The 144,179-nt window shown below is 42.9% G+C and overlaps 1 protein-coding gene across 6 annotated transcripts; it reads right to left on the bottom strand.

Annotated features, from left to right (window-relative positions):
* Positions 1 to 28,141: 28,141 nt before the first annotated feature.
* On the bottom strand, positions 28,142 to 132,241 carry ETV1 (ETS variant transcription factor 1). Of its 6 annotated transcripts, none has more exons than XM_077490705.1 (13): positions 131,939 to 132,234; positions 131,268 to 131,423; positions 130,616 to 130,703; positions 128,200 to 128,247; positions 103,411 to 103,464; positions 77,580 to 77,709; positions 71,969 to 72,157; positions 70,122 to 70,369; positions 48,511 to 48,579; positions 48,331 to 48,399; positions 42,764 to 42,933; positions 39,567 to 39,668; positions 28,142 to 36,099 (listed from the first exon to the last, which is right to left on the bottom strand). In XM_077490705.1, the coding sequence occupies exons 2-13, from the start codon at positions 131,310 to 131,312 to the stop codon at positions 35,878 to 35,880; spliced, it is 1,434 nt and encodes a 477-aa protein (XP_077346831.1). In that variant the 5' UTR covers positions 131,313 to 131,423; positions 131,939 to 132,234; the 3' UTR covers positions 28,142 to 35,877. The 6 variants fall into 6 exon arrangements, with proteins under 6 accessions (XP_077346831.1, XP_077346832.1, XP_077346835.1 ...); XM_077490706.1 differs by lacking the exon at positions 131,939 to 132,234 and adding an exon at positions 131,663 to 131,840; XM_077490709.1 differs by lacking the exon at positions 71,969 to 72,157 and having other exon boundaries at positions 131,939 to 132,241.
* Between the last annotated feature and the right edge of the window lie 11,938 nt (positions 132,242 to 144,179).

The raw sequence follows: 144,179 nt of genomic DNA, 5'->3' as shown, positions 1-144,179 counted from the left end.
TTACATTGATTTTTACATGTTGTCCGACCTGAGGCGACTAGGGGCGACCTGAACTCGGATCTGAGTCGCCCCTGTGTGAACCGGCTCTTACTGATCCAGGATCAGCTTAAAGTGATGTTGCCACCAAAAAAATAAATAAAAAATAGCTGAAAATTCATAAAAAATATAGAAAAAAAAACTATTTTAAATGCCTGTTGCTAGCGGGTCCATCGTAGTCTGCCTTTTTGGTTCTGCCAGGTTGGTGACATCACTTCCTCTCATGCCGCACAGTCATCTGGGACCTGTCACGTGTCCCAGATGACTGTGCGTCGTATCATGGCACATGCGCAGTGGGTGCCCACAGTAAGAATGCCAATGGCGCGAGCGGAGTGGGGAACGAGGGGGGGCTTCATTCCCCCGCATCGCTGGACCCTGGGACAGGTAAGTGTCCGATTATTAAAAGTCAGCAGTTACAATATTTGTTGCTGCTGACTTTTAAATTTTTTCTTTTTTAGGGGGCACTTAAGAATACATATTGGCCTAAACTGAGGAAAAAAAATAAAAACATTTTGATATTTTTGGGGATATTTATTATAGCAAAAAGTAAAAAATAATGTCTTTTTTGTCGCTATTTTTTTGTTTTTAGTGCAAAAAAACCACAGAGGTGATGAAATACCATCAAAAGAAAGCTCTATTTGTGGTAAAAAAAAGGATGTCAATTTTGTTTGGGAGCCACATCACACGACCACGCCATTATCAGTTAAAGCATCGCAGTGCCGAATCGCAAAAAGTGCTCTGGTCTTTGGCCAGCCAATTGGTCCGGGGGATTAAGTGGTTAAAGCAAGGTTAGGTTATAAAAAAAAATCCCAACCTTTGAACATCTCACGGAGCTCTGTTCAATCCATTATCCGAAAATGGAAAGAGTATGGTACAATGTCAGGTCACCTGCGGGACCAAGTGACTAGGAGCGTGTGTACGCTCCATCGGACTTTTGCTGAATTCCAGCCAGCAAAAGATTGAGAGCAGGTCGGAAAAAGTTTTGATCGGAAATTCTGATCGTCTGTACCAATTCCAACACGCAAAATTCATGCGCATGCTCGGAAACATTGAACTTCATTTTCTCGGCTCATTGTAGTGTTTTACGTCACCATGTTCTTGACGGTTCAGAGAATTTTTGTGTGACCGTGTGTATGCATGGCAAGCTTGAGCAGAATTCCGTCGGAAAAACCATCCAAGTTTTTTCTGACGGAATTTCTGATCGTGTGTATGTGACATTTGAGTCCTTAGGGCACAGAGTCTAAGAGCCAGGAGGTTTTCACCAGGGCCTCTGATGGTGAGGATGGACTTGGCTGCAGCTGACTTGAGGTCGCAGCCCCCAGGGTCTCCCAGGTCACGCTCATGGCTGGCTCTGGTGGATGGAGAGAAAGCAGCAGTTCAGGGCAACAAGGAATAGTCAGGAGGACAAGCCAAAGGCCGGGACAACCAGCAGACAGGGATGGTCAGGAGACGAGCCGAAGGCCAGGGCAACAAGCAGACATGGATGGTCAGGAGACGAGCCGAAGGCCGGGGCAACAAGCAGACAGGGATGGTCAGGAGACGAGCCGAAGGCCGGGGCAACAAGCAGACAGGGATAGTCAGGAGACGAGCCGAAGGCCAGGGCAACAAGCAGACAGGGATGGTCAGGAGACGAGCCGAAGGCCGGGGCAACAAGCAGACAGGGATGGTCAGGAGACGAGCCGAAGGCCGGGGCAACAAGCAGACAGGGATAGTCAGGAGACGAGCCGAAGGCCGGGGCAACAAGCAGACAGGGATAGTAAGGAGACGAGCCGAAGGCCAGGGCAACAAGCAGACAGGGATGGTCAGGAGACGAGCCGAAGGCCGGGGCAACAAGCAGACAGGGATGGTCAGGAGACGAGCCGAAGGCTGGGGCAACAAGCAGACAGGGATGGTCAGGAGACGAGCCGAAGGCCAGAGCAACAAGCAGACAGGGATGGTCAGGAGACGAGCCGAAGGCCAGGGCAACAAGCAGACAGGGATGGTCAGGAGACGAGCCGAAGGCCAGGGCAACAAGCAGACAGGGATGGTCAGGAGACGAGCCGAAGGCCGGGGCAACAAGCAGACAGGGATGGTCAGGAGACGAGCCGAAGGCCAGGGCAACAAGCAGACAGGAATGGTCAGGAGACGAGCTGAAGGCCAGGGCAACAAGCAGACAGGGATGGTCAGGAGACGAGCAGAAGGCCAGGGCAACAAGCAGACAGGAATGGTCAGGAGACGAGCCGAAGGCCAGGGCAACCACCAGACAGGGATGGTCAGAAGATGAGCTGAAGGCCGGGGCAACAAGCAGACAGGGATGGTCAGGAGAAAAAGCCAAAGTTGATACACGGAACCAAATGTAGATCACACGACCAGAATCACCCAGAGAAGCCTTCACACAATTGTTGCTCGGGCAAGGCTGGCTTGCAGTGCACAGGGTTAAATAGCGTTTCCTGTTAGAGGCTGGGGTAGAGCCATGCTGAGAGAAGATGACTTAAAGTGGAAGTCCATGACAAAACTATAATCCCTACATCTATAGTCACCAACATTCTAACACTAACCTATGTAGTAGCCCTTTAAAGAAAAAATCAGTATACATACTTTTTCTGCTAGCGATCCGACCCGATCTCCAGCAGCAAAAGCTCTGCAGAGGACGGCTGTGAAATGATTGGGAAGTGACATCACCCATAGACTTACTATGGGGCTTCCATTGTCGGACATGTCCTTTGCTCCCTCCCAGACAGCGAAGCCGTGGATGACAGCTCAGCGTGGGTGGGATCGGGTCGGATCGCCTGCAGAAAAGGTATCTATACTGACTTACTGACTAACGTGACAAAATGTGGAAAATGTCAAGGGGTATGAATACTTTTTCAAGGCACTGTAGCTTTTTTTATGTAAAATAAATGCTTTTTGCTATAAAATAAATGACAAACCCAGAACCAAACTTTCCCCAATTTGGAATTACCCAAATACATAAAAATGAAAAAGCAGATGAACCCCGGATGGAATTCCCCTCCCTTCCTCTAATGCGGCCCCCCAGCCCGGGAGTACAAGGTTATTGGAGCTGCGGAAGGGACTTTTTACAATGTAGCCTTTTTTGAAGCATTTAATACAAAGTATACGATAAAACAATTCCACAATACAATGTATCCGGACACAATCTCTGTCACAGGCTACAGAGGAGCGACGTTTGGTGCACAGGAGTTTTATTATACTGTATATATCATCAGTGTTCTTGGTGAGAAGAGATCCCGGTGGACATATACCCAGGGACCATGCTGGCCCATTCCTGGTCAGTGAAAGAAGGTTGGTGCTCTTTTTGGACAGGATGGGGGTAGGATTGCCCGGTTGCCACCTTTTCTTCAAGTCAAACCCCCCCAAAAAAAATTACAGCTGTACATATATTTGGCAATGAAATTAACATTTCTCATCATATGAAGTTAATCACAAGAGTCCCCCTTTTACATCAGAGTCCACAGAGTTCCCCCTTTTACATCAGAGTCCACAGAGTTCTTCCTTTACATCAGAGTCCACAGAGTCCCCCCTTTACATCAGAGTCCACAGAGTCCCTCCTTTACATCAGAGTCCACAGAGTTCCCCCTTTACATCAGAGTCCACAGAGTTCCCCCTTTACATCAGAGTCCACAGAGATCCCCCTTTACATCAGAGTCCACAGAGATCGCCCTTTACATCAGAGTCCACAGAGTTCCACCTTACATCAGAGTCCACAGAGTTCCCCCTTTACATCAGAGTCCACAGAGATCCCCCTTTACATCAGAGTCCACAGAGATCGCCCTTTACATCAGAGTCCACAGAGTTCCACCTTACATCAGAGTCCACAGAGTTCCCCCTTTACATCAGAGTCCACAGAGATCCCCCTTTACATCAGAGTCCACAGAGATCCCCCTTTACATCAGAGTCCACAGAGTTCCCCCTTTACATCAGAGTCCACAGAGATCCCCCTTTACATTAGAGTCCACAGAGTTCTCCCTTACATCAGAGTCCACAGAAAACCCCCATTTACATCAGAGTCCACAAAGTTCACCCTTACATCAGAGTCCACAGAGTTCCCCCTTTACATCAGAGTAAACAAAGTTCTCTCTTGACATGAGAGACCACAGAGTTCCCCCTTTACATCAAAGTCCACAGAGTTCCCTGTTTACATCAGAGTCCACAGAGTTCCCCCTTTACATCAGAGTCCACAGAGTTCCCCTATACATCAGAGTCCACAGAGTTCCCTCTTTACATCAGAGTCCACAGAGTTCCCTCTTTACATCAGAGTCCACAGAGTTCCCTCTTTACATCAGAGTCCACAGAGATCCCCCTTTACATCTGAACTAGCAGAGTTCTCTTACACTGTAAGGGGGAACTCTGCAGACTCTGATGTTAGAGGGATGCTCTGGGAACGCTGATTTAAGGAGGTAAACTGAGAACTCTGATGTACGGAGAGGACTCTGATGTAAGGGGGAACTGTGGCATCTGGTGTAAAGGGGGACTCTGATGTAAGGGGTGCTTTGAGAAACCTGATTTACTTTGGTGTACTCACTCAGAGGCAGGAGAGAGAAGAGGGGAGACAATCACAGACAGGGATGGATGGTGAGCTCATTCCCCCCTTGGCAGTCAGCATCTTTCATCCAGATGTATCTGAGGCTGCAGGACAAATTTCTGGCCCCCACTTTTCTTTTCTGAGGCACAGCTGCAGGGATTAGAGTGTGGGCAGACACAGAGGGGTAGGAGCGGAAGGAAGAGGAGTAGATTATGCCCTCTCTCCTCTCCCGTCTGTGTGTGTTTGGGGGGGATTGTTAGTGCTGGCTTTGTGCAGTGTGAAAGAGTGTACCAGACACTCTCCGCTTACACCACTGCAGCCAGCAACCCTGCTGGGAAGCCATAGTCTGGTCGGAATAATGTGTCTGGGTTTCAGGTGGTCAGAAACCCGGACGTATGATTCCAAACCCGAACTATCCGAATGGCAACCCTAGTTAGGGTTGGTGCTCACGTGTGTGTGTCACCCTAGAAACTAATTTCAGGCTCAATTTACTAAAATGGGTGAGATATGCCACCACTGTTCATTGTCTTATTTCACAATAATGCCCTTTGCATAAATGCCCCATTTTCCGAGCCTTGTCCTGCTCCACTGTAATCTGGCGACTGTGGAGGCGCTGGATTGCTTCCATCTGACAGTCAGCTTGTCAGATATACACGGCAGCCACTGGGAATATATCTGTCAGTCCTAAATGACGGAAAAACCTGGCAGTGCAAGGGTTAAAAATTTAAATCCCCCAGTAAGTTGCTGGGGATTCTAATTTTTCCACCCCCTTCTCTTGATGCCCTAAGGCAGCTGCCTAAGCAGTCTGATGGTGTCGCCCACCCTGACCATGACCTTTGATCCTAACCTTGACCCTAACTCTAACCCGATCGTATCGCGGGGAGGAAGAACGGGGAGATGCTAATGTAAACACAAGCATCTCCCCATTCTGCCTAGTGACAGGACACTGATCTCTCCCTGTAATCAGAAGCAGTGATCAGTGATGTGTCATACACAGCCACGCCCCCTCACAGTTAGAGACACTCCCTAGGACACACTTAACCCCTTGATCTCCCCCTAGTGGTTAACCCCTTCACTGCCAGTGTCATTTACACAGGAATCAGTGCATTTGTATAGCACTGATTGCTGTATAAATGCCAATGGTCCCAAAAATGTGTCAAAAATGTTCGATGTGTCCGCCATAATGTCACAGTCACGATAAAAATCGCTGATCCCTGCCATTACTAGTAAAAAAAAAAAAAAATATTAATAAAAATTCCATAAAACTATTCCCTATTTTGTAAACGCTATAAATTTTGCACAAACCAATCAATAATCACTTATTGTGATTTTTTTTTAACCAAAAATATGTAGAAGAATACGTATCGGCCTAAACTGAGGGGAAAAAATGTTTTTTATATATTTTTGGGGAATATTTATTATACCAAAATGTAAAAAATAATGTGTTTCTTTAAAAATTGACGCTCTTTTTTTGTTTATAGCACAAAAAAATAAAAACAGCAGAGGTGATCAAATACCACCAAAAGAAAGAAAAAATTTAAAGTCAGTAGCTACAAACACTGTAGCTGCTGACTTTTAATAAGCATACTTGCCTGTCCAGGGTGCCTGCGATGTCGGCCGCCCGAGGCCGACCATCCCTCGGCTCTCGGGTCCTGGCGCCGCCATTCCAACTAAGGGAAACAGGCAGTGGAGCCTTGCGGCTTCACTGCCCATTTCCTACTGCGCATGCGCGAGTCGCGCAGCGCTTTGTGAATGGGGCGCGCTGTGTTCTGGGACACACACAGTTCCCAGAACACACCACGCCCCATTCACTAGAGGATGACATGAGGAGGAGAAGACTAAAGATCACTGCAGAATAGGAAGAGGCAGATTAGGACGATCTGCCTAGCAACAGGCATTTCTGGTAAGTTAAAACAATTATTATATTTTTCCTCCAATTTTTAGGAACATTTTTATGCTTTTTTTTTTTTTTTTTAGAGTGGCCCTCCACTTTAAGTAAGGGCAAATGATTAATGTAGCATTTACTTCCTGGAATCCATCTGCTCTTAGCTCAAGCATGCATGCAGAAGAGTGTGCTTAGGTGAGAAAATCCCCTCCTCCTCTCCTCCCCTTCTGAATACTCCTGGGATGTATGATATCATTTTCCTGTGGAAATAAACCAGGAAGTAACTGAAGAAATCGAAAAAAAAAATATATAAAACAGGTAAATATGATATTCTTTCCTATTTACTAAACCTAGCAGCATGAGGATTAAAAAAAAAGAAATAATGTTGATCAGGGGCGTAACTAGAAATCACAGGGCCCCATAGCAAAATGTTGTATGCCCCCCCCCCCCCCCCCCACAAAAAAAAATTAACTAATGCCATTGAACAACAGACTACCACACCCATGTGGCACAGTACCCAGGCAACAGCTTATATTAATTTTGAACAACAAAGTATGCAGTATACTGTATGCAGCCCCTGAAGGGCACACATTGCTGACCTCCATGCCTTCTAACCAATTTCTGTTCTGTTATATAAAACAGAAAGTTAAACTCACCATAATGCAAAATCAGTGGGATCCCTGAGTGTGCCACTTGCCACATCCCAAATTGTCACTTGCCAAGTCACCTGCCACACATTATGGATTGTCACTTGCAGCCACGTCCTGGATTGTCACTTGCCACGTCACTTGCCACACATTATGGATTGTCACTTGCCACGTCACTTGCCACACATTATGGATTGTCACTTGCCACGTCCTGGATTGTCACTTGCCACACATTAAGGATTGTCACTGGTCACATCACCTGCCACACGTTGCGGATTGTTCACTTGCCACGTCGCCTGCCACCAGATGCAGATTGTCACTTGTCACACGTTGCAGAATGTCACCTGCCACATGTTGCGGATTGTCCACTTGCCATGTCCCAGGTTGTCATTTGCCAGGTTACCTGCCACATATTATGGATTGTCACTTGCCACGTCCTAGATTGTCACTTGCCACACATTATGGATTGTCAGTTGCCACATCCCGGGTTGTCACTTGCCACACATTATGGATTGTCACTTGCCACATCACCTGCCACACATTACGGATTGTCACTTGCCATGTCACGGATTTTCACTTGCCACGTCACCTGCCACATGTTACGGATTGTCACTTGTCACATCCAGGTTGTCACTTGCCACTTCACCTGCCACACATTACGGATTGTCACTTGCCATGTCCCAGGTTGTCACTTGCCACATCGCCTGCCACACATTATGGATTGTCATTTGCCACGTCACAGATTTTCCCTTGCTACGTCAACTGCCACATGTTACGGATTATCACTTGCCATGTCACGGATTTTCACTTGCCACATCACCTGCCACACGTTGCGGATTATCACTTGCCATGTCACGGATTTTCACTTGTCACGTCACCTGCCACACATTACAGATTGTCATTTGCCATGTCATAGATTTTCACTTGCCACGTCACCTGCCACACATTACAGATTGTCATTTGCCATGTCATAGATTTTCACTTGCCACGTCACCTGCCACATGTTACGGATTATCACTTGCCACGTCCTGGGTTGTCACTTGCCACGTCACTTGCCACACATTATGGATTGTCACTTGCTCTGTCACTTTCCTGCTGTGTCACAGAGTCAGGCAGCAGATTATCAGTCAGGCAGCAGAGAGATAATGTCATCTATCTGCTTCCTGGCTGCCTGCACAGTGAGGGGGAAACTGCACTGCAGGGATGCAGGGAGGGCGCCGGGCAGTGAGAGATGATGTCATCTCTATGCTCCCATGCCCGTCAGCTCCCTGATTGGCCAGCCCACTCACGCCCACGCTCTCAACCACGGACCGCCCACTCTCTCACCAGCGGACCACCCGCCCTCATCTGCAGAGCTGCCGACCACCCGCTCCCACCCACGGAGCCTCCCACTATCACCCGAGGAGCCGCTGAATGCCTACTCTCACCCGCGGAGCCACCCATGGAGCCGCGGACCGCCCACTCTCACCCACGGGGCCGCCTGCAGACCACCCACGGAGCCGCGGAGCCTGTCCTCACTGGGCCCCACTTGACTATGGGCCCCATAGCGCCCCATAGCGCCCGAATGTGTTGCTATGGTGGTAGTTCTGCCACTGATATTAATTGAGAGAGTAAAAAAACTAGTTACATCCAAGCACATAAAATCCCCCCCCCCCCCCCAATTTTTTGGAGGCATTGCACCACCACATAAATGTATGCACGAACGTAAACACACGCGTCAGGGGCTCCTACACTTGAAAACTTTTATTGCCATACACTTGTTACATATCGCCACGCACATCAGAATGAGAGCGATAATTCTAGCACCAGACCTCCTGTGCAAAACACTAAACTGATTAACCTATAGAAAAAATAGGGTACTGAAAGTGTTACTAAACCCACAACAGTAAAATCAGTCTATATATGTAGCATAGCATGCTTGTTATACTCACTGTGGAACTTAAGGGGTTAATCCTCTGCATTGTGTAAAAAGGCTGTTTTTTCCTGTATGCACAGATCCTTCCCTCCTGCACTGTCCATCAGGCAGGGTAGCCGACCTGCACATGCTCAGTTATGTCTTTTAGGCTGGAGAGAACATTTACTTGTTCTCAGAGCTAGTCACATAATATTGACATCACACATGTGGGCGTGTATACAGGCCGTAGTGAAAATCTCCCCCTACCTGAACTCTCAGCACTGGAGAAACTGTGCATGTAACCGTGATATACAGATCTTTCAAAAAAAAGTATATCTTAGCAGTATTTTAATGTAAAAAGAAGATTTTTAAGCTATGGGTATGTGTGTTTGTGGGAGGGGGGGGAGGACTTTAATTATTTTCATATTACTGGGTTTAGTAACACTAGAAGTATGTTGCCATTTCAGGGCGCACACAAATTTTGACATATTGGGTATCTATGTACTCGGTGCAACCACGGCTTTTATACTTTATCCAAAACGTTGGCTAGTTTATTGCATTTGTTTCTCCTAAAATTCACTTTACTTTGTTTTTTTTTTCATTTACTAGAAGTTTAGAGTAATTTATCAAGAAAAAAAAAAGTCGGTCTTGCTGTTTTTTTTTGGGGGGGGGGGGGGGTTCAGATTTCTCTGCCTATAGGCTCCTGGGATGTAAATCTGGCCCTGGTCATTACTAGACAAGTGCACACTGAAATATTTTGTTTCGGAATTTCGGCCCAAAAATACATTTATTTAGTTACTCCCGAAATTTTTATTTATTTATTTTGTTTAGTTAAAAATGCATTCGTGCAAAAATCCAAATGAATTCAGGTCGAATCTGTCAATTGAAGGCTTATGGTGTCTGTCGGATGCTCTAAGAAGATTCGACGGAGCAGCTAAACTGTACGACGCCGCGATCGTACATTTATGGTCGAATGCTCCGCCCACAAGCTATAATAGAATTCTAATGTTGTTTGACTAGTAATAATTATAATTATTAATTATTATTACTAGTCAAACAACATTAGAATTCTTCTATAGCTTATGGGCGGAGCTGCTTCGTCGAACCTTCGTGTCTCTATAATGTTGAATCTTTTCTCTCTATGTCGAATAACCTTGGGCTAGAGATAAGGTTAGGCACATTCGACCACAGGTTCGATAGACACCGATCGCTATTGTCACCGTCATGTCGAATCTCCTATCTATCTATGTCAAACTGTTGTTGTAACGATATGAATTTATAACGGATATGAAAATAAAGCATTTTTGTATTTCGGATCTTCGCATTCTGCGTGTTTGTTATCGTTTGTTAACCACTTGCCGACCAGCCGGCGCAGTTTTATTGTGGCAGAATGTCAATACGGCAGTGCGTTACTTTAACTGACCATTGTGCACTGTACTGTACAAATAGAGCTTTCTTTTGGTGGTATTTGATAATCTCTGTGGTTTTTATTTTTTGTGCTATAATAAAAAAAAAAATACTAACAGTTAAAAAAAATTTAAAAAATTATAATTTTTACTTTCTGCTATAAAACATACCCAATAAAAATGTTGTAAAAATCAAATTTCTTCATCAATTTAGGCCAATATGTATTCTGCTACATATTTTTGTTAAAAAAAACCCAATACGTGTATATTGATTGCTTTTCGCAAACACTATAGCATCTACAAATTATGGGATATTTTTATTATTTTTTCTTTATTTTTTTTATTATTTTTACTAGTAATGGCGGTGATCAACGACTTATAGCAGGACTGCGATATTACGGCGGACAAATTGGACACTTAACTGACACTTGTTAACATTTTTGGGGACCAGTGACACTAATAAATTGATCAGTGCTAAACATATGCATTGTCACAGTACTAATGACACTGGCAGGGAAGGGGTTAACATCAAGGGCGAGCAAAGGGTTAACTGTGTGCCTAGGGAGTGCTTGTTAATTCTGGGGGAGGTGCTTTGACTGGGGGAAGGTAAAGATCCGTGTTCCTGCTTAGCAGAAGCACAGGACCAGTACATTCCCCTCTCACAGAACGGTGATCTGCTTTGTTTACATAAGCACATCGCCATTCTGCCTGTCTCCCGAATGATCAGCGGGTCCTGGTAGACATTGCGTCTGCCAGACCCGCCGCTTGTCTCCCACTGTGTACAATTGGCACAGAGTGGCCACCCTCTCACAATATATCTACGGTGAGCGGTCCACAAGTGGTTAAAGAGAAAACGTGTCTAAAGGGATGCAGACCCTGCCACTTTCTTCATTAGAGCCCTGCATGTGCAGCAGCTACATAGTTACATAGTAGGTGAGGTTGAAAAAAGACACAAGTCCATCAAGGCCAACCTATGTGTGTGATTATATGTCAGTGTTACATTGTATATCCCTTTATGTTGCAGTCGTTCAGGTGCTTATCTAATAGTTTCTTAAATTCCACATCTTTGCTGCTCTTACAGTAAAGAACCCTCTACATAGTTTAAGGTTAAACCTCTTTTCTTCTAATTTTAATGAGTGGCCACGAGTCTTGTTAAACTCCCTTCCGCACAAAAGTTTTCTCCCTATTGTGGGGTCACCAGTACGGTATTTGTATTTTGAAATCATATCCCCTCTCAAGTGTCTCTTCTCCAGAGAGAATAGGTTCAGTGCTCGCAACCTTTCCTCATAACTAATATCCTCCAGACCCTTTATTGGTTTTGTTGCCCTTCTTTATACTCGCTCCATTTCCAGTACATCCTTCCTGAGGACTGGTGCCCAGAACTGGACAGTATACTCCAGGTGCGGCTGGACCAGAGTCTTGTAAGCTGATTGATAATTATAAAGTCACTCCCATTCACATTCACTTTACACAGGGACACAGAGAAACAAAGAGCTATTTTTTCGGAATAACAAAAGGTAGGAATCTGCAACAAAGTTAGTTCAAATTCTAGCACTGTACATAGATCACCCGGGGGGGGGGGGGGGGGGGGGACTAAAGAGGAGTAAAGAGGAGTTACTCTTTAACCCTCACTGCAAACACCAGAACTCAGTCGTTGGGGTGGGGGGTGGTCCAAATCCATTGGTTATGTAGTATAAATGGGCCAATTTCTTTAACGTTACATAGACAATACGGTTGTGAATTGACTTTCACAATCAAAATACATTTAGAAAATTGATAAAATGACATGCAGTAAATTCAGCAAATTCAGCCGATCTGCAAAGTACTGTCTGGGGAACTGATAAATCCATTTTCTGCTGTAAAAAGAACAGCAAATAGCATATGGTTGTTGGTTTAAGAACACGGCAATGTTTTTGTGAATTGAACCGAATGTGTATAATGTCATCCTAGAGACATCCGAGTCAATTCAATCCATACCATTACACATCACCAGGGTGGTTTATTACCAGTACACCTCATTACCGTGTATGTCTGGACTCCCCTCTTTGGGTTCTTCCCTCTACTCCCGGAGTTGACCTATTTGGCAGCCTGCAGATACTGGCCTCATGTGCTTTATACTTCATTGGCATGTGAGTATTTACTTGGGATGAATGATTCTCTCTCTTCCCTCATATGTATACCTTCCCCTTTAACAATGCACACTGTACTCTATTGATTGATCTTCATATATATATATATTTTAGATTTTGGTGCAAATTGCCCCTAAAGAGCGTTCGATAAACGAAACGTGTCAGACATACGACAGGCACCAAGATAATCAATAATTTATTTATTAAGATTTTTTTATTAAGGTCTTTTACATTAGTATGGTTTTATCCAGTAGTCTGGTGATTATGTGCATCTCAGTATGGTTTTTATCATCCAATAAGGACCATTGCCCTACTTTGTTCACAATGTATCTGTCCTTGTATATACATTATTACCTGATATTTGGCTTGTCATTATGTTATCATCTTTTTTTAACAATACAATGATTATTTTCAACAATGACTGATCCTTTGGGCCCACCTACCCACCTCATTCAAAGTCCCAAAACCCCTCTTTTTGTCAATTCAACAGACAGCACCCACATTAAAATTCAAGAGCATCAGAAATGCATTGTTTGATGAGCTCTCAGAAATCCAGAATCAAGGTAAACTTGGCTGTATCCTCTCACTTTAAAACGAAGCTCCACCCAAAAGGGGAAGCTCTGCTTCTTTGCACCCCCCACCCCCACTTCCACATTTGGCACTTTTTTGGTGGAGGGGAGTGAGTGCCTGGTACCCGGTCCATTCTCCTTCCCCCCCACTGCCTTCTGGGACACAAACAGCCTGAAGGCTTCACTGCTGGTTTCTCTTACTGAAGATGCTGCCATCTGCCCCCAAAGCCAACATTGCTGGAATCCTTAGTGTCCTTATGTTGAATTTCTTGGGGGGAGATTGGAGCTCTTCTTGGGGGCAGACTTTCTCAACCTTTTCAACATAGAGGAACCCTTGAAACAACTTTCTGGTCTCATGGAACCCCTGCTAAAAATCCCTATATCTACAACTCGTGATACATTAGTGAGACACTCAGTGGGAAAAATGGTCCTTACACTTGTGGTCATTGGGAAGGATTACCTCCTTGGTGTCAGTGGGAACTTATCTGCGAGGTAGAAATTGGTCATTGCTCAAGGAACCCCTAGCAACCTTAATATTAGGACATTTACCTGTCCAGAGAGCCCGCGATGTTGGCAGCCAAGCTGATTTTCGGATTAGCTATCAGGTGCTGCCACCGCCATTTGTCGTGAGGGAAACTGGCACTGAAGACTTTTGGCTTCACAGCCAGTTCCCTACTGCACATGCGCAAAGTGAGCGGCGCTTTCTAACTGGCCCAGCGGCAGAGGAAGGCCAAACTTCCGAGCGACAGCGAAGCGGCGCTGTCTCCTCGAACTGGGAAAGGGTACCTATCAGAAACAGGTACCTGTCCCCCCCCCCTGAAAGGTGCCAAATGTGGCACCAAAGGGGGGAAGGAAGCAGATAAGCAGAGGTTCCACTTTTGGGTGAAACTCTGCTTTAACTTACATAGGTCATCAAAATTTCACATGTTGGTAGAGTAACTTTTCCTCTATAGTAATTCAACTGCATCTTCATTTTCATTGCAGGTAAGTAATGGATTCCAAGCAGAAGCACTGTGCCAACATTGAGTTCTTGATGAAGGACGGGTGCATGGCTGCCCGACATCCACAGAAGGCTAAAGAGCATATATGGAGATGACACCACTGACAAGAGGTACCAATGATATGACATTGTGCTTGTCATTGGTGTAATTTCTGTAAACATTCTGTAGCCTATTGTGGAGGTCGAACTGCCTGCACCCTTCCTTCATCAAGAACTCAGTGACTGCACATTGCTTCTGCTTGGAATCCATTATTTACCTGCAATGATAAAGAAGGAGAGTTCCAATAGAGGGAGAGTTACTCTACCAACTTGTAACATTTTAATTAAATAAAAAAGTTATGCCCACATTACTTTTGGTGTAAATCCCTTGTACTTTAGGTGGACCTGTCACGAGAAAAATGCTTTGCTCATTTTCTAAGGGAAATGCTAGTTAGTTGGCTATGATGCTGGCTCTTTGGCTTCAGTACTTTCTGAATTCAAATCAGAAGAATTCCAATCCTTTGCTTTGCTTTAGCCCGCACACCAGACCTAGAACCAGGTGCCGGCTCCCATGTGGTTTATACGCACTCCATAATTAATAACAACCAGAGAAGAGGCTAGCAGCACCCTGGACTAAAAAGCAGAAATCTGTGTCTATTGATGGATCCAACGCACAGCAGACCTCGGATCTTCTCTCTCAGATGCATTTTACTCACAATGAGCTTATCTGTAGAGTTTACTTTCTGAATTGTTGACCTGAGACTAGCATGCAGGTTAGATGTCATCACCTGGATACCTGTCTTGGTTTAGTGTCTCAAACAAGATCAAGTGTGATATCTGTTCTTATCAGTAATCAAGTGGTGGCACTGTGTTACTGTCTCTGATCAAGGGCAGTAGATTAGGGGTGGCGGTGGCTATGCAAATCCCCTTGGTGTAATGGTAATCTGTACGGTTAGTAGCAGGGAGATTCCAAACAGGACCACTCGATGAACTGAGGGCCGTTAGTAGGTCTCTTTTAGATAAAGCTGGAAGGTTTACCTCCTAATGGGGATGGAGAGGCACTGGGTCTGGCTGAAGGGCCGAGTCCTGGCTAAAATCAGTGCTGTCCCACTACTTATCAGTCATTAGGGAAAGAACCCAGCCGCCCTCTCGACAGTGGGGGGGCCAACAAGTACTTCCCAAATGTAATTAGGTGGGAGTGGTGGGAGTGGTTCGGGAGTCCTTTCCTCTTGGGTTGAATCTGGCCTTCTGCACAAGGCTTGTCCCCAGTTGTAGGTAGGTAAGTTCCTTCTTTTAGAGGACCATAGTACACCCGTTGCACGTTTTGTGTATCACTCTTTATGTGTGTGCACTTTTTTTGGCACCGGGTAGAGTTTTTGAAATGTGTTCACACACCACAGGCTTTCAAAAAAGACTCAAACAATTGAAGCAAGAGGGCAGCCAGGGAACTAGTATAAATGATAACTCAGCATTGGCTGCTTCTGTTTAGTTCTTAGGAAAAGACCATGGCATAGTTGTCCAAAACCAGACTGAATAGTGTATGGAGGTCCTAAAGGAGGTGAGTCCAGCAGATGAACTATATATATATATATATATATATATATATATATATATATATATGAAGTATCGCCTGCTTATATTTTGCCTTCCCAGATTCCCTCTCCCCCATCAACACGCCAGTGAAGGCCCCCTGAACCGCCTTTAGGGAAAGGGAGCCTTGACTGCTGGAAGCATGGCATCACTGTGGGTGTGAACCTAAAAGGGGAAGTTAAGTAGCTCCATTAGGATTGGCTACAAAGATCTGGGGTGACTGGGTGGAGCCTGAACTCTAGGAAAAGGCTACGTTGAGGCACGTCCAACTGCTCTGAGGAGACTCAGCTGTCACAAGAGTTGCCTACTCTCCCGCCTGTTGGGATGTTTTGTCACAGCTTTATTGGCGGTTTTGATCTTGCTAGCCATTGATGTTGCTTTATGGGCTATGCCCTCAAGTTAAATTCTGGGGTCAGTCTAATGCCTGTCTGGCACTGATGGTAAGGACAGGCCTCTTAGCCCTAGTACACACTGTCGGACATTCCGACAACCAAATCCGTCGGATTTTGTCTGACGGATTGTGTCCGAAACTGATGCATACACACGGTCAGACAAAGTTGTCAGAAAATCCGATCGTTCAGAACGTGATGACGTAATTTCGTTACGATGGGACTACGTTCAGGCTAGTAGCCAATAGCTTTGATGTAGGAATTTGATCTGAGCATGCGTGGCACTTTGTCTGATCGGAATTCTCTACACACAATCGGACTAAGTCCGATCCGATCATGTTGTCGGAAAGTTTTATAGCCAAGCTGTAAAACTTGGTCCGTTGGATATTCCGACAGAAACAGTCCACACACGGTCGGATTATCACGGTCCGATCGGACATTTTCCGTTGGAATATCCAACAGTGCGTACAAGGGCTTAGAATATGTGAGTTTATGTTTTATGGGTGTTTTCCGATGGGAGCTTTTTGTTGGAAATTCCGACCATGTGTAGGCTCCATTGAACATTTTCCATCGGAATTTCCGACACACAAAATTTGAGATCTGGATCTCAAATTTTCCGACAACAAAATCCATTATCAGAAATTCCGATCCTGTGCACACAATTCCGACGCACAAAGTTTCACACTTAGAATCAAGCAGAAGAGCCGTACTGACTATTGAACTTAATTTTTCTCAGTTCGTCATACGTGTTGTACGTCACCGCGTTCTTGACGTTCGCAATTTCCAACCAACTTTGTGTGACCGCGTGTATGCAAGACAAGTTTGAGCCAACATCCTTCAGAAAAAACCCATGGATTTTGTTGTCAGAATGTCCGATCAATGTCCGATTGTGTGTACGGGGCATTACTGTGACTGGCTGTCAGAGAACAGCCCACAGAAGAACTGACACATCTGCTAATGCCCAGCAATATCGTAGATTAGCACTTAGTAAATTGGCATTGGCACATAGAAAATCGGCAATGCTAATATGCATGTGCACACAGGCATGAATGGCCGCAAAGATTCATGTGCCGGTGGGCATGCACATACACCCAAAGCACACGCAATGCGTGAACAGATTCTGGTGCACAGCAGTGGTGGCTGGTGTTTTTTTTTCTTTTGGGGGTGTGGCAAACACCACCCCCCCTCTGCCGGGTAGCCAGTTGGCGGCGGAAAACCCCCTTCCCAGAGGACAGTAGGGACATCAAAGCCCCGCACCTACCCCATCTAGGAAGCGGGTGGGCAGCGTGTCTGACAGCTTTCTTCCTTCTCCTGTGGTGTGGATCACTGTGGCTTCCACTGTGCATCCCCCTCCTCCTCCTCCTAGGCATCCAGTAGGATCATCTGACCTATAAGACCCGTGCTTCCTAATTGGCGGAGAGGCGATTCAGTTTTAGAAAAGCAAATATTAATTTGCTTTTCTAACAAACCTGAGTGGGCTCCGAGCGTAATGATCTCCGAGTCCACCCTATTTTGAAGCCTATTAGAGCCTATGACTCTAATCAGGTGCTTCAAAAAACACCCGCCGCAGTAATTCATGCGCCCAGGGTCCTGAAAGGGGCCGGACGTATTAATAGGGGGTGGCTATTATTCGTATTAATTATATAGGGGGTGGTGTGGACAGAGGGGGCGCCAATGCACCCTTAATGGACAGGCCACCCCTGACTGCCCAGTGGCCTATTTAAAGCCAGCAGCATCAGCTATTAGTTTTTGGATGATCTTCAGCTCCCCTGCGCTTTCCTGTTCTTGATACTATTGGATTTCCTGTTACCGACCCAGCTTGCCTTTGACCTGTCTTGTCTCCATTCCTGGCTTTGACCCTCGGCTTATTCCATTGACTCCGCTCCTGTCTGCTGTACCCATGTATGACCTCTGGCTTGCTCTTTTGGACTCTTCTGATGCCTGATTACCAGTGTATGACCCCGGCTTACTCCTGACCTTGCTTGCTGCCTTACCCCTGGCTGATACTCTGTGTATGACTACTGACCTGGCTCCTGACCCTGCTCCTGGCTCTCCCTTTGGCAAAGTCTCATCTGGTACATCTGAGGGACTCCTGCCCAGCAGTGCATCCTGCTCGTCCAGCCGCCATCCAGCAGACAGCCTATTACAGCTGGCAACCTCTTCTTCTTTGGGCATAGCACTCCTTGTCACCACCTTCAGGGGTGCCCTGCACTCAGCCGCAATGGAAGCCCTCTTAGCACCTCGCCCCCCGATCAGGTACGTAACATTGGTATTGTTGTTTGGTACATTTGGAAAGTTGTTACTTTTGCAAAGTTCAATAAAGCTGTGGCCTTGCCCTATTTCCAATGTAATCAGCTTCCGTGTCTTTTTGGGGAGCAAGATATTGGTTTATTAGTTGGTCATAAATGAGCCTATGCTTCTCAGCAATCATGAATTTTTGAATAAAACCTGTTTTATAACATCTTATTTTAGCCCCAGTGATGTCATCACTCTGTGCTTCTCTAAGCAATGCAGGCAGATCATGGCTGGTGGGAGGAGCCGGCAGGGTGCTGTACATAGCTTCCTAACAACATCAAAGCACCCTGCCATAGTACTCCTGATGCACATAGAAGGTTGGCTCTTGGAAGAAGTTATGCAAATATCACAATGATAGGTGGGCGTCAGTCGGGAGAAGTGGGTGTTCCTGGGCAGACTGCATTTGCATGTACACCACATAGGTAACACCCACTTGGGACGCTGAGCCCCCATGAATAAAAGAAATAAAATTCAATGATTGAAAGCAATCCCACCGCCCATCGCCGCCTCCCCTATCCATGCCTCCAAACGCCCGCTAGCCCCGCCAATTAAAGGGGGAGTACAGGTACGCCCTTTTCCCACCACTGGCATTGTGCTGATGTATATCAGTGTGCAGTGGTCAGCAAGTGGTTAAAGCGGTAGTAAACATTTTACTGAGGAAAAAAAACATTCCCCTCTGGGTGATCTGTGTACTTTGGTGGTATTTTAACAAACTGTATTGCAGATTTCTACCTTTTGTTATTCTGAAGAAATCCCTGTGTGTTCCTCTGTGCCTCTGGGCTCAGTGAGTCTAATGGGAGTGGTTTCATAATTATCAATCCACTGCTGCACCTGCAGGGCACTAATGAGGAAAGCTTCTGGGTCTACATCCCTTTAGCTGTGTTCCTATTGGGAGTAATGCCCTGTAAACACGGTCGGACTTTCCGACGACAAAATCCGTCAGATTTTTTCAGACGGATTTTGGCCCAAACTTCTCTTGCATACACAAGAAGTTGTCAGAAAATCCGATCGCTCTGAACGCAGTGCGTAGAACACGTGCGATGGGACTATAAACGGGCCAGTAGCCAATAGCTTTCATCTCGTAATTTATTCTGAGCATGCGTGCACTTTGTCCGTCGGAATTGTCTACACACGTTCGGAAATTAAACCGATCGGATTTTGTTGTTGGAAAATTTTAGAGCCGGCGCTCAAACTTTGTGTCAGAAATTCTGAGGGAAAAAGTCAGATGGAGCCCACACACAATCGGATTTTCCAACAACACGATCCGATCGCACATTTTCCGTCAGAAAGTCCGACCGTGTGTACAGGGCATAATCAGTGAGCCAATCACACAAGCAGGAAATTATGTTTCTGGGGGACGTTCTGTACACACTCTGTGTACAGCAGGGCCGGACTTTCAATAGGGCTTGACGGGGCTCAAGCCCATGGGCCCCGTCCAATAGGGGGCCCCGCGAGCCCCGCCAGCCCATACACGAGGCGTCCGCGCTATAACGTCCCTGGACGTCCTCCTCTCGTTTACTTCCCCTGATGCGTGCCGCGGGCGCGCATCGGGGAAGTACTGTGTCGACTCGGCAGTGTCCCTTGGACACAGCCAAACAGCCAATCACAGATCATGCTAAATGGCCAATCACAGCGGCCATTTAGCACTGATCTGAGTGTCCAATGGCAATGAGAGATGATATCATGAGATCATCTCTCATCGCCGGCTCTCCCCCTCACAGAGACAGCCTGTGAGGAGGGAGAGCGACGTGCATTTCACTGTGAGTAAAAAAAATAAAAAAAACAGTGTAAAGTGCTGTCCCCAGTGCCACCTGTCCCATCTGTCCCCAGTGCCACCTGTCCCATCTGTCCCCAGTGCCACCTGTCCCATCTGTCCCCAGTGCCACCTGTCCCATCTGTCCCCAGTGCCACCTGTCCCATCTGTCCCCAGTGCCATCTGTCCCATCTGTCCCCAGTGCCACCTGTCCCCAGTGCCATCTGTCCCATCTGTCCCCAGTGCCACCTGTCCCCAGTGCCATCTGTCCCCAGTGCCACCTGTCCCCAGTGCCACATATAAGTGCCATCTGTACTTAGTGCCATCTGTCATCAGTGCCACCTGTCCCCAGTGCCACTGCCATGTATAAGTGCCACCTGTCCCCAGTGCCATCTGTCCCACCTGTCCCCAGTGCCATCTGTCCCCAGTGCCACCTGTCCCCAGTGCCACATATAAGTGCCATCTGTACTTAGTGCCATCTGTCATCAGTGCCACCTGTCCCCAGTGCCACTGCCATGTATAAGTTCCACCTGTCCCCAGTGCCATCTGTCCCATCTGTCCCCAGTGCCACCTGTCCCCAGTGCCATCTGTCCCCAGTGCCACCTGTCCCCAGTGCCACGTATAAGTGCCATCTGTACTTAGTGCCATCTGTCATCAGTGCCACCTGTCCCCAGTGCCACGTATAAGTGCCATCTGTCATCAGTGCCACCTGTCCCCAGTGCCACGTATAAGTGCCATCTTTCATCAGTGCCACCTGTCCCCAGTGCCACGTATAAGTGCCATCTGTCCCCAATGCCACCTGTCCCCAGTGCCACATATAAGTGCCATCTGTCATCAGTGCCATCTGTCCCCAATGCCACCTGTCCCCAGTGCCACATATAAGTGCCATCTGTCCCCAATGCCACCTGTCCCCAGTGCCACATATAAGTGCCATCCGTCATCAGTGCCACCTGTCCCCAGTGCCACGTATAAGTGCCATCTGTCATCAGTGCCATCTGTCCCCAGTGCCACGTATAAGTGCCATCTTTCATCAGTGCCACCTGTCCCCAGTGCCACGTATAAGTGCCATCTTTCCCCAATGCCACCTGTCCCCAGTGCCACATATAAGTGCCATCCGTCATCAGTGCCACCTGTCCCCAGTGCCACTGCCATGTATAAGTGCCACCTGTCCTCAGTGCCATCTGTCCCCAGTGCCACATATAAGTTCAATGTTATTTTGTTATATTCTTGCAATTGATTTGTTATGATTGCAACCGTACAAGGTAGTTGATTCAAGTTTTTCAATATTTTTTCCAGGTAAATAAGTGTTTTATGTTCTCATTCTGACCAAGACATTTGTGCATTGCAATAAACACTTGATCACTTTGAACTTTTTTCATCATTATTTATTTATTGGAAAAAAGCTTTTCAAGCTTCAATCGGTAATCGATTATTACTTTTTTTTAGCATTTTACGCTGTCTATGGTACCAGTCACCTTTTAAAAGTAGCTTGGCACTTCAAATAACGATTGGATCGATTATATTGTTACGGCACCAGATGGCGACAAATTAATATAGAAGGTAGGGCCCGAAAGTGACTCAAGCCCAGGGGCCCCCAGCACCCTAAGTCCTGCCCTGGTGTACAGAACACCTCCAGGTTGTTATAATGCATTTTCAGAAAATTACAGCAGCTGCAGATTGAAGGAAAAGCTGTTTTTAATAACAATATGACTTGTGTCACAAGTGTATACACTACATTATTTTTTCCCCCCACGAAAGGGCAATTACCCTTTAAGTTTTCCTTTTAAGTAAGCTTACAACAAAGCTTACCTGTAGGTACCGTGCATATCTTCTAAAGATATTCACATTAGCTCCAGATGATGACGTCACGGCGCATGCGAGTGTGCCAGGAGTAGGGATGAGCCGAACACCCCCCGGTTCAGTTCGCACCAGAACTTTCGAACGGACCCCAAGTTCGAACGAACGTTAGAACCCAATTGAAGTCTATGGGACTCGAACGTTCGAAATGAAAAGTGCTCATTTTAACGGCTAATATACAAGATAGTGTCCTAAAAAGGGTTTGGGGACCTGACTCCTGCCTCAGGGGACATGGGTCAATGCAAAAAAAAGTTTTAAAAACGGCCGTTTTGGCGGGAGCACTGATTTTAATGACGATTAAAGTGAAAAAAAAAGTGAAATATTCCTTTAAATATGGTGCCTGGGGGGTGTCTGTAGTATGCCTGTGAAGTGCCACGTATTTCCTGTGTTTAGAACAGTCCCTGCACAAAATGACATTAAACGGAAATAACACCATTTAAAACTGCTTGCGGTTTTAATGTTATATCTGGTTCCTGCAATATGGTTGAAAATCATTGAGAAAAATGGCATGGGTAGCCCTCCCTGCCCATTACCAGCCTATTTGGGTCTTGTACGCATATTAAGGGGAACCCCGTACCCATATTAAAAAAAGGAAATGCGTGTGGCCCCCAGGCCCTATATACTCAGAACAGCAGTATACAGGCGGTGCAAACAAGACAGGGACTGTGTAGGTTTGTTGTGTTAAGTTGAATCTGTTTGTCATTTTCAACTGGTACATTTTTAAAGTGTAGCTCCAGTCAAAAAAACTATTTTTAAGCTTTTTGGAAAACATAGGGAAGGGTTATCACCCCTGTATAATTTGTTTTGTTGTCCATCTTTTTTCATCTCACTTGCTGTTGTCTCCTTCCGTTTGCAAGTAGGAGATGTTTGTAAGTTGGATGTTTGAAAGTAGGGGCCTGCCCTATATGCTCTGCAGAAATGGCGGAACAAGGTGTTGGTTTTGCCACAACATTGTAAGCCCTCAAAGTGACTCTTGCTGGGCGCTGGAGCGCCCTGCTGTGAACGATTATATCAAGAATTGTAATTACATGCCATTGTTGAACAGTGGTAGAAAAATTGACCTTTGGTGGTTGTGGTGCTGGTGCCACAACACTATAAGTCCTCACCGTTACTCTGTGTGGGCACAGGAAGGGGCCCTCCTGTGAAATATTATATCAAGAATTGTAATTACATGTCCCTGTTAAACAGGGGCAGAAAAATTGGGCCTTAGGCACTGGTGCTGGTGCCACCACACTGCAACCTCTGCCATATAATTACAAATGACATTTGTTCTGCCTATGAAGCAATAAAATATTAATTTAAGTGGGAGTCTAATGTAGTGGTACTGGAGAAAAGAAAGAAGAATGCAATAGGAAAATAATTAGAATGCATAATTTGCTGGATCCATTGGGCTCCCAAAATGTTTTCTCTACCTCTTCATTATTTGACTTAAATACCCACTATCTTTTTCTATTAGGCCTTTTCCCCCTTACTGTGTGAAGCCAGATATACCCACGTAAATCCCCAAACTAGATCCCACATCCCCACTGTTAGGAGTACCACCGACCCAGGGGACCACCAGTCTCCTCCAATCCTCTCTGCTGACGTCCACCTTTTTTTTACCATAGCCCATCCAATAGGAAGTGGCTACAACAGGCAGGGGTGTGGATTTTATCTCTGAGAGGGGCTTTAAATGAAAAGTATAACATACAGTGGCAGTGCGTCCGTAAAGGGCGCAGGAGCGCTGCCCCCTCTCTTCTGTCACCGCTCTATCACCATAGATAGATTCATGCCTTGCATGAATCTATTTATAGTCCCCGCTGACACCCCCTATTCAGGTGTCTGGCACCTTTTCTGGCGCTGGGCACCTGAGTTATAGTGATGTTTTTTTTTTTTTTTTGGAAGCACCTGATTAGAGCCATAGACTCTAATAGGCACCCAAAAAGGTGAACAGCGGGTGCAATGCTGTGCGTTTGCTGCTCACTCAATTGTTTGTTAGCAAAGCGAAGGAATTCACTTTGCTAACACTGAACCACCTCTCAGCCAATCAGGTGCTCGGGTCTGTTATCTGTCACCTGATTGGCTGAAACATCAGACGCTGTGATTGGATGCCTGATAGAGAGCACGGAAGAAGACATCAAGGAGCACGCAGGACACCGCCACTGACCCGCTGCGAGACAGGCAAGTGCCGGGGTGATACACACTGCCAGCATTTGATGGGGCACAGTTGCAACGGCAAATGATGGGCACACTGGCAGCATTTGATGGGGCACAGGAGCGGCAATTGATGGGTACACTGGCAGAAATTGATGGGCATACTGGCAGCAATTGATAGGTATGGTAGTTGGCACAATGGCTGCTCTTGATGGGCACAGTAGCTGCCTTTGATGGGCACAGTGGCTGCGTTTCATGGGCATAATGGCAGCATTTGATGGGCACAGTGGCTTGCGTTTGATGGCACAGTGGCTGCATTTGATGGGCATAATGGCAGCATTTCATGGGCACAGTGGCTTGCGTTTGATGGCACAGTGGCTGCATTTGATGGGCACAGTGGAGGCGTTTGATGGGCACAGTGATTGCATTTGATGGGCACAGTGGCTGCGCTTGATGAGCACAGTGGCTGCGTTTGATAGACACAGTGGTTGCATTTGATGGGCACGGTGGTGGCAATTGATGGGCACAGTGGCTGTGGTTGATGGGCACAGTGGTTGCATTTGATGGGCACAGTGGCTGAACTTGCTGGGTAAGGGGCTACGCTTGATGGGCACAGTGGCTGAACTTGCTGGGCACAGGGGCTACGCTTGATGGGCACAGTGGCTGCGTTTGATAGACACAGTGGTTGGGCTTGATGGGCACAGTGGCTTAGTTTGATGGCACAATGGCCACAATTGATTTTCTTTTTTCAGTTTGTTTGCGCCTCCCTAAAAATTTTGAGCACCAGCCGCTAGTGGCACCAGTAGCTGCGTTTAATGAGCACAGTACTTGCGTTTGATGGGCACAGTGGCTGCGCTTGATAGGCACAGTGGCTGCGCTTGATGGGCGCAGTGGCTGCGCATAAAGATCAAGTAGGCTTTGTCCATTTAAGGGGTACATGAGACAGCATTTGCAGAGCGATCCAATTGATTGATATTGCAAAATCCTACTCTAACTCAGCACGCACTATCTCCTAACACTACTGACTGCAAGCTCTATTATAAAAGATAGATCACTAGCTATATAGGTGAGGTGAATATAGTGGTGTATACTGCGGTCAGGGCACAGACAATAACCACTACACATCAGCAAGATAGAAAAATCGGCCGAAAACGATCGGTGTGTACTGTGTTGAAGGTACACAGAACACCCACTGCTTCAGACGCCAACACACTACACGAGGCCGCCACGATGGCGGCCTTATATAGTGTGGGGCGTGCACTACACAGCCTGAGCTATGATTGGCCACAGGCATCCTGCCTGTGGCCAATCATGGCTCTCCTCGCTGCTGGCGCTGCGATTGGCCAAGCATGCGGGGTCAAAGTGCATGCTTGGCCAATGATGAGCCAGCAATGCACTGCGCCATCGCACACGAATTTGACGCGAACGGACTAAAATGTTCGGATTTCGCCGAACGGACGAACAGCCAATGTTCGAGTCGAACGTACGTTCGACTCGAACACGAAGCTCATCCCTAGCCAGGAGCACCAGGCTGTGATAGTTACTACCGTGTGCATTTGCAAGAGTGATGTCATTACAGCCCAGCCATTGAAACGGCCAGAGAATCAGAACCCAGGAGGAAGGCAGGGCAAAGATGACGGCACTGGGATCAGTGACAGCTCAGGAGGGCTCTGTTTGAAGTCTGTCGTATGCGGTGCATACTAGCACATTATGGTATAACACTGCAGGGGGGTAGATTTAAAAAAAAAAAAATTGGTTGGGTTTACTGAAGATGGGATAGAACTTCACTTCTGCCACCATTTGCTATTAAAACCCATGCCTTTCTGTCCTGGTGACACCACATATTTTTTGTGCGGTGGTCCCAGGAAAAGGAAGTGAGGGAAAATCCCCCAAATAAGGTCACAGTCAGAAATACAAATCTGGAATTATAACTCTTTCCCACTCCATGCAAAAAAAGAAAAAAGAAAAAGATATTACCTGGAGTTAACAGAAATAAGCAAAGGGGCTTAGTGGTCACAGTATCTCGGCCTTGCAACACTGGTGGTCTTGGTACACTGCATAGAGTTTTCATGTTCTCCCTGTGCTTGCGTAGATTTGCTTCAGGTACCCCAAAGCCATGCTGATAGGTTAAAGTGGTAGTAAACCCCAAAACTAAAATGTAATATAATACATCTTGCTAGTTCTTAGATGTGGTGGCTGCATTCGTTTTTTTAAATTTTTAGGATTTTTTTTTCTCTCCTGGTATCTGGCCAGTAACACACTTCCTCTCTTTGGATTTCTCCATACTGGATGGAAAAGCAACAGAGACACCTTTGGACAGCACTGTTATTAGGGGGGGGGGGGGGTAGTGTTAGACTAGTAGATTTAGATGAACTTGAGTAACAATTTTAAGCTGAATTTTGACTAAGTTTTTAAGTTGTTGCAGTAACGGTTCTTTTTTTCCTTTTGGGATAAAGGTTTTACATGAACGAATACAAGCTGATCATTGTAAGCACGCCTGTCAGTAGTAAATGGTTTATCTCAACCTTCTAGCTGCCACTTTTGCTGGATAGTTTGGCCTGAAAAATAACAGACTTATCGGCAAGATCACCACATGAAAACGAATGCAGCAACTGCATTTAAGGATTGGTAAGCTGCAATAACCCATAACATTTTGTGTTTAATACAAATTTAATTGGCACCTGTCTAAATTGGACCTATCATGTATGTGAGATAGGGTCCTTGGCTTTTTAAGTTATTTTAAGATTGGGTCCTTGGGGGTGGGGACCAATGTGTATGAAAGCACCTTGGGGGGTGGGGAAGAATGCGAACGTAAGTGGGGACTAATGCAAATGTATAGGGTCCTTGGATTTTAAGATAGGGTCCTTGGAGGTGGGGATTAATGTGAATGTAAGCTCCTTGGGGGTGAGGACTAATGAAAATGTAAGCTCCTTTGAGGTGGAGACTAATGCAAATGTATAAGGTCCTTGGATTTTAATTTATTTTAATATAAGCTCCTTGGGGGGTGGGGACAAATGTATAATGTCCTTGGCTTTTTAAGTTATTTTAAGATTGGGTGCTTGGGGGTGGGCACCAATGTGAATGTAAGCACCTTGGGGGTGGAAACTAATGCAAACGTAAGTGGGGACTAATGCAAATGTATAGGGTCCTTGGATTTTAAGCTATTTTAATATAGGGTCCTTGGGGGGGATGGGGATTAAAGTTGAATGTGCGCTCCTTGGGGGGTGAGGACTAATGCAAATGTAAGTTCCTTGGGGGTGGGGACTAATGCAAATGTATAAGGTCCTTGGATTTTAAGTTATTTTAAGATAGGATAGTTGGGGGTGGGGATTAATGTGAATGTAATCTCCTTGGGGGTGAAGACTAATGTGAACGTAAGCAGCTTGGGGGTGAAGACTAATGTGAACGTAAGCAGCTTGGGGGTGGGGACTAATGCAAATGTATAAGGTCCTCAGATTTTAGGTTATTTTAATATAAGCTCCTTGGGGGGTGGGGACAAACTTATAAGGTCCTTGGATTTTAAGTTATTTTAAGATGGGGTCCTTGGGGGGTGGGGATCAATGTGAACGTAAGCTCCCTGAGGGGGGTGAGGACTAACGTAAATGTAAGCTCTTTGGGTGTGGGGACTATTGCAAATGTATAACGTCCTTGGAATTTAAGTTATTTTAAGATAGGGTCCTTGGGGGTGGGGACGAAAGTGAATATAAGCTCCTGGGGGGGGTGGGGACTAATGCAAATGTAAGCTCCTTGGGGGCAGGGACTAATGCAAAATGTAAGCTCCTTGGGGGCAGGGTCTAATGCAAAATGTAAGCTCCTTGGGGGCAGGGACTAATGCAAAATGTAAGCTCCTTGGGGGCAGGGTCTAATGCAAAATGTAAGCTCCTTGGGGGCAGGGTCTAATGCAAAATGTAAGCTCCTTGAGGGCAGGGACTAATGCAAAATGTAAGCTCCTTGAGGGCAGGAAGTGAAGTGAATGTACACTACGTAAAGCATGTCAGTTGTCAGTGTTATACAAATACCAGTATTAAATGAAATAAAGCACACACACACAAGCTCGAAAGGTTCCAATAAATTTTCAATACATACTCTTTCTGTACAGGTTTCTGCTTAAAAATAAAGCAAAACAAACATCAGAAATGTATCCTTAGAAATTTTCTCTCGACCAGATTGCACGCTCTAAAACGCAAGTGTCCCAAGTGAGCGGCAGGCGTAACCGGTCGGTTTGATCAGCCTCCTGGCATCTTTAGCAGTCCACAAAACAAGCAAGGCTTCCATTCCACGCTAGAAAAAAAAAAAGATCCGTCCGAGCCTTTCGCAGCAAGCGGGCGCTCGCTGGTCGTCTTGTCGATGCGCAGGAGCCGATTGCAGTGCAGCCAAGCTATGTTATTCAGCGATAAATGATGGGAGTCATCTATTTTGTCCTGAAATGCTACCTGTAGTTACAGCAATGCGTATAATGGTTTTATAGTAAATTGAGCATCAAAGAATAAAATAGTACAGAAAATACAGCAGCAGAAGCATTTTTTTTTTCCTTTTCTAGCATTTATACATGTTGTGAACATAACACAGCGGTAAAAGGCATAAATGCATATTAATGGGTACCATATCTAAAAATGACTAAAGTACCTATTTAGTGTATTGGATTTTTTTTTCTCTCTTTTGTCCCCAGAAGAGTGCTTGCTGTACCTAAACAGCATAATAACATGTGTCTGAGTACAGTTAATTCCTATTGAATAAATAATAAGCTTGCAGTATTCTATTTTTTTTTTTTTATTCTCGTCATCTCCCTCTAGGACTTCTAAATTGACCGTTAATGCTTACAACATGGGTCTCAATCTTAAAGTGAACCTGTCAGGATTTAGTGGATTTAAAACCTGCATAATTTTTTTCGAATATGTTGCCCAGATAAGCCATCAGGATGAGGGAACCACATTTGCCATCTTGTTTGGCACTTGTAGGGTGGTCATACGTCATTAAAGACCAATTAAACCCCTTGTGATTAAATACTGTAATGCAGCAAGGCTACTTATAGAGTAACAAATCTGCTGTTATAACCTTTTTAAGTGCTCATTTAAATGCGAGGTTGGGGGGGCTGTAAAAAAAACAAAAAAAACCCTGTGCTTGAGCTGCGGTCAACCGCTACCCCCTTTAGCTGTAGAGGAAGTGGCCAGGTGTGTACACATTCCCCACCAGAAATTATACCCCCATTGCGTTCAGCTGGCATAATGCCCGCCAACTGCAATCAAGTGAATGGGGCCTGCTCTGTAAGTGGCTCGCAAACTGAGTGCATTACGATGAATGATCAAGGGGGATAAAATAGGCAATACAATGCCTTCCCAGCGCATGTCAAATGCTCTCTGAAGAGTGATCTGAATGCAGATAGCAACATTAGTGTGCATGAGCCCTAAGGCTCGGTTGACACTACCACAACCTGAAAGTCATGCAACTTATAGTGCGACTTTGCCAGGAGACTTCCTTGTGACTTGCTGGCAACTTGAGAGCGACTTAATGGGAGTTCAGAGCTACTTTGTCTTGTGCAGGTATGCAGAGATAACAGCATACAGGAAGATGCCATGCACTGCCTGGTTAATCTTCCTGTAATGTCGTATCAAAATCACATCAATATGGATGAGTATCCAAATTGGAGGCGACTTCCATTAAAGTCTATGGGTACAAGTCAGAGAGAAGTTGCCTTGAAGTTGTATAGGAACCTAGTGCCAATTAGGACAGCTCTCATTGACGAACATGGGATTTCAGATGTCAATCAGGGATATAACAGGTCGGATTCCAATTTGAGGCAGTGTGAACCGAGCCCAAGGGTCGTATGCATTCAGAGTAGGAATGAGTCAAATGTTCTTTGGTTTGGTTGGAGACTGGGTATTTCACACATGAACAAGCCCTAACACTGTTGGGCCTTTGTTACATGGGAACTGCCAGGTGTTGAAAATTGGGGCATGTTGTGGTTGGCAGGCCACACCTTAACCGTATTCAGTGAATCTGGTTGTGGTGCTGTGAAGAGGAATTTCAGAGCAAAATCCCTCTACAAATAGGTGTGCGATGGGCTACCTATCACCTCCTGATTGCCTGCTAACAAAACAATCCACAGTTGATTGCAAGTCAGTAGCTAGGCCCATGTGAAAGGTAAGCTGGCCATAGGTGGATCAAAGTTCAGCCAGTTCAGCAGAGACTGAAAAAGAGTGAATTTTGATCCATCAATGGCCATTCCCACTCTAACTTTTTTCGATTGGGATTGTTGCAAAATTTTCATTTGCACTGATCACTGCATTTTGACAGCAGAGGAGTACCACTGTCAGGACACAATGGAGTGAATTTACTGAAGACAAAAAGGCTGTACACTTTGCAAAGTGCAAATACTCTAGAGCAGTGGTTCTCAACTCCTGTCCTCAGGACCCACGAACAGGCCAGGTTTGCAAGATAACGGAAATACATCACAGGTGATATCATTTGCTGCTCAGTGATTGCAGTATTCTAGTCTGCATCTCCCCAAGGTAATACTTAAATTCTGGCCTGTTAGTGAGTCCTTAGGACAGGAGTTGAGAACCACTGCTCTAGAGCTTTGTAAATAAGCAGAAGCACTGCTGACTTCTATCATCCAATCATGTGCAAAAAAAAAAAAATGCTGTTTTTTTCTATTTCCCTTGCACGTGATTGGGTATTCTTTGGAAAGTGAAGGTTTACCTAATTTACTAAGCTCTGGAGCAACTGCACTTGCAGAGGGCAACTGCATTTTGCAAAGGGCACAGTCTATTTGCCTTGAGTAAATCAACCCCATTGTCCCAGAGGGGAGGATTCCTCCATCCACCTTGCTTGGGTGGACGGGGGAATCTGAACATTTGTTTTTCGATCCACCCGCTGACTGATCCACAAAAACAAAACAAAACCCCCTCCCCCATGTACTAGCCAACCTTTACGGGCTGTGTGAATGGGCTTTGGGCTGATGTCCATGGAATTAGTTTGAGGCACTTCATTGACCATTCTATTTGACCTGCCGTGACCTCACTCAAGCAACATTTTACATTCCCATGGACTTGTAAGACAATGCAAAGCCCATTTGAAACTAACAAAAGCCAGTCAACGCCATCCTTCGGGTTGCAGCATGGGTTTAAAAAAAAAAAACCCCTATGCTGGCAGCATGCAAGCAAGTAGGACCACGTTTCACTCACACAAATCAGTGACCCGGCTCTCCAGTGGTCAAACACAACCCTGAACATTACTCTAATTACCAGCACTGCTCAGGGAGTGAGAGTACAGTAGATTGGAGCAGTGTTCAGAAGTTGTGTCGGAAGGCTGGAGAGCCGGGTCACTGCTTTGTCCGTGAGAGCCGTGGTCTGACTTTTCTGTGCTGCCAGCATAGAGGTTAACACTTAATAGTGTTATGTAAAACGAACAGCAGAATATCGCATAAGCATCCGGACTGCATTACATAATACATCATAAGGGCCAAAGTGGGCTTTAACTTATCCTGTAAAGAGAAATATATGGTGCCTCCTTTTCGTAAATACTAGTTGCCTAGCTCAAGTATTTCCGAGTCATAGACATAATCACAAAGGATGAATATCAGAGGGAAAGGCAGAACTTTTGATTTGCAAATTTGTTCTATGTTGGTGACCCATACCCAGTAAAACCAGGCATTAGAATGACAGCCAGGAAACTAGCTTTTCTTGGTTTTATTAGAAAGAGAGAGATTAGTGGCCCAAGTCCACATCTTACTCTCATGACAGATCTACTGTAATGAGTCACTGATCCGAACAGGCATGCAGGTTAGAAGCCATTTCTGGTTCTCTACTTTAAATTGTTAAGGTAAAAAACAGAACCACTGTTCCTTAAAGAGGGCCTGTCATTGCTGAAATATCTAGTTTCTCATGGAGTGTGTTGAAAGTTATGAGAAGAAGTTGGACATTCAGCTGAAAGTCTAGTCTTCAGTATCGAAATTAAGACATTTCTCATTTCAGTTAACTGTGAAGTGCTGTTCCCATTGGGGTTACAACAGGGCCCCTTGACACTCAATTTTTACTTTCACCAAGTACCAGGGGCTGGAAAATTCACACTGTTTGTTCATTGGGTCCATATTGGCACCACATGCCCTCAAACATATCCAACATCCATTCCTATGAATTTCCCTGGCTGTCTGATGGTATCCTTGGTTATCCGCCTTCTACAAAAACATTTAGAAAGCAGGTGAAATGTTGCCTCTGTATCCAATACCTGCTGAACAATGTCTCCCTGTTCTATATTAGAATTTATTCTAAAAACCTTCACCCTCCCATGCTTAACATAACATGGGGAATTACTGAAAACACTGACAAATGACAAGACCCTGGTAGCTTTGCTAGGGGCTGAAGACTGATGTTGGACATGGTCGAAATCATAGTCCATATCCAAGGAAATTAATGACTGTCCAACACACCATTTTAAACATGACAGGTCCTCTAAGTCTGCAAGTCAATGTTAAACATCCCTAGGTCTAAGTCTGTGATAGCTCTTGAAACCCAGACAAACTAGTTTGTGGAGAATGCTAGCTGTAAGCTACATGGTACTTTGCAACAGAGCTTGATGCAGAGGAAAACCACATTTACTTTCACTAAACTTGAGCTACCACATCCAATAAATCTCATGAGTAGCGTTATCATTTAAAGGCTTTCCTGGTACCATTTATTTTCTCCATATGTTTTCAAATGATCATTTTGCCAGCCGTGCCAACATTTCAAAGTGTGGAGCCTCAGAAATAGTGCCACTCTAATTTTAATATGCGCTATACACGCTCAACCAACATTTTTTCTGGCATTGTATTAGGGTGACAGGTATGCCTTAAGCCACCCTTTCTCAACCTTTTTAACACAGAGGAACCCTTGAAATAACTTTCTGGTCTTAGGGAACCCCCCAGTAAAAATGACTATATCTAAAACTCGTAATACAGTGGTGTAATTGGTCAGTGGGGAGAATGCATTAAGAATTGCCCCTTACAGATAGCTAAAAAGATCAATGGTGTCGGGAACTTATCTGAGAATCAGAAATTGCTCATTGCTCAAGGAACCCCTAGCAACATCTAGAGGAACCCTAAGGTTCCATGGAACCTTGCTTGAGAAACCCTGTTTCTTGACAAATACTCAAGTGGATGACAAAAACAAAACAAAACAATGGTGACCTTAGGAAGACCATCACTGTGACTGTACTTTGATTACATTCAACAGAATTTATTTTAGGGAAGGGGAGAGTAGTTTACGACCAACATTTCCAACACCCTGGCATAACAAGGCACTGGCTACAGGTCTCAAAGACACTGTTAATGTAGATTAGAGTATATGGGACACGGAAGTATCTACACTCCCCTACGTTACTCTACCAATTCTCTAATTTGGAGACACCAATTATAATAAAACTTCCATTCAACCAAGAGGCTCAAGTATAAATTTGTTAAACACTTTACTACAAACATTTGCCTTGCAACAGCGACCTCTTTACTAAAGCTGAAACCTCCACCAATGTAGAATTTCTGGTTGGGATCTTTTGTCAATTTAGGAACTGAGTTGCCAAGAAACAGCACAAAGCTTTGGCAGTACTTGTAAGTCAAATCTGTTGTAGGAATTAGATTTTTTTTAACCATTTCAACAACCAGGTGACCCAATTACAGAATGAGTGGACAACTTGGTAATTCATCCATTTTCTTCTATGAACAGTCAAAAATACACCCCGCAGATTTATTACATTGGTGGAGCTGTCAACTAAAGACAATGGCATTCTACTTAAAAAATATTTAAAATGGTATTGCATTCTTCTTATAAATTAGTTAAAATAGTATACAGGGGTCAGAAAATATTTGCATACTTCTTTCTGAACACAAGCAGTACCTCATACATTATATTAAAACTTGTATTTAAGATTGCATGGCATTTTCTTTACCACTTAAATTTTATAGAATTCAGCTTAAAGGAGTTTTAAATTTTCATCAATACATGGAAATGTATTAAATGGAGAACCTGGCTCCCTTGTAATCTGTGGCATTTGGCATCATTTTAGAAATTAAAATTATGAACCTTTTCTAAGCAACTGAAATGAGAAATCCCCATTTTTGTCCAGAAGGTTCACCTTCCATAGACAAAGCCACAGCACTTGTCTACAGACCCAACAGTTGGGAAATATGAAATTCAAAAATTCTAAATCAAAATGATGGCACATTCGTGGCATTGATGGTCATCAGCGTGGGAAGACTTTCACTTTTCTGAAAATGAGAAACTCCTTCAAGACATAATCTTAAAAATGTACATTACAAAAGGAGATGATATTTTGTGGATTATAACATTTGAAATCTAACTCCACCTTTATAAAAAAAAAAAAAAAAAAATCTTGATACTGTAAGGCAAAAGGTCAACTTTGTGAAACCGTATTAACAAAAACGGACTTGTTCCATTGTTCAATCAGTTCAAGGTACATTCCTGTAAAGCAAGCTAATGAATTCACTCAGGGGATACAACTTAGTTGCTATGTTCCCCCAAGTTCTGCCCTTTGCAGATGGAAAACATGCTAGCTAAACCCCATATTTTTTTAGAACGGCCCTAAATCTGAGACCAAAAACAACCTTGGTAGTGTACAGAGAGGAAGGTTGCAGAGCACATAGTCATGTGACAGGGACCTGCAGGTCTACCGTTGGTGAATACAAGATCCAACTTTGATGAATTATATAACCCCCCCCAGATAAAGAATCTAGATTTCATCTATGCTTGCAATTCTATTACATAGCGGTAATGTTTTCAGAAGGGGGAGCCGCAATCACAGTTTCTCTCTCTTAACCCAAGATAGTTATTCCTTAAAGAGACACGGTCAATTTGTCCATTCGGGGCAAAGTGAAAGCATTGTTGAAACACCCTGCCGCCCTCCTGTTACTCACCTTGCCAGCCCTGCACCAAGCACTAAAGTTCCTAATGGCGACTGGTGAGGGAGAGGTGACATCACTCCACCAGCGAGTGTGACGGTACTTGAGTTTAGGCATTGCCAGCTAAACCAGAGCACCCGAGGAGATCACATGTTCCCCAATACCTGGAAGCACTGGGTATTGTCGCCAGGCTGGGACAGAGGTAGGAGCAGTGAGGACATGCTGGCAAGGGGAGTATTAGGGTTTATGGGGAAGTAGGGGGCATTACAAATGCCCCTCTAAAACACACTTAGGGGTTTAAAAAAGAAACCTCACAATTTGATACAATGGAGATTCCTTAAAGCCTGAAGAGCCACAAGGGTGGAAAGTCAGTAAGAAATACTCTTCACAAAGCTGAACTTTTAGCGGCCTTGCCTTACAGTCCTGAATTTGTCAAAACCATAGATTTACGTCCGGTGCCATTAATAATGGAAAGAACAATGGCCAATCTTCATACACCTATTTAAGCAATACAAGTTAACTGTACCCAGGGTTTTAAAAAGAAAATAATGTACAATATATTATGAGATTTAAAAACAGGAAAAAAACAAAATAAAGTAAATACAGACATGACTCGTAATGTAGTACCGTAAGCTTTAAGTTCCCTTCCCGAGCATAAATGAATATTTCCATCTTCTTTTATCACTCTGTTACATACATCGTTTTATGTTTTATCCCAAGTCCCATAAGTAAAGTGCTCTGTCCATGGCAGACCATTTGAGATATGCAACAGGAAAAGCCCATTTAGGAACTACTAAATATATTTATATATATATGTATTTATATATATATAAAAAAGTATATTTTGCTTTTCTTGGGCCTGGTGAAGAAAAGTGAAAAGATTCCATCGTCCGCGTTTATCGCTAGTAAACGTATCCTTCATTGTATGGGTGAGTGTTACAGTAACCGCCGTCTTGCATGTAGGGGATGTTCTCGTCAAAGTGCGACAGCGGTACCGTGTCTTCCTCGTTGATGTGCCTTTCCATGTCCGTTTTCAATAACGGTCGCTGATTGTCTGGGAAGGCCATGGAGAACAGGGCTTCTGGGTCACACACGAATTTGTATACATATCTTTCTCCGGCAACCTTGAAAAAAAAATGTATATCATTAAGAAAAATGTGTTCATTGTATTATTAATGTTAGAATTTATAGGTTATATTTTTTTTCCTCATTTTAATAATGTTTGAAGCTAAACTCCAGGAAAATAGCTCAAAAACTATAAAAAATATTATACATAATTATAAATATATACAATTATTAATAAAATAATCATATTAATAAAGGTATATCGGCACAATATATCAGCTTCTTCACCTGAGATAGAGATGTGCTACCGGCACTGAGGAGCTACAGTTAATTGAGAGAACCATGAATGCCAACATGCATGTACTGTGACATACTTAAGCAGAGCATGATCCCCCCCCCCCCCCCCCATTTAGAGACTGGGCCGCAGGGCAGTATTCCAACATGATAACGACCCCAAACACACCTCCAAGACAACCACTGCCTTGCTAAAGAAGCTGAGGGTAAAGGTGATGGACTGGCCAAGCATGTCTCCAGACCTAAACCCTATTGAGCATCTGTGGGACATCCTCAAACGGAAGGTGGAGGAGCGCAACATCCACCAGCTCTGTGATATCGTCATGGAGGAGGGGAAGAGACTCCAGTGGCAACCTGTGAAGCTCTGGTGAACTCCATGCCCAAGAGGGTTAAGGCAGTGCTGGAAAATAATGGTGGCCACACAAAATATTGACACTTTGGGCCCAATTTTGACATTTTCACTTTTGTTGCCAGCGGGTTAGACATTAATGGCTGTGTGTTGAGTTATTTTGAGGGGACAGCAAATCTACACTCTTATACAAGCTGTACACTCACTACTTTACATTGTAGACAAGTGTAATTTCTTCAGTGTTGTCACATGAAAAGATAGAATAAAATATTTACAAAAATGAGAGGGGTGTACTCACTTTTGTGAGATACCGTATGTGTAATATTATACAGTGGTGTGAAAAAGTGTTTGCCCCCTTCCTCATTTCCTGTTCCTTTGCATGTTTGTCACACTTAAGTGTTTCGGAACATCAAACCAATTTAAACAATAGTCAAGGACAACACAAGTAAACACAAAATGCAATTTGTAAATGAAGGTGTTTATTATTAAAGGTGAAAAAAAATCCAAACCATCATGGCCCTGTGTGAAAAAGTGATTGCCCCCCTTGTTAAAACATACTATAACTGTGGTTGTCCACACCTGAGTTCAATTTCTCTAGCCACACCCAGGCCTGATTATTGCCACACCTGTTCACAATCAAGGCATCACTTAAATAGGAGCTGCTTGACACAGTAAGGTCCACCAGAAGATCCTTAAAAGCTACACATCATGCCGAGACCCAAAGAAATTCAGGAACAATTGAGAAAGAAAGTAATTGAGATCTATCAGTCTGGAAAGGGTTATAAAGCCATTTCCAAAGCTTTGGGAATCCAGCGAACCACAGTGAGAGCCATTATCCACAAATGGTGAAGACATGGAACAGTGGTGAACCTTCCCAGGAGTGGCCGGCCGCCCAAAATTACCCCAAGAGCGCAGCGACGACTCATGCAAGAGGTCACAAAAGACCCCACAACAACGTCCAAGGAACTGCAGGCCTCCCTTGCCTCAGTTAAGGTCAGCGTTCATGCCTCCACCATCAGGAAAAGACTGGGCAAAAATGGCCTGCATGGCAGAGTTCCAAGGAGAAAACCACTGCTGAGCAAAAAGAACATCAAAGCTCGTCTCAATTTCTCCACAACACATCTTAATGATCCCCAAGACTTTTGGGACAACATTCTGTGGACCGATGAGACAAAAGTGGAACTCTTTGGAAGGTGTGTGTCCAAGTATATCTGGCGTAGAAGGAACACTGCATTTCATAAAAAGAACATTATACCAACAGTAAAATATGGTGGTGGTAGTGTGATGGTCTGGGGCTGTTTGGCTGCTTCAGGACCTGGAAGACTTGCCGTGATAAAAGGAACTATGAATTCTGCTGTCTACCAAGAGATCCTGAAGGAGAATGTCCGACCATCTGTTCGTGTACTCAAGCTGAAACGAACTTGGGTTCTGCAGCAGGACAATGATCCTAAACACACCAGCAAGTCCACCACAGAATGGCTGAAGAAAAACAAAATGAAGACTTTGGAGTGGCCTAGCCAAAGTCCTGACCTGAATCCTATTGAGATGTTGTGGTATGACCTTAAAAAGGCCGTTCATGCTCGAAAACCCTCTAATGTAACTGAATTAGGACAATTCTGCAAAGATGAGTGGGCCACAATTCCTCCAGGACGCTGTAAAAGCCTCATTGCACGTTATCGCAAACGCTTGGTTGCAGTTGTTGCTGCTAAGAGTGGCCCAACCAGTTATTAGGTTTAGGGGGCAATCACTTTTTCACACAGGGCCATGATGGTTTGGATTTTTTTTCACCTTTAATAATAAACACTTCATTTACAAATTGCATTTTGTGTTTACTTGTGTTGTCCTTGACTATTGTTTAAATTGGTTTGATGTTCCGAAACACTTAAGTGTGACAAACATGCAAAGGAACAGGAAATGAGGAAGGGGGCAAACATTTTTTCACACCACTGTATATATATATATATATATATATATATATATATATATAATATTACACATACGGTATCTCACAAAAGTGAGTACACCCCTCTCATTTTTGTAAATATTTTATTATTATATATATATTATTTATTATATATATATACATATACACACACACACACACACACACACACACACACACACACACACACACACACACACATACACATACACACATACACACACTTTTTTTATTTTTTTTTCTCCTTTTAACTAATTCTAACTTTAACTTAATTTTTTTACACATACATAATATATGAGCTGCTTTACCTGCCAAATAATTTTTATTCTTATTGTTTGCGCAGTCCTACAGGACAGCTGCTAACTAATATTTCTACTTTAGTTCGTAAATACAGCCTGGTCAACAGCCACCCCCATCTCCTGTAATTGGACAAAGACCAAAGGAGTGATATCTCTGCCCTTTCCTCCTCTAAGCATGTTTTAATTCACACATGAGAATTTAGGACCATTGTCACCAGGACGGAAAGTAATGGCAAATCCAAAATGTTATAGCCGTCACAACAACAGGAGACAAGGGGCAATATTTCAGTGTGGATGCCTGTTCCTGGTGACAACTGTTCAACAGGAGAGATTTACTGTGACATCCTGTTGCATCTCCAGGACAGAAAATAAAGGGCAACATCACCAATGGACCAGCAAAAAAAAACCAAAAAAACAAGTTTATAAAAAATAAACCATTGACTAGACGTTAAACACCTACACACTCTATACACACACAAAAAAAAAATTATTATAAATCACAAAGACTTCACTTGTTATTTGATATCAAAACGACTGCATGTTGATTCTGTAATCCTGCTATGTTGAACTTTTCTTCAATAAAATTTATTTTGGAAAAAATAAATAAATAAATAAATAAATCACAAAGACAATGCGTCTCACCTTCTGCATGATTCCCTTCTCATAGTAGTATCTCAATGAACGGCTGAGCTTATCATAGTTCATAGCTGGCCTGTTTTTTTGGATGCCCCATCGTCGCGCCACCTATAAAAAATAAATAAAAAAATAAAATAAAAAGTTATAATTATAACTCCTTAAAGCTGAAGTTTATTCTGCTGATATTTTGCCTCCCTTGGTTCCTCCTCCCATTATCAATGTGCTAATGAATTATTAAAATTAAACCTTTAAAACCAGTGAGGTCATCATCATCATTGTGAAGTTATTTCATTCTCTAGGATCATAACAAAGACTCCAAAAGCCTGAGGGTTTCTGCTTTAGAAACACCTGCTAGTTAGGGCTCTTTCACACACTGGGACTCTGCTAGCGGATCCACCTGCTCAGCGGGGGGACGGGGGGTCTCTTGGCTGAGCGGTCGGATCACAGGTCCGTGTCCGCTTCGCTGATACAGAGCAGACACAGACACAGCCCGCTTTCCTCTATGTGCGTTCGAATGTAAAGGGACAACCACTCAGTTTACATCCGACTGTCATCCGATCCGGTAGAGCAGTGGTTCTGAACTCCTGTCCTCAGGACCCACTAACAGGCCAGAATTTAAGTATTACTTTGGGGAGATGCAGACTATAATACTGCAATCACTGAGCAGTCAATTATAATACTTGTGATATATTTAATGTTCTCGCAAAACTGGCCTGTTAGTGGGTACTGAGGATAGGAATTGAGAAACACTGGTCTAGGGCAGTGGTTCTCAACTCCAGTCCTAAAGGCTTCCCAACAGGTCATGTTTTCAGGCTTTCCATTATTTTGCACAGGTGATTTGATCAGTTTCACTGTCTTAGTAATTACCACAGCTGTTTCATCTGAGGGAAATCCTGAAAACATTACCTGTTGGGGCGCCTTGAGGACTGAAGTTGAGAAACACTGCCCTAGACGGATAGGGAATGGATCCCCCAGCCGTATGTTTTTAGAGGATAGGTTTGGATGTCCGTTTACATCTGCCACTCCATAGAGGGAAATTGATGCCCCCCCCTTAAAAACTGATAGGTGAACCCGATCGTTCCACCCATGTGAAAGGGGCTTATTCACATTAAACAAGGCCTCAGGGTTGGTGGTCAGTAGGAGAAGGAGCAGTGCCCCATCATTGGTATCAGCGGACGAAATAGTGCCTCATTGTTGATGTCAGTGGGAGGAATAGTGCCTGATATCATTGGAAGGAATAGTGCCCCAAGGGCTGGATAAAGGCTAGCAACGGACCACATCTGGCCCTTGAGCCACAGTTTGGGGGCCCCTGCTTTAGAGCCAGGCATTCTAATGCAAAATCATTTCTGCAACTGCTATTTATTTGTAAAAGAAAACTACACTGATCAGAATATACTGATACAGATGTGCAGAGAGTGTACTCATGCAACAAAAGTAGACCGTCTGTGCCACTTAGTATAAGGCAGTGAAGCGAGTTCAGTTTGGCAAAGAAAATCACCAATTAACATTAACATCTGTTAGAGAGCCCAAAGTTGCCTTTTTAAAATGTAAACAAGTCATAGCTTCACTAGCGCAGCCGCAACTTTACATTCTGATACTGCCGCGTATGGTGGTAGCAGCAAAACAGTTAAAGGGTCACTTCTCCCAAATTGATATTTCAGTGTTTGGTAAATGTTGGAGAGTTAAACTCTCTGAAATTCCCCTCTCTCTCTATTGGGGAGATATCTGTGGAAGCAAAGACCTAAAACTCCCAGATGGACAGAAATAAGGTCAGGTATTATTAGCCTGGAGATCTCACAGTTTAAGCATCTAAGCCCTTGTACACACGGTCGGACGTTCCGATGGACAATGTCCGATAGGACCATGTTGTCGGATAATCCGACAGTGAGTGGGCTCCATCGGACTGTTTCCGTCTGAGTATACGACGGACCAAGTTTTCCAGCTGGGCTATAAAATTTTCCGACAACATGATCCGATCGGACTTTGTCCGATCATGTATAGAGAATTCCGATCGGACAAAGTGTAAAGCATGCTCAGATCAAATTCCTAGATCAAAGCTATTGGCTACTAGCCTGAACGTAGTACCGTCCTAACGAAATAACGTCATCACGTTAAGTACGATCGGATTTTCTGACAACTTTGTCCGACTGTGTATGCAACAGTTTCGGACAAAATCTGATGAATTTGGTTGTTGGAATGTCCGACTGTGTGTACAAGGGCTAAGACATTCAAGGAACCAGGGGCTAGAGAAGCTCAACAGATTCCTCCTATAACAAAATCAACATGTTGGTTTTATGGACTATTTTTTAATTTTTTTATCTCCAATAAAGTTTTATTAAAGAAAAACAAAATAAAACACCATAGAACAGTACACTTTCCAGAGTATGTACAAAAAAATACATAGAAAGAGTACAACGGTTGCAGTTACCTTCACATATACGACATCTTCTCACTCAATAGACCATAGTCTTCATAATATCTAATTCCTTCCTAAGTACATAAAACCTCTAATAAAATATGGAAGTGCCCAAAACACTGGCACCTGTTTACCCTTATAGAATATGGAGATCAGATCAAATTCCTAGACCAAAGCTATTGGCTACTAGCCTGAACGTAGTCCCGTCGTAATGAAATTACATCATCACGTTCTGAACGATCGGATTTTTCGTCAACTTTGTCCGACCGTGTGTATGCAACACAAGTTTCAGACAAAATCCGTCAGACAAAAACCGACGGATTTTGTTGTCGGAATGTCCGACCGTGTGTACAAGGGCTTAAGAATGTTATCTGTCTCCTCTGACAGAATACGTAGATAATTAGAGGAGCCATCTTAAGACTGTCCTTTCTTTCGTTTGAGTTACCTGAGGAACTAGACATAATGAAGAATAATTCTACATCTAGTTGAGAATACATTCTGGAATTTGTGTACAATAATGCACAGAGACTCCAAAAAAAAAACCTATCTTTGAGGTCCTAGGACTTTATGACATGAACAGCCAAGCGTAGAATCAGTGGAATAAAATAGAGATCATTGTATGAGAATTAAATAAGTCCCTATGTGAAGTATTTGCTCCAGCCTGCTTCTCCCACACACAGAAATGGGGGGTACTTAAGTTTGACCTCAGGCAGGAGCTATCATTATGGAAGATGAGCAAAAACACTCATATGCTCAGAAACACAGCAAAATAAGTTGATGTACAAACCTCCTCTGGCTCGATTAGCTTGAACTCCATGCCTCGGCCTGTCCAGGCAATGAAGTGGGAATTGGCCGGGTCATCTAGAAGTGCGACTAAGAACTGCCACAGTTGAAGGGACCCTCTCCTCTGATAAGTGGGTCCTTCGCGGTACAAACCCGGCTCCTGTTTAATATCACCTGCAAAAGACAGAAAAATAGTATACTTGTTAAGAGTTTTTACATTAAAACATAAATGATGTGCAGCTCTACTGTCAAGCTTCCAGTAAACACTCGATAAATCGACATACATTGATTACCCAGATGTACTTTGAAGAGACCCTGCTGCCATGCCACTCATTCCAGCAAAAAAATATTCTCAAAAGATTGTATGTGCATTTAACATTTTATGCTTTTTTTTTTTTTAAATGTAAACGTCTTGTGTAGACACCCAAGAGTCCCAAGACTAAAGCGCTGAGTAAACTGTTGGCGCTATATAAAACCTGTATAATAATAAGACAGCTTGTGGACTTTGCCATCTTGGATGCAAGGTCAGCAGCCTCAGCAGATTTAGAACTGTCGCTCAAGTGACACTTTATAGTATTTCCCCTTCGCTCTTCATCCGGCATGCAAAGGCGCTGGGCTCCCATAGACAGTAATTAGACACTCCTGGAAGAGGAGGGGGTTATGACGTGCAAGGAGGAAGGGGGCTTTGCTAGGGAATTTACTAGTCAACTTTCTTAGCAAGCTTAACCCCCTCCTGCTCCCAACCTGTGGTCCCTTTAAACAGTTCTGAATACCCAGGGGGCCAGAAGGATCAGTAGTCATGTGATCCTTCTGGCATAGTGGTCACGTGATTGGAAGTTTAGTCCAGACTGAGAGGTGTCTTGGACAGCTCGGTGTTTGTGCTGGGAGCACACAGTGAGCCTGCTCTCAAAACATGTACATCAGCCGCCCAGTGACACGTCAAAGCCCAACCTCTTTTGCCTCCACATTTACAGTATAGTGTTGGGGGGGTGGGCATGAAGAAGTTAAAATGTACACTGCAAGTATATGATTATAGAATGGAAAACACTGCAAGTAATCATTTCAAATACTTGATTTTTTTTGTGCACCTGCTATTTTTTAGGTTGGTGACAGGTTCTCTTTAACAAAATCATGTTCGAAAAATAGATATCCTCTGATGTATCCCTTCTCTTCCACAGACAGTAACAATGCTAAACCACTGACAAGCGTTTTTTTTTTTTTATCATCATCATGATGTTTGAACAATAACTAGCAGATCATTTACACCTCTTGCAGTCAGTCATGGCACCGTGTCCCCCATGAGACAACCGTCCATTTCACACATAAATTTCATTTCGCGTTCAGTGGTGCAGCACACATAATAACGGCAGTTCAAAACAATTCCCACTTTCCTTTCAACCAGTCCCAATACCAGGCTTACTCTGTAAATCGATGCACTAGCAACAGGAACGTGCCAAGTTCCGGCAACCACAGCTCACTTCCCTACAGTAATATCTGAGTCAGTGGCAGTCAATTCCTAAGTTATAGGGGGGGGGGGGCCCTGACATCATCAAAGGGTCACACATAATATTTCTATTATGCTACAAGACCGCCAAAGTGCAGACCTACTAGAGATTCTGCATGTGCTTCAACGGCATGTTACAGGAGATCATTGCTATTGCAGCCCCTCTACAAATCTAGGGGTCCATGGGAAACACTAGACACACCAAAGGGCTGCATTTTGTCCTTCAATCTTAGGTTAGCCACCAGGGATCTGAGCTGACTGGTTACAACAGGTTACTGGGGGTTAAAAGGAACAGTAGTGCCGCGTACACACGATCTGACTTTCCGCCAACAAAACTGTGGATTTTTGTTCGAAGGTTGTTGGCTCAAACTTGTCTTGCATACACACAGTCACACAAATGTTGGCCAACAATTATGAACGTGGGAATGCGGTGACGTACAAGACATACGACGAGCCGAGAAAAAAAGAAGTTCAATTGCCAGTGCGGCTCCTTCTGCTTGATTCCGAGCATGCGCAAACTTTTGTGCATCGGAAAATTCCGACAACAATGTTTTGTTGGCAGAAAATTTGACAACCTGCTAGCCAACATTTGTTGGCGGAAAGTGTGACAACAAATGTTCGATGGAGTGTACACACAGTCGGACTTTCATCCAACAAGCTCACATCCAACATTTGTTGTCGGAAAATCTGATCGTGTGTACGGGGCATAGGATTTTAGGCCCCATGTACACTGGGCATTTAGCCCCGATGCATGCTCTTCTGGCGTTTAAATGTGGCAGCCTGTAAAACTCGATGAAAGGCTAAAAGCCGCTGAACTGCCCACCTAGTAATACTAACATTTAGGGCAGTATGCACCCAAAAGGACTGGGTTCCAGGCATTCCTCCCTGGGCATATGCCCTAAATGTTGGCATATATGTGTATGGTCGTCCTGAAAGGGTTACGTTTTATTGAAGGGGGCAAGGTTTGGCCCGAAATGCATTGTACTCCTTGGTCTTCCATCTGATTTAACATTGGAATCAACTTGTATCTGGATTATAAACTATAAGCCCTTGTACACACGGTCGGAGATTCTGACGCAATGTGTCCTATCGGACCGTTTTGGCGGATAATCCGACTGTGTGTGGTCTGCATCAGACTGTTTCCGTCGGAGTATCCGACGGACCAAGTTTTCCAACTTGTCCGTAAAATTTTCCGACAAAATGCTCTGATCGGACATACTCCGATCATGTGTAGCCTACTCCGACGGACAAAGTGGCACGCATGCTCAGATCAAATTCCTAGACCAAAGCTATTGGCTACTAGCCTGAACGTAGTCCCGTTGTAATGAAATAACGTCATCACGATATGTACAATCGGATTTTCCGTCAACTTTGTCCGACTGTATGCAACAGTTTCGGACAAAATCCGTCGGACAAAATTCGTCGGATTTGGTTGTCAGAATGTCCGACCGTGTGTACAAGGGCTTAGTGTGGCTAATGTGGAACACTGTGGAGCTTCTGAGCCAATAGAAATCTGGGGCTGTAATGGATCAACAAAAACATGCTGAAAAATCTGTCCCAAAGACATCTGAGCCTCTGTAAAGGACTAAAAACCCAGATAAAAGGTGGAGAGTCAATTATACTGTTAAACAGTTTTAGTGTGTTCTCAGCTAAGTATTAGCAGTGATCCATCTGAAGGTGTACATGAATTGTCTAGAACAATTTGCAAGTGAAACGCGCAGGGACGGCCATCAAAAGACACTAATAATGCTTCATTTACAAATCATGCACTTTAGCAAAACCACACAGTTTGTATAGCCTGTCATCTTGTATAAGTCAGCTTTTTTTTTTTTTTTTTTTTTTTTAAGCTTATCCATAGCCAAAACATATCTTTAGGTATTGGATAGAGCTGGGAAGGAGCAATACCACTTTTAAAGAGACCCTGTCACCAATTAAAAAAACATGTATATAAACATAAGAGATCAAGTGACCATAGAGCGTTTCGCAATACAAATACAAATATAAATCCTGACTCGATTTGCGAGCGCTGTCTCGCAAGGCTAGCAGGATTCAAGCTGCTGGGGTGTGCAGTAATGCATTTGGCCAAAGGTGTGGTGGCACATATGAGTCTTCCACAGGGGAGAGTGAGTGGAGGTAAGTACTATTGGAATACCATTATGGGTGATCTTGCAACCCATAAAGAGTCGTATCAGACAAAATCCCCACATTTTTGTTGCAGAGTGTATATTTACATTGGTTTTCACTAGGCAAACAACTAAAATTCAAAATACTAATCACAACATAAAAGCAATCCATCAGCTACTCTCCACTCCCCCACCCCCCCCAAAGACATCTTGCTCTTTAGCTCCCTTGTTAATTCTTCCCATGATGGCCTCCAAGACTTTTCCAGAACCCCTCCCATCCTTTGGAACTCCCTACCTCAGTAGGTTCCGGTCTACTCCTACCCTGTCTGCCTTTAGGCGATCCTTAAAAACGAATGTGTTCAGGGAAGCCTACCCCCACCTCCACCTACAAACAGTACTTAAGTCACCTCCATCAGATCATCCTCTGCAGCTATTACCATTTGTACTACTTCCCCTCCCTTTAGAAGCTCCATGAGCAGGGCCCTATTCCATCTTTATTGAACTGTACTGTAATTATAATGCCCCCCTTTATATTGTAAATCACTGCTCAAACTGTTGGCGCTATGTAAATCCTGTATAATATTTAGGCAAATATGGGCAATCCAGTTTGCTGAGATAAGAATGGTGTCCCAGTCAGGTAGGCTGCACGGGGCACCATGATTTCTCATGACAGCCCTGCTGAAATGATCTCATTAGCTCTCGCATCGATAGCCTAGGTGCGGGTTGCTATCCCCTCAGGGTCCACGACACCCTCCATCAGTCTTCGGGGTTGAATGATGCTGGGTGTCATTCAACTTGAAGGACTGAGGACATCTAGTGGTGAAAAGGAATAACTGCGGGCAACAGTGCCAAAGAGGAAACAGTCGTGCTAACATGATCACGTTCACTCTCGCATCAATAGTCTAGGTGCAGGGTGCTATCCCCTCAGGGCCCACAATGCCCCCTTTATCAGTCTTCAGGGTTGAATGATGCCGGGTGTCATTCAACCCGAGGCCGGCATCATTCAACCCGAGGGCTGAGGACATCTAGTGGTGAAAAGGAATTACCCAGGCAACAGTGCCAAAAAGGAAGCAGTCCTGCTAACATGATCATGTTCGCTCTTGCATCAATAGCCTGGGTGCAGGGTGCTATACCCTCAGGGCCCACAACGCCCTTTAGCAGTCTTCAGGGTTGAATGATGCCAGGTGTCATTCAACCCGGAGGACTGAGGACATGTAATTGCAAAATGGAATTACTGCAGGCAACAGTGCCAAAGAGGAAGCAGCCCTGCTAACATGATCATGTTCGCTCTTGCATAAATAGCCTAGGTGTAGGGTGCTATCCCCTCAGGGCCCACAACGCCCTTTATCAGTCTTCATGGTTGAATGATGCTGGGTGTTGTTCAACCCGGAGGACTGAGGACATGTAATGGCAAAATGGAATTACTGCAGGCAACAGTGCCAAAGAGGAAGCAGCCCTGCTAACATGATCATGTTCGCTCTTGCATCAATAGCCTAGGTGTAGGGTGCTATCCCCTCAGGGCCCACAACGCCCTTTATCAGTCTTCAGGGTTGAATGATGCTGGGTGTTGTTCAACCCGAGGGCTGAGGACATCTAGTGGTGAAAAGGAATTACCCAGGCAACAGTGCCAAAAAGGAAGCAGTCCTGCTACCATGAGCATGTTCGCTCTTGCATCAATAGCCTGGGTGCAGGGTGCTATACCCTCAGGGCCCACAACGCCCTTTATCAGTCTTCAGGGTTGAATGATGCTGGGTGTCGTTCAACCCGAGAGCTGAGGACATTAAGTGGTGGGAAGGAATTACTGCAGGCAACAGTGCCAAAAAGGAAGTATAGCAATAAGAGCCGTTTTTACGGTTTTAAAACCTCCTGGGCTGGGGACCATTTTGAAAAATTTAAATTTAGCTCATCAATTGGCTTCATGTTGGTGTTAAGTAAAACACAAACCTTCAAATTTTTCAGGGACCACACAGGTGTCATCATAGAATTGTCGAGGACCTTTTTCATACATGCAACCTGGAAGGTAATTAAAAAAAAAAAAGGGAGGGGGAAAAAAAAAATGAGTTAGGTATTGATAGATTGTCACCGAGTGCTGAAAAAGAACAGAACAGCTGTACAATCAAATACCTTCTGTGCCATTGGGATGAGCCAGAAAAGCTTCTTGCCTCATGTAAATGGAATGGCAGCTAGGCACTTCTGCAAGGAAAACAAGACAATGCTAATGAGAGGAGAGTCTGGGGTGCAGAGCACGCAGGTTATCAATGAGACATGCTGCAGACAGAAAAGTAACAGAATGGGACACGTGCGGCAGCCAGGGCCAACCTGTCAGCACATGGGTTAGCGTTCTCCGAGACGCAGGCTCGCGGTCCTGCAGAACGAACCTTGAATATGAAGAACACTGATTTTATCTAACGCAGTCACTTGAACTCAAACTTTCAGCATAATCAACCTTGCTAAAGGTCAGCTCCTTTGGCAATCACACTCTCCTTTAAATAGCACTTAGACTTTTTTTTTTTTTTAAGCAAACATAATTCACATTTGTCTGAACAACCGCATACTGATTAATTATATTTTTAAAATTCTGTACAATGTGTCAGATGATAAGCAATGGAGTAAATATATTTATGGTTTGAATTTATCGCCTGGACAAGATGAGATTTTTCCTTTATACCATTTAAAGCTGAACTCCAGGCCACCGGCTAAATGCACAGATCAGACATATTATATAAACAGCCATTTACCTGCTAAAAGGGTTTTATTTATTTTTTATTTATTTCCATCCAGTTTTGAGATTTATAGAGCTCTAACCACACAAGACATCCCTGTCCGGCAGGGGAGACCACCTAGATTTGTCACTGCTGCAAGCAACGCTTACTGGTCTTGTCCCTCCCCCAGCCTGTGATTGGACAGGGAAAGAAGCAGCAGAAGAGTGGGTAAGCTCAACTCTGTCTCTCTGCTCTTTTTTCCTATTGGAAAACTGCATGTTAGTGCAAATGATTGGCCCCTTGTGCTGCTTCTTCGCCCCCCAGCCTACGCTTTGCTGTACAGGGGTTTTCAGAAAGCCAATACCAGGTTAGCTTTAAGTACTTATATTGCTAGCTTTAAAAAAAGTACATTATTATTATTTATTATTATACAGGATTTATATAGCGCCAACAGTTTACGCAGCGCTTTACAATAGCATTATAATACAATAAAATACAAGAGATTAAGAGGGCCCTGCTCAGAAGAGCGTACACTCTAATAGGGTGGGGTAGATGGTACCAAAGGTTGTAACTGTGAGGAATGAGCTGATGGAAGTGGTGAAAGATTAGTTAGAGACGTCATAGGCTTGCCTGAAGAGATGAGTTTTCAGGAATCGCCTGAAGGTAGCAAGAGTAGGGGGGTGGCCTGACATGTGGAGGTAACGAGTTCCAGAGGATGGGAGAGGCTCATTAAAAGGAGAAGTACAGCCAAAGCTCATTTGGCTGTACTTCTTCTGTGGAACATGAACGAACTGCACTGTGACCCGTGTTCAGCTGACAGCTGGTTGAAACACCCTGTTCGCTGACATCACAGAGCCAATCCAGGCTGCTGAAAATATTGCAACCATATGGTCAGGATCCACCCAGAACCCCGGACTGGCACCTGGGTCAGCATTTCAACGTTCTGCCGAGAGCCTGAGGCAGCTGCTCCCGCCCCTCCACAAGCCAGCACTCCAGTGAAGGGAGGGGGCAGAGCAGACAGCGGTGACTGACAGTCACCAGCTCTCTGCTCACAGAGCACTGAGAACAGAACGATCAGCAGTCTTTGATCACTCGGTTCTCAGTCTTAGAGCCGGCAGAAGACAGATGCAGCATCCACCTGCGCAAGTATGATTTTTGAAGAAAAAAATAACTTCTCTTTTAAGGGCTCATGCACATAGTGCTTTTGCGTGCATCTTGACTTTTTTTCAATGTGTCCATGCAGACAGGTATTTACAGGTGTTTTAAAAAAGGGGCATTTACAAGGCGAGAAAAAAAACCAACACCAGCACATTCAAGGGAAGAGCTTGTGGGTAGAAAAACACATGTAAACGCACCTAAACACTAGGTACGTTCACCGCCTGAGCGTTCATTCCAATAAATATTGTGGTCAATGAAATTAATTCATGCCCAAACGCTTAACACGCCTAAATGCATTTGCAAAACACAAATGCATTTAGGCTTTTTTTTTTTTAAAGCCTTTTTCCTTCCTTTCTATGAGTAAAGGCGTTCAAAGGAGCTGAGCAGAAGCCCAGTGTCCATGAGGCCTGTGTGTCGGCATACATAGACATTCACAGGCGTATTAGAAGTGGTGCGATTTTGGAAATATTTTGGTGGACTTTAGCCGGTCGTCTCTGCGGCACCCAGTCACCTTGCAGCCATTTCCAGAAACGTATGTGTTAGGAAAACTATTCATTGCCTGATTTAAGGGGGAACTCTGACGGGCTCATGTTTATTTCGAATTTATTTTCTTTGTTTTACTGGCGTTTTCATTATGTTCTAAATCGTATCAAACAGATGACAAAAAAAATAAATAAGAATTTTAATAAAAAAAAAAAAAATTCAGCCTATGAAAGTTTGTAAAATATTTGTGACCTTAAAAAAAAATAAAAAGTTTGGAGTCCCCTGATTTACAGAATTTACGTTTTCCCTAATAGTTGGAGGATATCCCTGCAAGTGAAGGTTAAAGTGGAATTCCAGCTTAGCCCTAACTACTCTTAAAACTGTCCCATCCCCCTCCTATACTTACTAACCTGTGTAATATAATTATATATATATATATATATATATATATATATATATATATATATATATATATATAAAAAAAACTAAATTTATTATTTATTTATATATATATATATATATATATATATATATATATATATATATATATATATATATATATATATATATATATATATATATATATATATATATATATATATATATACACACACATATATATATACATATACACACACACATACATACATACATACATATATACATATATACACACACACACACACATACACATATATACATACACACACACAGTTGTGGGTGTATGTATATGTGTGTTTACAAGTTTACATACCCTGGCAGAATTTATTATTTCTTGGCCATTTTTCAGAGAATATGAACGATAAACACAAAAACTTTTCTTTCACTCATGGTTAGTGTTTGGCTGAAGCCATTTATTACCAATCAACTGTGTTTACTCTTTTAAATCATAATGCCAACAGAAAACTACCCAAATGACCCTGATCAAAAGTTTACATACCCTGGTGATGTTGGCCTGATAACATGCACACAAGTTGACACAAAGGGGTTTGAATGGCTATTAAAGGTAACCATCCGCACCTGTGTGTGTATAAAAGGTCAATGAGTTTCTGGACTCCTGACAGACCCTTGCATCTTTCATCCAGTGCTGCACTGACGTTTCTGGATTCTGAGTCATGGGGAAAGCAAAAGAATTGTCAAAGGATCTGCGGGAAAAGGTAGTTGAACTGCATAAAACTGGAAATGGATATAAAAACATATCCAAGGAAATGAGAATGACAATCAGCAGTGTTCAAACTCTAATCAAGAAGTGGAAAATAAGGGGTTCTGTTGAAACCAAACCACGGTCAGGTAGACCAACTAAAATTTTGGGCCACAATTGCCAGGAAAATAGTTTGGGATGCAAAGCAAAACCCACAAATAACTTCAGGTGAAATACAGGACTCTCTGAAAACATGTGGTGTGGCTGTTTCAAGATGCACAATAAGCAGGCACGTGAAGAAAGATGGGCTGCATGGTCGAGTTGCCAGAAAAAAGCCATTACTATGCAAATGCCACAAAGTATCCCACTTACAATACACCAAACAGCACAGAGACAAGCCTCAAACCTTCTGGTACAAAGTCATTTGGAGTGATGAGACCAAAATTTAGCTTTTTGTTCACAACCATAAACACTACATTTGGAGAGGAGACAACAAGGCCTATGATGAAAGGTCCACCATTCCTACTGTGAAACACGGAGGTGGATCGCTAATGTTTTGGGGATGTGTGAGCTACAAAAGGCACAGGAAATGTGGTCAAAATTAATGGCAAGATGAATGCAGTATGTTATCAAAAAATACCGGAGGAACATTTGCATTTATCAGCCAGGAAGCTGCGCATGGGACGTACTTGGACATTCCGACATGACAATGATCAAAAAACACAAGGCCAAGTCCACCTGTCATTGGCTACAGCAGATTAAAGTGAAGGTTCTGGAGTGGCCATCTCAGTCTCCTGACCTCAATATCATTGAGACACTTATTTAAAAATAATGCCACTTTGCGTGACGTTCTTTCCTATATAATTCTGCATCCACTATATTCCTCTGATTTTGGCATTGTATAGGTGGGGCTGATTAAAGGCTGAAGCTGTGGGAGCTGCACTGCGCATGATGGGCAGTCACAGGCAATTTAGGGAGATTCCAGCAGCCAGTTCTTTTCTTTGCAGATAGTGACTGTAAACATCACCCACCCCAACGCTGTGTACTAAGCGCACACCGCAAACCAAAAAAAAATAAAAGATCCCACATACAAGGAAATAAAAGTAATTATATTTAACTGAGGAAACACACCGCAAACATGTTACAAGGAGAAAAAAAGATATAGGCTTTAAAACATGGAAAAGGAAAAGGGATAATCACGGCAATAACAAGACTTCATTCACTTTCTAAAGACACAGATACAAATATGCTTTTGTTCCTCCACACCCTTCCCAAAAGTCTTGCAGAACAAATTTTGGCTTGGTCAGCGGAAACAATGCTCTCAAAAAAGATTACTGTGTTTACTCTGGGTAAATAGGACACTGGCATGTTCACAATAGTCCTATTTGAGATGGGAAATGCAAGATGCCTTTTTTTAGTCTTGATACAATTCTAAAAAGGAAAGACGGGGTACTAAGTGGTCATGGCCTGCTTCAATCTGAACGATTTGCTTTGTAGAGAGGTCTATGGGCAATCATAGGGATTATCTAATCTGTATTACTTGGCTATACAGCATCCCTTGTGTCCTTCCCAGGGCTTTTTTTCAGCAAGAACATGGGAGAACGCAGTTTTGGCACCTTCAGCACTGAATGAATGTAAAGGCAAGGGATACTGGTGTATGCTGGAGGGTCTATTGATGCTGGCAGGAATGTATTTTTCTGTGGGCGTCTATTGTTGCTGGGGGGGGGGTCAATTGTTGCAGGAGAGCTCCATTGTTGCTAGCTGTTGAAGGGTCTATTGTTGCTGGCTACTGGGAAATTTGTTGATGTTGCTGGGGTCTCTTGCAGCAGGGGTGGATCTATTGTTACTGGAATGGTCCATTGTTGCTGGTGTGGGTCTAGTATTTCTGGGGGGTATCTATTACTTCTGGGGCAGGGTCCATTGTTGCTGGAGTGGGGTCCATTGTTGCTGGGATGAGGTCCATTGTTGCTGGGATGAGGTCCATTGTTGCTGGGATGAGGTCCATTGTTGCTGGGATGAGGTCCATTGTTGCTGGGATGAGGTCCATTGTTGCTGGGATGGGGTCCATTGTTGCTGGGATGGGGTCCATTGTTGCTGGGATGGGGTCCATTGTTGCTGGGATGAGGTCCATTGTTGCTGGGATGGGGTCCATTGTTGCTGGGATGAGGTCCATTGTTGCTGGGATGAGGTCCATTGTTGCTGGGATGGGGTCCATTGTTGCTGGGATGGGGTCCATTGTTGCTGGGATGAGGTCCATTGTTGCTGGCTTCAGAGGGTCTATTTTATTTTTCTTATCTTCAAAGAGTAACTTCAGTCTGCTCGCTTAATTTGTAATTAAAAACATTGTTGCCATTCTGAAGCTTCCCTCCAACCACTTTGCATATTATTTTATATATACTGTGATTCTGTACTTTGCCAAATATGCTGCAGAAATCTCCCTCCACTGGGTCTGGCTGCAGCCATTTTAACTGTGGGCAGCTAAAGCTGCTGTTTGTTCACTTCCTGAATTTACACAGGAGGCACACCCCCAGCTCTGCAGCTCTCATTGGCCCTCCTATGACTCATGACCCCTCCCTTCCTGGCAAGCTCTCACAAGAGTGAGAGAGAGAGAGAGAGAGAGCTGTACATTATGTCATAATCCTAGGCGACCAGACTAGAAACATGAAGTGGGCTGTAGAAGGCATTTACTGGCAGAAAACAAATAATTATTATCCAAGGGCAGAAGATGAAAAGTTGAAAACAAAATTACTGAAGTTCCACTTTAACAAATCCCATACAAATGATTTAGCGCCACAAAATGATACTTGGTTCTGTACGCACTAAAAGGGCGGTACTGGGAGGTGGGTAGGGGGTGGAACCAAGTGACGGTGCTCAGAGGTGGGTAGGGGCAGAGACAAGAAAAGAGGGGGAGGTTCCTGTACCAATTCTCTAAGAATAAAAGCCCTGGTGTTTCCCCACTATGCGCATTTTAAAGTGCTTATACTTTACAGGTCTGTATATGGATACAATCTTGACAGGTCTCAAAATACAGCTATAGCATTAAACAAAAAAAAACAAAAAAAAAACATTTTGACCCATGCCACTCACCTCCCCCCACCCTCAGATTTTTTTTTTCTTTAACCCTCTATTTACACACACACACACACACACACACACACACACACACACACACACACCTTTTTTCTACAGCTTTCTAGCCAGTGTGGTGTCTTCCCCTCTTTGGCATCAGGGGGTGGTCATTCTTCTAGGTGACACTCAATGGGGTGGTTGTGGCTATTCTTCCAGTGGCAATCAAGTAATGGACTACCATAAACCCAGCCTGTATGAGGACGTGCCCCTTGGTGGAGGCATGTACAGGACCTCCAATACTAAACCAATGAAGAAGCTGAGGACAGCACCGGATGGAAGAAGAGACTGGAAATATTTTTATCATTTTTTTTTTACAATAGATACCTGGATATGTTACACTTTTCCATTATTATGTACTTGGCATGAGCAAAAAAAAAAAAAAAAAAATGTCTATTTGTTGCAGAGACTCTACACAGTAGTTTATTGGTCAGCACTCTGGTTTCCTCCCACGTTCCAAAGACATGCTGGTAGGTTAACTGGATCCTGTATAAACTGGCCTGCCCTAGTGGGTCCTAGTGGGAGTGTACAAATGCACATGTTTTATAACATTATGCATGCTGGTCTCAAGCCAAGCAATTAGGAAGGACTGAAGAAAGACCTGGTGACCTACCTCATAAAAGATCTGCTAAGAAAATTCAATGGAAAAGACTTTCAAGGGTATCAGAGATGATGCCAGAAGGCTGAGTTGCCGAGAGTTGGACATGACAGTAAAGGTAAGTAAAGGCGTTTTGAAGCTCCTGTCCATGGATAGGGGTACATATATTGATACATCATAAAATATTGCGTTTAGTGGCCACTTCTTTAGGCCACGTGTGCAAAACTATCTTTCTTGGCTTAGGATGCAGCTGTCATTGGGGAGGTGTGTGGACCCCACCTCATTGACCATGACTTGTATCATTCTTATGTTGCATCTACAAGATAGAATGCAAAGAAAAATCACCCAATGGAACTCAGGTGGGGAAAAAAAAAAATGTATTTCCTACTTTATCTAAAAGTTTAAGTATAACTTAAGGCATTTTTTTTTTTTAGCTTTAAATAGAGTGGAGAGGGATTAGAACCTTTGTCAGGTTTTTATTTCTGTCTGTGCCCTCGTTAAGCAGATCCACCCTATTTGTCCTGTTTACTGTTATCAACTATGAACCCCATCTGCCACAATGGCAATATTCAATAGAGTGAGTCACCATACTTGTAGTCTATTGAAATTTCCTCCAACCCTGTAACTAAAAGTCCACACTGGACTGGAGAAAGAGTCTGCTTATTAAAGTGAAAGCACGTCCCATGTTTTCCTTGTATGTTAAAGCGGAGTTCCACGTGGGTGAAAAAATAAATAAAAGTCAGCAGCTACAAATACCGTAGCTGCTGACTTTTAATATAAGGACACTTACCTGTCCAGGGATCCTGCAATGTCAGCACCCCAAGCCGACCCATCCATCGTCTTCGGGTGCAGGCGCCGGCATCTTTACCAAGGGAAACAGGAAGTGAAGGCTAGCGTCTGCACTGCACTGCACTTTCTGAATGGTCCCGCTGTCTTCTGGGACTTTTGTGTCTCCCAGAAGGCAGCGGGGGGGAGGAAGGAGGAGGGGTCGGATGTTTAGTAGATCACCGCCCAGTGATGTGGCAATTTTACATGAAGTGGGGGTGAATACCTGGTTTTGACAGGTATCTGCTCCCCCCTGATGAGACAATACCCATCTCCGAGCTCGGTAATACTCAATAGGGTCACCGTACTTGTAGACCATTGATATTTCCTCCAGCCCCATAACTCAAGGTCCATACTGGACTGGAGGAAGGGTCTGCTTACTAAGGGAAAGCTCATCCCATATTTTCCTTGTATGTTAAGTGAAAGAAAATCCCAAATTTTTGGTTGTCCCTAGAACAGGAATAGACACTAGTTCTTCTGGTAACCTTGGTGAAGACCAGGGATTTCTTCTCACTTTCTGTTTCGTCTAGGGGACAGGAAGTGAAGAGAAACCTCCCCAACTGGGTTATAATCCTCCCTTACTCTATCCAAAATGGATAAAAAAAGTTTTGTCTTTAGTTATACCAAGAAATAAATAAAAAAAAATGTGGGCTATACATAAGCTCTAACAGCTGTCAATATTTCCACAAGTGCAGACCACGGCTTTCTTAAAACTGAAGGGGTCTGCATGTTTTTTCTTACATCCCAAAAATAAAGGGGTCTAGTCCTCTTTTTTTTAGGACAGTGAGTGGAGCCAAATTCGCCCCTTTGTACCCCTACGCCAATTGTGCCTCCCTAAATTGCTGATTTATAGCACAGGCACAGCCTAATATTATAGAGCCATTCATTCCAAAACTGCGTACAGCTGTTTCACGTTTATTGTTCATCATTAGTGAAGCGTATGGAAACCACGGCTTCTAAAAAGTCAGCGCTGTGAAGAGGCACCGTCCTGCAGGTTACCCACAATGCCCCTTGCCTCTCAGAAGGCCTAACCGATAATTTATGACTATCAGGGAGGGTCAGGCCCTAATCCAATTGCTGCAACGTTTCCAAAGTGATTATTTAATCAAATGGGTAACATGGTTAATTAGAAGTCATAAACACTGCTCTGAAGTTCATCAAAGTAATGACTTGCCCAGGAAAGGAAAAAAAAAAAAAAAAAAGGAAAAAAAGACAGGAGCGTAATTAAATTGTACACTGTTCCCATTTCTAACTGATCTAATAACCAGACGCATCAATGAAATTTAGCATTTACTGTTTCAAACTGCACTAAAATGTTGATACAATACGCAAAGCTGTTTGCGCTGGTTAAACAGGGTTACTTCAAAGCAAACAATTAGTAGACGGCAGAAGACTAATTGTATTTTCCCCAAGACGAAAACATGGATTTAACAAAGCAAATGCAAGTCTGTCTTCACTCCATGTCTAAATTGGATACAAAATAAATACATTGCAGAGCAGAGACTCCATCGTTCAGCACGTCAACCACGCTGCCAGCAGTGGAGTAACAATGGCCACAGCAGCCCATGCATCTGTTAAGGGGCCTGGAGGTGGAAGGGGACCCCCCCGAGGAGGTTGTTTTAAATACAGAAAATTTGTGTGCATATAAAGAGAACACACATCCAGTACTGTCATATTAAATGTCAAGTAAGCCTTTCTGACCATGCTTCAGGTTACATATTTATGGTGGTAACATTACCTACAACATGGGTGCTCAACCTGTTGCAGAACTACAAGTCCCATGAGGCATTGCAAGCAGCTGATATTTACAAGCATGACTCCCACAGGCAGAGGCATGATGGGAATTGTAGTTTTGCAACAGCTGGAGGGCCACAGGTTGAGCATTCATGACCTACAACCCCCACCTCTTACTGAATCCCATAGCTTCCAACTGTCCCTGATTTCGAGGGACTGTCCCTGATTTGGAGCAATGTCCCTCTGTCCCTCTCCCCCCCCCCTCATTTGTCCCTCATTTTGGCCTGATCCATATAGTTGTATATAATATTCACTTTTTATCTTTCAAAAGGTGTTTCCAAGTGCTAAGCCTTTCATTTGATTTCTAAATTGCTGCATTTGTAAAATTTAAAAGCTAATATAAAGGAATAGTAGTGGTAAAAAAAAGCCCTTGTGGATTTATTTAACCTTTTCTTTGGGTTAATTCTCCTTTAAGGGGGTGTGGCAGGGGGTGTGTCCTATGTCTACATACATTTGCTAGTAGGTGTCCCTCATTCCCATTTCAAAATGTTGGGTGGAATGGAATCCGGGGGGGGGGGGGGCATGTGGGTTATTGAACTTGGCAAGGCTGTGTGCGCCTTCACTAAAACAGCTGCATAAGACAACTAAAGGGTGGTACACATGGGCCAAATATCTGCAGGTTCAACAGAAACCGGAAAACGTTCGGCCTGTGTGTACACCAGCCTGTACGACAGAAGCCGGCTGAACAGCCAGCTTTTGTTGCACGGGCATGCTGGAAAACCAACATCTGATTGGCATCTTGCCTGCGTGGAGTTTGCATGTTCTCCCTGTGCCTGTGTGGGTTTCCTCCGGGTACTCCGGTTTCCTCCCACACTCCAAAGACATGCTGGGAGGTTAATTGGCTTCTGTCTAAATTGGCCCTAGCATATGAATGTGAGTTAGGGACCCAATGCCACGTACACACGATCGGAAATTTAGCCAGCAAAAGACCGATGAGAGCTTTTGGTCGGAAAATGCGACCGTGTGTATGCTCCATCGGACTTTTGCTGGCCGAATTCCAACCAGCAAAAGATTGAGAGCATGTTCTCAATTTTTCGGTCGGAAAAAGTTCAGATCGGAAATTTCCGATCGTCTGTAGCAAAATTCCTATGCATGCTCGGAAACAATTCGATGCATATGCTTGGAAACAATTCGACGCATGTGCGGAAGCATTAAACTTCATTTTCTCAGCTCGTCGTAGTGTTGTACGTCACCGCGTTCTTGACGGTCGAAAGTTCAGCAAACTTTTGTGTGACAGTGTGTATGCAAGCCAAGCTTGAGCGGAATTCCGTCAGAAAAACCATCCAAGATTTTTCTGATGGAAAATCCACTTGTGTGTACGCGGCATTAGATTGTAAAGCTCCTTGAGGGTAAGGACCGATGTGAATGTACAGTGTATATGTAAAGCGCTGTGTAAATTGACGGTGCTATATAAGTACTTTAAATAATAATAATAATACTAATCACACCAGGAGTCTGCCTTATAGCCTCTGGCATTAGGATCTCGTTAATGGGCCAGCTCTCACCAGCAAAAAAGGGGTTAAAAGTCCTCCAGAATAAGTCATGTTAAGTAAAAGTTCACTATATGACCAATCGCAGCTTGGACACCATCTGCCCAAAGTTTGCATGTTCTCCCTGTACTTGTGTGGATTTCCGCCCGGTACTCCAGTTTCCTCCCACGCTTCCAAAGACGTGCTGGTAGGTTAATCGTCTCCTGTCCAAATTGGCTGTGGTACGTGTGTATGCATTCATGTAAGAACCTAACAGACTGCAGCTCCTCGGGGGCAGGGACTGGCCCTTTTCTGTTCCAGCAGGACTGCGCCCCTGTGCACAAAACCAATTCCAAAGGGCATTCTTTAATGAATTTGGTGTGGAAGAACCAGCGTTAGAAGTACAAACGCAGAATAAAGCTGATTGGGGCTACACTGTCATGCTTGAACAATAAAGACCTTCCACAAACTGTTCCCACAAGGTTTGAAGCACGCAGTTTGACCAAATTGTGTTTGTATGTTGTATTATGACAAGTAATGCCCCGTACATACGATCGGATTTTCCGACAACAAAACTGTGGATTTTTGCCAAAGGATGTTGGCTCAAACTTGTCTTGCCTACACACGGTCACACAACTACAACATGTACGACGGAACTATAAAAAGGAAGTTCAATTGCCAGTGCGGCCCCTTCTGCTTGATTTCAAGCATGTGTGGACTTTTGTACTTTACTTTGTTGTCGGAAAATTTGAGAACCTGCTCTCGAACATTTGTGTGTGGGAATTCCGACAGCAAATGTTCGATGGAGCATACACACGGTCAGACTTTCCAACAACACGCTCGCATCCAACATTCCCCATTGGAAATTCTGAGTGTACGCGGCATTAGGGTTGCCGCCTTTCTGCCCAAAGGAGAGTAGGAATGTGGTACGTATAGCGTGTCGAAGCGAACATTGGGTGTGGCCAAATTGCTCTTGCTGACATCATCGCCCTGCCCCAGAGTGATGCCAGACCTGCCCCCAGACAGCCGCTCACAGCTCCCGGGCAGCAACCGATTTGGGTGTGACTATTTTGGTTACTTGGGGAGCCACAGACTGATCTGAATAATGTGTCCGGGTTTCAGTCCGCTGAAATCCAGACACACGATTTAAAACTTGGACAGGGGGCAACCCTATGAACAGCCTCCGTTACTGGAAACTAGGGTTGCATCAGTGGTGATACTGAGCTTTTGCAAGCGTACTCATGCAAATGCTCCGATACCTAAAACCGATACCTTTGCGGTATGAATTGAGCCCATACAAAATGAATAGGCTCAAATCGCACTGCAAAGAATCGCATGTGATTTGAACAGGAAAGTGGTGCGATTCTTGTCCAAATTGGATGTGGATACCACCGCCACTTCTGTGTGAACTCAGACTTGTCATAGTATGGGCTCAAGTCGCACCGCAAAGGTATTGGTACTCAGTATCGGCGAGTATTTGACAAAGTATTGGTAATTATACTCTCCGGGAAAAAAAATGGTATCGGTGAAACCCTACTGGAAAAATCTGAACTCATCATTTAGAGACATGTTCACATATATCCAAAAACATTTGGCCATATAGTGCATAGACATAGGGTGCTTCAATATCTATAACAGGAAAAGTCTGAGGAGTCATGGACTTAGAAGGAAGCACAATAGGAGAATGTCTTTATTTTCAAACATGTTTTATGGGCACAGAATAAGCCGATGGACCAAGTGCAAGGTCCGCTTTAACATTCTTTTAGGGTCATAAAGATCCACAGAAAGTCCTTATATATGGCACTTTTTAGGTGACAAATATTAAACTCTCCCATAATAAAAGACGCTTTTATTGCCATAAAATCACAGGTTCATGCAATTATATGTAGCAATATATAAATTTTATACCCCAAATGCCCACCATCTTTATGATATTGTTTGTAAAAAAGTTTAATAAAGCCGATTCCTGCATTAGGATGAAGATAATGTTCAACACGTTTCCCTGATTAATAAATCTGCTTCATCAGGAAAAATATAGGAGTGTATATATACTGTATATATCAAAAGGATATCTAACCAGTCATACAAAAGGACCAGGGACTCCCTCCCACCCCCTCCCACCCAATGAAGATCGGAGGACAAAGGGGGTTCCTGGGATGCCAGAGCTCAAAGGAATCAATGAATTTGCTAAACTAACACAATGGTCATGGATTCTCAATGAGTTTCCTACTTCATAGATTTACTTCATCAGGTGATATAGATGGTGTTAATATATAAAAAGGATATCTAACCAGCCATGCAAAGGACTGGGGACAGCCTTCCATTCAAGGGAAGATAGCAGGACATAAAGGGGGTCCTTGGACACCAGAGCTCATAAAAAGCTTCAATAAATCTGCTAGACTTATACGGTGGTCTTTGACTCGAATCATATTTCCCAGATCATAGATCTGCGTTCATTGGGAGATGTAGGATGGCACATGTAATAAGGATATCCAACCAGCCATGCAAAGACCCAAGGAATCGTTCCCATCCAAGGGAAAACTGCAAGGAACATAGAAGCAGTCCCAGTATTGTGTCGAATATTGTCCCCCGTTGGATAGTGTCTGCCCTGTACTACGCTTGCACAATACTAAGGACAAGGAGATGCCGAAGGTCTCTGAAGATGAACGGCGCCTGTGCTGTGAATCCAGGTTCAAGCCCCACCATCCAAGTAGACATAGAGTTAGAATAAAAAATTTCCAAGTGAAGCGAGGCCGTGCCCGAAGCGTGGCGAGCGTAGCGAGCCCGCAAGGGGCCCTGCTACTATGTGCTACCGTTTGTCCACTTGGATGGTGGGGCTTGCACCTGGACTCAGTGCGCAGGCGCCATTCTTCTTCAGAGACTTTCGGAGTCTCCTCCTCCTCCTCCGTACTGCACAAGCGCTGTGCTTGCCCAGTACGGGGCGGACACTATCCAATGGCCGGACAGTTTTGACAGAACACCGAGATCAGGGCTCATAAAAAGGCTTCAATAAAACTGCTAGACTTATACGGTGGTCATTGAAGATCTTGATAGGCCAGACTGAGGCCAAACCTTATGTGATTAAGTTGCCAATATATCCATCTATCCATCCCGGTAAGAGCACCCACAAAAGCAACAATATGGCAGCCTACTCGAGCGCTATTGGTATCCCCATCAAATGGCGGAGCAACCAATCTTTAGGGTCACCACCAGCAGCAGCCGCTCCCCCTGTAACCAACTATTAGAGTGGACCACCAGTAGTAGGGCTCTAAGGTTACACAATGCAGTCTAAAGAACATAAACAACTTCTCATATGATCATGCATTAGTCTAAAAGAAGAACGAAATAAACAACCTAAAAATAAAACTAGCAGTCGAGGGCTCTCTTTCGGGACCTGTTTTCATGTTTTAAAGATACCAAATAAAAACCATTATTACGAGGTACTTGAAATGAATGAGCAGCACTGATGGGAGGTTGCCAAGAAAATGATTGCAAAATGATAGCGAGTGCACACTGTCACATAATAAAAAGCAAGTTTGTGCAAACAGGTGATTTGGTCAGATCAGGAATACTACCTTTGGGGAAAGAGAAACTATTATTCCCCCCCCCCCCCCACCCCAAATCAGAACTGGGCACAACTATTCCCAGTATATCCAATACCACCATTGGCTTCAGAGCCTTTTACAATCCTTGTGGAGGTAACCTTTGAACAAACAAAAAATGAAACCTGTTTGACGGGTGTTCTTTTATGAGCATATGTCCAATAAAGAGCAATCCAATCCAATCAATCCATCCAATCAATATTCCGTTTTATCCCATATAAGAACTGTTAAGCTGCATTAGATTACATTTTTGTTCTTGGGTCTAGTTACCCTTTAAGCCATTTCTAGATCTACATTTTGACTTTGTACTGTACTCTAATACTAAGCTGGTAGGTTAATTAGCCCCACAGTATTAATATGTATGTACTGTTTGTATGTATGTATTTATGCCAGTTAGGGAACTTCGATTGTAGGCTCTTTAAGGGGAAGAAACCAATGTAAATATACAATATCTAAAGCATTGTGGAAATTGTCAGTGCTATATAAATGATTTACTTTCCTGAAGCTGGCCATACACTAGTAGAAATCTTTTCAAAAATATTCATTTGATTTTTGAAATCAGGGGTCTGCAAACTCCGGCCCATGGGCTAAATGTGGCCCTTGGATGCAAGGGGCCAGACCCTGACATAAACCAGTATGTAAGTGGGCAGACCCTGACAGGGACCCGGATGTAAGGGGGGCAGACCCTGATGGGGACCCAGATGTAAGGGTTGCAGACCCTGACGGGGACCCAGATGTAAGGGGGGCAGACCCTGACGGGGACCCAGATGTAAGGGGGGCAGACCCTGACGGGGACCCAGATGTAAGGGGGGCAGACCCTGACGGGGACCCAGATGTAAGGGGGGCAGACCCTGACGGGGACCCAGATGTAAGGGGGGCAGACCCTGACGGGGACCCAGATGTAAGGGGGGCAGACCCTGACGGGGACCCAGATGTAAGGAGGGCAGACCCTGACGGGGACCCAGATGTAAGGAGGGCAGACCCTGACGGGGACCCAGATGTAAGGAGGGCAGACCCTGACGGGGACCCAGATGTAAGAGGGGCAGACCCTGGCGGGGACCCAGATGTAAGAGGGGCAGACCCTGACGGGGACCCAGATGTAAGGGTTGCAGACCCTGACGGGGACCCAGATGTAAGGAGGGCAGACCCTGACGGGGACCCAGATGTAAGGAGGGCAGACCCTGGCAGGGACCCGGATGTAAGGAGGGCAGACCCTGGCGGGGACCCAGATGCAAGGAGGCAGATCCCGACCAGTCATAAAAATAGTCATCAGACCCTGACCAGTTATCTAAATAATTAGTGGGTTCAAATTGATGATTGTTTTTGACCGCAAAATTCGAAGGCACAGGATGGAAAATGTTTGCAGAATTAATGCATTTCTAACAAGGTATGTAGAAAGATGTGTGTAGGGGGCAGACCCTTACAGGGACTTGGATGCAATGGGGTAGACCCTGATAGGGACCCGGATGCAATGGGGTAGACCCTGATAGGGACCCGGATGCAAGGGGGGAGACCCTGACGGAGACCCGGATGCAAGGGGGTAGACCCTGACGGAGACCCGGATGCAAGGGGGTAGACCCTGACGGAGACCCGGATGCAAGGGGGCAGACCCTGATGGAGACCTGGATGCAAGCGGGTAGACCCTGAAAGGGATCCGGATGCAAGCGGGTAGACCCTGAAAGGGATCCGGATGCAAGCGGGTAGACCCTGACAGGGACCCGGATGCAAGGGGGTAGACCCTGACAGGGACCCGGATGCAAGGGGGTAGACCCTGACGGAGACCTGGATGCAAGGGGGTAGACCCTGACGGAGACCTGGATGCAAGGGGGTAGACCCTGACGGAGACCCGGATGCAAAGGGGTAGACCCTGATGGAGACCGGGTGCAAGGGGGTAGACCCTGACGGGGACCCGGATGCAAGGAGGTAGACCCTGACGGGGACCCAGATTGCAAGGGGGTAGACCCTGACGGGGACCCAGATTGCAAGGGGGTAGACCCTGACAGGGACCCAGATGCAGGGGGGTAGACCCTGACAGGGACCCGGATGCAGGGGGGTAGACCCTGACGGAGACCTGGATGCACCTAGAAGTGGGCAGACCCCGACAGGGAATTTCTAACAAGGTATGTAGATTGTGTTCAGGAAGGTCCATTCGCTCCAAAATCGAACGTTACAAGCAAACAAAACTTTGACGTACGTTTGCTCAACATTTTGTCAAGTCATTGAATGTTCTGAGAATTGTCTTCCCAACGTTTGTAGGAATGGTTCATTTGAAAATCTACTAGTGTATGGCCAGTTTAAGGTGACGGTTGTATTTCCGTCTACTCCTAATGAATGGAAAGCACAACAATCTCATATTTTTCCATATAAGCGAGCGTCGTCCGAGGCACACATAGAGCAGCAGCCCTGTAACCCAGCGTTAGTCATCCCTCCTCCTCCTCCTCCTGCGAGCAAAAACAGCTGATGAAACCTGAGAGCTGCTCTGCTGCGGCTTATTGAGCTGACATTCCTCTTTCCCGGCCTCCTCCCTGCTTTATGAATGAAGCTGGGAGCCACACAAAACCCATTCATGTACAAGTCAGCGCTCACAAAGGCCGGCCTCCTGAGAACAATCCGTCAGGGCTAAAAACCGGCGTGATTGGTTTAGGGCCATCTACAGACGTCCATTACGGGGCTTTTGGAGTGCAGGCGGCGTTCTCGTGACCCCGGTTAATGCACGAGAGTAAATCCAGACGGCGCAATTCTCAAATCAAATCACTAGACAGGAGCACTTACTGTAACTCTCCATCTTAATGATACATATTTGTTCTGAGGGCGACCCAACCCACAACATAATCATCGGCTGGATGGAGCCCCGTGGCAAGAAGGAGCCTGGAAATTGATATCTTGATTCAGGGAGGGTTCTTCACGTTGCGTTATTGTAACACACGGCTGGCAACATTAAAACATTTTTTATTTTTATTTTATTTTTTAGAGAGGCGTTTTACGTTTTATGGCCAATTTAGATCTTTGCACTTGCGTGCTTTTTTTATTGTAGCATTAGGCAGGTGCGTTGTCGTGCATCACCCTTCGCTTCTTTTTGAGCGCTGACGCACATTCTCAATGTGTTCTTTACTTAAGGCTTCTTTCAAACTACTCGGTTGCAAAAGCGCATTTGCGCTTTTTTTTTGCCGCATTGTTGATGCGTTTGTGGTGCGTTTTCTCTGTGCCTCTTACCCAGTATACACCTATGAAACTTGGACATGTGACTATATTGGGGGGGAAAAAAGAAAAAACGCACCAAAAACGCAGTATAGGTGCATTTGTGCATTTTCTATTCATTTTAGGCCCTTTCACACCAGAAACTGCAAGTAACTGCACATTTTTCCTTGTACCTGTGCATGCATTTGATGCGCATCATACATGCAATTGATGCACGTTTTTCTATCTGCATTTCTCCTGTGAGGTCACTTCCCCCTTCTTTCTTTCCTTGGGCTTCTATGTGCACTGTGATGTGTTGCAGTGCGTTTGCATGCATTTTTGCTGTGCAGAAAAATACAGCCTGCTGTACTTTTCTGCACTGTGCTGTACTGCACTGATGTGAAGTATGTGAACTATGCCCATAGGATAGCCTGGATTTTCGACTGTCTGTCTATGCAGGTGGAGTGCAGTCCAAAATACATCCAACTGCATGGGGGAGCTGTGGTTTTAAAAATCTCATCAAAGATGCAGCATGCATGCAGGACTTTAGCACGGTAAAAATGCATCAGTGTGAACGCAGCCTTAGGTTTTTGGAGGGGGTAAGGGAATTCTAATCTACAAAATGACTCAGGTTCTCTGCCTCCACCCCCCACCCCGACCATAAAATGACTTTTGGTCCCTGCCTCCACCCCCACCCACACTATAAAATGACTTGCGGTCTCTGCCTCTACCCCCCAACATAAAATGACTTGCAGTCTCTGCCTCCACCCTCCCCCACCATAAAATTACTTGCGGTCTCTGTGACTGTCAAATAGCGGTAAGTAGAGATGAGCCGAACACCCCCCGGTTTGGTTCGCACCAGAACCTTCGAACGGACCTAAAATTCGTACGAACTTTAGAACCCCATTAAAGTCTATGGGTTCATACACCGGGTCGTGGTAATCAAAAGTGCTAATTTTAAAGGCTAATATGCAAGATATTGTCCTATAAAGGGTTTGGGGACCCAGCTCCTGCCCCAGGGGACATGGATCAATGCAACATTTTTTTTTTAAATGGCCGTTTTTTCAGGAGCACTGATTTTAATGACGATTAAAGTGAAAAAAAATAGTGAAATATTCCTTTAAATATCGTGCCTGGGGGTGTCTATGGTATGCCTGTATTACAGAAACAGAACAACACCAGCAATAAGGGGTATCTTCAGGTGTATACTGTGCAGGAGGCACACAACACCCATTCTAACTGCTGCAGATGCCTGTATTACAGAAACAGAACAACACCAGCAATAAGGGTTAGCTTCAGGTGTATACTGTGCAGGAGGCACACAACACCCACTGTAAATGCTGCAGATCCCTGTGTTACAGAAACAGAACAACACCAGCAATAAGGGTTAGCTTCAGGTGTATACTGTGCAGGAGGCACACAACACCCACTTTATCATCGCTAAGTTCCCAAGCAAAAATACACTGTCCCTGCCTATCTTGCTCTTTCCCTGCACGCCAACACACTACACAAGGCCGCCGTGCTGGCGGCCTTATATAGTGTGGGATGTGTACTAAACCCCCCTGAGCTATAATTGGCCACAGGCATCCTGCCTGTGGCCAATTATGGCTCTCCTCACTGCCGGTGCTGTGATTGGACAAGCATGCGGGGTCACAGTGCATGCTTTGCCAATCATGAGCCAGCAATGCACTGCGATAGCGTAGTGTATTGTGTGCCGTTCGCGCCACACGAATATGGTCCAAACGGTCCACAAAGTTCTGAATTCGCCGAACAGGCGAACGGCCCATGTTCGATTCGAACACTGAGCTCATCCCTAGCGGTAAGTATGCATCTGTGGAGGGAGGATGGGTTGGTTTGGATCAGGGGAAGAATAACTGCACTTTGTTACAAGTTTGCAAAGGTTTTTTTGTCCTTTTAGTGCAGCAAGTACAACTTTTTTTAGCTGTCAAACACCAGTTGAAAACTGAAACAAGCCTTTCAGTTGGTGAGTTTTTTTTTTATATATACATATATATACATATATATATATATATATATATATATATATATATATATATAAGCTGATTTAAACTCTCCTTAACCTTTTAATGTGAATATATTGTTGTGCCCTATGTGAGCAAAGCATAGGTCCACACTAGCCAAAATATCTTTTAGTTCTGGATAGAACAGAGAAGGCTTAGAACATCTCTAAGGTTACAGAGAAGGCTTAGAACATCTCTAAGGTTATTGCCATCCGTTTCCCCAGTGGGGGGCTTTTCTCTCATTTCCTGTCCCAGGGACAAGGAGTGACAGCAATATTCACTGTGGTGGGAAAAGGTTAGAATTCCGGTCTTTTCTTTTTCTTCTGTCCAGAAGACTCCCAGTTCCCTTTTTTTTTGTCCTGGTGCCACTGAGACACGAGGGATAAATCACCCAATGGAGTCACAGCCATTGAACAAGCCAGGTAAAGGATCTACTCTTTCCCAAAAATATGTTTTGTCCGAAATGATAGATTTTAAAAGGGGACAGTTCAAAGATGTAAATTGTGTTTTATAAATTGGCTGCTCATTTACACCAGAACTCCCCCAGAGAGGGTGGGGTCTTGAGATTAAAACCCAGTAGCAGCAAGAGTGCCACACCAATGGTCAAAGAGTCCAAAAAGATGCTTTGATAATCAATTGAATGAAAGCCAACACATTTTCGTGTTCAGACCTCCCCTTTAGAGGGGAGGTCTAAAAGTCTAACCTTTTGATATGCTGTGACTCTTCATTTTTCGTCCTATGCTTGGAGTGTGGATGGCTCCGTTTACCCCCAACACCCTAAACTCAGAGGACAAGAAGGTTTAGCTTGAGAGGCTTGAGAGTGGAGAAGGAAGCTTCTTGTCTAAGACATTCTAAATGCTGAAAAAGTTGTTTTTATCCTTTGTGATGTTATTTGCAAGCCCCGATTAAGGGGGAGCATTGAGCCCCAAAACCTGTTGGCTTCTTCTTGATGTTCAAAACTATACTGGACTTTCACAATTTATGTGGTACTCTCATTCTCCCTACACCTCTAAGAATACTACAAAGAGTCGCAAAGATACCCCAGCTGATAGAGGGCAGTCACATACCTAAAGCCTCATTCTTCAGGTCCAATATCCCCCAACACACTAACAATTATCGAAGAAAAGTATATAAAGAGAATAGGGAGTGAGTCCAGGAATATTATGGGTCACTAAATGCCACTAGATAATTGCAAACTAGACACCAGGGAACTGAGCACACAGTACGCCAACCATCACAGCAAGTCATTACCAGATACTAGTGGATTGAGTTGGTGTGTCAACCAAGACAACTGAAAACCAAGAAATTGGGCACCAATTGCTATTACACACTAGGGTATCAGGCACCATAGTGGACTAGACACCAGTTAACGAGACACATTGATCTACTCAAAACAGAAAATTGAGTACTATACATCATGTGACCACACAGTATTTTCCATGGTATCGGAAAACAACAAAGTGAACTGGACAGAGTTTTAACAGCTGCCAAACTAGACAGAACCATCCTACAGCTAGGAGCGTCTACAAATGCTAGTCAATAAAAGCACAACATATGAAAAGCAGTCATTGGAACAGAAGATATAAAACACTCCTAACAAGGATTTTGCAGATGAATCATTCCAGCAAGCAGTACGTACCTGAGTCATAAGCGAAATCTCTTGGCTCCTGCTTAATCATGAGAGGCGGAGGGAAGGTCTGGCTTGGGGCGCTCCCCACCATAGCGCCATGTTCATACACCGGGTCGTGGTATTCTTGTTTAAATCCTTGAGGAGGGAACTGGATACTTGGCTCCGACATCTGGCGTTGGTAAACGGGTCTGCCATCTTGCGGCAGTGCAGGGAGCGGCGGAAAAGAATTGCATGGTTCAGAGAGTTGTCTGCGAAACCTGATAGGTCATAAAAAAAAGAAATAAAATAAACATTTTTAAAGTTAAAGAAAAAAAAAAGCTACTTTGGAAAGTTCGGATTATTTATTTTTTAAACAATTCCAATTTGGACTATCGAAAAAAAGATTTTCACGCCATAATTTTTCCACACTTTAGTAGAACATTAAAGGGTCAGTTCAGCCAAAAGTTTTATTTCAGCTGTAGATGGAGTTTGGTAGGTTGAGTAAACCCTTGGCATTTTTTATTTCTCAAGACCTCCAGTGGTGAGACGTAGCTGCCATAGGTTTCTAGATCCCTAACCACCTATGGGTCAATGCCTTTAAAAATGCTCCAAAAACACATCCAATAAAGCCCAAAGGTGTTTAGCGCAAGTGTGAATGGAGCCCAAGTTATACAAACTCTTATGCCGCGTACACACGATCGGATTTTCCGACAATAAAACCGTGGATTTTTGTTCGAAGGTTGTTGGTTCAAACTTGTCTAGCTTACACACGGTTACTCAAATGTTGGCCAAAAATTCTGAACGTGGGAACACGGTGACGTACAAGATGTACGATGAGCCGAGAAAAAAGAAGTTCAATAGCCAGTGCGGCTCCTTCTGCTTGATTCAGAGCATGCGTGAACTTTTGTGCGATGGACTTGTGTACACACGATCAGACTTTCTGCCAACAAAGTTAAGGTGGCTGAAAATTTGACAACTTGCTCTCAAACATTTGTGGACGTAAATTCCAACAGCAAATGTTCAATGGAGCATACACAGGGTTGGACTTTCCGACAACAAGCTCACATCCAACATTTCCCATTGGAAAGTCCGATCGTGTGTACGCGGCATAAGGGTTCATTCATACATGCATCAACCCTTTCCACACCTCTGAAAAGAGATCTGTAGTGATTGACACCGCTCATGTGAATGGGTGCCTTTTAATTTTGCAATGCATAGTGGCCTTGGCATATGTACAGCCCTAAGCAGCTGCATGCCCTAGTACAAGTGAGTGGTTGGAGGGGGTGCGGGGGCACTAAAACTGCCTCCTTTCACTCTCCCCCTGGCTGCCCCTTGTGAATGAGCCCTTACAGTATGGCTGTATTTTCAGGAGAAATAATGCAAGCAATGTATAATGCTCAAGCTCCTCTACACTAAATGTCTACAACTAAAACAAATAAATGTATCTGGGGAAAGAAAGCTTAGCAGCAAATCTATACCCAAAAGGTGTTATTTTAGCAGCGCTAATGACATAGGATGCAATTCCAAACAAGGAGATTCAAAACCCTTTGCTAAAAAGCTAGTAATATTTCACTCTGCATTAGAAGTATTTGCAATGCAAAACACAAACAAAGGCAACAGAATTTCCATGTTTCTGTAGGACGACAAGATAAAGAAGCACACGTGAAAAAACGGCCAGATAGTTGGATATTTCTCTTCTTTTGTATATGAGTATGATCAATCTATACTTCAATTAGCTTAAGTTGGCAATCATAGCCAATTGTGCCTTCTTTGGACCCAAACTCCTCTTTCTTCCCTAGTAGCCCCATCCAAGGTCCATACCATTTAACACCCAACAGTCCTTAATCGACTATTAGGATGGAGGATAGGGATCTCACCTGTGATCCATGGTGTAGTTGGAGTCTGGGAGGGGTTGAGATGGAGGAAGGTGTGGGGGGAAGAGACGGTCTGGTTTAGGGTTCTGAGCTGTATTGGGTGACGCATGGTGTAATGGAGACACTGGTGTGCTGGAAGGAGTTGGCGGGTTAGAGGGCCTCATTCCAACTTGTGGTTTCTGATCATAGGCACTAAAATAATAAAAACAAAAACACATCAATACAAATTAAAATATGAGGCATGGAAGTTTTAAAGGAACACAGTAGTTAAAGTAGTTAGAAACCCTAACTAAATGGCATGGAGAACCTTTCTACATACACTCCAGCAAAGGCTGCATTGTGTTTCTCAGGGCAGGTTTCCTGATGGTGACAAAGATGGACCAGGTGAACATAATTTGTGTTGAAATTAGCCACTTGAAGTTTCCATCGGAAGACTGGGTGACAAGGTGACAACACAGGCGCACATAAAAGGAGACAAGGACCTTTATGACATGGTCAGCAGGTATTATTTTATTGAGAGGGGCACTTTTACAAAAGGTATTGAAAATTGCTTTTGGAATTACATTAACATTCTAGTGCAGTGTTTTTCAAGCAGAGTGCTGTTTTGAGTTCTCCCATTGTGCCGCGAGCATGAGGCCCAACTTCCCTGGATCAAAGATGGAGAGAGGCGATGGGGCATCTCTGATGTGGTGGTGGGCTCTCATGTATAGGGGGAGTTGTGATGTGATTGAGGGGACTCTGATTCTGTGATGGGGGGGGGGGGGGGGGATCTGTGGTGATGAAGGGCTTCTGGAATATATGGGAGACACGGATGTGATAAGCGAACTCTACGTCAAGAGGAGCCTCTTGACCTCGCCACTAGGAAGGTTCACCCTCTCTATTTGTCCTGGTGACAAAGGAAATGGAATGTGAAAGGAAATCCAACATTTTTGAGTTTTCATGAGCAAGAGGAGAGGGAAAATCCTCCAATGGAGGCAAATTTTCTGGTGACAGTGGTCTAAAATTGGAACCCCACTCTTTTCTCTATTTCTGTTGCGGCTCCGGGCAATGAAGGGAAACCTTCCCAGTGGGACATAAAAAAGCGAAATAATAATAAAAAAATAAACTGATAGGGGCTTTAACACTTCCCAGCGCTCTCTAAAAAGAAAAAATTCCTTAAAGAGTAACTCCACTTTTGTTGATAAAAAAACATCCCCCTCTGGGTGATCAATGTACATTGCAGGGATTATAATAACCTTTGTTGTAGATTCCTACCTTTTGTGATTCTGAAGTAATCCCTGTATGTTCTTCTGAGCCTCAGTGATGAGTGGGTCTAATACAGGGATATGCAATTAGCGGACCACCAGCTGTTGCAGAACTACAAGTCCCATGAGGCATAGCAAGACTCTGACAGCCACAAGCATGACACCCAGAGGCAGAGGCATGATGGGACTTGTAGTTTTGCCACAGCTGGAGGTCCGCTAATTGAATATCCCTGGTCTAATGGGAGTGGTTTCATAATTATCAATCAGCTGTGCACCTGCAGGGCACTAATGAGGAAATCTGGTGGGCCTACTGGGTGTGTCTCCCCAAAAATGAAATTTTTGTTGCTGGGAATGCCTGAAATCTGACTTGTATCTTGGACCCCTTTCACACTGGGGGCGCTTTGCAGATGCTGCAGCGCTAGAAATAGCGCCTGCAAAGGGCCCTGAAAGAGCTGCTTCTGTGTCTCCAATGTGAAAGCCCCGAGGGCTTTCACACTGGAGCAGTGCACTGGCAGGATGCAAAAAAAACAAAACTGCAGTATACACTGCTCCTTCACCGCTCCTGCCCATTGAAATCAATGGGGCAGCTCGGCTATACCCCCGGCAGCGCTTTGCGGTGGTTTTAACCCTTCCTCGCCTGCTAGCCCCACTATTGGCCAAAAAGCGCAGCGAAATTGACGGTAATTGCTAAAAATAGCAGCGCTTTACCGCGGACGGACCCACCGCCCCAGTGTGAAAGGGGAATTAGTGTAGACTTCTGGGAAATTTGGTAAACCAATCACACAAGCAGGAAATGCTGTTTCTGGGGAGTGGTCAGTACACACTCTGTGTACAGAACCATATTGCATTCTCAGAAAATTACGGTGGCTGCAGATTGAAAAGGAAAGGCCATTTTTATTGACATTCAATCACAATATGACTTATGTCGCAACTGTATACCCTATATTATTTTTTTCTTTATTTGCTATTTTTTTCCCCATGGAAGTAGAGCTACCCTCTAAAATTTTTGACGTTTAAAGACCAACTGCGTACACATTTTTTTTTTTTCACAAAGTCAACTGCTTGTTTTTTTTTCTAGGGGTGAGTACAAGGTTTATACTCACCAGATCTGACAATCCTCCAGAAAACTGTGCTCCCCCGTGGTCCAACAGTGGCTTGTTCCTGTCTATGGAGAGAGGTGACTGCAGGAACAATCCATTATCAAGACTGCTGGAGCACGGGGGTGCCAGACTGGTTTTGTGCAAAGATCAGGCGGATCAGGTATGTAGATCTGCACTGTCCTCTCCCCTAAAATAAAACGAGCAGTTAACCTGCGCAGTGCGGGCTCAGCCCCATTGCATGGGGAAAAATTAAAAATTTGCCTGGAGTTCAGCTTTAAGTGATTGGGTTTACATAAACCAAGGATGAGTCAAAGACACAAAGTACTACAGGGAAGTGATTTGAGAGAAAATCGGGTGATGGGTGATTCAAGCCACCAGTATCCACCAACATTTTATTAAGGCTGGATTCACACCTATGCATTTTTGGTGCTTTCTGCATTTTGCAGATTTGCACTACAGTCGATTCAACATGGTTTCCTATGGAACTCTGCAAAATGCAAAAAGCACTAAAAATGCATAGGTGTGACTCCAGCCTAATAGAGCATTTGGGATGAAGTTCATGGCCAGAAGGCCCCACACTGCAAAAAACAAAACTACACAGAAATAATAAAAGTCACTGAGTCTCCTGTGTGTCTTACCTACAATGCGTTGTCAAGCAGACACGCAACACAGTGTAAATCACTTTAAAAGCCTGTCTTAACCATGGTATGCAAAAATGCATTACAGTCAAGAAAGCAAAGGTTAAAAAGCTTTTTGAAAACACTCTGCTGAAAAGCATTATTTTTCATCTAAAGGAACGAAAAGTCAAGAGGCCCTCAAAGAGCCCAATAAATTATAAAGCTGGCAACTTTAAGGCTAGTAAATTACAAAGGTGTCTTAATGTCTTTAGATGGCAACTGTGGATTCATATGCTGAGCTTGCATAGAAAACATTACTGAATTCAGCATTGCACACAAACTATTTTTTTTTTTCAAATTTAAGCAGCGGCAGTCTTAAACCGCCAACAAGGTCACAGAAGTACTGATCAAATGAATGATTCAAGTTTTTTTTTTTTTTTTTTTTCAGGTAGACAGAGGGAGAAAGAGCAAGCTGGTGAGAGATAAATAGAATGTAAGAGAGAAAACAGCAAGCAGGCACATGAAGACAAGGGGGGTTATTTACGAAAGTGCAAACAACAAGTAAAAAGAGCACTTGAAATTGCACGGAAAGTGCACTCGGAAGTGCAGTCTGGGTAGATCTGAAATAAGGGGAAGCTCTGCTGATTTTATTATCCAATCATATGCAAGCTAAAATGCTGTTTTTATACTTTCCTTGCATGCCCCCCTCGGATCTATATCGACTTTACTTCCAAGTGCACTTTCAGCGCAATTACAAGTGCACTTTGCACTTGTAGTGCAAAGTGGATTTGCCTTTCGTAAATAACCCCCAAAGGGTGCATATGGATGAGATATGGAGAATGGCCTGAGTGAGAGAGATAGGAAGTCAGCACAAGAGCAGCAGAGACAGAGGGCTGGATTTACTAAAACTGGAGAGTGCAAAAACTGGTGCAGCTGTGCATGGTAGCCAATCCGCTTCTAACCTCAGCTTGTTCAATTAAGCTTGGACAAAAAAAAAAAAACCCTGGAAGCGGATTGGTTTCTATGCAGAGCTGCACCAGTTTTTGTATGCTCCAGTTTCAGTAAATCAATCCCAGAGTGGCAAAGAAAAAAAGAAAAGAAAAAGACACCGAGTGAGACTGAGAAAGAGCGCAAGAGAGAGCATCAGAGGGAGAGTAAAAGCGTGCTTTAGAGCGAGAAAGAGCAAAGCGTGCAAGACTGCGAGAAAGAGCAAAAGAGTTGAAGAGAATGTGTCAGCAAGCAAAGAGCACAAGAGGGCATCAGCAAGCAAGAAAGCGGGTCAGCAAGAGAGCGTAAGAGCACATCAGCAATAGAGCGCAAGAGAGTGAGTCAGCAAAAGAGCGAGTCAGCAAAAGAGTGCAAGAGAGCGAGTCAGCAAAAGAGCGAGTCAGCAAAAGAGCGCAAGAGAGCACAAGAGAGCGAGAAAGAGCAAAATAGTTCAAGAGAACGTGTCATCGAGCAAAAAGAGCACAAGAGGGCTTCAGCAAGCAAGAAAGCGGGGTCAACAAGAGAGCGTAAGAGCACATAAGCAAAAGAGTACAAGAGAGCGAGTCAGCAAAAGAGCGTGCACCAGGCAGAGAGCATACACCTGCAAGAGAGCACACTAGCAACAGTGCACAAGAGAGTGCAACCCGCAAGAGAGCAAGTCAGCAAAAGAGAGTGCTGCAGCACCATTAGGGTATCAATCAGCGCTCTGTGCTCTACCCCATCAGTGCTCACTGAAGCACAAGGCTGTGGAGGGAGGGGGAGAGAACGGCTAGCTCAGGTTCTCAGCGGACCACAGAGAGGCGGAGCCAGATGCCGGTCAGGCATCTGGGCAGATCCCAACATTATTGTCAGGATCCCTGCAGAGCCTGAACCGGCTCTATGATGTCAACTGACAGTGAACTTTAGCCCGCTATCGGCTAAATCTGGGTCACGGGAGTGCAGAACTAAGTGCACTCCTGTGACCTGCAGGAGAAGTATGGTCAAAAGAGCTTTGACCATACTTCTCCTTTAACATAGTGGAGAATATAAGAATGTAGAAGATAAAAAAAGGTGTGCAAATAGTTAGCTTTTTGTTCTTTTTTGTGTGATAGGCAGGACCAGGTCAGGATCACGACCATAGAACCTTCATAAGAAGTGACTAATTGGTTGTGGTCATCAGCAAGTCATAAATAAGTATAATATAAGTGATCTGTTATAAGAGAAAGCTGCTGGAGGAACAATTACCACTATGAAGTCTGTGGATCAGTGGAGCCAGCTAAATCATGGCTGACACTAACCTCACAGTTCACATTCAGGGCAGCTGATAGATGTTGACAATAGACAGAGAGCATGAGTGGGCAGATATATTTTTTTTCTTCTTCTATCCAACAAACAGGAAGTCAAGTTCTCGAAAACGCACCAATGATATATAATAATAATACATATTTATGAATGCCATTTCATGGTCGTTTGCAACTTTAGATTCCAGACAGTCAGTTATGAACTATATAAAGCTACAAGGCCCCTGATAACCAACATATGGAACCTCAGTAGAACATTCAGACCAACATTCAGCCCTTCAATATGATGTCAGACCACTAAGATGTACTGATGTCCAATTACTGATTTTGCCTTTGTGAAAATCCACAACCACCTACCAAGGTGGCACGACATAGGCTTTACCTACCTGACATTGTACAGGCACTTTTCGCCATAGCTGAACTTGAAAGGCTGTTCCTGGCTGCAGGCGGTGTTCAGTTCAGAGCAGGGACTGTGCGGTTCTTTCTTGATTTTTACTGGAACACCATGGAAAGCCACTAAAAGACAAGACAAAAATATGGTTACCCGGTTGCGGATTAGCAGAAAACGCACACTCATGGTATCAGTATGGGAATCAAAGCTGAACAGTAAAAACAAAATAAATAAATACAGCCAGTATATTCATCAGAAATGTGTCTTTAGGTTAGCTTCTGCCAATCCTTTGTGAGCGATGTAGCACATTATGAGCTGATGAGGTGCCACTGGGGTCAGTATAGTGTCATGTCAATCTTGAATCAATCTAGCACAGGATTTCTCAGCCAGGGTTCCAAGGAAACCTGAGCAACCTTTGGAGGAACCCTAGGGTTCCTCTAAAGGTTGCTCGGGTTTCCCTGAGCAATGAGCAATTTCTGCCTGTCAGATATGTTCCACTGATACCATTGATATTTTTATGTATCTCTAATGGGGGTAATTCTTCCCAATGTTCACAAGTGTAATGCTGCGTACACACGATCCGGACGGATGATCCCAGAGGATCTGGACAATCCCAGAGGATGCTGGGACTGTGACATAATGGGCAGGGACATCACCCGGCGATGTCCCTATATAATTCGCCGCACGATGCGTCCCTGTCATTGTGACCGGAGACAGCGACGAGTCAACACCTCAAGAAGAGAAGAAGAAGAGAAGAAGAGAAGAAGAGAAGAACAGAAGGCGGCGACGACGACCATGAAGACCGGGCCACCTCTTGTAAAAGAGTTAGAAGAAGGTGCAGTGGCCCTGCAAGAAGAACCGAAGAGGGGGGCAAGACCCCCGAAGTCGGAAGAAGACCCCCGGGTGGCGACGAAGAAGAAAGCCAGGCTCCTTCGCTAGTAAAAGAGCTAGTAAAAGAGCAGAAGATAGCGGAGGAGTCCGGCAAGAAGACCCCCCAAGACGGAAGACCCCCGGAGCAGTGCAATAATTATTTTTAAACCCTGTGTGTTGTGTTTTTTTTACATTTTTTTCCACAGGTGAATGGGTAGGGGTACATTGTACCCCATACTCATTCACATAGGGTGGGGGGGCCGGTATCCGGGGGCCCCCTTATTAAAGGGGGCTCCCGGATTCCAATAAGCCCCCCACCCGCAGACCCCGACAACCAACGGCCAGGGTTGTCGGGAAGAGGCCCTTGTCCTCATCAACATGGGGACAAGGTGCTTTTGGGTGGGGAGGCCGCGCCGGGTAGCGTGCACGGATAAGGGTCTGCTATGGACCTAGGGGGGGACCCTCACGCCGTTTTTTGGCGTAGGGCTTCCCCTTTAACTCCATACCAGGTGACAGGGTCAGCGACATTTCCTTCACTAGCACCGGGTACCCGGAGCCGCGCTCAAAATGAGCGGACATTTCTCCGGGCGGGAAAAGTCCATTCATTTCAAAAGTACGGCGGACTAGCACACACACGGCCGTATTGTCCGCTGGACATATTTTGATGCAAAAACTACTTTCTTAGTCCACCGGACTTTTTAGTAAAAGAAGTCCGCCGGAGCCCACACACGGGGGGATTGTATGGTGGACTCGAGTCCGCCGGACTTTTCCACCGGATTGTTTGATCGTGTGTATGCGGCATAAGAAGCATTCTTCCCACTGACCATCACACTAATGTATCATGAGTTGTAGATATGGTAACTCTTAACCAGGGTTCCCTGAGACCGGAACGTTATTTCAAGAGTTCCTCTGTGTTGAAAAGGTTGAGAAAGGCTCATCTAGCATGACTTTGGGAACTGGAGAAGGGAAGCACAAGGAGCACCTCAAAAATGAACCTAGGGTAGATGAGGATCATTCATAGTCCAGTGCGCACAGGAAGCTGCAGAACTGAGATAGGAAATAGTGGTATCATCATTGTGGCTAAGCAGCGTGGAAGGGGTTTGTGAATTACAAGACTGCCTGAAAAGATTTAAAATTATAAGGTGAAGCTGTCCAAATGTATGTATTTCTGCTGAGTTTTTAGACTTTAACCACTTCAGCCTCGGAAGGATTTACCATCTTCCTGATCAAGCCCTTTTTTGCGGGCGGCACTTAGTCACTTTAACTGACATTTGCGTGGTCGTGTAGCGTTGCACCCAAACAAAATTGACGTCCTTTCTTCCTCACAAATAGAACTTTCTTTTGGTGGTATTTGATCACCTCTGCGTTTTTTTCTTTTTTCCGCTATTCAACAATTTTGAAAAAAAAAGCGATATTTTTTACTTTTTGCTATAATAAATATCCCCAAAAATGTATAAAAAAAAAAAAAATTTCTTCCTCAGTTTAGGCCATGTATTCTTCTACAAAAATTGCAATAAGCCTATATTGATTGGTTTGCGCAAAAGTTATCACGTCTACAAAATAGAGGATAGTTGTATTTAATTTTTTATTCTTTTTTTTTTTTTTAATTAGTAATGGTGGCGATCTGTGATTTTACTGTGACAGATTGGACACTTTTGACACTTTTTGGGACCATTGGCATTTATACAGTGATCAGTGCTATACAAATGCACTGATTACTGTGTAAATGTCACTGGCAGGGAAGAAGTTAAACACTAGGGGCAATCAAGGGGTTAAATGTGTTCTATCTGTAGGGGGGATGGGCTCACTAAAACATTACAGAGATCACTGGGAGCAGTAGATCCTTGTATTGTTGCTAGGCAGAACAGGGAAATGCTTTTTTTTTTTTTTTTTACATCATCGGCGGACATCAATTCCGTGGGACCTGCGGCGTGCAGTAGGAGCACGCACGCCTGCTCGCCGCCAATGATGGAGTGACATACGGGAATGTCGTTTTGTGCACCCGTGCCACTTTGCCGACATGTATCGGCATGAGCCGGTCGGCAAGTGGTTAAAATTAAATACTGCCTTTTACGCTGCTCTGAATTAGATGCCAGGTGTGTCCTGGGCATATAAACATCTACTATATTTAGATCACATATGGCTGATGTATTTTGTATCATGAGCCATGGTAATACATAAACAGAAATGACTGCTCCTCGATTACTGGTAAAATAATTGTAGTGCTTTCCTTGTGAATGCAACAGTTCGCTGTTCTTATTACAAGATGCACATAGAAACAGCAAGATGAAAGAAAAGCCTACACAGGGGCGGACTGACCATTCGGGCACTCGGGCACTGCCCGAGGGCCCCATGCCACCAAGGGACCCCATCAGGGTTGCCAGCCTCAATAAAACCAGGGACAGTATGTAAAAATCTGTGTTTTAAAAAAAAAATCCCAAGATTATAACTGCCCCGGCTCTCCAATACCTTTTCAGTGTTTGTATATGTATTATGTGTGTGTATATTGTGTGTCTGTTTGTGTATACTGTATGAGTGTGTGTGTGTGTATACTGTGTGGCCTCAGAATCTATTTCCTGGGGGCCTCATAATCTCCTATTGCCCATGGGCCCCATAATCTTCTCCTATTGCCCAGGGGCCCCATGAGTGGTCAGTCCGCCCCTGGGCATACAATGTATATTTCAGCATTGGATTGAACGTTACAAGCAACAGTCATTTTAAGCAATAGTGTATTCAAGTTTAGAAAAAAAAAAGTAAAAAACCAGCCTAACCACTGATTAGCCTTTCTTGTCTCTTGTTTAAGAGGTACTGCCATCTAAAGCATCTTTACATTCTACACTTCGGGCATGCCCACATCCCCACCGTACCCTGTGGTTCCATCCCCACCGTACCCTGTGGTTCCATCTTCTGATGCCTATGTCACCTATGTAGCAATGCCATGGTTAGGAAGAGAAACCATAGAGTGCAGTGGTTGTGAAGAGGCCATTGCACTGCAAGAATGCCAAGATCGGTGGAACAGGCAACAAAAAATAAACCCTTTCGTTTGCAGGTCATGTTTTTTGATAACTTTGCAGTCAGATGTGATTAAGCTAGGGCTGCAACTAACGATTATTTTCATAATCGATTAGTTGTTCGATTATTGTTTCGATTAATCGATTAATCGGTTAATTTAAATTAAAAAAAAGGTAATTTTGCTGCAATTTGCATTTTTACATTTTTTTTGGCCAATATTTTGTTGGGCAGATTAAAAAACACTGCAAAACCCCGCAAAAATGCATTATTACGTGCTTTTCTGCAGCTTCTCCATTGAAGTATATTGAACCAAAAACACAAAATATCACCGTTTTGCGTTAAAAAAAAGTCCTTGTCTTTTCCAAATACGCAGCAGCTGAAAAAATCATGGATGTGAACATGTCCCATAGGTAACCATGTAAATGAACTGTAGTGTGTTTCTACAAAAAGCACATAAAAAACAGAGGTGTGACCCAGGCCTGAGATGTTTAGTAACATAATGGGGTTAAAAAAACTAAAATTAGTACAAAAAGAGTAAATAATCGCTACTGTAATGGGTTAATTTTTTTACTATGGGACAGTGAAGTAATATTTAGGGCTAATTTTTAGTTTTTTTTTAACCCCATTATGTTAGTGGCCGATTAATCGATTATGAAAATAGTAATCGATTAATTTCATAATCGATTAGTTGTTGATTAATCGATTAGTTGTTTCGGCCCTAGATTAAGCCCCTGAAGATTTGCAAAAAAAAAAACATATAAGCAAAAGCCAACTGGTATGAAATTTTAAACCCATGGTTCCCAGATTTTATGAAATTGAGGCATAGCAATGCAATGTAGTTTTGGTAATAACTTCTCATTAACTAAAGCCCAATGTACTGTGTTTTCAAACCTCTAATGCGTACACACGTACACACGACCGGACTTTTTGACAGACTAGGTCCGACGGTCTTCCCGACGGACTTTTGGCGGACGGACTTTCTGAACGAAACAGACTTGGCCACACGACCGGACTAAGTCCGTTCGAAAGTCCGTTTGTTTTGAACGGGAAGACTTAAACGGGACTAAACAAGGAAGTTCAATAGCCAGTAGCCAATAGTTGCCCTTGCGTCATATTTGGTCCATCAGACTAGCCCACAGACAAATTAGTCCGGACTGGAGTCCGTCGGCTAGATTTGAAACAGGTTTTATTTCTAGGTCCGTCAGGCTTTTGGGAAAAAAAAGTCCGCTGGAGCCCACACACGATCGAATTATCCGCCGGACCAAGTCTCCCGGAAATTCCGATCATGTGTACGCAGCATAAGATGACGAGAGATCCAATGAGCCATGACTTAGCTACTGTCCGTTTCCTGGCCACCAAAACTTGGACCTGAGCGCTTGGGAATCCAATTTGGCTTTTTGAAGTTTTAAAGTGCCCCACTGGGCAGCACTAGGGTGGTCAGTTCAAATCCAAACTTTGGTACTACCTGCCTGGAGTTTGCATGTTCTCCCTGCTCTTCTGTGGGTTTTCTCTTGTACTACGATTTTCTCTCACACTCCAAAGACATGCTGGTAGGCTTAATTGGCTCTTCTCTTAGACCGGGTTCACACTATTGTGAATTGGATGCGAGATCTCTGCATCTAATTCGCAATAGCAGGAGAATGTGACCGGCTCTCTATGGAGACGGTTCACATATCTCCGATGCGGCTCTGGTGCAAATTTGCATAGGAGCTCAATGAGTCTTTTGGTCCATATCAGGTCCGAATTCAGCCGAAAATTTGGGCTGAGATCGGACCTGAAACGATGAACCGGGACGCACCGGAACCCTGCTGTGAGCCGCATCGGCATTCAGTGTGAACCGAGCCTAAATTGGCCCTAGTATGTGTATGTATGAATCTTGAGTTGGGGACCTTAGATTGTTAGCTCTTTGTGAGCAGAGACTGATGTGAATGTATAATATATATGTAAAGCGCTGCGTAAAATTGACACTGCTATATAAGTACCAGTAATAAATAAAGACCTATGACCACTTGCACGATAGCTGTGCATGGCTAATTATACTGAAGGACTGCTAGAAGGGCCTATTTATACCTACATTTCCTATCTGCCCTTAACAAGATTCAATGGGCTCAGAAACATACCGGATTCATTTTTGCCCAACACATCGCAGGTACATATTATGGCGTGTTAATGGATCAGGTACACGGTTTTACTGTGCCAACGTCCATTGGTGCCCTAACAGAAATAAACATGATGCTGCCCAAAATGCATGCACAAGAGATCCACATCATCAAGCATTAACGTGTGCAAGCAGCTTCCCCATACCCCACTGTATAAAATTCATAATGTTAGCCATAACATACAAAGCCATACACAACATCACCCCCATCTACATCACCAACCTCATCTGCAGATATCGCCCAAATCGCCCCCTCCGCTCCTCCCAGGACCTCCTGCTTTCTAGCTCCCTTGTTACCTCCTCCCATGCTCGCCCTCAAGACTTCTCCAGAGCCTCTCCCATCCTCTGGAACTCCCTGCCCCAGTCTGTCCAATCAGCCCCTACCCTGTCCACCTTTAGGAGATCCCTGAAAACTCATATATTCAGGGAAGCCTATCCCACACCCAACTAACTACTGTCCCCGAGCCACCCCCATCAAATCATTCTCTGCAGCTATTACTTTTTGTACCACCATCCCCCTCTACGAGCAAGGCCCTCCTGTACCTTTTGTATTGAACTGTACTGTAATTGTGTTGTTCCCCCTATACATTGTAAAAGCACTGTGTAAACTGTTGGCACCATATAAATCGTGTATAATAATAATAATAATATAAAAACTAAACCCAGGAGCCTGCATTCCCTATATCTGGTCCCGTACAATACATGGAAATGCAATTATTTTAGTACATATAAACTTTTAAATACTTTTTCTCATCAGCAGTATATAGCAGTCTTGTGACTTTTATCAGTGTCAGGGTAAAGTTTGTAGGAGGAGTTTTCAAACTGCAATGGCTGACCTATCAGGATGCAGGACCCCTGACCCTCTGTCTGCCGATTACATGCACTCTGCCAAGAAAATAAAAATAAAAATTCTCTAGCAATACACACCAAACTTAGCATGTGCTGCCTGACTCCAGGCAGACCTCCAGGCCTGACTCTCTTATCCAGACATGTTTTGGAGACAGTGGAAGAAGGGGAGGATCAGAGAAGACAGGATCAAACAGCCTTCTTACACAATGCAGAGGATTAACCCCTTAAGTTCCACAGTGAGTATAACAAGAATGCTTTACTGCAATATACAGACTGATTTTACTGTTGTGGGTTTAGTAACACTTTAATGGTCCTCAAGGAAATTCATAAACCGCACTAAAACAAGTCCACTGGAATTGTAACCAGAATTTGCATGCCTATGAGGTGGTTTTGGTGTCACTCAAAACCCCCCAAAAACACATTTCTGATCCTTAAAATATAAACGGAGATTATAAAAGAAGGAAGAACTAGAGAAAAGACCCTACAATAGAACACAGGAAAGAATCAATATAAAAACAATTAAAAAGGTCTAATGGAATAAAATGTAAAAAAAACGGGACAACAAGCTCTCCTTAGCCGATCTTCCCTACGGGGGTAGGTCTCACAAACCTATGATTTATTCGCACCCTCAGAAGTCTTGGCGAGTTCATGCTATAGGACATCTGAGATGAATTAACTTGAAATGGCAGAATACTCTCTGCATGTGCTCCATTCAATACCAATTAGCATTACACGTCACTAATGTGCATTCAGTCAATTTTTTTTTCTGAGGCTGGCCAGTGGACAACAAGAGGACAATTCAATTATTTCATTTCCTCTGGTCAGAATTCCCACATGGATCATATGTTGCACAAGTGTAGGACTTTTTTTTTTTTTTAAGCTGAGAGTTTCTCTTACATCTACTACCCCCACCCCTTCAACTTCCACTTTAGAGGGGGGATAAAAATGCATGATAACCACATACACTTCCATATTGTTGTTGCATGAAATTTTTATAATATATATATATATATATATATATATATATATATATATATACACACACACACACATACATATACATATACACACACACATACATATACACACACACACATACATACACACATATATACACACACAACTGGTATCTCAGTTATGTAGACCCAATTAGTAGCCCAATATAAGCGTAGTAGTAGTTTAATCCTTTTTCCCCACATTCCTATATTGCAGAAGCATGTAATGAGAAAAGGAGCCATTTGTACCAGTCAATGAGCATACAGATACTGTATGTATACACTTTAAGGCCAATTTGGGTGGCAGCCACCACGGTTATCTTCATGGTCTTGAAGGATGATGTGGGTACCTGGAGAAAGACTGCTCAAATATAGAGATACATACCTGGTGGGAATTTAACTTCGATCCCAAACAGCACAAATCAATAGTCGTGCATAGTTAACCAAAGATTGATCAAGCAAACGGTCAACCAGTGGTCACAAAAATGGGAACTCGCTTATATCAATGAAATTCAATTTGTACTTCTTAACCTTCAATTATGAGTTACATATATACTTGAGGCAGCTTGGGTAAGGTTCATTGGGTTTTTTTTTTTTGCTATTGCTCCCATAGTCACTATTGATAATATATGCTTTATCTACAGTAAGAGTAAATAATGTACCACCATTGATTTTATTGGGAGGAATGGAGCCCCATTGTTGATATCAGTGGGAGGAATGGAGCCCCATTGTTGATATCAGTGGGAGGAATGGTGCGCCATCGTTGATATCAGTGGGAGGAATAGTGCGCCATTGTTGATATCCGTGGGAAGAATTGTGCCCCATTGTTGATATTAGTAAGAGGAAAGGTGCCCCATTGTTGGTATTTAGTGGAGGAATAGCTCTGCATTGTTGGTATCAGTGGAAGGAATGGTGCCCCCTTGTTGAGATTGGTGGGAGGAATGGTGCCCCGTTGTTGATATCAGTGGGAGGAATGGTGCCCTGTTTCATAGTTTCATAGTTTCATAGTTTCATAGTTAGTAAGGTTGAATAAAGACACCAGTCCATCCAGTTAAACCTGAGTGAGTGTCTACAATTGTCCCTATCCCTGTACATTGCACACTCAAATCAGTCCCTACCCTCAAGGATCCCACAATCCTAGGTCCCCATTCATATACTAGGGCCAATTTTGGACAGAAGCCAATTAACCTACCTGCATGTCTTTGGATTGTGGGAGGAAACCGGAGTACCCGGAGGAAACCCACGCAGGCACAGGGAGAACATGCAAACTCCAGGCAGGTAGTGTCATGGTTGGGATTCGAACCAGCGACCTCTCTTACTGCTAGGTGAGAGTGCTAACCACTACACCACTGTGCCGCCCCAGTTGTTGATATCAGTAGGAGGAATGGTGCGACATTGTTGATATCCGTGGGAAAAATTGTGCCCCATTGTTAATATCAGTAAGAGGAAAGGTGCCCCATTGTTGGTATTTAGTGGAGAAATAGCTCTCCATTGTTGGTATCAGTGGAAGGAATGGTGCCCCCTTGTTGAGATCGGTGGGAGGAATGCTGCCCCATTGTTGATATCAGTGGGAGCAGTGGTGCCCCGTTGTTGATATCAGTGGGAGGAATGGTGCCCTGTTGTTGATATCAGTAGGAGGAATGGTGCGCCATTGTTGATATCCGTGGGAAAAATTGTGCCCCATTGTTAATATCAGTAAGAGGAAAGGTGCCCCATTGTTGGTATTTAGTGGAGGAATAGTTCTCCATTGTTGGTATCAGTGGAGGGAATGGCGCCCCCTTGTTGAGATCAGTGGGGGGAATGGTGCCCCGTTGTTCAAATCAATGAGTTGATTGCCCCATTGTTGATATCAGTGGGAGGAGTGGTGTCCCATTGTTGATATCAGTAGGATGAATGATGGTGCCCCATTGTTGGTGTTTAGCGGAGGAATAGTGCCCTATTATCCGTGTCAGTGGGGGTTATAGTACCCCAACACTGGTGTCAGTGGAAGGAATAGTGTCCTGTTAGTGGATGGCATGGTGCCTCAAGGGCCAGAAAAAGGTAAGCAAAGGGCCATACCCGGCCTATGGGCAGAAGTTTGAAGACCACTGTTCTACAGGGATCCCACAGGTATTTACTATCAGTGTCCCCATAGGAGAGTTTGTCCTTGACTTCCTGTATTCTCCAAAAACACAGAAAATGGACAAGAAACCTTCCTAGACAGCAATAAAAATCAATATTCACTCAACTCTTTCTCCAATCTATGCAATATATATAAAAAAAAAAAAAGTTTGGCTTGAGTTAAACTTCAAGTATCTCTAATTATAATGCTGATAATGGTCCATGCTGTCACCCAATGTGATGCGGGAATAAAGCCACTAACGAATGCTCATTTCTTTGCCAGCACTGAATTTTTGAGGCCAGAGAAAAGGCATGATGAGTAGGCTGTTTATTTTCTATGATTTTCTTCAAAAAAATAAAAAAATGCAAAGCCAGAAAGGGATGCCCTGTCCTTATAGGAAAAAAAAAATCAGAGTATTCCGTACTAGCCAAAGCTCGTGCATCTGCTAAAAGGTTTTCTTCCAGCTTATTGGCATTCGCACAAAAAAACAGCGCACTCATTTTCTGCAATTTGCTTTACCTTCCCACATAGAGTTGGTGCATGTAAAAGCCTGTTAAGTACTAAATTATTCCTTATCAAATCTCCATCATCTGCAGTCATGATCAACACTAATTAAATTAAACTCCCCGAACACGGCTCCAGCCTGCTGCGTGCTGTATACATTTCGCTTGCACTCCGTAAGAGGGAAAGGAAAAAAAAAAAAATCTTTAATGTGTATGGATGGACTTCCTTGACTTTTGCTATCGTGTAACACTCAGCAGTGCGCGCTCCAATAGCACTTCATCGAGGATGCTGAGCAAGGATAAAGTGATAGTAAAATGTTTACATTATTCCAATGTCTGCAGATTCAAGAAAACACAGTAATATCTGAAAGAGACTAAATGGAAAAAGGCCTGACTATAGGACGCTTAAAGGGAGTAATTAGGACTAGAGTTTATAGGCTCTCTTTGGTTTTCCTGGCTCTACTGCTGCATAACCTGTGCACCATTAAACAAGCTTAACATTAGCAGTCATTCCTTCAAGATATGTATAGAACTTTATAAAATATGGACAAAAAAAAAATAATAAAAAAAAGCATACATAGATTTTTTTTAATATGTGGAAATGTTATATATCCATTTACTATTGTACAGTTACTATAAAACACAGTTACTATTGTAAAGTTTATCCACATATAATTTTTGATGTGACGTTTTTACTGCTTAAGCTTTCATTGCATTAGACTATCTGTATATGAGTTAATGTAATCAGCAAGCCTGCAAAACAATGAGAGAGAAAACAAGAGCAAGAGAGAGAGAAAGAACACGAGAGTGAGTGAGCATGAGCACAAGAAAGAGAGTGAGCATGAGAGTCGAGAGCGCGAAAGAGAGACCACCAGAGCAAGCAAGAGAAAGCATGAGAGCGAGCGCAAGCATGAGAGAGTGAGCGCATGAGAGAGACCACCAGAGAAAGGGAGAGAAAGCATGAGAGCAAGAGAGAGAACATAAGAGCGAGCGAGAGACAGCACAAGAACAAGAGAGCATGAGCATGAGAGCGAGAGCACGAGAGAGACCACCAGAGAAAGGGAGAGAAAGCATGAGAGCGAGAGAGAGAACATAAGAGTGAGCGAGAGACAGCACGAGCACAAGAGAGCGTGAGCATGAGAGAGCGAGGGCATGAGAACACATGGGAACATGAGAGTGAGTGAGCATGAGCACAAGAGAGAGAGTGAGCATAAGAGCGAGAGCACGAGAGAGACCACCAGAGCAAGCAAGAGAAAGCATGAGAGCGAGCGCAAGCATGAGAGAGTGAGCGCATGAGAGAGACCACCAGAGCAAGGGAGAGAAAACATGAGATGGAGAGAGAACGCAAGAGCTAGCGAGCAAGAACACAAGAGCTAGCGAGCAAGAACACGAGTGCGAGAACACGAGAGTGACCGAGAATACGAGAGCGACCGAGAACACGAGAGCGACCGAGAACACAAGAGCGACCGAGAACACAAGAGCGACCGAGAACACAAGAGCGACCGAGAACACAAGAGCGACCGAGAACACAAGAGCGACCGAGAGAGGGCACAAGAGTGAGCGAGAGAGGGCACAAGAGCGAGCAATAGAGAACACGAGAGCGAGAACACCAGACCGAGCCAGTGAGTGAGAGAGGACATGAGAGCGAGAGAGAACATGAGAGCGGGCGAGAACATGAGAGCGAGCGAGAACATGAGAGCGAGCTAGAACACGAGAGCAAGCATGAAAGAGAACAAGCACGAGAGGGCGAGAGCAAGCACCAGAGAGAGCACAAAAGTGAGAGCACAAGTGAGAGACAGATCACAAGCGAGAGCGAGAGCAGGAGGAAGAGTGAGCACAAGAAGAAAGGGAGTGAGCATAAGAGAGAGCACCAGAGATAGAGAGAGAGCATGAGAGAGAGAGACGCGAGCATGAGAGAGAGCGTGAGCATGAGAGAGAGCGTGAGCATGAGAGAGATTGCAAGTACGGGAGAGCGGGCACAAGAGTGTAAGAGTGCGGGCGCCAGAGCGTGAGAGTGCAGAGACAAGAGAGCAAGCATGAGAGTGCGAGAGAGAGTGAGTATGAGAGCGTGAGAGAGCATGAGAGAAAGAGCATAAGAACACAAGTGAGAAAATGATTGAGCATGAGTACAACAGCATGCAAAATCAAGCAAGGGAGCATGATAGAAAGAGCACAAGGGGGCAAAGGAGCAAGGGGGGGGGGGAGGCAAGAGAGAAAAAGCACAAGAGAGCGAAGGATTGAGAACTAGTACAACAGTGAGAAAGATCATGAAGGAGGGCAAGGAAGCAAGAGAGAGACCACAAAAGTGAATGAGAGAGAACAAGAGACGGGTTAAGCACAATTATACAATGCAAAGCAGGAAACACAGGGTGCATATGTAATGAGCAAACATGGCAGCCCCATGAAGATAATATTTACACGTGTAGTCTCTTATTCTCAACATTTAGAAGCTCCACAAACAAAATGTTCCCACCATATGCGTGCAGTGGTGTGCAGAAAACACAGCTCAATGGACATGGTGTGAATAATCCCCTTTAGAAAATGGGCAGAAAGTCATGCAAAGTTTGCAGATCAAACTGCCAATATCTGATGCAATGAGGCAATATCTGTGCATGTGGCAAGTCTTGTTCCCTTACTTTTATGGTTAAGGGAATGACTTTTGTCAGCTTGTGCAGAGATTTCCCAGCAATCTGTGAAATCTGGATAAAGTTGGCACCCTAGTAAACCCTTAAATGATCTACTCATTTCCAGATCTCCATAAGCAATGTTAAAGGCCTGGCTTGTAAAGGCCCAGTTGCATTTAGGTAAAAAAAAAAAAGTCCATTTATTGTACATGTGCACGCAGTTGTCCTCCAACTTCTAAAGGCATCTAGACCCACCTTGTTCTCACGTGATGAAGCTCTCACTCCCTTCTCTATATGATCATCAACCTTCTGAAAAGATTTCCCAACATGCTGGAAAATGTGTGCAGTACCAAGCGCTTCTGACCACAGAACTTGTTACCGTCCCCCTAAGGAGTCCTACACACCCCCATTCATTGAAAGCACTGCTGAAATCAATAGCTGTCCTTTAACCTTCCCAATTATGGCGCTGCTCCCTTTAAGCAGCCACAGAAGATGGTCTTGCGTTTAGGTAAGGATGACTGTGTCATGGGCGCTCTCAATCTGTCTTCCCCGCGTATGGCACAAGATTGGGAGTAGTTGACATACATCAGAGAAGCGTGCAGATTCCCTTCCAGTACATTTCACTCTGTCAAACTGGTGCCCTTCCCCCACGACAAAATCCATTACTGCAAGGCCTAATCTGAGCTATCAGCATAGAGTGCCTTTTATGGAGCCATTAAACCATTTCTTCTGTTTACTGTGCCCGAAGAAAGATGTGAATTATGTCTGTGACCAATCTAGCGATAACATTTCTAAACTGCTATTAAAACTGAAAAAAACAACTTTCTCTAGTTTGGTGACGCGATAAGGGTGCGATAATTTGTTTTATAATAAAATTTATCCTTTTCTGGGATTTGATATTTTAAAATCATCTTTTTGCAAAGTTGGGAAAGATGCTGCTTATAAGGCCAGCAAAGAAAAAAGGTGTGCTTTGCTCATGAAGGTCAAAGCAAAAGGTTGACTCAATTGTCCCCACCTATATGCTGTCCCCCACCATTCTCGGTTTGCTCAACGGAGCTCCGAGAAATTTTAGATTGACATTGGCTCAAACTTCCAATTTTGAACTCTCATCCCGCCCCCATACATGCTGGCGATTGGTCACTCAATGCTTCAGAGCAACTAGATGGAGCTAGAGTCGCATGCTCCTCATACTTGGAAGTACTGGATATTTCATGGGTGATGCACGGGTTCACTTTAAAATTAAACACAGAGCAAACAACTCTTAGTTGTAAGAATAAACCTGTAAAGCAGTGATCTCCAGATTTTTTAAACAAAACACCAGCTTACTGTCCTTCTGAGATAAGGGGGGCCAGAATTTGACCATTGGGAGTTGAAAAGGTCCTGACACTGGTGGGAACGATTCCCCATCTTTGGTGTCAGTGGGAGGAAAAGCCCCCCATTGTTGGTCTCATAGATAGGAATTGTACCCTGTCATTGGGTCCCATGGTTGGTGTCATTGGAAGGAGTTGTGCCCCATCGTTGGTGTCATTGGAAGGAATTCTGCCCTTTCACTGGTGTCAGTGGGGCAAATTATGTCCCATTGTTGGTATCCATGGATGAAAATAGTGCCAAAATGAACAGACAAAATACTGCTGTAAAGCAACCCAGGGAGCTGTGACTGAATGTAGGTGAAAAAAGTCCATGAAGCAGCAACTTATGGACCTTCTCCAAGGAATATTGTAACCAACACAGTCCCACATACATACATTTCTGCACTTCATCCCCATGCCAAGACATTGCAGACCAGCAAGACATCTTTTCAGTTACTTAGAGGGGCCCACACCATTTGGGACCCCATGTCTTGAAACACTGACCTAATAAAGATGGTTAAAAGCTTGTATCAATCTAGTAAGGAACAGGATCTGGACCATTCTTGGTGCTCATTTGGCCATCACCAGGTTGTATTTAATGGAGACAACAAATGTTTTGAATAAATTGATCTTGTTATGTACCAATAAAAATGCAGGGGGGGAGGGGGGGGTGAGGAGCATTTTCCCTTCCATATTTGTTCTGGTGACCACTTTCATCTGGACTGAAAGTCATGGGAAATCCAGATATTTATGGTTGATTAATGGACCAGAAGATAAGTCGAAATTTTCCAATGGGGACACCTGTCTAAAAGGGGATTTTCCTTCACTTTGCAGAAATTTCATCTTCTTGTTGTGTCTTCAGGACTTAAGTGAAGGCAAGTTTTAATTGCGAATACACGCTAACATGCATACGTGACATAAGGGGGTCTAAAGCACTTTGGTAACCCACACCTCCTCATGGTCAATAAGTCCAGCTATATTGATAAGTCATGTCTGGTTTTGGCTTACAAAAATAAACGTCCCTTCTGGGCACTTGCAATAAATACATTTGAAAGGGTAGGTTTAGCACTTTCTACAGGCAGGTCTGAGGAAGACAGATGGTCTCTATTTGGCTCGCCTTTGCAGCTGTAAAATTGGTTACGGCCAAAGGTGATACTGCTAATGTTAGAGGGAGGATATTGTGTTAAGCCCTAGACTACCTAATTGATTTTCTGTAAGTAAGCAGTATTTTTCCTCTACGGTTAAAAAAAAGCTGCAACGAGTGCAACCCGACCCCCTGGGCAACTTGTCATATTACAGTCTTAAAACATCCTAAATGCAGGTCGTCTGCACCAAGGCTAACCCAAGAACAACTGTGTGCATGCCTTGCTGTAAAGAAGACAGAGGTCAACTTTTCCAATTAAAGAAACATGCTAGCATTGAGGATAAGCAAGTGATATCTGTGAAATGTTTCAAACCAGAAACTCTCAAATTTGCTTACTAAGCAGCCAAAGCTGAACGTTTTTTTCCCCTTTTTCTTTTTTGAAGTGGAAGGGTGACTGGTTTATTTAGTTTAATATTGGATTAACGTTTGTGTGCCATCACTTTTTCAATTTTTATTTTTACTTTTTTTGTTTAATTAATAAATTTAATTTTTATTTCAGTGGGGGGGAAAAAAAAGAGGGTAATATAAGCAAACAAATGAAGGCCAGTTTCTGACACAAGTCCAAGTTAGCTGTAGATTCTGTAACTCCGAAGAGCTGTATAAAAGCCAACTGGACCCTTAAAAACCACCCAAAACAGTACAAATTGTTTGCAGTTTTGCAAAGTTAAAGCTGAAATTTAGCAGAAAAAAAATAAATAAAAAATTACTATGGCTTTGGTGACCTAAATTTTACCTGTAATGATGTACGTCTCATGTTGTGCAGGAAGCAGAAGCCTGTAGACATCTTCTGTACAGGGATGTCCCATCCTCTTCCTGCTGCTGAACTGAGATGGTTGATAACTCGAAGTCCTCTGTGAGTTGCAATAAACACACTCCCGAGAGGGAACCACTCCCTTTTTCCATTGAGAAAAGTGGTTTCATAGTCTAATACAATCTCTGAACAGCGGAGAGGATCCTGTGGCTCATCAGACTCTCCTCCATTCAGAGATTGCGTTACTTGCATTGTACACTATGAAACAATTTTTCCCTATGGAGGAGGAGAAGGAGGGAGGAAAGGCAGGTCCCAAGCAGGAGTTTGTTCACTGTAGCTTCACTGAAGACTCAGAGCTATTAACTTCCCCCAATGCTGAAAGTGCAGCTGCAGGAAGAGGACGGGGCATCCCTATAAAAATGATTTTAATAGGATCCAGCTGCCTGCACATTTTATGACATACTTCATTACAAGTGACTTAGGTCACAAAAGCTATAAAGATTTTTTTATTTTTTTTCCTTTAGCTAAACTTTACCTTTAAGTCATTTTTCCAAAATGTCAGGGGAATAAAAAAAACTTAATTTCACTTATCCCTAGATAACAAAGGCATAGTAATAGTCTTCTGTGGATAAATAATCTATAATTACAAACTTTATATAGAGGTAAAGTTTTAAACAGTGTAAAAACAAATTAAGAAAAAAGGAATACATTTCTCTTTGGGATTAAATATATTTTTACAAGTGTTTTTTTTTGTACACATTAGCTACAGCATTGTGCAGCCACGGTGAAAACTTTAGGCACATGTCGCTCACCACTCTGTCGCCTGGTACAAGCTATGCATTAATGGGTTCTGACAAGTGGTAAGATGGTACGAATTTTCCCATGTTCTGTATATAAAGTGCCAACAAGTTGTAGCGCCAAGCCATGCCAAAACACAGGCACACTTTCACATTATGAAATTATATACGCCTCGGCCTCTGGACGCATTCTGCTCCAATGGAATGGAAAACATCACTCGGGTCACTCAGCGCTAAGTAAAAAAATCATTTCAGGGAGTCCTCTGGATAGCAATATATTTGAGCACAACTGGACTTTATTTAAAAGTTACCTATGTAAACAGCCCTCCTTTCTTTTTTTTCAGAAAGATACAACCCTTCCTGTAGAAAAATGTACTTTCATGGTGTCCCCTATAGTTCTGTTTTGTGCACATGCAAGGATTTACATTTTAGCTCCAGTAGGTTTTTGTTTTTTTTGTTTTTTAGGAACGAAAAAAATAACTCTGAGGATAGTCTTAAACTACCCTCAGTACCAGTAAAAGAAAAAAATATATATATATTTTTATGTTAAATTTGTTTGTTAAAGGATTTACAAATGTTGCATAGATGTAATCAATAATAGCCACATGGTAAAAAAGTCAGATGGCCAAAGATAACATCTGGTATGTTGCAAGGAAGGTCCTACTCCTGACACATATACAACTCAACCGATAAGGGGAGACTTATTGGAGATCCAAGTGATGACTGTCAAAGCCAGGAAGGAAATTTAAGACCTATGGTTTCCAGATTTTATATAGTAGTGTTCTGTAGTTTTTCCATCAACTTGCCATACGTTTTTAACCTCTGAGAAAAGAGAACCATGCCATTGTCCATTTCATGGCCATCACAACTTAGACCAGTGATTCTCAACCAGGGTTCCGTGGAACCCTAGGGTTCCTCCCAAGGTTGCTAGGGGTTCCTTCAGCATTGGGCAACTTCTGCCTCTCAGATAAGTTCCCACTGACTCAGTTGATCTTTTTAGCTATCTGTAAGGAGGTAATTCTTCCAAATGACCACAAGTGTTCTTCCCACTGACCATCACACTAATGTATCACGAGTTGTAGATTTCTAATTTTTAGCAGGGGTTCCTCGAAACCGGAGAACTATTTTAAGGGTTCCTCTGTGTTGAAAAGGTTGAGAAAGGCTGACTTAGCCCCTGTACACACGGTCGGAGATTTCCACAACCAAATCCGTCGGATTTTGCCCTGTCGGATTTTGTCCGAAACTGTTGCATACACACGGTTGGACAAAGTTGGTGAAAAATCCTCTGTGTTGAAAAGGTTGAGAAAGGCTGACTTGGGTTCTTAAAAATATTTTTTTAAGGAACAATTCCAGAAGTTTTGCGCTTTTGAGGGAGGATAAGCATTCTATGTAATTCATGGTAATGACGGAGGCAACTGTAATTTGTACTCATCTCGATGATATGCTATGCCACATGTGCAGTTGCAAAATTGTATTTCTTCTATCATTCTATCACCTGACAAGTCCAGCACTCTACTCTGAGAAGTCAGGAAATCCCAACAGACTTTAATGAGGCCAACTACTTCCATTCACTAATAAGGAGAGCACAAAGACTATAGGTGTGAGCCAAGTGGTTGAACCCTGGAGACGAGACGAGACTTTCAGTAAAAACAAATACTTTATATAGTCTGTGTCCCTGTAGCACTAAAACCCAACAGGAGTTATAGACTTTTCATTCTATCCAAAACTAAAGGAAAAACATTTTTGGCTCAACATACACTTTGAAGTACATTTTGTTTTTAGATTGGCCAATGACAAATGCTGCTGAGATAAGATATGACATGGCAAGTGCACTGTTTTTGTTAGGTCAGATAACTCCTAGACTAGCAATTATGATAAGGAGCAGTAAAGCACAGCCATTGTGTAGGGCTGCAGAGTAGTAAGCAGGGTTCGAGTATGTAATGAGCAATGATAGATTCTTCATGTACATATAGATCATATGGCCTAAGGTAGGTGCACAGATGGTTGTCTTCAGGTAAATAAAGCCAGCTCCAAAAAGACATGGTTTGAGGAGTTTTGTGTGGAGGAACTTGAGAGACCTGCACACAGCTCTGACCTCAACCCTACTGAACATCTTTGCGATGAATTGAAATGCCAATTGTGAGCCAGATCTTCTCATTCAACATAAGTACCTGACCTAACAAAATGTTCTTTTGGCTGAATGAGCACAAATTCCCACAGATACACGCCAAGATCTTGTGGAAAATGTTTCCCAGAGGAGTGGAAGGCTATTCTAGACATAAAATGGAACAACTCCACATTAACGGCCATGGTTTTTGAATGGGATATCTAGCAAGCCCATATAAGAAAAAAACGGAAGGCTCACAATTTATACATCTCAACACCACATCCACATTTGAGTACCAATTCAAACCAATGAATGTAGGGGACTTTTGGAGATTTCAAACTGTTAACGTTCCAAATCAACAAAATGTATTTAAAACATTTTTTTACAATTATAAAAACAACATATTTCATATAAAACATGCATAAAAAATACTCCATAGAGAGAGTATAATGGTTTTGTCCTTGGTAAATAACCATGTTGATAAACATCAACAGATTTAGGAGACCATCACACAGTTGGTTTATGGCATATTTGTATATGGAGGCGCCAATATGCGCTCAATGGAGTATTTTTTATTTTGTATGATGACTTTTTTTTTAATGAAATTGTAAGTAAAAATTATTTTGTTGAATTGGAACACCAACATGCTGACAACTCAAGAATTCCCTACTTAATTGGTTGGAATTGAAGCCCATATAGGAGTGATGGCCAGGTGTCCTCAATCTTTGGCCATATAGTGTATGCGATAATTATGTACTACATACATGGAAAGACTAAATAACATCAATACATACTGCTAAAGATTACATTAAAAATATCATTTTAATATACATAGCCAACACACAAAATAAGTGAATCATCCACATTATACAGTATCCCCATTAAACGGATACTGTACTGAGAGAAATTCAGATCTTTTCAGAAAGCCGTTCCTTGGCCATTTTTGGCCTCAGTCCTTTGACGTAGAACAGGCATGCAGCTGGTAAAAATCAGTGCAAAACTAGAAACTTCTGTATATTGCCACCAAGTCAGAGAACTCAAGCGTTTGGCTCAACCCAACAGTCGCAAAATGGGTATTTTTGAATGGGGAGTCCTGGCACATATTCTCAGTACAGGCTTGATTTGCAAAAATATTGAAAAGTGGGCTTTATACAGTACAGAACAATCCATTCTGCCATTTATAGCATTCAAGCGGCCCAAGGAAGGGCTAATCAGTCTGACGTGCCTGTACTAATATTGCATAATGAGTGCTAAACTGTTGTTTTTGCCATGATGACACATCCATAAACAAAGGTTCAACCCCCTGCATGTGTGAATGGTAGTGACATGGGGGGTGGTATGTGTTTTCACAGACCTTGCCAATCTTAGCAGCACCTAAACAAACAGCTTTTTGTCTTTACATTGAGACACATTAGGGCCCCGGAGGTGATGGATGTCTGCTCTAATTGTGCATTGGGAACTTCTGAATGTACATAAGAGAACATGTGCAAACGGTAACTGTCTGTACAAATATTAGCAGTGATCGGCGTAGACGGGAGAGTGATCCGCCATGTGTGACATCTATAAACTAAACATATGCCTGCATTATCTATGGCCAAAGCTAGAGGTAATACACATTTATTTACATCAGCAAAGAGACTTAATGTCTAATTAAAATGCAGGATAATAATAATAATAATGATAATAATATCTACCTGCCGAAAATAGGGTTATCAGCATTTTGCCAATAGAAAAAATAAGGGCATGATGCGTCCCATTGAATTCAATGCAAACTTTTTCCCCATTGACTTCAATGCAAAAACGCCCCTGCCCCCTCCCATATTGACCGCAATGCAAAATCGCGTCCCGTTGACTGCAATGCAAAAAATCGCATCCCATCAACTTCAATACAAAATCATGTCCCAGGACACATTGACGGCAATGCTAAACCACGTCCCATTTAATTCAATGCAAAACCGCGTCCCATTGACTGCAATGCAAAATTGCGTCCCATCGACTGCAAAGCAAAAACACCAGTCACATTAACTAAATCAATTTTTTTTTTTTTTTTAACTGTCCGTTAGGATTTTTTAAGCCAAGTGCATCCTGAATTTTCAATTTTGACGCACCATTAATAATAATAATAATATTTATATTATGATAAAGAGAAGCTGAAATTGCTGAAAACAACCAGATTAAAAGGGTTGTAAAAGCAGAAGTTTTTTTTTATCTTAATGCATTCTGTACATTAAGATAAAAAGCCTTCTGTGTGCAGCAGCCCTCCCCTCAGCCCCCCTAATATTTAATTTATTTAATAGACTGACCCCAGACTACACTGTCCACTGTTAGCACTTTCCTGTGAAGACTGTAAGTTCAGGGAAACAGTACTGAGAGAGCAGGGGGTCAGGAGCACTAAAAGTTGTAACATGAAAGTGCTGGGGTAAGAATTTTACCAAATAGTTTACTGGGAAAAGGTTTCTTTTATTGTGCTTGGTGCATTCAACTAAAAAAAAACAAAAAACAGAGGGTTTAATACTGCTGTAGATATTTAACATACACATATGGATAAAGAAAGAAAGGGCAGGCAGGACTTTTGACATGCCATGTGATTTTACTTATGGCAATTTTTAAGCATACCCATTTACAACTGTTTTCTTTATAGTATATAATACTTCATGCGACACTTCCAAAAACTCCTGAAGAAGCTCCTCTGAGCGAAACATGTAGAGTAAGAAGTGGTTGTACGTGTTTAAAGAAATATTACGCAACTCTTGTAGATTTTAAAGAATTGTTTAAATAAAATTTATATATTTTTTCAAATTGATTGTTTATTCTACATTTTGGTACCTTTAAAGTCCCGCCTGCCCTTTCTTTCTCTATTCATATGAATGGGATGTGGTACCGAATTTTGATTCCTTGTCACCCAGTTCTCAAATATATACATACACATGGAGTTATTACTGCAACGTTTATTTGAAAAGGATTTTATATAACTGCAACCTGCTTCTTATACCGTATTTCCATGACTGTATTAGGTAATTAGCAGAACCCCCCCTAATTACTATCTGCATCTTCAATACCGCCACTTCTGCCTCCTTGTTCAACTGCCGAGATAAAATCTCGGTCACAGAGCCCATTGTTTTCAACTGGTCAGACCAGACAAGCAAACTCTCATTGTGAGAGAGCAAGACATGATGACAATACATTGCTACTAGGAAGACAACCCGGCCAGGATGTGGAGTGAGTAAATATGGCCGCCCCCTTGTATACCGTGCATAGCAATAAGGTCTGAGGCACCGCGTGGTTTGCCGCGCACGTCCCGCAGATGTGTGGGAGTGCCAACAACCATTAACGGCACAGCCGCGTTTCTGGGCACGTCAGGACAGAGCGCAATTTTGCGTTTGCTCCTCATACACAGTAGATATCCAATGTGTGTGACAGCGCTGCACCAGGGCTACCAACTGCCAGTAAATTTACTGACAGTTTGTAAAAATCAGTGATCTTTTCATGCTGTGTTGACTTTTTAAGTGTAAATCAAAGAAATTACTTTGTTTTAGGTATTGTCAGTGTTTCCATATCATGTTTATACTGCTCAAATATTCACTGTGTTAGATTAAAATTGGAGTTCTGTAATTTCTCAGGTGGCCAGTAAATAATGTGCCTCGCCAGTAAATTTTCCATGTTTTGTCAGTAAAAAAATGGTGGTTGGCAACCCTGCGTTGGACGTGTATCAGTCTGGTATCCTTGGAGGTGATCTGGGCGATGTGTTATCCTTCATGGGGGTACGCACGGTCGGGACTAAACATGTGCGGTTCGTTTTGCTGTGAATGAAAATTTCTGATTCGTTTCAATTTCTGTACCATTCTAATTCGGAAATTTGGATACATCTGAATTAGAATAGTACTGACATTTTAACGAATCCGAAATAACGGAAAAAAATTCGGGACGACATTCCAATCATTTTCGAATACTTTTCCAATTTCCAAAGAGAATGAATTAGAACAGAAAATAAAGGAATAGAATAGGAAAAAAAAAAAAAGTTTATTATTTCTGTTCTATTTCTTTATTTTCTATTCAATTTTATCCTCTTTGGAAATTGGAAATCTATTCGAATTTCGAAAACGATTCAAAATCGTTCTGAAAACTTTTCGAATCGATCCGAAACATTTAAATCAATTCAAAAGCTAATAAAAACTAAAACGAATTCCGAAAACAAATTAAACGAATGAAACAAATTTAACTAAACAAAATTTATGTAAATAACAAATCGAAATGTGACGTAACCAGTTTTTTCATTTTTCACATGTCTAGTCGGGACAAGGGTTGGGCAGGAGGGTCGACTGCCCTGGGCGCAGTGATATCATGTGAGGTGGGGGAGGGGCTTCATGGAGAGTTCCTACCTACCAGCTGGTGACAGCAGCTTCAGAGTAGCATACATATGTGCTGAGGTTGAGCATATTTGTGCTAGGAGGGGGAGGGAGAAGAGGATTAGTGCTAGGAGGGGGAGGGGGAGGGAGAAGTGGATTAGTGCAAGGAGGGGGCAGGAGAAGAGGATTAGTGCTATGAGGGGGAGGGAAAAGAGGATTAGTGCTAAGATGGGGAGGTAGAAGATGATTAGTGCTAGGAGGGGGGAGGGGGAGGGAGAAGTGGATTAGTGCTAGGAGGGGGGAGGGGGAGGGAGAAGTGGATTCATGCTAGGAGGGGGAGGGAGAAGAGGATTTGTGCTAGGAAGGAGAGGGAGAAGAGGTATAGTGCTAGGAGGGAAAAGGAGAAGAGGATTAGTGCTATGAGGGGGAGGGAGAAGAGGATTAGTGCTAGGAGGGGAGGGAGAAGAGGATTTGTGCTTGGAGGGGGAGAGAGAAGAGGTATAGTGCTATGAGGGGGAGGGAGAAGAGGATTAGTGCTATGAGCAGGAGGGAGAAGAGGATTGGTGCTTGGAGGGGGAGGGAGAAGAGGATTAGTGCTAGGAGGGGAAAGGAGAAGAGGATTAGTGCTATGAGCAGGAGGGAGAAGAGGATTGGTGCTTGGAGGGGGAGGGAGAAGAGGATTAGTGCTAGGAGGGGGAGAGAGAGAAGAGGATTAGTGCTAGGAGGGGGGGAGAAGAGGATTAGTGCTAGGAGGGGGAGGGAGTGACGTACGATTTATTTTTGAATGGGGGGAAGTGATTTGTGCTAGGAGCGCTGGGGATTTGAGATTTGTGTTATAAAGGGGGATTTGTGCTAGGAGGGATGATTGGGGGGAATTTGTGTGCTAGGAGGGGATATGTGGGGAGGTATGGAAAGATTTATGCTCAGAGAGGAAATTTGAAGGGTAGAGGATTTATGCTATGGGGGGGGGGGGGCAAAGATTTGCACTGGGTTGGGGATTTCAGCAAGGGGGGGGTTTGTACTGGAAGAGGGGAAGTTTTCGTTTGCAAGCCAAAATTCTCCCCAAAGGGAATTTATGCTTGAAGATAAGAGTGCAGATTAGCCCCCCTTACATTTTTGGGGGGGTAAGGGAGGGGATTTTTGCTAACACATAATGCTCATACATTTTGGGGGGGCCATTTGGCATCCTTGCCCTGGGCGCTAGATGACCTTGTCCCAGCACCTATGAAGACAAGATGTGGATGAGCCCTGTTAAGGGTTTCAGATGCTGCCTCTCTGTTAGCGATGGAAAGGCGCTCCACAAGATAAATTTGGATAGGTGTAGAGGCGTGCTTGATATGGAAGGTCGTCACACTTGAGGTTATTATTAAAAAAAAAAAAAGGTTTATTCAAATTCGCAGTTCACAGTTGAGTAAAGCCAACGCGTTTCGCCTCCCCCTTTCATCAGGGCTGTGATGGTTGGTATGGTCGGGAAGGACCTTAAACCGGTCGAATATGAAAAGAGCCTTTTAGGTGCTGTAAAATTACAGAGAACGGGCACGTCGTCAGGTGTGATGACCTTCCATATCGAGCGCACCTCGACACCCATCCCGCGCACAGTAGTGTGAGCCTAGCCTTAGATAGCTGCCACTGCACCTAGCATCATCACTGAACGTAGGCGTGCGCAGGGGGTGTGCCAGGAGATTCCCCCTACTGCCCAGGCTCCCCTCCCCCGTGTTGCGCCTTTTCCTCCCAGAGTTACTGTTGGCTTCCCTCCTCTCAGCCTAAAAAAAGAAAACGAATGCAGCCACCACATCTAATGATTGGTAAGCTGCATTATATAAAATTTTTGGTTTAATACCGCTTTCCCAATTTAAATATCTTTTTTGCAAGGGTCATTTTTTTTTATTTTTTAAACCACCCCTTTAAAACGCTATAGCGTATTAAGAGTTTCCAGTAAGAAAAATATATATACACATCATAGAAACATACGCAATACACACACAGCTCCCACGCTACAGAAATTGCCGTAATGCAGCAGCAGGTTCCATTAATGTCTGGCTCCTTCCATTAGTAATGGATATAATAATACACAAAAACACTTAAGAAAATCTGGATGTAAAACGCCACGTTATGGTGAGCAACAAAAGAAGCTCTCCACGTCCAACGGCCTCATCTCAGAACAAATCACCACCAAGTGCATTCACTTCACCAGAGGGGGTCATAGAGTGCGGTACTCACAGTTATCACCCTGATAGTCTGGTACAAACTGCTCATCGTTGTCCGGGACTTGGGCTGCAAGAGAAGAAGAAGAAGAAGAAGAAGAAGAAGAAGAAGAAGATTAGTTTTCTGAAGGCAAAGATTATTTCAAAATACACCCCCCCCCCCCCCCCGACAAAAATCATACAGTGCGGTCAAGCAATCACATTATCAACCTACAAGAGTCATTACCCACTTTGTCCCTCTTTGCCAATACAGGCTTGTGAAGTATCCACTATATCCTAAAGAACAAGAGGAAAGCTGGCCCCCATAGAGGAGGATTTGTTAGAACAGGGGTCTTCAAACTTTCTAAACCAAAGCCCAGTTTACTGTCCTTCAGACTTTAGAGGGACTGGACTGTGGCCAGCGGGAGTAGAAAATTTCCTGGCATCAGTGGGAGTGAACAATGCCCCATCATTGGTGTCAGTGGGAGGAATAGTGCCCCATCATTGAAGTCAGTGGGAGGAATAGTGCCCCATCATTGAAGTCAGTGGGAGGAATAGTGCTCCATCATTGAAGTCAGTGGGAGGAATAGTGCTCCATCATTGAAGTCAGTGGGAGGAATAGTGCCCCATCATTGAAGTCAATGGGAGGAACAGTGCCCCATCATTGGTGTCAGTGGGAGGAACAGTGCCCCATCATTGGTGTCAGTGGGAGGAACAGTGCCCCATCATTGGTGTCAGTGGGAGGAACAGTTCCCCATCATTGGTGTCAGTGGGTGGAATAATGCCCCATCATTAGTGTCAGTGGAAGGAATAGTAACCCATCATTGGTGTCAGGGGGAGGAATAGTGCCCCATCATTGGTGTCAAAGGGAGGAATAGTGCCCCATCATTTGTGTCAGTGGGAGAAATAGTGCCCCATCATTGGTGTCAATGGGAGGAATAGTGCCCCATCATTGGTGTCAGTAGGAGGAACAGTTCCCCATCATTGGTGTCAGTGGGTGGAATAATGCCCCATCATTGGTGTCAGTGGGAGGAATAGTGCCCCATCATTTGGGTCAATGGAAGGAATAGTGCCCCATCATTGGTGTCAATGGGAGGAATAGTGCCCCATCATTGGTGTCAGTGGGAGGAATAGTGTCCCATCATTCGTGTCAGCTGGAGAAAAAGTGCTCCATCTTGGTGTCAGTGGGAGGAATAATGCTCTAAAGTCAGTTAGAGGAATAGTGCCCCGTCATTGTTGTCAGCGGGCATAATAGTGCCCCATTATTGGTGTCTATTGTTAATGTCGGTGGAAGGAATTGTGCCCTAAGGGTAGGATAAAGGGAAGCAAATGGCTACAGCTGGCCCCTTGGTTTGGGGACCACTGTGTTAGATCAACAGAATTTGACAAAACCAACTAAATGTATTTTTTGTACAAAAAAATAATAATATTATAATATAAATATATATATAATAACTTTAGGCCTGAAGATTAGCAAAAACTCCAAAACATTTAATATTTTCTGAAGGCAGACACCCTAGAGCAGTGATGGCGAACCTCGGCACCCCAGATGTTTTCAAACTACATTTCCCATGATGCTCAACTACACTGCATAGTGCATGAGCATCATGGGAAATGTAGTTCCAAAACATCTGGGGTGCCAAGGTTCGCCATCACTGCCCTAGAGAATAACATAATGGTAATTCAAATTCTTTTGTGTCACACGATATTCTCACAATGGTTTATGAAACACAACATTTCAGTAAGAAATACACAGAGGATCATTTTTAGGGCACAAAAACGTAATAAATCACCCAGTTTTTTTTGTAAAATATTTAAGACTGGATTGCACCAAATAAATGATACCAAACATGTCAAGACTTAAAATTGGGTTAGTCTGTGAAATGAGCACTGCGACAAAAAACTTCACTATCTTGTATTCTACATAGGCCACGTTTTAAAAACCCCTACAGGTCATCAGCTTAGACCAGAGGTTCAGTCCTCAAGTCCCCACAATGGGCCATGTTTTGGGAACTTCCCTTAGATAAAATGGCTCTTATTTGTACCATGTCATTGATATTGATTTAAAGCAGCTGTGCAATGTAAAAGAAAACCTGAAAACATGGCCCGTTGGGGGGGTTCAAGTACTTATCCCATCCCATCTCTTTGCTCTTTCACCCGTCCGGCTCTCCTGTACTGCCTGCCCACTCTCCCTGCAGAGAGGCCATGACCACGGCCGTCTGAGAGACTCGGGGCTATGGGCCCCTGATTTGGGGCTATATCCCCAAAAGCCACCCCCTAGCAACGCCAATGCCCAGAGTCCGCTTCTGGGGTCCCTCAGCGGCACTCCTGGCTCCTTCTCTTCTCACGTGCCCCATTGGAGAGCTGCTCTCCCTCGGGGCACACATACGGGCACCTATCAGCAAAAGCATGCAGGCATAGGACACACCCCTTGCCACGCCCCCTTAAAAGGAAAATTGTACAACAAAAAAAAATCAAGATTGGTTAAACCTACAAGTGCTACTATTCCTTTATATTGTCTTTTCGCTTTTGGAATTTACAAATGCAGCAATTTAGAAATCAGATGAAAGGTTTAGCTCTGGAAAACACTCTTTGATAGATAAAAAGTACATTTTATATACAACTATATGGATCAGACCAAAATGAGGAGGAATGAGGGACAGAGGGACATTGCTCCAAATCAGGGACAGTCCCTTGAAATCAGGGACAGTTGGGAGCTATGCTTGTGTCCTGCCACTGCGTCCATTGACACAGACAGCAGGACTCTGCCCCGCACCCCGGCGTCCTTGGGTTTGATTGACAGCAGTGGGAGCCAATGGCTGCGCTGCTATCATTGGCTCCCACTGCTGTGGATCAAGGACCCGAGACACTTGGAAAGACCAGGTACAGGTAAGTAAAAGGGGGGCTCTGGGGTGTGTGTGTGGGGGGGGGTGCTGCACGGCAGGAGGTTTTTCACCTAGAATGCATGAAAGTGATAAAACTTCAAGGGTTTACAACATCTTTAAGGAGAAGAAGCGAGGGGGGGGTGTTCTGTAGTCATGTGATAAGGTGACAACCCCTATCCATAGATACAGTACACTGAGGGAGTGTTTTCACTCTATGATAGGAAGTGTGTTACTGGCAGAAACACCAGGAGAAAATAAAGGGAAACATTTGAGGACTGGTAAGCTGCAATACAGGGAGTCCCCGAGTTACGAACCTCCGACTTGTGAACAACTCCTACTTATGAACGGTACATCGGAAAACGCCGTTCTGCACATGCGCGTCCGAATTACAAACAGGCAGTCCCAATTTTTGTTCTTCAGTTTAGACAGGTGTACTTTAAAATCCCAGATAAGCAAATATTGTCTAAATGCAATTGGTATGTGTGTTCTTACTTGAATCTTGGTGTGCACCAATACCTTTGCAAACCCAGACGTTACCTTGTAAAAGCAGCAATTACATCATCCCTGTGCTGTACATAGCCTGTGCAGAGAGCAGAGCTGTGGGAGGGGCCCCAGCAACTCCACCCACTATGGCCTGCCTGTATAAAAACTAAAGGAGGGGGGCGGGGACAAGAACAGTCACCCTGCACAAGAAGAGAGAGCAGCAGTGAGCGGTCTTTATTATAGGAAGCTCCAGTACAGAGGCACAGGTCAGAGCTGTGGGAGGGGCACAGCAACTCCACCCACTACGGGCTGCCTATAAAAAAAAAACTAAAAAAGGGGGTGGGGACAAGACCAGTCACCCTGCACAAGAAGAGAGAGCAGCAATGACCGGTCTTTATTACAGGAAGCTCCAGTACGGAGGGAGGGGTCAGAGCTGTGGGAGGGGACCAGAAACTCCACCCACTATGGGCTGCAGAGCAGCAATGACCGGTCTTTATTACAGGAAGCTCCAGTACGGAGGGAGGGGTCAGAGATGTGGGAGGGGACCAGAAACTCCACCCACTACGGGCTGCCTATTAAAAAACTAAAAAAGAGAGGGCGGGGACAAGACCAGTCACCCTCCACAAGAAGAGAGAGCAGCAGTTTATTACAGGAAGGAAAAAAGTCTCACATTGGATTACTGCACAGACCTGGAAGAAATACACAAAGCACACCAAGAATCAAAGGAAGAATACGTATGACGAATGCATTTTGATAATATTTGCTTATAACGGAGTTTAGCTTTAAAAAAATACACAGAACCATCTACATATTTGTGTTTACCAAATATAAACTTTTAATTTTATTATATTTGTAGAGTGCTGACATATAATGCTCTTTTTTTTTTAACAACATACATAAATCTATTAAGGTTGACCTTTGCTTAAAAATAGTGGCCTTATAAAGCTCAGGTTGGCACATACATAACTCAAAGGCTGGGTAGATTCCAATTAAAGCACAACTCCACTCCATTGTTTGTTTTACAAACATCACTGGCCCCATGACGGAGATCCCTCCATTACTTCCTGTGCAAGTGATAAGCGTCAGCCAGAACAGGAATCTCCTCTAAGGAGATGCGAAGAACTTAAAATTGTCAGACATTCTAATGCATGCAACCCAACTCCTGACAAACGTTTTCTTTACTTATGCAGTGGGGCTGTGCCCGCACTGCATGGGTCAACTGCCCGTTTTGTTTAGGGGTGAGCAGAAAGCTTATACTCACCCAATCCTTTGATTCTCCGGATAAAAAAAAAACGGCACTCAACCACAGCCCAGTAGTGGACTGTTCCTAGTCTATGGAGCCTGCTCTGGGCATGATGACGTCAAGAACAGTCCACTATTCAAGACTGCTAGAGTGTGGGGGTGCCATACCGGTCTTGTGTTGGGAGGATCAGATGATTAGATAAGTATATCCCCACTTTTCTCGTCCCTAGAAAAAAAAAATAGCAGTTTCTTGCCCCTAGAAAAAAAATTTGCAGTTAACCCACGCACCACTGCATGGGAAGAAAAAAATAAATATTTGGCCCAAGTTCAGCTTTAAAGTGGCAGTTTGCTTTTGGACCATGTTTAGCAACCAGAGCACAAGAGTAAAACCCTCACAAACATGGAAAAACATGTATACTCCATGCATATGTTGTCCCTCGTGAAATTCAAACCCAAGACCTCAGACCTTCAAAAGCAAGAGTGCCAACTGCTTTACCCACCTTATCGCTAACAGCCCCTATGTACTTCGGCTCCCAACTGTCCCTCACTTGGAAGGATCATATAATTTGGTACCAAATCCTGGCATCTTATAACAACAACCCCTATGTATCTATACGTATCTATACTTTAAGCGTTAGAAAGAATCAGCACAAAAGGGGCCCTTAGGTAGTTTGATTGGCAGAGGCGCCTGATGTGGTTGTTCAAAGAATAGGCATGAGTCGTCTGCTTTAGTAAAATATACACTTACTTTATTTCACCAAATGTGTTTCGTGGCTTTAAATTGACACTTCCTTAGTTTAAGGTGATAAAAATTGGTGTCTAGTATCAGCTGGTAGTGAGATCCACTTGGGGAATATTCTTAATTGGTCACTGGGTGGAATGTAGAGCTTGTGGCAGCGATGTCATCTAGGTGAGTCACATGTAGCTCATTACATGGAGAGACACTTAGCCCTTGTACACACGGTCGGACATTCCGACAGAGAATGTCCAATCGGACCGTGTTGTCAGATAATCCGACCGTTTTCCATCGGAATATCCGACCGACAACGTTTTAGAGCTGGGTTATAAAATTTTCCGACAACATGATCCGATTGGACTTTGTCTGATTGTTTGTAGAGAATTCTGATCGGACAAAGTGCCACGTATGCTCAGATCAAATTAGGAGACCAAAGCTATTGGCTACTAGCCTGAACGTAGTCCCGTCGTAACTAAATTATGTCATCACGTTCTGAACGATCGGATTTTCCGACAACTTTGTCCGACCGTGTGTATGCAACACCAGTTTTGGACAAAATCCGTCAGACAAAATCCGACGGATTTTGTTGTCGGAATGTCCGACCGTGTGTACAAGGGCTAAGAGGGACTGTATCATTTGGAACCAAATCCTGCCATTTTATTGTAATAGCCTCCATGTATGCATATTTCGAGCATAGCTCCCAACTGTCCCTTGCTTGGAAGGATCGTATCATTCAGAAACAATCCTGCTATTTTATTGTAACCGCCTCTATGCATAACTTCAGTCAGTCCATCTCTTGGAGAGACTATCATTTGAAACCAAATTTTGCCAAGGGCGATGTATCTACACATTCAAGCATATCTCCCAACTGTTCCTCACTTACAAGGACCGTATCATTTGAGACCAAACCCTGTCATCTTATTGTAACAGCCCCTATGTATCTATACTTTAAGCAAGACCCCCAACTGTCCTTCACTTGGAAGGACCATATTGTTTAAAACCAAATCCTAACGTTTTATTGTAGACTTCGAGCATAGCTTCAGTCGGTCCCTCACTTGGAGAGAGAGTATCATTTGGAACTAAATCTCGCCATCTTATTGTAATAGCCTCTATGTATCCATATTTCTAGCATAGTTCCCAACTGTCTCTTACTTCACTCAGTAGGATGGTCCATCAATTTGAACCAAAATGTTGCCATCTTAAGCTGGCCAAAGAATGTTGTAAAAAAAGTAAAATTTTTCTAATCATTAGTGAAGTCAAATTGACATTTGTTTTTGACCACAGTGACAAGTGTATGAGGTCTTCGTTCAGTAAATTCCATTCATACCAAAATCAGATGTTTAAAGCAAACAATATCTTTCGAACGACAATTGACTGTCCAGAGCATTTTCATATGAATTTCCATTCAAAATTCTACCTATGGGCAGCTTTATTGTAACAGCCCCCTATGTATCTACACTTCGAGCAAAGCTCCCAACTGTTCCTCACTTAGAAGGACCGTATCATTTGGAACCAAATCCTGCCATCTTCTTTTAATGGTCCCTATGTATCCATACTTAGAGCAAAGCTCCCAACTGTCCCTCATTCAGATGGTCCCTCATTCAGATTTGGAATCAAATCTTGCCATTTTATTGTAACCTCCTCTATGTATGTGTACATTGAGCATTGCTTTAGTCGGTTCCTCACTTGGGGAGACTGCATAATTTGGAACCAAATCATGCCATCTTATGCTGCGTACACACGATCAAATTGTCCGGCGTACTTATTCCGCTGAAACGCATTTCACCGGACAATTCGATCGTGTGTGGGCTTCAGCTGACTTTTCCAGTGTCTTGGGATTCAGCGGACAATACGTTCGTCAGTATGCTAGTCCGGCGGACTAAGAATGAAGCATGCTCAGAAGCAAGTACGAAAAGGAAGCTATTAGCTACTGGCTATTGAACTTCCTTTTTCTAGTCCCGTCGTACGTGCTGTACGTCATCGCGCTAGCAAACGCCGGACTTTCTGTGTGTCCGTGTGTGGCCAAGTTCGTTCGGTAGAAAGTCCGCCGGACTATCCGCCGGATTGTTTGCCGGACTAAGTACGCCGGACAATTTGCTCGTGTGTACGCGGCATTATTGGAATAGCCTCTATGTATCTACACTTCGAGCTAAAGCTCTCAACTGTCCCTCACTTGAAAGGACCATATCATTTGGAACCAAATCTTGTCATTTTATTGCAATCGCCCCTATCTATGTAGACTTTGAGCATAGCTTCAGTCAGTCCCTCGCTTGGAGGGGCTGTATCATTTGGAACCAAATCCTGCCATCCTATTGTAGCAGCCCCTATGTATCTATACTTTGAGCATAGCTCCTAATTGTCCCTCACTTGCTGGAACTTTCCATTATTTGGAACCAAATCCCTCAGCCTCTCATTCCTCCTCAAACATCCCACCTCAGATATAGAGATCTGCATAAATACCTTTACTATTTAACGGTCAAAAGCTGTTTATATTGCACACAGCTTCAACAAAGCTTCAGATTATTGCACTGGTTAATTTTAAATGGTAAAACAGTGATAAGTAAAGACTTGGAAACTCTGGGTAGATTTAAGGTTATCCCTTGCAGTGGTGTTGCACCTGCACTGTGAGGGCCAATTGCTGGTTTTACCCTCTGCTTCCCCGGAAAATGGTGCTCCCCTATGCTCCAGTGACGGACTGTCCCTTGGCATCAACACATCCGGTGTAGAGCGTTGGACACCGCTTTCGTCTTGATGACTTCAGGACCTTATACCGTTGGATTGTAGGGAAGGAGACACTGTGAGGACTGGTCTATCAGCGAGGAAGAGTGTAGGATCAGGTAAGTAAATCTTTTTTGAACCCCCCAGACCTAAACAAGCAATTAACTTGTAGTGTAGCAACACACAGGTGCAAAGCCAGCCCTAATATTCTATTCTGCTAAGAGGGGTAATTTTTTTTCCCCTTCTCAGAAGATTGTGGAGGTATGCTCTGGGCAGGGTTGTGAAAAGGGATCTCCCGACAAAATAAATAAATTATATATATATATATATATATATATATATATATATATATATATATATATATATACCGTATTTTTCGGACTATAAGGCGCACGTAAAAGCCTAAATTTTCTCATAAAATCGACCGTGCGCCTTATAATCCGGTGCGCCTTATATATGACCTTCGTGGAAAAAGCCACCCGGTCTCTTACCGTAAACTGACGTACCGTAAACCTCTCTTAGGTTGTTCTACTGCGTGACTGATAGCGATGAGTTTGAAATCCGCTTCGTAAGCATGTCTCTTAACAGGAGCCATTTTTGGGGCAGCGGGTATACTGTAGAAAATGAACGAATGAATGCGCACACCTCCTGACTAAGATGGCCGTAATGCCCAATCCAAGCAGTGCAGCTTCGTGAGCATTACGGCCATCTTAGTCAGGAGGTGTGCGCATTCATTCGTTCATTTTCTACGGTATACCCGCTGCCCCAAAAATGGCTCCTGTTAAGAGACATGCTTACGAAGCGGATTTCAAACTGAAGGCTATCAGTCATGCAGTAGAGCATGGAAATAGAGTAGCTGCGAGAGAATTCAACATTAATGAATCAATGGTACGAAAGTGGAGGAAGCAAGAAGATGCCCTGCGCCAGGTAAAGAAGACCAAACTGAGTTTCCGAGGAAACAAAGCAAGATGGCCACGGTTGGAGGACAAAATTGAACAGTGGGTTATTGAACAGAGAACCGCAGGTAGAAGCGTCTCTACTGTCTCTATTCGACTCAAAGCAACAGCGATCGCACGCGACATGGAGATCAACGACTTTCGAGGAGGTCCCTCTTGGTGCTTCCGTTTCATGAAAAGGCGGAATCTCTCTATCCGCACAAGAACCACTATGTCACAGCAACTGCCAAAGGATTACGAAGAAAAGATGGCCATTTTCCATACCTACTGCAAGAACAAGATCAATGAACAGAAAATCCGACCAGAGCACATCACCAACATGGACGAGGTCCCCCTTACCTTTGATATCCCTGTAAACCGTACTGTCGAGAGAACAGGGACCAGTACGGTATCTATACGCACTACAGGAAACGAAAAGTCATCCTTCACTGTAGTTCTCGGTTGCCAGGCTAATGGCCAGAAACTACCACCCATGGTAATTTTCAAGAGGAAGACTCTGCCAAAAGAAAAGTTTCCGGTTGGCATCATCATCAAGGCTAACCCGAAGGGCTGGATGGACGAGGAGAAGATGAGTGAGTGGCTGAGAGAGGTTTACGTCAAGAGACCGGGCGGCTTTTTCCACGAATCTCCATCCCTATTGGTCTGTGACTCCATGCGCGCCCATCTGACAGATACTGTCAAAGCCCAAGTGAAGAAAACTAATTCGGTGCTTGCCATCATTCCAGGTGGATTAACCAAAGAACTGCAGCCACTAGATATAGGTGTCAACAGGTCGTTTAAAGTTAAACTGCGAGCTGCGTGGGAGCATTGGATGACAGAAGGCGAACACACATTCACCAACACAGGGAGGCAACGCCGGGCGAGTTACGCCACTATCTGCCAGTGGATCGTGGATGCCTGGGCGAAGGTATCAGTCACCAGTGTAATCCGAGCTTTCAAGAAGTCCGGAATTATCACTGAACAGCTAAGTACCGGTACCGATGACAGCAACGAGCCTGACTCGGATACTGATGAGAATGATGAGAGGGATACGGGCGTGCTTGATGCCGAAATCGCCCAATTGTTAAACTCAGACACTGAAGATGAAGAATTTGATGGATTTGCGGGAGAAGAATAAAGTGAAAAAGTGAGTGTCTGGTTTTGTACGGTATTCACCGGTAACTGAACAGTGTTAATAGTTATTGAAGAATAAAGTGAAAAAATAATTGTCTGGTTTTGTATTTAATTGAACAGTGTTAAGAGTTATTGTTATAGACCATTTTATGGTTATTGCTAAAGAGTTGAATAAAATTTGACTTACAGTACCGCATCCGAGTTGTGTTTCATTAAATGCGCCTTATAATCCAGTGCGCCTTATAGTCCGATGCGCCTTATATATGGAAATATCCATTATATTAGCCGGTCGTTGCTAGTGCGCCTTATAATCCGGTGCGCCTTATCGTCCGAAAAATACGGTATATATATATATATATATATATATATAAATTTGTTTTTATTTATACACAAACACTCACACACTACTAGTAGGTTGCAAAATAAAATAATAGGGTAGGATTTTAATATATCAATCTTGCATGTCTTGCAAAGTACAACACAGATTCCACGATACATATAAAACATAGTATGTAGTTCTCGAGACTAAAATCAATTCCAAAAACCACATGCAAAGCGATGCTGCCCTTAGCACACAAGCAACCAGTGATCTGCACTAGGCCTGCAATGAAATTGTGCACTGTACACATATGTAAAACAGCCACAAACTGCCTATTGTTCAGTGTTTGTGTACACTCTCTGTGTATTTAGCTAGTAAAACCAGGAAAATGAAAAGGGGTTATTGTGCAACTATTGTATTGATGTAGCAAATGTTTGTCCTTCAGACGTTATGCGATTCTATTGTACGCGGAAGATAGAGGTGTACGCCAAATCGGTGGGAGTGAAACGCATGAAAAAAGTTATTTTATCTCTCTTAATTCTCATGCTAAAAATGTAGATGTGCTGTGGAAATTTCAATAATGGTCACATAAGGCTACTTGTTTCCTGTTCGGTCAGAACTCAAATCTTAAATATTTCTTTTGGCAGATCAAAAATAAAGTGGGTTTTTTTTTTTTTGTAGGAACGTTTGATTAAAAGTTGGAATTAAATAAACTAAAGTTGTTGAGAGGGGTAATACTAATCCCCCTCATTATCCCTAAACTGTATCATGTTATTGCTATGTTGCAAAGTAAAAAAATAAAAATAAAAAACACACACAACCACAAAAATAAATGTGTATATATATATATATATATATATATATATATATATATATATATATATATATATATATATAATCTAGTTGAAAGAGTAGAAAAATGTTCCTACTGGTAACACATTTTATATATATTTCTTAATATTTTAATAAATATATATATATATATATATATATATATATATATATATATATATATATATATATATATATAAAAGAGAGATTTTATTTATTTTTTATTTTTACACACACACACAGACACATTCTAATATTATAATAATAAATTATTATTGTAATATTTCAATAATATAATTATTATATTAATTATTATTATATAGTATTATCTATATCGCTGGAAATCGCCAATTTCAATCACCAACTGATGAATACAAAAACGTATGTGTGCCCCCAAACAAATAACATACTTTTTATGACTTATTTGAAGCGGGAGCATGACCTCTACAAGAAATAAACATTACATGTGTCTGCCGATTTTAACACGTTATTACTACTAATTTGCTTGAATTATGATCAGTTATCAAAAGTTTGTGGTTCGATGTGAAATTTTCAACACACACGCAAAGACAACCTAAGAATATTTCTTGACTAGAAGCACTGTGCAAAGAAGAATGAAAAAAAAAAAAAAAATGAGTCAACCAAGAACAGATAGATTGTTGGATAAATTCAAGAAACATTTTTAAGAGGCTAAGTTTCTCCAAAGGGAGCATGCTAAAGTGAGAAGAGACAGGGAACAAGGCCTATGGGTGCCCCTACTTCTGCATACAACTGTACTGTGTGGGAAAATGGCACAAAATTATTAATAAAATAAAACAACTTTTCGTAATTTAGCCGAATTTGCAGCAACTCTGACTAGACTGTTGAAAATTTAAAAAATTTTTAATAAAATAAACTTTTTGTTTACACAAGGAATATCTCAATTCATCTTAGCAGCTGAATAGAGAGACGTGTAGCATATATGGTTAAATAAAAAAAAATGTAAATGAAATTAAAAAAAGCAGCTATGAAAAACTGTGATTTTTCCAAAGATTTTAACTTTATTTTTATCAACTGTACTAAATTCTACACTGTTTGGTCCTATTGAATTAAAAAAAAAAAAAAAACAATACTTGAATGTGTGCAATTTCCACATTATCACCAACAGAGATAAAAAACAAAAAAAAACCAAACAAATAAAAAACAATAAATACAATGTTGAGCCATCAATTACTGGGGTGACAGTCAATAAATGTTTAGCACTTCATGGTGCTGTTGGGTATTATTTTAATCTCAAAATTCACCCTATAATTCCCCTTAAAAAAAAAAGTTGCACTGCCATTTTTGGGAAATGCCAACAAGCATCTGAGTGATGAATTTGAGCAATGGAAACAAGGCACACGGGCAGCGCAAAGAGGGTTAAAGCTGCCAAGTGGTAAATGCAGCATCATACTTAGGCTACATTATCATCAATCACAATAATGAAAAAACAAAAATGCTGATGTACCTTGCATTAACCCGTTGGTGTCTACAGAAGCGCTACCGCACTGCAGCCTGACCAATCAGCACCTTTTGCAATTTGCATTATGCACCTGCTAACGCTGCAGAACTACAAGTTCCAGCAGGCCTGAACAGCCATACAGGGACTTGTAGTTCCCATAAAAACTCAACATCAGATTACCTGTAGCTATTGCATGCAGAGATAGCACTTGCAAAACATGAACAAATAAATGTTTCCCTGCCAGAAAGAAACCGACGTGTATAGTAAGCACTAACAGACAGATTAATGTATCTGTATCCAGTCACAAGCTTAGCATATTTCATTATTGCATTTGCTTAGTGCAACAGATGGGAGAGCCCTGGCTGCCCCAAATTGACAGAGGACACAAAAAGAAATTTCAATCACATAAGATCTTACTGAATACAGAGTAAAAAAAAAAAGCTTCTGAGTGCAAAGTTCTGCAATCCTTAATATATGGAATGTATCTATCATTGGGTACGGTGAACTGGAATCTCATTGGTTGCCAGGTTTAAAATTCACTTTGCACACTGAATGGTCTTCACGAATAAATCTTAGTAACTTCGACAAACAAATCAGAAGAAAAGCATCGACAGTCTAAACCTTTGCGTTAACCATACACCTTGCAAGCCCTCAATGACTTGAGTAGGCGCTCATGTAACAACCTGATCAAAAAAACAACTTTTACCAATTTTAATGCCCAGGATGCTTCCGACAAGTTCAAGAAGTTTATTATATTCTACTCAGGATAGCAGTTTAGTTTTTTTGCACTTTCCTTTCCACTTGGTTGGTTTTTTTTTCAGCCAAGGTCAGATCTAAATGGTCTCGGTCTTTCCACCAATTTAACACGTTTACCGTAATACTCATTTTTTCGACTAGGTTATGTAAATGATTGTTCAATAAATGTTTTATTCTGCATCCGGTTCCTTATGTGCCTCATTCAAAGTCCCTATTCCCCCTATTACCCAAACCAGGTATTGAGACGCCTCTCTCCCCGAGGTGTTTAATTTAAAGTCCCAATCTTCAATAAGGATCATAGCTCTACCAATCCATGTACCAACTACGAAGGGTCCCGTTACTGGAGAGAGTCCTTCAAACTCACAATTTTTATTTTATTTTTCAAAACTTCAGCACCAGGAAATTATTTATTTTCTCTAGTCTAGAGTAAGCTGTAATACAGTATATGTCTCCAAAGCATCCTACAAAAATTGTGAGAGTTTATGGGTCTTGGGCCTTGCCAGTTTGGTTGCTAAAGAATAGCAAGCAGTATAAATGCAGCGGAACACAAAAGTAGTAAAAGTAGGAAATTCTCATTTTTTTATTTATCTTTTTAATTACTTGAGAACACAGGGAAACTTAGCAACAATAGAGACACGACATGAGAAGATCGATTCAGGCTCCAGTCTACGAGCTGACAAGGCTTGCAACAGAAATGGCATGCTGACGTCTAGGATTTGTCCAGCCCAGGTATATCAAGGGTTTACCAAAATAAATAATACATACCATAGTACAGAAAACAGACCCGTGAAAACCATTTACTATTACAAAGGCTACATATTTTCTTTGGTTGATCAACATGGGTTCACTGGATTCTCCTACCAGATGGTGTGGACCTTAGCATCATGGAAACCAGGTGGTTTTGTTTTTTAATCTGTGAACTGGAGTATTCCGTTACCAGACTATAGCTTTTTCTAGCCTATATTTTTTTCATTTCACAACAGTTTTCATGCAGTCAGGTTCGTAGACTTGCACCAAACTTTTGCTTTTTGTCATGGTGTCCCGGGGACTAGTAATGGCAGTTTATTGTCCAAAATATTATTTTCTTACAAATACAAAGAACAACAATATTCTTGACAATAACAAGAAGACAAACAGGATATAAGTATATTCTATAGTACTCATGACAATGCAAAAATGTGTAACTTGAATCAAATTCAATATATCGAAAACCAAAACTGGACCAATGTGTCGATTGACCTACCAGTATATTTTTTCGCATGCTGCAGAAAACCAGAGGAACCAAAAAGGAAACTTACACAAAAAGACAAGCTCCTCAATCTCTTGAAAGAGAACTCAACCCAGGACCCAAAGTTACAAGGCAAGAGCTAAATCGCAAAGCCATCCACTCATAATAGAAAATACGCCAAAAACGTCATTTGCCTAACTGGCTTCTGGGATTTGCCAGGATCTGGCCCAAAACATTTAAAGAAAGGAGTAGGGTGACAGAAACAAACAAACAAAATCTAATAATCAGGACAGACAAAAAAGCTACTCAAAATAACAGAAATGCATGTTAACACGATGTCCCTTCATCAGTTATATCTTGGAAAAACAACAGTGTATTGTCAGAAATTATCCAAAACAAAATTTAGTCATAAGGAAAAAAGGTCTGCCAAGGTTATCTGTGCAGGTTTATCCTACTCCATAGATATATCAGTTGTAGCAGGGGCAGGCAACGGCCCTCCAATTTGTGCTAGGATCTGAATAATCAGCAATTTGGGCTCATGTTACACCCAAAGTGTCAAACATCAAAGACAAAACCTAAAATTCAGCTAATTTATAAGGCGGGCAATCATGAAAAGGTGAAGTCTGGACAACCCCAGGATCCAGGTCTCAAACGAAGCACAAGTATCCAGTGCTCCTTTGTTGTCAATGGTGGCACACACTGCCTCTACTTTCCAAAAATGTATACACTTGGCAGTTGTGCAAGAACTGTGCACGTGAAAAGAGGTCATGACTACCACATTTCATCCAAACCATTTGACACTTCACTTCAGTCAATAAGATATTTATTGATGTCATAACTCATTTTGACCCTGTACAGAGGACACAAGCTATGGCTAATTTTGTAGGCAGTAGACACATCTGGTTGTCCGACACAGTGAAAAACACTTATCAGACTGGTCAGGAAATCATGTTGAGCTGGTACGGTGTCACCCAAGATAAGCCAGTGTTGGAGGTATATGTCCACACTTCCTCCTTAACATGAACATGCCTGCTCGGGTGTCCATAATTTCTCCATACCATGAACATGCCTGCTCAGGTGTCCACACTTTCTCCATACCATGAACATGCCTGCTCAGGTGTCCATACTTTCTCCATATCATGAACATGCCTGCTCAGGTGTCCACACTTTCTCCATACCATGAACATGCCTGCTCAGGTGTCCACAATTTCTCCATTCCATGAACATGCCTGCTCAGGTGTCCATACTTTCTCCATACCATGAATATGCCTGCTCAGGTGTCCATACTTTCTCCATACCATGAATATGCCTGCTCAGGTGTCCACACTTTCTCCATACCATGAATATGCCTGCTCAGGTGTCCATACCGTTCATGGTTCTGCCTTAATTTTCAGAATCAGACTTCTCAACAATAGGATCATTCTTACATGGCCGCTTTCTGATGCTACCCAAGCTGGATACCTACTCATTGGCCATGTTAAATGCATATAAAGCAGAACACCTATTAGGCAACACCAGCAATTTAAGGGGCTTATTCAGTTATGCAAACAGCAAAGACACAGAGTAAACCACTGCAAACAATGTCCTCGTTCAGCGGTTTAAAGCGTCCGACAAACTTTAAAAAGGAGGATTTCTGATCACTCGACATTGCTCCCTGAACTTTCGCATGTCGTCTAAGCCATTAAGAGGATTGGAGCAGCAATACTTTGAAGTACAAAAACTTCTAGCAGCCAATAAAATTTGCCGTAGCCAGACCGCAGAAAGTAATTTTTGACTGGTTGATATAGCTTACTGCACTTTGCACTGTCATACCGAAGCTCTCTTTTATCCTTCAATCCGTAAAACAAAGTAAAAAAAAAAAAAAAAAGTTTTTTTTTTTTCTCCAACATTTGGAAAACAGACATCTCACATGCAAGCCTAGCAGTTCATTGTAAAGACCCACATACAATAATATAATGTTTGCTAATAGCTATTTGGAGACAGAATCGGAAGCCTGTTTTTCCTTTATTATTAGTGGCTGCGGAGGTGGAGATGGGAGCTGTATTAACATTTACGTGCCAGCTCCAGCCCACCCCCAAGATGTCATGCATTTACTAAATCAACAGAATGAAAAATAGCGAGGAAGATTATGAAGATTTGAGAAGACCCCAAGCAAATGGTTGACACCGTCTAGAGTGCTTTCAAAAGCAATTTTTTTTAATTTATTTTATTTTTATTTTTTTTCGCTTTTTCTTCATACACTAGGGATTCTAAGAAACCAAAACACACCTCTGTCAGCCAGAACACAAAGGGTTAGCGATTTAATTAAAATGAGTTCTATCCACTGTAACAATGACCCGCAGCCAAACAAGACAGAAGATGTATGAGTCACTCTTTCTGCCAGTGAATGAGACAGCTGATCTCCTAAACAGTTTCTCGAGACAAGCAATCAGGGCTAGAGTTCCTCCTCCATTCACAAAACACACAGTCCACCATGTGGTTCAACCACACAGCTTTTCAGCATCACACCCTTCCTGAGAACCTGCAGAAAAAAAAAAAAAAGGGAAAAAATGCCAACTTGAATTTACTACGTCAAAAAAAAAAAAAAAAAAAAAAACACAAACAAACACACAGCTAGGTTTGTTTTCTCTTTGAAAAGTAAAGCTGGTGAGCTAATTTGAGCAGAAAAAAAAAAAAAAATGCATGATTATGAAACAGAGCAATTTTTCTCTCTGCTTGGGTATTATGATGTTATTCATATGCAAGCCATATATATAGTGGAACATTTGGAACATTAGTTCAATTCCTTGAAAATGCCTTATTCTTTGTGAAAATTAAAAAAAATTTTTAAAAAAAACAACAACACATTGAAAACGAAAACAAAACAGAGCAATATACAAAGTAAAGGCAACTTCTTACAGGACATTACAAGTATCTAATGTGTACATAGACACCCAAAAAAAATAAAAAAATAAAGGGCATTTCAAGAGATGATCCAACAAATGCATAGTTATAAAATAAATAAAATCCATGGTAGGTGACAATCTTCGACAGTCTACGTATGTTGTACGCCAGACAGTATTACATATCATTTTATAAACTTACTCTGCAAAATCTTTAATAGAAACATAGATGAATGTTGGCAGGAAAAAGACCAAGTGGTCCATCAAGTCTGCCCCATTTAAAAAAATAAATAAAAAATTATATATTATATTATATATATATATATAATCACATTATTTGGTATCTGGGCAAGGGTCATTAGATAGGGAATGGATGGAGATGTGTGTGTAAAAAAAAAAAAAAAAAAAAAAAAAATTATATATATATATATATATATATATATATATATATATATATATATATATATATATATATATATATATATATATATATATATATATATATATATATATATATATATATGTATATATATATATGAGAGGTCAACACTAAATCGCTTCAAACGTGTTTGGGACAGACATAGATCTATACAAAAAGAAATAAAATTTATATATATATATACATATAATTTTATTTCTGTTTGTATAGATCTAGGTCTGTCCCAAACATGTTTGAAGCGATTTAGTGTTGACCTACTTGCTACTTCTGCTGGAAGTCTTTCCAAGGATCCACTACCCTTTTAGCAAAATAATACTTTCTAAACATTCGTTTTGAACTTTCCTCCTGGTAGTTAGAGGTCATGTCCCCATGTTCTTGATCTTGGCTTCATATTGAAAATATTGCCCTCCCGAGGCTTATTCATCTCCTTGATGTATTTACAGGTTTCAATCATGTCTCTCCCGTTTCCCTTTCTTTCCTCCAGACTGTACATATTAAGTTCTTATGGTCACCTCCTAATATCTATGCTATGAGAAAGGCTGTTACAGCCAAAACGCGTTAGCTTGTTACCAGTGTGTTTTAGTATGTAACCAATAAATATTTGCATTTTATAGGCTACATCGAGAGTTGAATTTGGCTTGAATTTATTACGGATCTCTCTTAATATGTTTTATCCCTTAGACCTTTCTCCATTTTTTTGCCCGTTTCTGGACTCGCTCCATCTGATCACTATATTTTTGTAAGTGAGGTCTTCAGACCTGGACAGTATTCTAAATGAGGTCCATCTAAAGATCTATATAAGAGAAATCATGGAAATAAAAAATACTGCTATTTATTGGGCATTCCCTTTTCTATACAGTAAGTCCCCTACATATGAACAAGTTCCATTCCGAGAGCACATTTGTAAGTCCAATTTGTTTGTAAGTCCAACAAAGTTAGCCTAAGTACACAACCAACACAATCGGCCCAAAACATTACTGTAATATGTTCGTAACACATTTTACACAAATAATTTATGGAAAAAAGGTCAAGATATACATACAGTACTGTATACAGCAAAGTACACAAAAAAAACAACCACCAGAATAGTGAACAAACGCACACGTTTGGACATGCAAACGTATGTTCGTATTTTTGACAGTTCGCAACTTGAAGGTTCGAATGTAGAGGACTAACTGTGTAGGCAAAATAGCAACACTTCATATGCTAGGTGAATTGGGCAGGTCCAAGCAGGTGCTAAGACCAGCTCATAAACCACTTGCCACCAGCACCAACAAGTATGCATGGCCAACCTAAGGAGGATGGATCAGAGAGGAGTAGATCTCGAACCAAAAAAAAAACCCATAAAAGATCTGTTTCTTCCTTGAAGCTGTACCCTCCTTATCAAAATGACCCTTGCCCAGATCCCAAATGATCTGACTGAACAGGAGACAAACAGGTTTCAAAACTTTGACTTGACCCAAGAACTTTTGCCGTGATTTCTCTCACCAGGATTAGTTGCATCATGGCAAATATTGCACCAAATAGGGCACATCAGAGCCACAATGTCAAGTTCTGCCATTACACCAGGACACTATTGTTCTGGTAGATCGTAAAGTTTATAGGTCAGGAGCCAGTCAGTTTAGACTAACTGGCAGCAAACGTTTCCAATGGCTCACAATTTCGTTTAGGCTACCTGGTTTCTAAGTTTACCCTAGCCTTGACAATCTTTAGGACAAGAACCTAGAAAGTATCAATACATGCAGAAGTATCAGATGTGTTGCAAATTGATAATTTGGTGGCTGACCAAATGGTTTGCTGTAGCCCAAGCTGTATCCCTGCCATTGTGTTGCAAACTGGTATTTTGGTGGCTGCCCCAAGGGTTTGCTCTAGCCTAAGCTGTGCCCCTGCAAAGTTTACATATCTATACAAAATCATAAAAAAAATAAAAAAATAACAAATAAAAAGACCAGTTGGAACAAAGAATGAGTGAGCTCCCCCTGAACCACAATTCCCTGCCATTTAAACTTTTGACATACAATGAAACAAAAAGAAAGAAAAAAAAAAAAAACAGGGGTTGCATAACTAAATAAAAAAAAAAAATACAATAACCAAATGAACCTGCACTGTATAGTTCATAACATACAGACAGAATTACTTACGGGAGACTTGCATTGCACAACAGCTACAAGAACGTCCTAAATTATTTTTCTACCATAAAAACCAAAGTGAAAAAAACAAAACAACAACCTGAAGCTGGCCATACATTTAGCAAACGTCTTATTCGATTTCCTGTTAGATTGCTACGTAGTGCAAGGGCCTGCCTGATGTCATACACAATGAAATTATTTAGGTTTGACCTCATATTATATGGTTTTGTAAAATCTAAAGGACGGTTGTACAAGAAGATTGAAATGTATAGCCAGCCTAAGTTGCCCAATCTTTACCCCAAAACCTTGGAGAGAAGGTAGTAGCAGCGAAATCTAGAGGGAAAATATAACAAAAAAATAAGATGTTTGTATTTATTAACCTCTGACTACAGAAACTATAATTGCATTAAATAAAATTTGGGTTGAACCGCTAATACTTTTCTCCTTAAAACAAAACTTTTCTCTTTTAAAAACTAAAACAGACACTGTTATTGGGTTACACCTAAATATCACAGATACTGTGTTTTGCAGAGAAACTTACCAACAACTTTCAAGTGTTTTGAGAGAATGCAATTTCATCCTTTCCTAAAAGGTAGCAGTGGAGTTGCCATGTAAGCCTGCTACATCCGATTTAAAGTCTTGGTCAAGCACCTGTCATGTTGGACCAACCCACCTCCCCTAACCAGGATACTGCTAGGTTATCCATTATAAGCATTGACCATTAGTCACTGCCTAGGCTTACAAGCAAAACTGCCACCATGGGGCTTCTTCAATAACGGCATCAGAGAGGGGGGGGGGGGGGGTTGCAGAAACTCAACACAACCAATAGCTGGGAAGATGAATGAAATCTGATTACTACTGTTAATGCACAAGCCTGCCCTTTGTACTGTTACTGAATACGCCAATGACTTTCCAGTTGCTTTCAAACCCTCATTATGTGTTTCCACCAAGCAGAAAATAAACAGAACACAACTTAGGGAACGGGACGGGAACACAGAGCACTGAACCAGGTGGCATCAAGCAATTCAGATGTTTCTTAGATAAAATGCTTAGTAACTTAACTTCAGTGATACCTCATCTGTCGTCAGGAAATGTTATCATGGTAAAAAAATAAAAAAATAAAATTGGAGATCCAGCAAATAATAAAAGTCTGCCTGTTCTAGTTAAGAAGAATCAGCACATCAGCTAATATTGATGGGATACTGCACTACATGCATAGCAACATACTAAGGCTGGCCAAACATTATACACATTTTCTTGCACAATTTTCCAAGATTTACCAAAACCATATAATAAATACGGAGGTCAAACCTTAACACTTTCAATTTGTATGCAGTCAGGCAAGGCCCTTGTACTACATAGTTGAAGGTAAATCTAAAAGGAAATTGAATAAGATAATTGCATAATGTAGCTCTTAACTTACAGAGGCTCAAAAATGGTTTCAGTTTTTGGGGGTAGTTAGCCCAATCCAGAATTAGTCAACCAATTTTAAAGTAGCCCGAGACCTGGTGCTTTTCTGTTTTACAAAAAAATAAATAAAAAAAGGCTCAACAACTATAGAACCCAATTGTAATTGTTTTAATCCCAATGGTGGTGACAAAGGTTACAGTGTTGGAGAGGATGTTGACTATGACACCAAAGAGTCACGTCTTAAAAAAAAAAATATATATATATATATATATATATATATATATATATATATATATATATATATATATATATAATAATAATAATAATAATAATATTAATAATAATTCATACAGTACAGACCACCAAGCCAATCTTCTCCTACAATCACAGGAAAATGGTTAAATCTTGCAAATTAAAGAATTGTAATTTTTAGTGGAACTTCAACACTTACTCCCAAAACCTTACAATTTGATATATATCCCCCCCCAAAAAAACAAGGGGAGTGGGGTTGGGTTGAACAATATGTGTCTAAGCAACCAAGAGGCATACACTGACAAAAGCAATGGCCATGTACACAAGATATACATTTGTGTCTTAAAGAGCAACTTATACAAAATATGCTTCATAGGCTCTACTAGACACGTTAAACACTAAACAGACATGATAGCGGCAAGCCCCAAAAAGTTTGAAAATCCAGCCCAACAAGAACAAACAATTGCAGATCTGCAATGGATGTTAGGCACACAAACATTGAGTTGAAATCTTTGAAGTGATATTGGCCAAACAATTAATAAAGATGGGGATGCTAAAGTAAGAATGTTTACATTGCAATCTCCCAAAATATTTGAAGTGGGCCCAAAATTCTTAAAAACACAAAAAAACAAACAAAAAAAACAAAAACAAAAAAAAAAACACACACACAACCTCAAAAGAAGTACAGTAGTCTGAAAAAAGAAAAAAATGACCACAACGCTCTAAAATACACAACACACCACAGCTTCAAAGTCATAGTTGGAACAGGCTAACCTTTTTTAAGACAAAAAAAAAAAAAAAAAATTGTCATCCAGTAAGACCATCTTCTCCAGAAGAATTTAATTTTCGTGAAGCCTTAACCAAAACAACCTAACGTTTCTGTCCAAAACAATAGAGAGTAGTATTTCCAACTGAGAGACAAAAGTAATAATAAAAACACTAGCCTCCGAGCCCTTCAAATATTTACAACTTCTGGCACTTTTAATAGAAAGAACCTGTCTCGACAGGTACTTTGACACCTGGCGTTCAAAACCGGATTGCTGATTCATCCGTGTGCCGACAACTCAACCAAGAACCGTGCTAAGTGTAAGCTTATAGCATACTAAAAAAAAAAAATAATTTCAACATGCCACTTTATAATATATTGTTCATTAATTTCCAAATCCTCACAGTTGCTTAAAAAAAGGTATTATTTTTCTGTGATATTACAACATTATAGCATCAAAAATAAATAATAATAATAATAATATTATAAAAAAAAAAAAAAAAAAAGTATTGCCACATACTGCTTAGTTGAGAAAGCTACGCTGTAAAACATGGCATCCAAATTGCAGGATGATTTCATTTGTGCTATAAATTAAATAATGGATGCAAAATAAAAGAAGTGATGACAAGCTAAATGGGCAGAAAGGATTGGATGCTGGATGTGAACAATTCATAGCATCTGCTCCATCCTGTACAATTGTTTATAGACAAACTGAGAAAGTTACTGTCCACAAAAGTGCTCCATATTGCAAGTCTCACAAGCACACACACACACAAAAAAAATATATATAATAATATTATTATTATTATTATATAATAATGAAATACTTGTCCACTTTCCACCACAATAATCATAATAACACATTCTAGAGACATGCTAGTACATAAGGTACATTATTAAGCCACCCCCTTACTATCCATGTAGAAGCCAAAAGTCAAACAAAGAATAACTTAGAGTTAAAAAAATAAAATAAAATAAATTATGCACATAAACAAAATAAGTCAATTAAACTCTTCCATAATACACATAGCAGTGTACTGAAACCTGTCAGTAGAATACAGTAATACAGTGTGCAACATCATGGGATGGAAGTCATAGCACATTTTCCTCTGCACAAAAAAAGAAAAAAAACCTAAACAAGAGTAATGCTGAAAAAGTATCAGTAGTCGACACATGTAGTAAGAAAATGAGCAGAAACTTCAATGAAATGTGCTTGGGATTACTCCAACCCTACCCAAAAGCAGTAATAAGAAACAGAGTTAAATAAACATATGTATATTCAACTTGCTGTTTTAGATAAAAAATAATAATAATTAAATTATAAATAAATTTACATACATACAATAAAATTTGTCCAGGCACGTATAAAATCCTACACTCTTGTAATACGTATACATAAAATATAGTCTCAATAAAAGTATTATTTAAAAATAAAATGTATACATAAACATGCAATTAAAAAAAAAAAAAATCAAAAATAAAAAAATAACTCTACAAAATCCAGCTGCCATCAGATGTCCTTTCCAACCACTCCATACACACCTAGAGTCCTGTGCTGAGAGCAAGGTGGGAAGAAGGCACTTGCACTCAATTCTTGAAGCATCCCGTCCTAGTGAACTCAATGAGAGCAGATTGTGCCATCAGAAAGCTACTCTGGTAGAACGCCACCGGATCATGTGTGCTGATGGAAATAAGACAGCTGCCTCTTGCCCTGCGCTGCTTGTGTGATGCAGTCTCTTGAGGAGCACTGATATAAAGCTGATCAATTGCAATCAAAAAAAAAAAAAAATTGAACAGAGAGCAGAGAGAGAAGAGAGAGAGAGGAGAGAAGAGAGAGGAGAGAAGAGAGAGAGACAGGCTGAGAAGAACCTCAAGTCGTGCAGCACCAGTTCTGGCCAAAAGCAGATGTGATTGTGTGCTGGAAGCAACCTCTCCTAGTAATTTGTGATGACACTGGATAGAGCAGCTCCCAAGTCCCCAAAGACAAACTCATCACAGCCTCTAATGTATGCACGACACTTGAGGTGGCTCTTTTAAAGCTCAATTAATTGGGCTGAACATTAAGACAGCAAGTTCAGTACTTCTCTCTCTCTCCTCCTTTCTCTTTCATTCTTTCTCTCTTCCTCTCCTCTCTCTTTTCTCCCCCCCCCCCTCCCCAATTCTATTTTTCGCCCCTCTCCAACCATTTTGGCCTTTCTTACCTTCAGCAAGCCACGTCTCTTGCAACTGACTCAGATCTTGAAAGAGTTCTAGAAAGACAAAGTTTAATAAATTTTAATTTTAAAACATTGTATGTTCTAGGAAAAGATCTTCAATTTGTTTTTATTTTTTCGATCCAACCTTTAAGACAACTCCCCCCTATAAGCACAACATATGCTACAGCCACCTATGTGGCTTCACTTTGTACAACACTTTGGAAGAGGTTGGTGCTGTGGCAAGGATAATAAGGATGGATGTCCAAGTCAGAATATGGTTAACACACCAAACTGGTAAAGGACTACAGGTGACCCTTTGGGGCTGCTTTACAAAAGGCAAAATAGGCTGGTCACTTTGCAAAGGGAATTTACCATCATTGAGATGAAAATTCACTTTTCATTGAATACCCAATCACATGTATTAGAAAATATAACCAACAGTACTGTTTGCTTGTACATCATTGGATGATAGAAGTCAACCAAGCTTCACCCCATTCAGTAAGACAAGTGGACGTTTCCTTGTAAAGTCAACAGCCTGTTTGCCTTTATTAAGTCAACCCCTTTGTACCAAGTTACAGTGATTTGCACTTTATACTTTGCTTTTTTAGGGTACCAAGACATATTTCAACCTCAACTTCAGTCAGTGTCCAGAAGGCAAATGTAGATGCGAAATACTATAAAAAAATATTAAAAAGTGCCAAAACAAAAACACTTTTTAGTCTATGTAGTATATTTAAGCTTAGGCACTAGAGACCAAGATCAGAGCAGCCCACCACCTGAGGAACAAGAAAGAACTTCAAGTCCCAGCATGGTGCAATGGGGTTTGAAAATGTTACTTGGACTTATGGTTCACCACAGCAAACAGGCTAGATTAACTTAGGAACTGGTGATGTAGATGAACAGTTTACACTATGGTGGTAAGTAGTAGACCCGGTAGGGCACCATGGGGTTTGCTCTGAAAATGTTGCTGGGACTTGTGGTTTGCCAGCAGAAGACAGACTAGATTGACTTAGCAATTGATGACATTGAACAGTGTACCTAGTAGTAGCCCTAGCAGGGCACAATGGGATTTGCTCTGGAATTGTTGCTAGGACTTTTCAGAAGCAAAAGACTGGACTGCCCTAGCAATTAATAATGTAGATAAAACAGTTTACCCTACAGTTGAAAGATTAACAAGTTGTATATACAACAGGGCATGGTGGGGTTTGCACTAAAAATGTTGCTGGGACTTGTGGTTCGTTGGCAGGAGACTGGCTATATTGACTTAGCAATGGTTGACATAGATGAACAGTTTCCCTTATGGTAGGAAGATTACCAAGTAGTAGAACTAACAGGGCACGATGGAGTTTGCTCTGAAAATCTTGCCGAGAATTGTGGTTCACCAGCAGTGGGGTTTGCTCTAAAAATGGTACTTGGACTTGTGATTTTGCCAGCAGTAGACAGGCTGGATTGACTTGGGAATGGTTTATTTAAAAAGGAACAGTTTACCCTATAGTAGAAAGGCTACAAAAGTAGTAGACCTAGCAGGCACAATGGGGTCTGCTCTGAAAATGTTGTTTAGACTTTTAGTTCACCACCAAGAAAAGTCTGAATTGTCCTAGCAATCCCTGACAAAGTGTACCCAATCGTAGGAAGATGACCAAGTAGTGGACCTAGCAGGGCACGGTGGGGTTTGCTCTGAAAATGTTGCTGACATTTGTGATTTACCAGCAGCAGACCAGATAGATTGACTTGGGAATTGTTGGCATCAGGGAACAGTTTACCCTTAGGTAGGAAGACTAGCAAGTAGTAGACTTAGTAGGGCACAATGGGGTTTTCTCTGGCTTGCGGTTCACCAGCTGCAAACAGCTGGATTGTCCTATCAATCCTTGACATGTACCCTATGGTAGGAAGATGACCAAGTACTAGACCTAGCAGGGCACAGTGGGGTTTGCTATGAAAATGTTGCAAGGACCTGTGGTTCGCCAGCAGCAGACAGGTTGGATTGACTTAGGGATAGTTGGTATAGAGGAACAGTTTACCCTAACTGTCAATCCTTGACGAGTACCCATAGGTAGGAAGATGACCAAGTAGTAGACCTAGCAGTACACAGTGGGGTTTGCTCTGAAAATGTTGCTGGGACTTCGCCAGTAGCAAAAGACTTGACTGTCCTAGCAATTACCAACGTAAACAGTTTACTCTATGGCTATAAAATCACCAAGATGTAGGAGGGTTTTCACTAAAAACAGTGCTGGGACTTGTGGTTTGCCAGCAGCAAAAAGTCTCCATCGTCTTAATTACCAATGTAGGTTACCCTTGGCAGAAAGATTACTACGTTGTTATTTTAGTAGGAGGATTCAGATAGACAATGCCCTACTAATGCGTTGGTTGGGGAAAAAAAAAAAAATTATATATATCCCAAAGAGTGCGTCACAGCTCTCACCTTCTGAATCATGAGCCAGGTCTCTGCTCAAAAACTTTCTTTTTCTGGTGTTGCTTGTCCTCTCGTGGCAAACTCTCCCACTCGTATTCTAAAAACAGCAGAAGAATCACTGTTTTGAGACAAAGTCAACTAAAAACCATGCAAGACCTGCACACCTCTCCCTGCCATCGTAGCCACCACAGACTTACAAAACCCATAAATAACCTCATTAAAAAAAAAAAAAAAAAGAAAGAAGAAGAATAAAATCCAGTGTGCAAGCAAGTCCTAGCTCATAAAAGCCTTATTAACCCCCGCTGTAATGTAGAGCTAGGTGCAGAAGCAATTGTACGACAAAGATAACTTATATTTACTACATACAAATTAAAAGCAATGGTTACATAGTTAGGTTGAAAAAAGAGTCCATCTAATTCAACCAATAAAAAAATAATAATAATAAAAATAAAAAAAAAAGCATAAAAACTATAGGAAGATAGTCAAGCTAAGAGTCTACAAAAGGTATTAAAGGGGCCTAAGCCAATAAAATGTAAAAAAAAAAACAACACTTTAATAAAGTGCAGTTAGCACAGTAATACAGATAGAAAACTTTCTTTTCTTTCTAATGAGCAACAGTGACCCTTCTAGGTACAATCAAGAAACTTTTCTCAAGACTCACATTGGTGACCACGTAAGGCACTTGCTGGTCGTAAAATCCATCCATCCCTTTAGATTTTACGCAAATCTTAAGTCAGAAAAGGGGTATCGAGCTCATTTATCGTCTGTTTTTTTCCTCTGAATCTGGGCTTTCAGCAACCTCCAGGGAGCAAAATGGCTTTAGGAAAAAAAAAAAAAAAAAAAAAGAAAGAAAAAAAAAAAAACATGAATGAAAGGCTTGCATTTGCATAGCTAATCAACCTTCTCCCTGATCTCATTCATAAAAATTCCCTCTAGTGCCCCCCGAACTACATTTGCATGAGGATGGCTAACAGCTCAGGAAAAGGGAAGAGAGAAAAAAAAAAAAAGAAATAATAAAAATAATAAAAAAAAAGAAATGAAATAAAATAAACAAACTTGCAAATATAAACAGTGGAAGCGGAAGTCTTGAGCTGTTTTGTATATCTACACCTCCCCCCCAGGCTGCAAGTGGAGATCTGTGATTTGCAAACGTGTGCAACAACTAGTAATGGCGATGAACAAGACTTGCAATGCACCTAACGGGAGTAGAGAGAGAGGGGAGAGAGAGAGAGGAAAGGAGAGGGGGATTGCAATGCAATCAAAGCTTACTATCAAACAGAGGGAGAGCAACATTACTGGGGGAAAAAAAAAAAGTTGCAAAAAAAGACCCACCTGATTGTGACTAGCTTCAGAGTACTCCCTCCAAATTGAATAAAAAACATTAATTATTAGCAAGCACTTCCCCCTGTGCAAGCTGTAATCTGCATTGACAGAGCTGGATTGTGTGGCTTTTCCTCCTCTTCTCCTCCAGGGGCCTCCTATCCAAACTGATCCATCTCTCTCTCTCTCCCTCTCCTCTCCTCTCTCTCTCTCTCCCTCCCCTTTGCTGTGTGTCTCTTTCACAGGATCACATTTCCAGCTGTCAATCAAGCTTCTCCCTCTTCCTCTGATAAGAACAACAATGGCTCCAAGCCCCAGCCTTTCTCTACTCATGCCCTCCCTTACCCCCCCTCTCCACCCCACCCCAGGGGGGGGGGGGGGGATTTGTCACTCTGACCTTTCTTCACCCTTTCAGTGACATTCGGAAACGCTTTTTGTTTTTCTTACAGAACGATTAACTTCCGAAAGGAAAAAAATAAAAAAAATACGAAGGCGTTTCATTACCGTTCCAGGCATTCTGCGAAGGGTTAAACGGAGCAAAAAGTTCTCTTTCAGCGCAAGGAGAATTCTCGTTGGGTTTGCAAAGACTAGTTTGCAATGTGGTCCTTCAATTCAATTTTATTATTCATTTTTATTTTTATTTTTTTACTTGGATGCAAATGAAAATTAACTTCCGGAAAAAAAAAGTGGGGTTCACCAATGCTCCAGACTTTCCAGGAAGGGTTAAACCAGACCAAAAAAGTTCTCTTTCGGCGCAACGAGAATTCTCATTTGGGTTTGCAAGTTTAGTCTGCAATGTGGTCTTTAAATTTTTATTATATTATTTTTATTATTTTACTTCGATGCAAATGGAAATTAACTTCCAAAAAAAAGGAGGGGTTCACCAATGCACCAGGCTTTCCATGAAAGGTTAAACCAGACCAAAAAAGTTCTCTTTCGGCGCAACGAGAATTCTCATTGGGTTTGCAAGTTTAGTCTGCAATGTGGTCTTTAAATTTTTATTATATTATTATTATTTTTTTTTTTGCTTGGATGCAAATGCCAAATGCAAAATAACTTCTGAAAAACAAGAGGGGTTTTCCATTGCGCAAGGCTTTCCATGAAGGGTTTAACCAGACCAAAAAAGTTTGCTTTCGGCGCAACGAGAATTCTCATTGGGTTTGCAAGTTTAGCCTGCAATGTGTTCTTTAAATTTTTATTATATTATTATTATTATTTTTAATTTTTCTTTGCTTGGATGCAATTGCCAAATGGCAAATAACTTCCAAAAAACAAGAGGGGTTTTCCATTACGCCAGTCTTTCCGTGAAGGGTTAAACCAGACCAAAAAATGTCTCTTTTGGCGCAACAAGAATTCTCCTTGGGTTTGCAAAGTCTAGTTTGCAATGTGGTCTTTCAATTTTATCATTATTAATTTTTTTTTTCTTTTTTACTTGGATGCAAATGGCAATAAACTTCCAAAAAAAGGAGGGGTTCACCAAAGCACCAGACTTTCCATGAAAGGTTAAACCAGGCCAAAAAAGTTTTCTTTCGGCGCAATGTGGTCTTTAAATTTTTATTGTACTATTATTATTTTATTTTTATTTATTTTTTTTGCTTGGATGCAAATGCCAAATGGCAAATAACTTCCGAAAAACAAGAGGGGTTTTCCATTGCACCCGGCTTTCCATGAAGACTTAAACCGGACCAAAAGTTCTCTTTCGGCTCAATGAGAATTCTCATTGGGTTTGCAAGTTTAGTCTGAAATGTGGTCTTTCAAATTTTCTTATTATTTTTTTTACTTGGATGCAAATGCCAAATGGCAATTAACTTCTGAAAAACAAGAGGGGTTTTCCATTGTGCCAGGCTTTCCATGAAGGGGATAAACCGGACCAAAAAAGTTCTCCTTCAATGCAATGAAAACTCTTGTTGGGTTTGCAAGTCTAGTTTGAAATATGGTCGTTCAATTTTCTTATTATCATTATTTATTTATTTTTTTGCTTGGATGCAAATGCCAAATGGCAATTAACTTCCAAAAAACAAGAGGGGTTCGCCATTGCGCCAGACTTTCCATGAAGGGTTAAATTTGACCAAAAAAGTTCTTTTGACGCAACAAAAATTCTCCTTGCGTTTGCAAGTCTAGTTTGCAATGTGGTCTTTCAAATTTTATTATTATATTTTTTTTCACTTGGATGCAAATGTCTAATGGTGATTAACTTCCAAAAAAAAGAAGGGGTTCACCAATGCGCCAGACTTTCCATGAAGGGTTAAACCAGACCAAAAGTTTTATTTTTATGCCGCAGATAGAATTCTTGTTGGATTTGCAAGTCTAGTTGGCAATGTGGCCTTTCAGTTTTTTTATTACTATTTTTTCAATTTTTTTTTCATGGGTGCAAATGTCAAATGGCAATTCCTTCCATAAAACAAGAAGAGGGATCACCATTATTCCAGGCTCTCTGCAAAGGGTTAAATGAACCAAAAGTTCTCTTCTGCGCAGCAAGAATGCCCTTGCATTGGGTTTCAGCGCAACAAAAATTTCCATTGGGTTTGCGAGTCCAGTTATCAATGTGGTGTTTTTATTTTTTATTTTTAACTTGGATGCAAATATCAGATGGCAATTAACATTGGGGGAAAAAAAGGAGGGGGTTCTCTATTGCGCCAGGCTTTTCACGAAGGGTTAAACCCGACCAAAAAGTTCTCCTTTGTCACAACAAGAGTGCTAGTTAGGATTGCATGCTCAGTTTGCAATGTGGTCTTTCGATTTATTTATTTTCCTTTTTTGGGTGTAAATGTCAAATGGCGAAGAAGAAGGGGATCACTGTACTAACATTGGCGTGCTACCAGCACAGAGACCGGGGTCTCACCGAGAGACCCGGTCCCTAGTTTAACGATTGTGACCTGGAACGTCTGATTCTAGGTCACCTGATTGCTGTGATAGCCTCTGATTGGCTATCATAGTGATCAGTCACTGTGAAACCCGCCCTCATGTTTTTTGTTTCTGTGAATGGACAAGAGAGATACATTGTATCTTTCTCTGTCCTTGTGGAGAGAGAAAAAAAAAGTGTGTAGAAATTTAAAAAAAAATAAAATAAAATACATTTTAAAGGTTTGATCTAGGTCAGTGGCGGGGGTTAGTGTTTGGGTCAAGGCCGGGGTCAGTATTTTTTTGTTTAAACTGCTTGCCGACCAGCTGCTGCAGTTATATTGCGGCAGAATGGCTGCGCAAATTGCCGCACTGGTACGGCGGTCCCTTTAATGGCTGTAGCAGGAGCCCCCGCAGTGCATCCCCGGAGCCGTTATACGTGGCCGGTGGCCACCGCAATGTCTGCCGGCCACCCACTATCATTACTCAGAGAGTCAGAACGGGGATCTGTCAATGTAAACAGACAAATCCCCGTTCTGTCAGGGAAGTAGAGAGAGATCTGCTGTTCCTAGTGATCAGGAACAGCGATCTCTCTCCTCCTCCAGTGAGTACACTCCCCCCACAGTTAGAAACACCTCCCAGGAAACATTTAACCCCTTGATCGCACCCTAGCAATGTCGGTTATACAATGATCAGTGGCTATTTTTAGCTGTGATCACTGTAATAATGTCAATGGTCCCAAACAAGTGTCAAAAGTATCTGATCTGTCGCACTCCTGCTTAAAATAGCTGATCACCGCTATTACTAGTAAAAAAAAAAATATATAAATAAAAATGCCATAAATCTATCCCCTCAGTACTTCCAGTCAGTCACCTCCCCCCACAGTTAGAAATCTCCCTAAGGAACACTTAACCCCTTCATCGGCCCCCAAGTGTTAACCCCTTCCCTGCCAGTGACATTTATACAGTAATCAGTGGCTATTTTTTAGCTCTGATCGCTGTATAGATGTCAATGGTCCCAAAAAAGTGCCAAAAGTGGCCAAAATGTTGCAGTCCTGCTAAAAATTGCTGATCGCCACCATTACTAGTAAAAAAAAAAAAAAAACATAATAATAAAAATGTCATAAATCTATCCCCTATTTTGCAGACACTATAACTTTTGCGCAAACCAATCAATATACGCTTATTATAATTTTTTTTTTTTACCAAAAATATGTAGAAGAATACATATCAGCCTAAACTGATGAAGAAATTAGTTGTTTACAATTTTTTTGGGGGAGGGGAGGGATATTTATTATAGTAAAAAATATATATTTTTTTTTTTCAAAAATATCGGCCTTTTTTGTTTATAGTGCAAAAACTAAAAACCACATAGGTGATCAAGTACCACCAAAATAAAGCTCTATTTGTGGGGGAAAAAAGAACGTCAATTTTATTTGTGTACAATGTCGCACGATCACGCAATTGTCAGTTAAATTGACGCAGAGCCGTATCGCAAAAAATGGCCTGGTCATTAAGGGGGTCAATTCTTCCGGGGCTGAAGTAGTTTAAATTAGTATCAGTGTGTTTTAGGTAGGATAAAAAAGAAAAAGCAAAATGCACAAATACATATATGTGGTATCGCTGCGATCGGCAGGAGCAGGAGAATTTATTTTGGGTTGTTCTTTTGTGGTAGGTTATGGCAATAGCAAGAAATATACAGCTGAATTTTAAAGCGGTTGTATAATCAATTTTTTTACTTTTACCTACAGGAAAGCCTATAAAATAAGACTTACCTGTAGGTAAAAAAATATCTCCTAAACCTGTACGGTTTAGGAGATATTCCCCTCGCTATGCGCCACTGACTGCAGCGGCGCATGCGCACAAGGGGATTCTCGGCTGAAAGCCCGGCAGACGCCAGACCCTGCCGGAATGAAATCTCCCGCGCGCAAGCGTGGGAGTGACGATATCGCAGCTCTGGCCACTCACAGCGCCGGAGCCGCGATACCCGGAAGAAACGCTGAGGGAACATGTCAGCTCCTCTGCATGGATAGGGCCAGATGTCGAGGCCTCGTTCTAAGGTAAGTATTTCATAATGAGCTATTATGCGGTGCATACTAGCTCATTATGCCTTTTTCTTTGCAGGTGGCAAAAAAAAAAAAAAACACATTGGCGGGTATACAACCGCTTTAAAGCGGAGGTCCACCCTAAAGTGGACCTTCCGCTCATCGGAACCCTCCCCCCCTCCGGCGCCACAATTGGCACCTTTCAGGGGGGAGGGGGGTGCAGATACCTGTACAGTACAGGTATCTGCACCCACTTCCGGGATAGCTCTCTGCGGAAAGGGGCGTAGATTACGCCCCTTTCCGCAAGTGCCCGCCCCTTTCCCCAAGTGCCCCGCTGCCTGCTGGGAAACACACAGATCCCAGAGGCAGCGGGGACCGTCCTTATTACGCAGCGCGACTCGCGCATGCGCAGTAGGGAACCGGGAAATGAAGCCGAAAGGCTCCATTTCCTGATTCCCATACCCAAGATGGCGGTGGCAGCACCCGAGAGACGATCTAGAAATCGGCTTCGGGTGCCGACATCGCGGGCGCGCTGGACAGGTAAGTGTCACTATTTTAAAAGTCAGCAGCTGCAGTATTTGTAGCTGCTGGCTTTTAAAAAAAAAAAAAAACGCGGAGTCCCGGCGGACTCCCGCTTTAAGACATTTTTTTTTTTTTTTTTTTTTTTTTTTTTTACTTTATTGGGCCAGTTTTCCTTTGATAATAAAAAAAAAAAAAAAAAAAAAAATCAGGGGATATCCATTACCATTTACAACCAAATTTGTCCTGAAAAAAAAAAGAAAAAAAGGTGTAATTCACCCGGATGCACAAAGTGATAAAATTTGCAGTTTTACTAACACATGTCAAAGTTGCAAAACTGGGCTTAGGCATTAACATTTGTTTTACCCTTAGGTGCAAAGGGGTTAAAAAAAAAAAGTAGGAGATTACCATTAAACCTGACCAAAAAGTGGTCAGGCGTCTGGTGGGTAGAGCCCCCTAAATACACGCAATGGCTTCCCGAAAGTCCATTTAGGCAAAATGTTTTAATTTTTTTTAATTTTTTGTTCATGTTGGCCAACTACATCAAAGGAACCAAACCGTCATCACTTCAAAAATCGGAGCGTAGATTAACGATGATAAAACTAGACATGTGCATGACAACAATAAAAAGAGTTTTGTTTTGATTCGTTAATCTAGTTATTTTGTTTCGTTAACCACTTAAGCCCCGGACCATTTTGCTGGCCAAAGACCAGAGCACTTTTTGCGATTTGGCACTGCGTCGCATTAACTGACAATTGCGCGGCCGTGCCACTCTGCCGACGTACATTGGCGTGCACCGGTCAGGAAGTGATTCATTCAATTCGTATTTGCAATTCGTATTCTGAATTTTTTTGACTTTTCTTCCAATTTACCGTTTTCAAAATGTTCGAATCGATAAATTTAGAATCGGTCGAATCTAAAACTTTAGATTTTTTTTTTTTTTTTATTTCGATTTTTTGATGAATTTAAAAAGCAAAAAATACCTTTCTCAATATGGCAGTCTTCGGATTCATTATGCTCATTATGAGGGGCTCCCTCCATCCCTGTGCTGTGCTCATTATGAGGGGCTCCCACCATTCCTGTGCTGTGCTGATTATGAGGGGCTTCTACCATCCCTGTGCTGTGCTGATTATGAGGGGCTCCCTCCATCCCTGTGCTGTGCTCTTTTTGAGGGGCTCCCACCATCCCTGTGCTTTGCTCATTTTGAGGGGCTCCCACCATCCCTGTGCTGTGCTGATTATGAGGGGCTCCCACCATCCCTGTGCTGTGCTGATTATGAGGAGCTCCCCCCATCCCTGTGCTGTGCTCATTATGAGGGGCTTCCACCATCCCTGTGCTGTGCTCATTATGAGGGGCTCCCTCCATCCCTGTGCTGTGCTCATTATGAGGGGCTCCCTCCATCCCTGTGCTGTGCTGATTATGAGGGGCTCCCACCATCCCTGTGCTGTGCTCATTATGAGGAGCTCCCCCCCCATCCCTGTGCTGTGCTGTGCTCATTATGAGGGGCTCCCACCATCCCTGTGCTGTGCTCATTATGAGGGGCTCCCACCATCCCTGTGCTTCGCTGATTATGAGGGGCTTCCACCATCCCTGTGCTGTGCTCATTATGAGGGGCTCCCTCCATCCATGTGCTCATTATGAGGGGCTCCCACCATCCCTGTGCTCATTATGAGGGGCTCCCACCATCCCTGTGCTATGCTCATTATGAGGGGCTCCCACCATCCCTCTCCTGTGTTCATTATGAGGGGCTCCCACCATCCCTGTGCTGTGCTCATTATGAGGGGCTCCCACCATCCCTGTGCTGTGCTCATTATGAGGGGCTCCCACCATCCCTGTGCTGTGATGACTTCCTGAGTTTTTAACTTCACCATAACGAATAATTGTAATTATTATGACAATAATAAAACGATATTAATGGACATTCTTATTTTGTCCGATTCTGAATCTCCCATCGACTACCATTACCAGTCTCCCACTTACATATAAAAAAAGGTCATTTTCCCAACCCTCACTCAGCAGCAGAAGAAAACCTTTGATTGGTCAACAAAACACCAGTCATGTTTCCGTTGTAATGGAATTTGGATCCGAAATTTCGTATATCGTATAAAATCGTACGAAACAAACCGCACATGTCTACCACAGGTTGCAAAGGTTGGCTCTGGTCCTGCACAAGGTTTGCAAAAGGGACATTTTGATGTGCCAGAGCCTTTTTGCTCTGACATGCATAGCCCAGCACTTTGCTGCATGCTGGAATCTGTTGTTCCACAACATCCATAGAGCTACAGGTTACAAGGGCTGACTCGGGGCCTGCGCAAGATTTGTAAAAAGGACATTTTCTGTGTCAAGTCCTTTCTCATTATTATTATTATTATACAGGATTTATGCAGCGCCAACAGTTTCCACAGCGCTTTACAATGTAGAGGGGGACAGTACAATTACAATACCTTCTAGATTGTAAGCTCTAACAAGCAGGGCCCTCTAGTCCCTCCTGTGTTGATTTGTATTGTAAGTGTACTGTCTGCCCTCATGTTGTAAAGTGCTGCGCAAACTATTGGCGCTATATACATCCTGAATAATAATAATAATACAGTTTGTTGCCGCATGCTGGGACCTGTAGTTCCACAACACCAGGAGAACCAATGGCTGCAGGGACTGCGCAGAGCCTTTTGCGGAGTGTGCATTTTTGCAGATTCTCATAACCATGCGCATTCTCCGCAAGATGGGATCTGTAGTTCAACAACATCCTGAGGGCCACAAGCCCCCAAGGGCTGAGCCTGGGCCTGGGCAAGGTTTGCAAAGGGGACATTTTGATGCATCAGAGCCTTTTGCGGCGTGTGCATTTTTAAGGCACGGGGGCATTCGCTAAATGCTGGGACCTGTAGTTCCACAAAACCCAGAGAGCCACAGGTTACAAGGCCTGCGCAAGATTTGTAAAAAGGAAATTTTCTGTGTGAAGTCCTTTCTCGTTATTATTCTTATACAGGATTTATGTAGCGCCAACAGTTTACACAGCGCTTTTCAACGTAGAGGGGGGGACATTACAATTACAATACAGTTCATAGCCAAATGCATCGCCACATGCTGGGACCTGTAGTTCCACAACACCCGGAGAGCCGCACAGGTTGCAAGGCCTGACTTGGGGCCTGCACAAGGTTTGCACAGTTTGCAGGAGGGACATTTGTTTTTTTTTGTTTTTCCATGCATGCTCAGTGATTTTCTGAAAGGGAGATATTAAGTATCCAGCCTCCCCGCCTCTTGTAACGTGATCAACAGTTTGCAGTCAACGTCTGGAGCGGCCTGAGCAGGATTGGTTGCCCGGGTAACCCAGGCGGGGTTTGGACGGCGTCCAGTCTGCCTGGGCCTCTCAGCCAATGGCGGCCTGTGTTTTTCTAATCTGATTGATGTGTTTATTCATAGACTCTCAGCCCAGATCTGCCTCCAGGCTCTCTCAGCTATAGAGCTTCATTCACAAAAATTCCAGAAAGGGTCACATGGAAGCCAGGCCTGGAAAACAAGCCAAACCTAGGCAGGCCTCTGAGAGGAGGACAAGCCCACTCTCTGCCTCTGGGACAACAACAACGCCGCCACCACCGTGCCCGAGGCTTGTGTGTTTTACAAAACATTTCCCCCCCCCCCACATCACCGAATTGTTAACGTATCCGAGCGTGGGAGGAGAGCGATTATCAGGCGCACGGTTCACCTTCCTCATATTAAAAAAAACCATCACTATGAACATGCCCCCTGAAATTTTTCAGAGAGGCCTAAGTTTGTAAAGCGTCCCCCCCCAGCCAGAACTTTATGTCTTAGCTTTGGCTATAGCAGTGTCGCCACCGCAAAGTACACACAAACCACAATCCAAAAACCTGAACGAGGGTCTAAGCCAGGGGTGTCAGACTCAATTTCATTGCGGGCCGAATAAGCAGGATCGTTGCCCTTAAAGGGCCAAATGTATCTGGGGTGCACTACGTACAGAGCGCAGAGTTCAGAAGTACGCTACATACAGAGTTCAGGGGTGCACTATGTACAGAGTTCAGTGATCAGGGGTGTACTAAGTACTGAGTGCAGAGTTCAGGAGTACGCTGCGTACAGAGTTCAGGAGTACACTACATACAGAGTTCAGGGGTGCACTACGTACAGAGTGCAGAGATCAGGGGTGTACTATGTAGAGTGCAAAGTTCAGGAGTACGCTACATACAGAGTTCAGTGGTGCACTACATACATAGTTCAGGGGTGCACTACGTAAAGAGTTCAGGGTTGCGCTACGTACAGAGTGCAGAGTTCAGGGGTGCACTACGTACAGAGTGCAGAGTTCAGGGGTGATCTACGTACAGAGTGCAGAGTTCATGGGTGCGCTACATACGAAGTACAGAGTTCAGGGGTGCACTATGTACAGAGTGCAGAGTTCAGGGGTGCACTACATACGAAGTGCAGAGTTCAGGGGTGCACTATGTACAGAGTGCAGAGATCAGGGGTGTACTACGTACAGAGTGCAGAGTTCAGGAGTGCACTACATACGGAGTGCAGAATTCAGGGGTGCCCTATGCACAGGATACAGGGCTTAGGTGTGCGCTACATACAGAGTGCAGAATGTTGGGGTGTGCTTCCTACATAGTGCAGGGTTCAGAAAGGCGCTACATACAGTGCAGGATGTACAGAGTGCAGGTTTTAGGGGTTCTCTTTGTACAGACTACAGGATTCAGGGGTTCACTTTGTACAGAGTGCAGGATTCAAGAATAAGCTACATACAGAGTGCAGGGTTTATGGGGTGTACTGCATGCAGAGTGCAGGATTTAAGTGTCAGCTTCATACTGAGTGCAGAATATAGGGGTATGCATTGTACAGAGTGCAGGGTTCAGGAATGCACTACGTACAGAGTGCAGGGTTCAGGAAAATGCTTCATACAGAGTGCAGGATTTAGGGGTGCACTTCGTACAGAGTGCACTGTTCAGGAATAAGCTACATACAGAGGGCATGATTTAGGGGTGCGCAACGTACAGAGTGCAGGATTTAGGGGTGCACTACGTACAGAGTGCAGGGTTAAGGAATACACTACTTACAGAATACAGGGTTCAGGAATACACTACTTACAGAATGCAGGGTTCAGGAATACACTACTTACAGAATGCAGGGTTCAGGAATATGTGTGTGGAGCAGAGGGCAAGAGCCGGAGGTGGTGAAATTGAGTTCTGCCACATTCCAGCTGCAAAACTGAGTGTGAGGGCCCATGTCAAAGTGAGCCGGATTCAGCCGGCGGGCCTTGTGTTTGACATATGTGGTCTAAGACCTTGCGTATGTTTTTTTCGGTGCTGCCCATACAAAACGCTCTGTGACTCTAAGCCCTTGTACACATGGTCGGACATTCCAATGGACAATGTCCGATAGGACCGCGTTGTCGGATAATCCGACAGTGTGTGGGCTATAAAATCTTCCGACAACATGATTCGTTCACGTCAGTTCCGATCGTGTGTAGCCTAGTCCGACAGACAAGGTGCCACGCATGCTCACAATAAAATTCTGAGACGGAAGCGCTCGGTCAGGTAAAACTACCGCTCGTAATCGATATAGCACATTCGTCACGCTGCAATGTTAAAAATTCTTTCATGCAGCGCATTCTCTTTTTCTTTTCAATGCTACAAGAATGAAGTTGTTTTGCTTCTCATATTCACACATACTTCTCCCAAACTTATTTCTTTATTCTTTTTGCTCATTTCATCAATACAATATTTTAATTCGTCACATCTACCCAATCTTTTTTTTTTTTTTATATAATTTTGTGGTTGGATTTTTTAATCAACATCTCCTTTTTTTGACAGTTTGCTCATCTTTGCATTTTTTTGGTGTGTTTTGTGTGTCAACTTACCACAACACCATTATTATCTTTTTAATTTATTGTTTTCTTTTTTAATCTAGAGGAGGTTGTTTGGTGTTGGTGCCCCTTGTTATTCATTTGACTTTGTATTTTTGAAATGTACCTGCCTACTCAAAAATAAACTGTCCTTTTTAAATTAAAACACATAGGCAAGTATTTCTTCAACCAAAAAAAAACTTTATTTAGGTGTCAGTAACAAATAAACAGGAAGGCAACGCTGGAGAAACTGGTCAATTTGACGTAGCCTTTGGCCCCCAGGGCAGACATGAACTAATTTGAAAATGCAAAATTGGTGGCCTGAGGAGTACATATGTCAGGGAGAGAAGTCTGGTCCAGAAGTCCAAGAGATCAGGAAGAGCAGATGCCATCTATGTCCCCAGGCTGTGGTCCTACAAGAGGCTGCATCTTCTGTCAGACCAGACTGAACCCAGGCCATCACTCTCTGGTCTTCCTTGGGCACTTCCCTCCAGGCTTCCTTCCAGGCTGTGGCTGGGCTCCTGTAGTTGGGGCAGGAGGAGGGCAATGGTCTACCTCCCGGCTGCCACTTGCCGCAGCCTCCTCCCGGCAGAGGTCTTCCTGTGTATGAAAATTAAGGGGGTAAATCCTTCCGGGGCCTAAGTAATTAAAGAATAATTAGAAATGTTGCACAAAGGAGCAACAAAACTGCTCAGGGACTTGGAGGCAGTGAGGAAACAGGTAATGGAGTTAAAAGGACAGCATCAATTTAAAAATATAGTTTTTTTTTTAATAAAAACGGACAGAGGTCCATACAGCATAAATACAAATTGTAGTACAAACATGATATGAAAATTGTCATAAAGAAGAGACTAAAGAAGCATAAAATAAGTACATATCCACAACCGGGAGGGTACAACCCAGAAAGAACCGCCTACTGAGGCTGGTTCAGGGGGTCCCATAAGACGACGATGTTTCGGAGTGATTCCTTCTTCTAAAGGTCCATCCGTTGTGTATGTATAAGC

Source organism: Lithobates pipiens, unplaced genomic scaffold (assembly GCF_037356315.1).
Source record: "Lithobates pipiens isolate NorthernLeopardFrog02 unplaced genomic scaffold, aLitPip1_a1.2 Scaffold_19, whole genome shotgun sequence".
Classification (NCBI taxonomy): domain Eukaryota; kingdom Metazoa; phylum Chordata; class Amphibia; order Anura; family Ranidae; genus Lithobates; species Lithobates pipiens.
This window is presented reverse-complemented; position numbering and strand designations above follow the sequence as displayed.

What these genes read in the sequence shown, in the direction of transcription:
- ETV1 (XM_077490705.1), bottom strand. Translation starts at nt 131,312, where the DNA reads ATGGATGGATTTTACGACCAGCAAGTGCCTTACGTGGTCACCAAT. An exon ending in TCATCCCAATGGCACAGAAG is followed by an intron (nt 48,400 to 48,510) that starts GTATTTGATTGT and finishes ATTACCTTCCAG; the next exon opens with GTTGCATGTATGAAAAAGGT. An exon ending in GGTCCCTGAAAAATTTGAAG is followed by an intron (nt 42,934 to 48,330) that starts GTTTGTGTTTTA and finishes TGTCTTTTGCAG; the next exon opens with GTGATATTAAACAGGAGCCG.